Source organism: Leucopleurus acutus, assembly GCF_964270905.1.
Source record: "Leucopleurus acutus genome assembly, chromosome: 4".
Taxonomy (NCBI): domain Eukaryota; kingdom Metazoa; phylum Chordata; class Mammalia; order Artiodactyla; family Delphinidae; genus Leucopleurus; species Leucopleurus acutus.
The window spans coordinates 32,824,050-32,968,228 of NC_139146.1; positions in this window are offsets into that span (position 1 = coordinate 32,824,050).

The following is a 144,179-nucleotide window of genomic DNA, read 5'->3' on the forward strand; positions in this document are numbered from 1 at the left end:
ACTTAATTGATTCAAATTGTATGTATTAAATGCTTGGTAACTGCAGCACTACTCTCTCTCTTAAAAAGAAGAGTAAAGAAAAGCTTTATATATTAAGACAAAAGGAAAGTATCATAAGCAAACAAAGCATGAATATGACTGAGCTGCACTCTAGCAAACTGATAATCATGCATTGAAGCCAAGCATGGGAAACGGGCAGAGAGCTACAGGAAGGCCATTTGCATATTTTTAAGGCTGCCTGCTATATTTCAGGAGTTGTCACCTGGAATGCAAGGCAGCCAAATTATGTCAAAGAACTCCCCATGGAGAACAGCAATGAACGCTTCCGAGCTCAAGAGCCTCCTTCAGCCCCACAGTGAGGTTATATGTACAAGTGCAGCTGCAGCTGAGAAAGACCAATCAGAGGGCGGTACAGATGGTCTCCCTATGGAGTTGTATTTTTTAGACCATAATTTGTTACCTGCAGGCCATACTGTATACAAGGAGAAGAAGGAATAGTGAATAGTGGCATCCATGCAGCCCCCAGTGCCAACACTGTGCTGGCCTATATAAAATAGAGGAATATCTTCCAACATTGTGTTTTATATCTTACACAAAAAGGAAGAAAGATTGTGCTGTTCATGATAAGCAAAACCATGGGACTCATCAAAGGAACCAGAGGCAGCATCTTATCAAAAGTACTGTAGCACGAGAGGGGGAAGATGGCGGAAGAGTAAGACACGGAGATCACCTTCCTCCACACAGATACATCAGAAATACATCCACACGTGGAACAACTCCTACAGAACATCTACTGAATGCTGGCAGAAGACCTCAGACCTCCCAAAAGGCAAGAAACTCCCCATGTACCTGGGTACGGCAGATGAAAAAAGAATAAACAGAGACTAAAAAATAGGGACGGGACCCGCATCAGTGGGAGGGAGCCGTGAAGGAGGAAAGGTTTCCACACACTAGAAGGGCCTTCGTGGGTGGAGACTGCAGGTGGCGGAGGTGGGTAGCTTCGGGGCCGCGGAGGAGAGCACAGCAACAGGGGAGAAGAGGGCAAAACGGAGAGATTCCCGCACAGAGGATCGGTGCCGACCAGCACTCACCAGCCCGAGAGGCTTGTCTGCTCACCCGCCGGGTCGGGTGGGGCTGCGAGCTGAGGCTCAGGCTTCGGTCGGAGCAGAGGGAGAGGACTGGGGTTGGCGGCGTGAACAGAGCCTGAAGGGGTTAGTGCACCACGGCTAGCCAGAGGGAGTCCGGGAAAAAGTCTGGACCTGCCGAAGAGGCAAGAGACATTTTCTTCCCTCTTTGCTTCCTGGTGCGTGAGGAGAGGGGATTAAGAGCGCTGCTTAAAGGAGCTCCAGAGACGGGCGCAAGCCGCGGCTAAAAGCACGGACCCCAGAGACAGGCATGAGACGCTAATGCTGCTGCTGCTGCCGCCACCAAGAAGCCTGTGTGCGAGCACAGGTCACTCTCCACACCCTCCTTCCGTAGGGCCTGTGCAGCCCGCCACTGCCAGGGTCCCGGGATCCAGGGACACCTCCCACGGGAGAACGCACGGTGCACCTCAGGCTGGTGCAACGTCATGCCGGCCTCTGCCGCCGCAGGCTTGCCCCGCATCCGTACCCCTACCTCCCCCCGGCCTGAGTGAGCCAGAGCCCCTGAATCAGCGGCTCCTTTAACCCCGTCCTGTCTGAGCGAAGAACAGATGCCGTTCGGCGACCTACACGCAGAGGCGGGGCCAAATCCAAAGCTGAACCCCAGGAGCTGTGCGAACGAAGAAGAGAAAGGGAAATCTCTCCCAGCAGCCTCAGGAGCAGTGGACTAAATCTCCACAATCAACTTGATGTACCCTGCATCTGTGGAATACTTGAATAGACAACAAATCATCCAAAATTGAGGAGGTGGACGTTGAGAGCAAGATTTTATTATTTTTTCCCCTTTTCCTTTTTTTGTGAGTGTGTATGTGTATGCTTCTGTGTGAGATTTTGTCTGCATAGCTTTGCTTTCACCATTTGTCCTAGGGTTCTATCCGTCCATTTTTTTTTTTTTACTTTTTAAAAAATTTTGTTCTTAATAATTATATTTTTCTTTTCATAAATTTATTTTATTTTACCTTACTTTATTTTATTTTCTTTTATCCTCTTTCTTTCTTTCTTTCTACCTTTTCTCCCTTTTATTCTGAGCAGTGTGGATGAAAGGCTCTTGGTGCTGTAACCAGGAGTCAGTGCTGTGCCTCTGAGGTGGGAGAGCCAACTTCAGGATACTGGTCCACAACAGACCTCGCAGTTCCACGTGATATCAAACGGCGAAAATCTCCCAGAGATCTCCATCTCAACAGCAACACCCAGCTTCACTCAACGACCAGCAAGCTACAGTGCTGGACACCCTATACCAAACAACTAGCAAGACAGGAACACAACCACACCCATTAGCAGAGAGGCTGCCTAAAATCATAATAAGTCCACAGACACCCCAAAATACACCACCAGACGTGGACCTGCCCACCAGAAAAACAAGATCCAGCCTCATCCACCACAACACAGGCACCAGTCCCCTCCACCAGGAAGCCTACACAACCCACTGAACCAACTTTAGCCACTGGGACAGACACCAAAAACAACAGGAACTACGAACCTGCAGCCTGCAAAAAGGAGACCCCAAACACAGTAAAATAGGCAAAATGAGAAGACAGAAAAACACACAGCAGATAAAGGAGCAAGATAAAAACCCAACAGCCCTAACAAATGAAGAGGAAATAGGCAGTCTACCTGAAAAAGAATTCAGAATAATGATAGTAAAAAGAATTCAGAATAATGATAGTAAAGATGATCCAACATCTTGGAAAGAGAATAGAGAAAATTCAAGAAATATTTAACAAGGACCTAGAAGAACTAAAGATGAAACAAGCAACAATGAACAACACAATAAATTAAATGAAAAATACTCTTGAAGGGATCAATAGCAGAATAACTGAGGCAGAAGAACGGATAAGTGACCTGGAAGATAAAGTAGTGGAAATAACTACTGCAGAGCAGAATAAAGAAGAAAGAATGAAAAGAACTGAGGACAGTCTCAGAGGCCTCTGGGACAACATTAAACGCACCAACATTCAAATTATAGGGGTTCCGGAAGAAGAAGAGAAAAAGAAAGGGACTGAGAAAATATTTGAAGAGATTATAGTTGAAAACTTCCCTAATATGGGAAAGGAAATAGTTAATCAAGTCCAGGAAACACAGAGAGTCCCATACAGGATAAAGCCAAGGAGAAACACATAATGAACATATTAATCAAACTGTCAAATCTTAAATACAAAGAAAACATATTAAAAGAAACAAGGGAAAAACAACAAATAACACACAAGGGAATCCCCATAAGGTTAACAGCTGATCTTTCAGAAGAAAATCTGCAAGCCAGAAGGGAATGGCAGGACATATTTAAAGTGATGAAGGAGAAAAACCTACAACCAAGATTACTCTACCCAGCAAGGATCTCATTCAGATTTGATGGAGAAATTAAAACCTTTACAGACAAGCAAAAGCTGAGAGAGTTCAGCACCACCAAACCAGCTTTACAAAAATGCTAAAGGAACTTCTCTAGGCAAGAAACACAAGAGAAGGAAAAGACGTACAATAAAGAACCCAAAACAATTAAGAAAATGGGAATAGGAACATACATATCGATAATTACCTTAAATGTAAATGGACTAAATGCTCCCACCAAAACACACAGACTGGCTGAATGGATACAAAAACAAGACCCATATATATGCTATCTACAAGAGACCCACTTCAGACCTAGAGATACATACAGACTGAAAGTAAGGGGATGGAAAAAGATATTCCATGCAAATGGAAAACAAAAGAAAGCTGGAGTACCAAGTCTCATATCAGACAAAATGGACTTTAAAATAAAGACTATTAGAAGAGACAAAGAAGGACACTACATAATGATCAAGGGATCGATCCAAGAAGAAAATATAACAATTGTAAATATTTATGCACCCAACATAGGAGGACCTCAATACATAAGGCAAATACTAACAGCCATAAAAGGGAAATCGACAGTAACACATTCAGAGTAGGGGACTTTAACACTCCACTTTCACCAATGGACAGATCATCCAAAATGAAAATAAATAAGGAAACACAAGCTTTAAATGATACATTAAACAAGATGGACTTAATTGATATTTATAGGACATTCCATCCCAAAACAACAGAATACACATTTTTCTCTAGTGCTCATGGAACATTCTCCAGGATAGATTATATCTTGGGTCACAAATCAAGCCTTAGTAAATTTAAGAAAATTGAAATCATATCAAGTATCTTTTCCAACCACAATACTATGAGACTAGATATCAATTACAGGATAAGACCTGTAAAAAATACAAACACATGGAGGCTAAACAATACACTTAATAACGAAGTGATCACTGAAGAAGTCAAAGAGGAAATCAAAAAATACCTAGAAACAAATGACAATGGAGACACGATGACCCAAAACCTATGGGATGCAGTAAAAGCAGTTCTAAGAGGGAAGTTTATAGCAATAAAATCCTAACTTAAGAAACAGGAAACATCTTGAATAAACAACCTAACCTTGCACCTAAAGCAATCAGAGTAAGAAGAACAAAAAACCCCAAAGTCAGAAGGAAAGAAATCATAAAAATCAGATCAGAAATAAATGAAAAAGAAATGAAGGAAACCATAGCAAAGATCAATAAAACTAAAAGCTGGTTCTTGGAGAAGATAGACAAAATTGATACACCATTAGCCAGACTCATCAAGAAAGAAAGGGAGAAGACTCAAATCAATAGAATTAGAAATGAAAAAGGAGAAGTAACAACTCACACTGCAGAAATACAAAAGATCATGAGAGGGCTTCCCTGGTGGCACAATGGTTGAGAGTCTGCCTGCCGATGCAGGAGACACGGGTTCGTGCCCCGGTCCAGGAAGATCCCACATGCTGCGGAGCGGCTGGGCCCGTGAGCCATGGCCGCTGAGCCTGCGCGTCTGGAGTCTGTGCTCCGCAACAGGAGAGGCCTCAACAGTGAGAGGCCCGCGTACCGCAAAAAAAAAAAAAAAGATGAGAGGTTACTACAAGCAACTCTATGCCAATAAAATGGACAACCTGGAATGGACAAATTCTCAGAAATGCACAACATGCCAAGACTGAATCAGGAAGAAATAGAAAATATGAACAGACCAATCACAAGCACTGAAATTGAAACTGTGATTAAAAATCTTCCAACAAACAAAAGCCCAGGACCAGATGGCTTCACAGGCGAATTCTATCAAACATTTAGAGAAGACCTAACACCTATCCTTCTCAAACTCTTCCAAAATATAGCAGACGGAAGAACACTCCCAAACTCATTCTGCGAGGCCACCATCACCCTGATACCAAAGCCAGACAAGGATGTCACAAAGAAAGAAAACTAGAGGCCAATATCACTGATGAACATAGATGCAAAAATCCTCAACAAAATACTAGCAAACAGAATCAAACAGCACATTAAAGGATCACATACCATGATCAGGTGGGGTTATCCCAGAGATGCAAGTATTCTTCAATATATGCAAATCAATCAATGTGATACACCATATTAATAAATTGAAGGAGAAAAACCATATGATCATCTCAACAGATGCAGAGAAAGCTTTTGACAAAATTCAACACCCATTTATTATATAAACCCTGCAGAAAGTAGGCATAGAGGGAAAGTTCCTCAACATAATAAAGGCCGTATATGACAAACCCACAGCCAACATCATCCTCAATGGTGAAAAACTGAAAGCTTTTCCATTAAGATCAAGAACAAGACAAGGGTGCCCACTCTCACCACTATTATTCAACATAGTTTGGGAAGTTTTAGCTACAGCAATCAGAGAAGAAAAGGAAATAAAAGGAATCCAAATCAAAAAAGAAGTAAAGCTGTCACTGTTTGCAGATGACATGATACTATACATAGAGAATCCTAAAGATGCTACCAGAAAACTACTAGAGCTAATCGATGAATTTGGTAAAGTAGCAGGATACAAAATTAATGCACAGAAATCTCTGGCATTCCTATACACTAATGATGAAAAATCTGAAAGTGAAATCAAGAAAACACTCCCATTTACCACTGCAACAAAAAGAATAAAATATCTAGGAATAAACCTACCTAAGGAGACAAAAGACCTGTATGCAGAAAATTATAAGACACTGATGAAAGTAATTAAAGATGATACAAATAGATGGAGAGATATACCGTGTTCCTGGATTGGAAGAATCAACATTGTGAAAATGACTCTACTACCCAAAGCAATCTATAGATTCAATGCAATCCCTATCAAACTACCACTGGCATTTTTCACAGAACTAGAACAAAAAATTTCACAATTTTATGGAAACACAAAAGACCCCGAATAGCCAAAGCAATCTTGAGAAGGAAAAATGGAGCAGGAGGAATCAGGCTCCCTGACATCAGACTATACTACAAAGCTACAGTAATCAAGACAGTATGGTACTGGCACAAAAACAGAAAGATAGATCAATGGAACAGGATAGAAAGCCCAGAGATAAACCCACGCACATATGGTCATCTTATCTTTGACAAAGGAGGCAGGAATGTACAGTGGAGAAAGGACAGCCTCTTCAATAAGTGGTGCTGGAAAAACTGGACAGGTACAAGTAAAAGTATGAGATTAGATCACTCCCTAGCACCATACACAAAAGTAAGCTCAAAATGGATTAAAGACCTAAATGTAAGGCCAGAAACTATCAAACTCTTAGAGGAAAACACAGACAGAACACTCTATGACATAAATCAGAGCAAGATCCTTTTTGACCCACCTCCTAGAGAAATGGAAATAAAAACAAAAATAAACAAATGGGACCTAATGAAACTTCAAAGCTTTTGCACAGCAAAGGAAACCATAAACAAGACCAAAAGACAACCCTCAGAATGGGAGAAAATATTTGCAAATGAAGCAACTGACAAAGGATTAATCTCCAATATTTACAAGCAGCTCATGCAGCTCAATAACAAAAAAAACAAACAACCCAATCCAAAAATGCGCAGAAGACCTAAATAGACATTTCTCCAAAGAAGATACACAGATTGCCAACAAACACATGAAAGAATGCTCAACATCATTAATCATTAGAGAAATGTAAATCAAAACTACAATGAGATATCATCTCACACTAGAATGGCCATCATCAAAAGATCTAGAAACAATAAATGCTGGAGAGGGTGTGGAGAAAAAGGAACACTCTTGCACTGCTGGTGGGATTGTGAATTGGTATAGCCACTATGCAGAAACGTATGGAGGTTCCTTAAAAATCTACAAATAGAACTACCTTATGACCCAGCAATCCCACTACTGGGCATATACCCTGAGAAAACCATAATTCAGAAAGAGTCATGTACCAAAATGTTCATTGCAGCTCTATTAACAATAGCCAGGAGATGGAAACAACCTAAGTGTCCATCATCGGTTGAATGGATAAAGAAGATGTGGCACATATATACAATGGAATATTACTCAGCCATAAAAAGAAACGAAATTGAGCTATTTGTAATGAGGTGGATGGACCTAGAGTCTGTCATACAGATTGAAGTAAGTCAGAAAGAGAAAAACAAATACCATATGCTAACACATACATTTGGAGTTTAAGAAAAAAAAAATGTCATGAAGAACGTAGGGGTAAGACAGGAATAAAGACACAGACCTACTAGAGAATGGACTTGAGGATATGGGGAGAGGGAAGGGTAAGCTGTGACAAAGTGAGAGAGTGGCATGGACATATATACACTACCAAACGTAAAATAGATAGCTAGTGGGAAGCAGCCGCATAGCACAGGGAGATCAACTCGGTGCTTTGTGACCACCTAGAGGGGTGGGACAGGGAGGGTGGCGGGGAGGGAGACGCAAGAGGGAAAAGATATGGGAACATATGTATAACTGATTCACTTTGTTATAAAGCAGAAACTAACACACCATTGCAAAGCAATTATTCACCAATAAAGATGCAAAAAAAAAAGTACTGTAGGCACAATAAAATCACAGCAAAAAAAATAAATTAAAATAAAGATTCAATCAATAGTTCAGACACATTTGTTTTTAAACTTGCAGATGCTGAACTTTATACTGTGGCTCATGACACTGGCATCAATCAGAATATTATTATTTTTGTTATTATTGTTGTATTTTTTTAATTTTAAAGTGCTTGAAAATTCTATAACTAATTGTAGGCCATGAGCTAAATATGTTATAGAAAATCTGCAATATTTTTTCCTGCCCTTTTTTGTGCCGTACAGCTATTCTTGTGAACTTCCCCGAGGTATTTTTGCTTCTTAGTATGCCTTGATATTTCAAGTACTGGCAAAAATGCAATAAGAATCAGACTGCACTGTCAGTTTGTGGTATGTTAAGATTGAGGGTAACAGTGAACTATTTTAGTTTTTTCCTATCTGGAGTTTTCCTTTTGGAAACCACTCCCCTCTCATCTCGTACACATGCCAATCACATTGTCCTACCTCCCCTACCAGTGGGGTAGGTGTGATATCCCAGTGGGTCTGTCAGAACATCACATCTCATTTAGACAGTAATTATGCCAGAAGTGGGCACAAGACCTAACAGAGTTAGTCAAAATCCTTTTGAAGTTTTTATATGAACAGCAACAGAAAAAAGTATCCCTTCCTTATCTTCAAGGACCTTGAGCATAAAGAACCCTGTTAGCCTAGAGCTTACAGGGCTAACTTTGCTACAGCATGTCACAAGTCTGTATTCCTTCTGAAAGCTCTAAGAGACAATCAATTCTGTGTGCTTTACTCAAATCCAGAGACTTAAACGTAAATCTCATTTTAAAATATCTTCAAAGAAACTTTAAGAATAATGTTTGACCAAATATCTGGATACCACTGCCAGACAAACTGACACACAAAATTAACCATCACAAATGGAAAGGAGGAAATGGGCACATTAACTTTAATAGGAAGTAAGGACAAGAAAAAAGTCATTTTTAAGATGGGAGAACTCAAAGCATATTTACATTCTGAAAGGATATATCAAGTAGAGGTAAAAAATAATTTGTTTGAGAGTGAGAGGCAATATCTAATATCCTCGAGTAGATAAAAAGGATGGAATCTGATGCACAAGGAAATGAACTGACCTTCACAGGGATCGTGGAGAGTTCTTTTTGGTAACAGGAGGGAAAGCAGAGATATTGCGGGGTGGGTATGATGCATGCACGTAAGTTTTTATGGTGATGGAAATTTGTGGAAATTCCCTTTCAATTACTCCAATTTTCTTAGTAAAATAAGAAGTTAGGTAATCAGCTGAGAGAAAGGGTAAAGGAGAGGATTTGGGGGTTTGAGGAAAGAGAAGGAAGTATAACCCAGAAAAGAGAGAAAAATGAATGACTTAAACAATATAGTAGGAGTGCTTGGTGGTACCCCACTTTCAAATAGTGGTCATGAATTTAAAGTGATACCAATTAGTGTACAGTTTTGTGGTTTTTTTCTAGCAGAATTCAGTAGGACGGGCATAGGCATAGAAAACAGAGACAGATTTAACCAGAGTGGTGGTTTAGCCAACTAAGCATGACAAAGGAGGACAGGGCAAAAGAATGGAAGGTGTATGCAATGAACTGATTGCCCACAGAATCTGACTTGTATAATGACATACAATAATTTAAGTGAAGATAAGACAAGGTGAGGGATAATGAAAAGCTGAAATTATCAATTGAATGAAAATTTCCATGTGATAATAGAGTTGTTGAACTCAGTTTACTAGAAGGAATGAACTAGGAATATAGGAGGAAGCAATGTGAGAGTGAGATCAATGAAATCAAGGTTACGAATCAATTAAAGCTACTGGTAATTACAAGGTGAAGAGCATGGCAATAAGACGGTGCCTGTGGTAAGGTAAAAGACAAAAGTCATTGAAAGAAAAGACTTTAAGGAAGTGAGGCGGAGGGGGGAGTCAAGAGGTTGGAATGTGATGCTGATATCACCAAGAATTCTGACAACATCAATGTCCTCCAAAGTTCACCAGGAACATACTTGTATTTAAACAAGTCAGAGTCTCACTCATTGCAGCAAGAGAGAATACAAACCATGGGGAATCATGGAGTATCTCAGTAAAAGGGTGTCAGCAAAAACCAATGATAGTATTTGGACTTTGGTTGAGGGATTGAGAAAGGATCTAAGGAAGCTGGTGTCACTCCATACTGGATGGTGTCAGAAACTGGGGATAATTCTGTAACTGAGTACCTCAATAAATCTTTCTAGGGAGGGCAAACTAAAGCAAGGCTAAAGCTATAACTGGTGAAAAGGTAGCAACTACTCCTTTTGGCTAAGAGAGAAAGATACTTGGTATTTTAAACAAAGTTATGAAGTAGTCTTATTTTCTCTCTTTTTATCATAGTCTCAGAGGGTGAGGTTGATATTCTGTGAGACTGTTTATTATCCAACAAAAAAGTAACACGGCAGATGGTAACTAGACTTATTGTGGTGATCGCTTAATAATGCATAAAAATGCTGAATCACTATGTTGTACATCTGAAACTAATATAAAATTGTATGTTAATTATAATTCAATAAGAAAGTAACAGAGAGTAGCTTCCAGTTGTCAGGGGATGTTCTTTGCTTGGTTTAAAAATTACTTTCTCAACAAGAATAATGTTAAGAGAGTGTCGGTAAAATTTTTAAGGAATAAGAGGAAGAGACCTGGGAGTGTAAATGACTGCGAACAGGTATAGGGGAGGTAGAATCTGATAACATGAGACACAAAGATGTATGTTTTTTTGTTTCTTTAATAGGAGGTTGGGAGGATTGACTGGAAGCAGCAATAAGAAGTAAGGATGGTACTTCTTCCATCTCTAGGCCCAATAATAAGAAGGAAACGAGTCACGATGTAAGAGGGCTACAGAAGAAGCAATGTCATCAAGTGGACACTTGGTTTTAGTTATAGCAGAAGATAAAGAGAATATTCACAGAAGAAAACGAGGATATGTGCACAATGCAAAGGTTTCAGAAGATGGATAGCAGTAGGACGTAGGGTTAGAAAAAGGGATGTACAGAACCATGTGAGGGATGACCTGGTCCTACAACAGATAACGGTCGTAAAGCTGTGAGTGTTAAGGAGAAGGAGGGAGGGAGAAATTTACCAGAATTACTTAAAACTCTGGGCTCTCACTTGAATCATGGCATCGGAGACCTGGAGTTCTACACTGAGGCAATCTTCATCATTGCACAAGTACTATCAAAACTCTTGCTAAGGACTGACCTACAAAGGGATATTCTTACCCTGAAAATGTAGGCTCCCCTTCAAACTAGAAAGTGTTATGTGTTGCTAGTTCACTGAAATGTTTTTATTACTTGAGTTTATTTTAATGATTCATAAAAGCCAAGGAAGTTGCTCAGTTAATCTGACATATTATATTACATTTATTTTTGGAAAAGTCTCTGTATGGTTCTTAGAATTTTCTTCTTATTCTTTACTGAGTAATTAAATAATTGTGGACTTCATTTGCTTGTTCTTTGGGTATCTTAGTATTTGCTTCAATTATGCAGTCATTTAACTTAGCTGTTCAGTCATTAAAATAGGTATTACTTGACTACCATAGGCAAAACACTATGCTGAGGACCCTGTTTACTTATTCCATTTATTTAGCCATGAATTTTGATGTATTACTAGGAAGTAGAATAGCACTGTGTTTAAGAATGGGGGCCCCGAGTCAAATTGTGTGGACCTGAACCCCAGTTATACTGCTGATAACTAGGTGACCTTGTGTAAGCACTCTTAGTTTCAATCTTTGCATCTGTAAAATGGAGTTAATAATAGTACCTAGCTCATAGATTGTGAGATGATTAAATGAGATAATATATGTAAAGTATTCAGCACAGTAACGTCTTGGCTTCTAGATAATATACCTCACTATATTACTTGCCATGGTTATTATAGTTATTGTTGTTGAGTTCATTATTATTATTTTATCATGGTATAGTGAGAAAAGTCCTTGATCTGCACTTGTATGGCAGCCAGGAAAGCTATTTAATGTCTCTGAGATTTCTTTATCTGTAAAATGTATACCATAGTACTAATTTCAACAGGACCATGAGAGGATTAAATATGATGGTAAATATGCAAATGGCTAACATAAAGTAGGCATATCATAAGTGTTCGTTTCCTTCTTTCTCATCTGCCACTATCAATGTGAAACCTAGATATATTTCCAAAGATAGCACTCTCCTTTACTGGTTGCTTAGTCTTCAGAGCATAGTACCAAGTACAGACAAGTATCTGATGAAGGTTTTAGGCATCCAGGAGACAAGTATCACTGAGCAGAGAGGAATAGAGGGTCACTTCCTTTTGAAATAAGGACTTCTATAAGCATCAATCTTCCTTTAGTGTTAAAAATGTCTCCGAGTACATAGAAGCAGAGAAGTGTACCCACGATAAGTACTGGAGTTTTACATAAAGTAATCTGGTTTGCCCTGCTAGAGGCAGAAGAGAATAAATATTCTTCTGAGAGAGAGTGCAAAATTTCCAAAGCATCACTGAATGACTTCTGCCTGAAACTACATAACTTTCCATCCATTTATCCTCTTACTTCAACTAGTTGAGCAACTTTCTCCCAATTTCCAACCAGCCCTGTGACATTACCTTCCCTGAATGGCACTCTCAGATTCAAGGAAGTATCATGATTCCCTACGTCATTCAAGTAAAATCAAAATAGATGAGAGACTTCTATGTGCTCACATTCTAAGTCATGACATTCAAGAAAATAATCATGTCTAAAAACATTGCCTGAATGACTAATGTAGCAGGGTACTGTGCTGGCTACTGGGCACGCAGCAATGAATAGGTTAGAGACAAGGGGGTAGTGATGGTAAAGGAGATGAATTAATCAAGAAACAATTAGGAGCAAATACTGTATCAAACCTGTATGTGGGGATATGAAGGAGAAGAAAGATTCTAGGATAATTTCTAGATTTCTGGCTTGGATGACAAGGTAGATAGTGATATGATTCACTGACAGGAAACAAAATGAATAGACGTTTGGTATTTGTTCTTTTTTTTCCTTTGAAGGAGACAAAAATGGAGAGATAATATATTTGCTTTGGTATTACTGAATATAAAACTCTAGAACTCCGGGTAAAAGACTGGAGCTGTAATTACTGAGCTAAGTCAACGTATACACAGGAGATAGAGCAACGGGAATAGATGAGAGTAGCCAGCCAGGGAGACTGTGTGCCTCCCTGCTTCTTCCTTGCCACCCACAGTTATGTAAAATAGTAACATTAAGACAGAGAGTCATCTTCAAACATTTCTCTCTGTCCATAGTACTTCCCTCTCATTAATGTAACCTGTATGGTTGCCAAGAATAAAATGGTCTTTTGAGCACTCTCTTATCCCATCTCTGTGCATTATTTCTCTCATTTTCTCTAGTTAATGAATGGGAGTATCATTCAATACTACATACCATGTACTTGATAAGTAGTATTTTAAGGCCTAAATTGATTGACTTCTGATAAGGGAAGATATTTCCTCAACACTTCTTAAGTCTTCCTTAGCACATCCAAAATTTCAACAGTGGTAGATCAGTGGACCAATCCAGCAGAAAGTCAAACTAAGAAGGAACTAGGTCAAAAGTTTAGTACTATTCCTTCTGGGCAGAGGGATTATGAGTGATATTTTCCCCTGGATTTTTTTTCTATGTTTCTCTATTAAAAAAAAAAAACACTCAAAATAAATATGCATTGCTTTAATAATCAGGAAAAAAATTTTTAATGAAGTCAGTCTTGCAAAATCTTCCAGATCAGCCAAAGACTCTGGCATAGTCAATTGAAAAGGGGTTTCATGAAAATCACAGTGGGATATGCTCAGCACAGAATTACCGGATGGATGAAGAAGACTAAAGCAGGGAACGTCATCAACTAGCAAGTACTCTCAAGGTCCTGTTTTTGTTTTATGAAAAATGGTCTAGACCTCCCAGAAGAACCTATAACAAACATAACATTCAAAATAGGAATTATTCATCTAATGATTTCTGCAGGCAGCAAAAATGAGTCTATCATCTCAGAAGTAATTTTCTGGAAGGCAAGTTAAATTTATGACATTATGTCACTTTCATAAGCCAGGAACTTTGAATCTATCTAGAAGAGACAAGCTAAGGACCACTTTGCATCCAGAAGAAACTAAAGGGCAGTGTCAATGTCCTTCCAAATGGAAAGAGTTCTTTATTTTTGTTTCTAAGCACATATAGTCACATTACATTATGGAAATGGAATGGTTTGATGAGAGTTGTTTAGACCAGTCTGTCATGCATTACCTATGGTGCAAGGCAAAAGCAAAAAGAGCTACTATGTCTATGGGCTTTCTCAGAATTATTAGAATAAAAATCACTGCCCTTTTGTTCAAGCTTTTTGCTTTCTTTTGAGACACAGCAAAACATCAATTTTCAAGTTAAAATGAAGTGTGACACTTCAATGAAGTGAAAGCTATGGAAGCCAAATACTGAACTTACAGTGCACAATGGAGTAAGCAGCCTACACATGGAAGGAAAATAATAAATTTTTTTGCCTATATTTGCCAAAATGAAAAGAAAATGAAAGCCATCAAGCACTTATATACCATGTCTAGCATTTAATACAATATTTACACATAGCAATAAGTAAAAATATAATTTGGTATATCTCTAAGGATTATGTAAAACAGTGCATTTCCATCACCTCATTAGATGGCCTAATCCACCAGCATTTGCCATCACATAAACCAGGATGTGGCTTTGTTTTGACCACCAACAAGCTCTAACAAGTGTCTTCTGTTCCTGGGAAGATTCTAATCAAATATCAGATATGGTTGGTGAAAACTCGCTATTATAAAGAAAAGTGGGTTGATTTTTCTCTATGAAGAGATCCATCATAAATGCTAAAATGTATCTTGATTCTTTTCATGTATGGTGAATGAATTATAATTAAAGAAGCATTCCTTTCCTCAGACACATTTCTTCACATTTCTTCAGCTGCATTATGAGAACAGTATGGCACTGTCCTCAAAATCTCTGTGGACCCACCATGTCCAGTCTTATATTTTTGTCCCTACTTGTTTATTTAGCCACAAATTTATCCAGAGGCCTATGTGCTACTCTGTTCTCTTTCCAAGATGTACTTACAAGCTTATTTGGAATAATTTCAAGCTCTGATAAGGGCAGTTAAATTTAAGTGGAAAAGTTTGGAGAAGCCTGGAAGACGAAATCATGAAAGAAAATTAGAAGCTATTTTCAGGAAGAGGTTGCTTGAAAACAGTTGAATAGAGATACTCACATTGTGGGTACTGAATTGTGTGTTTTAACAGCTAAAATGGTAAATTTTATGTTATGTGGATTTTACAACAGCTAAAACGGCCCAAGTAAAAGGAAAAGAAAAAATCTTTTACCACAGACTCATAGCGCTTCAGAATTATAAATAACTTTAAATATTGTCTAGGCAAATTTTCTTAAGCTGCTGGCAACAACCATTGTGTAAGTCATGAAGTCAATTTACATGAGACCAGCATTTTTAAACAAAATAATAGAAGAGAGAACGTCTGAGTGTGTGTCACGTATAGTAAGGGCAAGTATAGTTTAATGAAACCATGCTTCAGTTCTGTATGCATGTGTGTGTTTATGTACTGAGTTGTGATGTAAAATATATTTCCCACCACATGTTATAGTTTAAAAAGTTAGAGGTATCTAGTCTGGGCCAATTTTTCATCTTAAGCAATATACCCTCCTCGAAACTTCTGACCCTTACATTAAAAAGGCAAAGGTAGAAGATTCTAAATTTAACAGTGGTAAATACGCAAATGATAGTAGACCTAACTAATAAAATCAGATACAGTCAAATACCAAGATCATAGGCATGTCCAATTTTGAAACAACTCAAGCATAAAACTGTAGTACTGATGTTGACTAGTAGATAGCCTTTGTGATCTGTCATTTACAAAAATGACTCAGGATGTGATCCTGAAAACTGCAGGATGAGTCATTTCCATGCCAAGGAACACAGTAGGATAGAAATGAAGTAATAAGCCTTTTGAACATTTAAGAAAGCAAAACCTTATAGGGAAATGGCAATTGGCATTCTGCAGAAACTATTTCCAATTAAACTGTAAGTATGTGACAAATATTACGGAGTTTAAGAAAGTAAAAACATAGTAGGACAATATAAAGTCACTAGAAGTGATTTTCTTATTTATATGCGATCCTAACAAAAACTATACGGAAAATTTCTGTCTCTATAGAACTGGAAAACAGAATTATTTGCCCTAGTGAAATAACTAGAAGGAAAACAAGAATAGGATAATATATGTACTTCTTTGCATAGAGAATTGTAGTGAATTTCTTCTAACAATCTTAGGTACAATTTTAAAAGATAATAAACAAAAAAGAAGGAGAAAGAAAAGTCACTAATAATTTCTATATTTACACATGGTACTTAGCTCTTTTAGATAATGAAATAGCCACTGAGTAGCTCATGTGAGTACAGGAATGCATTGAGCAGCCACAGATGACACTGAGAGTGGACAAGGTGATAAATTTCAGGGAAAATGGCTAAATTCTACTTAAAATGATTATAGGATCTAATTTCTTAGCTATGTTCCTTGTGAAAAAATACAGTAAATAATTTCATTTATTTCCCTGAAATAATCTATGCAAAAGTTTTGCAGACAACCTAATTCACAAATGGTTGGAAATCATCAGCTCAGATACTGTAAAACTAACAAAAAGCATTCTACCTTTGTGCAAAATCATGGTGAATATAAATCTAGACTAATGTATTGCAGTTCTGGCCACAGGGATCTAAGAAATATATAATGGAGTTTGAGAAAATCTAAGGAGTTAGACTTTTTAAAAGTAATTAAAATTTGATACAATCTTAACATATATTTTTTTTAAATGGATCAAGTATGGTAAGTGTTACCTTCATCTCCAGTACCAACAAATATTGAGTAAGGATGAGCCTATCCAGTGAAAATCAAAGTTATTTTAACCTCAAATTCCTAGTGGTTTGTTACAATAAACGAGGACATCTCAGTCGACAATGAGGTCTTTGTTCTGCAAAATCCACCTTTTTACAGATAAGATGTATCAACACACATGGCCCTTCTTCCTGATCTTCTGAGACCCACTAGGCACTCCTGGCAGAGAAAACAAGGACCTTATTCCTGGTCTAAGTCACTCATCAATGAGTGTCAGATGCTTTCCTGGAAAATATGGCAAAGGGGAAAATGCAATGCATCCTAAAATGGTATTTACCCTACATACAGTGGGGTACCAATAAGAACTTCCTGACAATCTTGACTTAAAATTTTCTGCTTCCAGAAATGCTGAAAATAAAAACCCAAAACCAAAGACACTTATGCAGGATAACCTCTTCTCATGTACTGAAAATAATTTCTAGGCAGCACTCATAAACATTCCACAACTTTTCTCAAAGGAGGTTTTACCATGGCTTAAGAAGCTCTGAAGTAAATACATTCAGACAAACTATACTTGAAAGCAGTTGAGAAGTCACCATTTCCCCTGCTCTGAAAAGAACTTGGGGGAAAAGGGAAACACTATCACCTTCTGAAAACTACACTGATAAAATATTTTTAAATGACAGAACTGTCTACCTAAAGAAGTGACCAAAGTGACAAGTGAGTAACTGAGGGATCTAGAACACTCAAAATTCCAATTCATGTAATTTAGAGATGCAAAGTTGAAGTGTGATCATAACTGGAAAAGGTGAAATCTCAACTATTACCCTCACTCTAAAGAACAAATCTAATTGATAAATCTAATTTAAATCTAGTTTATGGAAAAACTATTTTATAAGAGAATAATAACCAACATGGAGTCTATTTAAAAGGAAAAAGACCAAAATATGTTGAATGTTTTTCTAGGAAAATCTACCCAGTAAGATATTTGCAACTGGCTATGATGGATAAACAGTCCCCTGACTTACCCTCCAGCTATAAACAAGCTATAAAACTGAACAAAATACATGAAAGGAAAAAAAACCTTGTTCTCATTAGAGGATAGCACAGGACTGAGATACTGAAATGATCAAGTTAATTTATAAGTCACTTAATTGCTTGCCAGAGCAAAGCCCAACACTCTTCAAAGAAAGATTAAGAAGATCTGGACCCTTAATAATGCAACATTAATAATGTCCAGTGTCTAAGTATGCTAAGAAGCAGGCAAATGTGACCTGTAAGCCAGGAGAAATTTCAGTCAATAAAAACAGGCTCAAAAATTACAGAGAACTTTAAAAACAAAGCTATCAAAAATATGCTCTCCATGGTCAAGGATTAAAGGAAAACATAGTGATAAGAGAAACAAAAGATATATAAACACAAATAAAATGGAAATTTAACAGATGAAAAATACAATCTGAAATGACAGTTTCACTGGATGAGGTTAAAAGCAGATTAGACACTGCAGAAGAAAATTTCAGTGAACTTGAGGTCATAGCAACAAAAACAATCAAAACAGAAGCAAAAAATAAAAATAAAAAATTGAACAGAGACACACTGACTGGTTGAACAAAGAAATATACATGGTCAAAATGTTTCAAATTTAATGAAACTATAAACCTAAAGATTCAAGACACTCAAAAAACCCCAAAAAGGATAAACATAAAGGAAACCCAAATAGGATGTATCATAATCGTACCACCAGAAACCATTTATAAGGAAAAAAAATTAAAGCAGCTAGGACAAAAAGAGATACAATTCATACAAACAAAGATAACAGTGATCAAAGAACTTTTGTCAGCAACTCTTCAAGCTAGAAAATACTGAAACTGAATCTTCAAATGCATGCCAATTGGAGAGAAAAAAGTAAAGCAGTCTTTACTCTCAGACAACATGATTAACTATGCAGAAAATTCTAAAGAATCTACAAAATACTATTAGAGCTAATAAGTGAGTTTAGAAAGATAGCAAGATACATGGTCGATATTTAAAAATCAACTGGATTTCTGCTATTTATCAACAATCAATTACAAAAAAATTTTCTAAATTCTATTTTTCAGAAAATAATTAAATAAATTAAATTTAACAAAATAGGTGCAAGACCTGTCAATTAAAAGCTACCTAGTATTGATAATAGAATTTAAAGATTTTTTAAAATATGGATTGAAAGAACTATTATTTTTAAGATGGAAAATCTTTTCTAATTGATCTATAGATTCAATGCAATTCCAATCAAAATCCTATCAGACTTTTCAGAGAAATTGATAAACTGATTCTAAAATGTATATGGAAATCCAAAGGACAATTCTGAAAAAAAGTTGCAGGACTAGTACTACTACAAGCTTTTGAAACTTATTATGAGAGCACAGTAATAAGACAATGCAATATTCATAGACCTATCAATGAAACAGACTAGAGAATCCAGAAGTAGACACATTCTTGGAAGGTCAATTGATTTGATACAAAAGTGACAAGGTAATTCAATGGGGCAAAGAATAGATTTTATGACTGCTAGAACTTGATATCAATGTGTAAAAAATAAAGCTCAGAATTTCTCTCACATCATAAACAAAAGTACCTTGAAGCATATTATTGACCTAAAAATGAAATCTACAACTACAAAGCTTTTAGAAGAAAAGAAGAGCAAAATGTTCAAGGTAGGCAAAATTTCCAGAAATGGGTCAACATAAAATACCAATCAGAAAGTAAAAAAATGATAAATTGGACCAACAGTAATTTTAAAATTCTGCTCTTCCAAAGAAACAAATAAGAAAATCAAAGGCACAAAGTAGGAAAAAATATTTGCAATGCATATATCTGATATAGAACTTCTATCCAGAATATGTAAACAACTTGTAAAACCCAATAAAAAATTAAGCAACAAACAGAATCCAACAGCACATTAAAAGGATCATACACCATGATCAAGTGGGGTTTATTCCAGGAATGCAAGGATTCTTCAATATACGCAAATCAATGTGATACACCATATTAACAAATCGAAGGAGAAAAACCATGTGGTCATCTCAATAGATGCAGAGAAAGCTTTTGACAAAATTCAACACCCATTTATGATAAAAACCCTGCAGAAACTAGGCATAGAGGGAACTTTCCTCAACATAATAAAGGCAATATATGACAAACCCACAGCCAACATCATCCTCAATGGTGAAAAACTGAAAGCATTTCCACTAAGATCAGGAACAAGACAAGGTTGCCCACTCTCACCACTCTTAATCAACATAGCTTTGGAAGTTTTAGCCACAGCAATCAGAGAAGAAAAGGAAATAAGAGGAATCCAAATCGGAAAAGAAGCAAAGCTGTCACTGTTTGCAGATGACATGATACTATACATAGAGAATCCTAAAGATGCTACCAGAAAACTACTAGAGCTAATCAATGAATTTGGTAAAGTAGCAGGATACAAAATTAATGCCCAGAAATCTCTGGCATTCCTATACAATAATGATGAAAAATCTGAAAGTGAAATCAAGAAAACACTCCCATTTACCACTGCAACAAAAAGAATAAAATATCGAGGAATAAACCGACCTAAGGAGACAAAAGACGTGTATGCAGAAAATTATAAGACACTGATGAAAGAAATTAAAGATGATAAAAATAGATGGAGAGATTTACCATGTTTTTGGATTGGAAGAATCAACATTGTGAAAATGACTCTACTACCCAAAGCAATCTACAGATTCAATGCAATCCCTATCAAACTACCACTGGCATTTTTCACAGAACTAGAACAAAAAATTTCACAATTTGTATGGAAACACAAAAGACCCCGAATAGCCAAAGCAATCTTGAGAAGGAAAAACGGAGTTGGAGGAATCAGGCTCCCTGACTTCAGACTATACTACAAAGCTACAGTAATCAAGACGGTATGGTACTGGCACAAAAACAGAAAGATAGATCAATGGAACAGGATAGAAAGCCCAGAGATGAACCCATGCACATATGGTCACCTAATCTTTGATAAAGGAGGCAGGAACGTACAGTGGAGAAAGGACAACCTCTTCAATAAGTGGTGCTGGGAAAACTAGACGGGCACATGTAAAAGTATGAGATTAGATCACTCCCTAATATCATACACAAAAATAAGCTCAAAATGGATTAAAGACCTAAATGTAAGACCAGAAACTATCAAACTCTCAGAGGAAAACACAGGCAGAACACTCTATGACATAAATCACAGCAAGATCCTTTTTGACCCACCTCCTAGAGAAATGGAAATAAAAACAAAAATAAACAAATGAGACCTAATGAAACTGCAAAGCTTTTGCACAGCAAAGGAAACCATAAACAAGACCATAAGACAATCATCAGAATGGGAAAAAATATTTGCAAATGAAGCAACTGACAAAGGATTAATCTCCAAAATTTACAAGCAGCTCAATAACAAAAAAAACAAACAACCCAATCCAAAAATGGGCAGAAGACCTAAATAGACATTTCTACAAAGAAGATATACAGACTGCCAACAAACACATGAAAGAATGCTCAACATCATTAGTCATTAGAGAAATGTAAATCAAAACTACAATGAGATATCATCTCACACCAGCCAGAATGGCCATCATCAAAAAATCTAGAAACAACAGGGCTTCCCTGGTGGCGCAGTGGTTGAGAGTCCGCCTGCCGATGCAGGGGATATGGGTTCGTGCCCCGGTCCAGAAGATCCCACATGCCTCAGAGCGGCTGGGCCCGTGAGCCATGGCCGCTGAGCCTGCGCGTCCGGAGCCTGTGCTCCACAACGGGAGAGGCCACAACAGTGAGAGGCCCGCGTACTGCAAAAAAAAAAGAAAAAATAAACTAGAAACAATAAATGCTGGAGAGGGTGTGGAGAAAAGGGAACACTCTTGAACTGCTGGTGGGAATGTGAATTGGTACAGCCACTATGGAGAACAGTATGGAGGTTCCTTAAAAAACTACAAATAGGGCTTCCGTGGTAGTGCAGTGGTTGAGAGTCCACCTGCCGATGCAGGGGACACAGGTTCGTGCCCCGGTCCGGGAAGATCCCACATGCTGCGGAGCGGCTGAGCCTGTGAGCCATGGCCGCTGAGCCTGCGCATCCGGAGCCTGTGCTCCACAACGGGAGAGGCCACAACAGTGAGGGGCCCGCATACCGCAAAAAAAAAAAAAAAAAAAACTACAAATAGAACTACCATATGACCCAGCAATCCCACTACCGGGCATATACCCTGAGAAAACCATAATTCAAAAAGAGTCGTGTACCAAAATGTTCATTGTAGCTCTATTTACAATAGCCAGGAAATGGAATCAACCTAAGTGTCCATCATCGGATGAATGGATAAAAAAGATGTGGCACATATATACAATGGAGTATTACTCAGCCATAAAAAGAAACGAAATTCAGCTATTTGTAATGAGGTGGATGGACCTAGAGTCTGTCATACAAAGTGAACTAAGTCAGAACGAGAAAGACAAATACCGTATGCTAACATATATATATGGAATTTAAGGGAAAAAAAATGTCATGAAGAACCTAGGGGTAAGACGGGAATAAAGACACAGACCTACTAGAGAATGGACTTGAGGATATGGGGAGGGGGAAGGGTAAGCTGTGACAAAGTGAGAGGGTGGCATGGACATATATACACTACGAAACGTAAAATAGATAGCTAGTGGGAAGCAGCTGCATAGCACAGGGAGATCAGGTCGGTGCTTTGTGACCACCTAGACGGGTGGGCTAGGGAGGTGGGAGGGAGGGAGGGAGACGCAAGAGGGAAGAGATATGGGAACATATGTATATGTATAACTAATTCACTTTGTTATAAAGCAGAAACTAACACACCATTGTAAAGCAATTATACTCCAATAAAGATGTAAATAAATATCTTTGTGGTACCAACCCATGTATTTTTAGAAATTAAAAACATCTGGAAGGATTTGTCATGATATGTCAATTGTTCAAGTTTTAAAAGACTGGAGGCCCCTCATTCTTCTTTTGGAACCTTCCTCCTTTCCTCTACAGAGGTGACATTTGAAACCAGTATCCCCAAGTTCACTGCCAGTGTCCCTAAGTACAACCATCTGTAGTGAGAAAGGTCAAGGTTATTTTGGGCTTGAAGAAAGTTCTAGAAATCAAGAAAAAAATGGAAGGAGCTATAATATATTGTGCATACAATATGTTACCAGTTTAGAGTCAGAATATATGTATCCTGAGTCCAACATCAGTACTCTCATGAATGACTTCCTGTCCAAAAATATATAATATACATAAATATGTGTAAGGTGTGTGTGTGTGTGTATACATACACATACATATGTATATATATCTGAGAGAGAGAGAAGACAAACGTGAATGATGCCGAAGTATCAATTTACTTCATCTTTGAGGGAGGGTAGGAGGGAGGGAGACACAAGAGGGAAGAGATATGGAACATATGTATATGTATAACTGATTCACTTTGTTATAAAGCAGAAACTAACACACCATTGTAAAGCAATTATACTCCAATAAAGATGTTAAAAAAATTAAGCAACAAATAAAAAATGGGCAAAGGATTGGAACAGAAACTTCACAAATGACTATATACAAATGACAAACAGGCATATAAAAGATACCATCATCATGCTCATAAGGGAAATGCCAATTGAAAAGTACAATAAGACTAAAATTTAGAAGATTGATAATAGCAAATGTTGATGAGAATGTGGAGCAACGGGAACTTGCATAAATTGCCGGCAGGATTGTAAAATGACACAAATTCTTTGGAAAACAGTTTTGCAATGTCTTAAAAAGTAAAGCATGCACTTACCATACAATCCATCAACTGCATCCTTAAGTATTTCCCCAAGAGCAATGTAAACATATAGCCACACAAAGACACTGCACATGAAGGTTCAGTTGAGTTCATAATAGACAAAACCTGGAAATAATACAAGTGTCTACGAACTTGTGAATGGTGAATGGATTCAGAAAGTGTGGTAAAATCCAACAGTCACAGGCCCTCTGTGAGGGTGTCAGTGGCAGCCTGGGTCTCCCTAGGTCTGTCCATGCTATTCTCAGGGTTCTGCACACACACAAACTGTTCTCCCTCATTCAAAAATCCTTTCATATTCTGATAGCTTTAGCTGTGAAAAATATGACAAGACATCCAGGTTCTTGCTATATCATTCTCTTGGTCTTGTCAGGTCCCCCATACAATGGAATACTACTCAGCAATGAGAAGGAGCAATCTACTGATATGCACAACATGAATGACACTCAAAATCAATGCGCTAAGTGAAAGTAGCTAAACCCAAAAGAATACATACTTTATCATTCCATTTATATAAAAGTCTAGAAAAGGCAAACCTAATCTAGAGTGACAGGAAGGAAGCGTATCAGTGGTTGTCTAGGCCAGGAGGGGACTGGGGTATTACTGATGTAGAAGCCCTAAGGAACTTTTGATGATGATGGAAATTTTCTGTGTCTTGATTATGGTACATGTGTCAAACTTATCAAACTGTACACTTAATATAGAGATATTTTATTGAATATAAATTATACCCCTATAAAATTGACTTAAAATATTTATTAAGAGACCAGGTCTGTACACTGAATGAATGCTTATCTAAAACATCTGAAGAACAGGGGTCAGTTAAGCGAAGTACTTTATCAGGGGCTGTTATATGTATCATCCCTATTCCTTTATATCCAATGAATTAGAAGGCAATAAGATAAATTTTACACTGTAGCTGTGTTAATTGAAAGTTTTTCCATAACCCAAAAACTGTTTTTCAATATTGTACAGGCTTAGGATCATTTTATGAAAAGGGATTATTAATACTGTGTTATAGAAAATTAAGGCATAGATAATTGGGTTAAATCCATTCTGAAAGTAAAAGTAAGCTGAAATAAAGCTATAATGTAGCTATGTAGTCAAATATTACATTTGTGTATATATATATGTGTGTGTATATATATATATATATGGAATTTACTGACGCTGCAATTAATATGGAAATAGTTAAATAATTTTTCTGAAAAGATGAACTATGAGTTGTTATTATTTTATTTAGGTCACCCAGTTCTCAGATCAAATAATATGTTCTTTCTGAATATATCTGATTGACACATGACTTCTCAAAGAAAGCAAATTATAAAATTTTACATCTAAACATGTTAAAGAAAATAAAAAAACAACCCAGCATTTTTCGCATGTAAAGCACATCTTATCTCTGTCCACTCATTGGCTTTATTTTCTATCTTACAATTTTTTGCTTCATGATTATCTGTTGTATTCACTCTAGCATTTAAAATGCAGAGAGATATAGAGAGGAATTTTTCAAACTGCTGACTTAATTCCTTATCTTTAACCCAGATCTATACTTTAAAAGCAGAATTATTTTACATATACTGAGAATATACAGTGTGGCAGACACTGAGAGGAGTATAAAGATAAGGCAGGATTCACAATAACAAAGAGTCCCATAGAAGATACATATTTAAAGTGAACAGATTCTGCTGGTGTTCTTTGGAATGCTATCTCCAAAAATTTTAATACTGGCAATAAACTACTTGAAAAGCTTACAATAACTCAACTATATTCTCTTTCCTCTGTGATTTCATTCAAATCCAATAGGCATGTACCCATGTGAAAACAACTAAAATTATCTGTGGAAATGGTACAAATTACTTCATAATAAATGAAAAACACAAAGATTTTGTTTTAAATGATCTTCTGGAGCAACTCATCTATGAGTACAGGTATCTTGTTTTATAGATTTTGTTAACATTTAGTTTACATGACCACTCCATAAATATCAGGGTTATACCATGTGCTTTTCTATCTGCCGTGAGTGGGAATATATTAGATGAATTAGATCTTTGCTTCCTTTGTTGCATATCATCTCATATTTTTGTATTAACCACCTGTGAGTGACCTTTCAACAACAACAAAAACAAAAAAGTAATAATAGTAATAAAGCAAAAACAAAGCAACCTTTTAGTAGTCAAGGAAAATGGCTGTACTAAAGACAGAAAAAGTAGTCTCCATACACATGCGAAGATGGCTAAAATCAAACTCAGACATTATTAATTGGTCCAGGGTGTCTCAGAACGCTATGACCCACGGCTGTCAAAAATCACTGCTATGATAAAAAAAAATACCAGAAATTGTGGTTGCATTAATGGGGTGGGAGTGGGGATGAATTTCCAAGGTAATTTGGCAAATATGTGAAAGGACTGAAAAACTAGAACTGAAGAATTCATATAAAAACTAAGCCAAAACGTACCAATTGAATTATTTTTTTATTTGCAAGGCACCTAAACCAATTGCTCTTTCTTTTACAATGAGAAGGAAAGACTGACAATTGAAGCAGCATAGAATGCTGCATGGGTTTCGCCAAAAAGAAAGGAATCTTCGAACAGTTTTAAGATGCAAAGTGGTCAGGAGGTACTTTTGGAAGGTCAGTTGGTAAATCCTGAAGGTCTTTCCCTCATTTTCCAAATGTCACATACCATAGAACCAGTCTTAGAATTTTCACAGACTGATGTTCTTTGGACACACCTGAAGGTAGTTCAGAGGTGATATTATTTAGATTCTTTTACAAACAGATAAGCCACCAAAGCAATTTATTCTAGCTTCAAGACAGTATGGTTACATAATAAAAACACGATCTAACATCTGCACATTTCAAAACACTTCATATGGGGCTTGTTTCCTCCTTGGGAAAAAAAGTTGTCTCTGAAACACTCTTTCGTTCACACTCACATCTCTCAACCCCCTTGCTTCTTATGCCCAGCACACCATCCTTTTCTTTCTATCATGGGAATGTCTTTTACCACATTGCCTTAGTCCAAAATATAATAGTCATCTGATTCACTACAAGTTAAAAGGAAAAGAGAACAATCTCTTATTTTACAAATATTTTTCCAGAATACTTTCTCTTGAAATAAAGGTTTCTTTCGGTAGCCTTAAATTGTAATAGCTAACATTTATCAAAAGTTTCTATGTACTGGGCATTTTTCTAATATCTTAATATACAATACATTTTAAAAGTTTCACAACAACCCTAGGAGGGAAGAATTATTAAAACTTCGTCTACAAATGAGGAAACTGAGGCACAGAGAAGCTAAGTGACTTATTCAAGGTAAGTAGTAGGTCAGGATTTGAACACTGGCATTCTGACTCCAGAGTCAGTGTGCTTGATCAATATGCTTTTAACAGTAAGGAAACTAAAGAATATGAGCTGTTACAGGAAAACGGCCCATCTCATACGCATATCAGTCGGGATTCTCCAGAGAAACAGAACAGACAGGATATATGCAGATATATGTAAAGAGGAGATCTATTATAGGAATTGGCTCATGCCATTATGGAGGCTAAGATGGCCCATGATCTGCCGAGCTCATAATGTAAGTCCTGGTCCAAGTCTGAAGGCCCGAGAACCTGGAGCTCCAATATTGCAGAATAGGAGAAGACGGATGCTCCAGCTCAAGAAGAGAGAGAATTTGCCCTTCCTCTCCTTTTTTGTTCTATTGAGGTCACTGAATGAGTTGAATGATGCCCACCCCATTGGTGAGGGTAGGTTTTCTTTACTCAGTCTGCTGATTCAGATGCTAATCTCTTCCCTAAACCCCCTCACAGACACACCCAGAAATAATGTTCTACCAGATATCTAGGTATCCCTCAGGCCAACATAGCTGATACATAAAATTAATCATCACAGTATCCTAAGTGAAATATTTTTGTTTATTTGTTTGTTTTGGCAAGGAGCAGAAACCCATCCAAACCACTTCATGTTAAAAGAGTTCATTCAAGGCTACAACAGGCTATCTCCAAGACATAAGAACAGAAGTTTAGCATGCCACTCTCTCACTTCATCCCAGCTTCCCCTTCCCCCACTGTGTCCTCAAGTCCATTCTCTACATCTGCGAAATGAGAGAATAGCCTTGACATATATACACTACCAAATATAAAACGGGATGGCTAGTGGGAAGCAGCTGCATAGCACAGGGAGGTCAGCTCGGTGCTTTGTGACCGCCTAGAGGGGTGGGAGAGGGAGGGTGAGAGGGAGGGAGACGCAAGAGGGAGGAGATATGGGGATATGTGTATACATATAGCTGATTCACGTTGTTGTACAGCAGGAACTAACACAACAGTGTAAAGCAATTAAACTCCAATAAAGATGAAAAATAATAAAAATTTTAAAAGTTTAGCATGAACTGATGTCGAAAAACTGTTAGAAACAAAAGCTCCTTTCTTTGACTTTCAGGACTCCTATGGTCGGTTCGTTGGTGACTCCTTACTGCATATGGAGCTCACGTTTGTAAATGTGTAAGGAAGGCCTTCTTCAATCTGACAGAGCCCATTTTCCAACCTGATCACCTAGCACACCTGTCTCATTCCTACCACTACAGTTATTCACCATTCCTTAGCATACCTCGCTCTCTCCTATCTCCATGACTTTCCTCACACTTTCCTCTGCTCAATTTTAGTTTCCTCTTATCTCTGTTGGTTGAAGAGCTACCTATACTTAGGAATCAACAACAACAACAAAAAACTCCTCCTCTGAAAAGTTTATCTCAATCTCCCTAGTTAGGGTTAATCTTCTCTTCCCTATCCTCTTATGTTACAGTCTTTGTCTTTATAACGATAATCGATAATCGGTCGCCAGAGGGGAAAAAAAACCAAAAATGTAACAGAAGCTTTTTGCAAACAGGACTCTAAAGCTCAAGGAAAGGACCCCATCCCCAAATTCCCAACACAAATTGAAGGCCCTAGATAACCCTCCTTGTTAGAAAAACCAGATAATAAGTACTCTCCTCATATAGCTTTCAATTGTCTATTATCATTTTAGCTGAAACAGTAATACACAAGTATCTAACTAGGACTACTAGTTTAGCCAAAACAAGGAGAAGCAGACAACACAAGCTGGTAGACATTCATAATGTTGAATTATATTCCCAGTATTCTGTGGTTATCAGACATTTAGAAAGTTAAAACAGGAAGAAGAAAAGGAGCAGTGATACCTGCATCTCAGATCTCAACTTATCACCTCCATTTGGGCTGTGCCTTATGTCAGCTACCTTAAAGGTGGTCAAATTAGAGCAAACTCCTACGGCTCCCTTTAGGAAATCCCAAAGTGTCATGAGGGAGTTGGAATAGAAAAAGGATAGGATATGAGGCACGTTTTAGCATTTAAGCATAGAGGTGGAAATGGTAGCAACTACCAAAGAAATGGTGCTTTTTCATGAATTTTCAAAAGGCACTAAATAATTTTTAAGACTCTGTGATAAATAGAATCCAGCTCAGAAACAGCAAATAATTCATGTGTTACTATTTTTTATCTATTTGTTCATTCAAAAGATATTTATAGATTATCTACCATGCACTAGGTTCTACACTAAGCACTGGTCCTTTAACGGACACTAACTTTTTTCTAAGAGACACACAGACTTTTACTCCAAGGGACACAAAACTTACTCTAATGAAATATGACCGGTAGCATGTTAATTTTTTTGTCTATTGATTTATGGAGTTTCTGCTATACAGAAGTTCAATTTATCATTCTTTTCCTTTTATGGTGTGATACTTTGTGTATTTAGAAAACATTACAAAATCACTCACCCATTATCAAGGACTCTTTTTTTTTTTTTTATCAAGGATTCTTGAACTACATGTTTTGGCAAACAGTCTAAAAATCTCAACGACAAACTAATAATAAATAACATAATAATATTTTTTCCATCTACTCTTTACCTAATACAGTATCTCATATCTATAACTATGAAGAGGTGATGATATTCCCATTTATACAGATAATGAAATAAAGGCTTAGAGAAATTAAACTACTTTTGCAAAGTCACAGAGCTCTAAAGTAGTGGTTCCTAAAGCTGAGTGTGGATCACAAACAACTTGTTAAAAAAACATACATTGTTGGGTCCCATCCCCACAATTTCTGATCCGGTAGGTCTTAGGTGAGGTCTGCAAATTTGCATTCCTAGCAGTTTCCCAGGTGAAAATGCTAATGGTAACAAAATTTTATGAGCACACAAAAAAGGAAGGACTCCTTCCCAAAGCTAGGAAAGGGGAAATACTATTTATAGAAAAGATGATATTGGGGATAGACCCCTAAAAGATGGTTAGGAATTCACCTAGCAGAAGGAGATGTCTAAGAAAGGCCCATAGGAGCAGACCCAGAGGCATAAGAACTCAATGTACATTTTTTTTTTTTTTTGGCAATTGACTAGGAGGGGACAGGAGGGAACCTTCTCAGGTGATGGTATTATTCTATACATTTCTTCCCTTACAATGGGAGGGTAGAAGAAAATGATAAAGATAAAAATAAAATTAGAGGAAGAAAAGTATGTTGATGTAATTCATACTTGATAAAAATCCAAGCCACCAATGTGACTAGCCAAGTTTAAGAAAGGCATTTTAGGACTATTTTAAGTATCTTCTCATTTCTGGATTTCTCTGAACATCATTACCTGGTTGGAACTTCTACTTTTACATTGGTTTCTACTGTTTTTACCACATATACTGCAACTCTCCTTTCTCTAATACTCTTCTTCATATTTAAATTTCACTCATTTTGCAGAATGAATCTTAGGAACACCCCTTGCTTGGCGGTTGGATTATATATACACTATTAAGCTTACACTGATCCACAGCACATACATTAATGTTCACACTTGTTTATTACAAGCACATTTTAAAAAAAACACTTGGTTGTTAAAAATTGATGTTTATTAGTAGAGACAGTTAAATTTCAAGAGCTGTCATAATCTAATGCTGTGGTCTTTGTGGTTGTTTTGGAGTGCAGTATAAGCACATTGCACAATGCAAAAGCCAGCTGCTTGTCTTTCCTGTGCAATGAAGTATAATTCTCTGGGAAGCCGGATATCTGGTTATTAGTATATATCCATTCTCCGGTTCCACTCTCTCAAATAAAGTTTTGTCCGACAGATGTTGTGCAATCTTCTCCAGACCATAACCACATCTGGCAAACAAAGGACACTGTCAATATTCCAATGGAGCCATGCTGTTTGCCCCAAATATTCTCTCATATCATTACAGTCTTACTTGAGACAAAAGCTGAGACATTTCTTACTCCAGAAAATAATTCCAGGGTACTATTTCTCTGGTGAAAGGATAAGAGAATCACTTGAGTTTCTAGTAGTCATGTCCATTGCTTACTCGAGTAAACAAATATCAGCGTGACTTTGAGCAATTTACTTAACCTCTGCTCCTCAGTTTCCCTATCTATAAGATGAGAATAGAAGTAGCACCCATATAATATGGTTGTTAGGAATATTAAGTCAATTATTATGACTATTAAATCAATTAATATAAGTAAAGCATAAACCAGTGACTGGGTCTCACTGTGACATCTCCACTTCTCCATTTGTTGAGATCTATTATTATTAAAAAAAAAAAGTTGCAGTAGATATATTTAGTCCATTGTTTCCAAAATTAGAAAAAAATTGCTGAACACTGTACAATATTTGTATTGCACCAACCTGGGTATGTTTTTACAAGGTAAAGAAACAACTTGAACTTGTACACGATGTACATTTGTTTCCATTTTGGTTTTCTGGCCTTCTGGGCATGTTGGATATGAGGGTGGTCAAAAAAATGCTCCCTGGAGCTCACAATTTACACAGAAAAATGAAGAAGTTTTACACGAAGAGATGGAAACACAACTTTCGAAGTGAAAATTATTTATTTTGTGAATTCAGACCACTAATGTTGAAGCAATTGTATTTTGGATGTGTATAGGAGTTCTTTCTATTTGGTTTTTCTAAATTATTGCCAAGATTTCTTTCTTCCAGGCTCACAGAACCTTAGACGAAGTACATAAATATGGTCATAGAATGATTCCGTGCAACCATAAACAAGATAATGTTATTAAAATGTGCTTATTGGTGGTGGTAAAACTATTCTGAATGATACTATCATTGACACATGACATTATGCATCAAAATGAAAGGAACTTTACAGCACAAAAAGTGAACCTTAATGTATGCAAATAAAAAATAATTTAGGGAGGCTTCCCTGGTGGCGCAGTGGTTGAGAGTCCGCCTGCCGATGCAGGGGACACAGGTTCGTGCCCCGGTCCGGGAAGATCCCAAATGCCACGGAGCGGCTGGGCCCGTGAGCCATGGCCGCTGAGCCTGCGCGTCCGGAGCCTGTGCTCCGCAATGGGAGAGGCCACAACAGTGAGAGGCCTGCATACCGCAAAAAATAAAATAATAATAATAATTTAGGAAGTAATGGAATCCCAAAGAGAAATGAAGCTATGAAAGGAAGATCTAGTTTATTACAAATATATGGGGAAAAAAGAACTCACTGAAAGGGCTGGGGTATTTGCACGTGCCTAAGTAACTGGAAATGCATGGAATTTGTAAAACTTATGGCAAAATGAACTGCACATAAGTAGTATATCCTAGTTATTAAGTTGTTTTCCATAGGAGTACGTGTTAACAAGTCTGACACTATTATACATGTGTACTGGAATTGAACAATTAGGTAAATGGATGGTGGATGGTAACAGCCAGGTTTCTCACTGTTGGAGTAGGAATTTACAGATAAGCAAGGTGAAGAGCCTTGAATGATTCATGTGTAACGCACTGGAATTGAAGACATCAATAAGAAGCCATGTTTAAAAAAAAGAAAAAGAAGCCATGTTTAGGGTCATGCAGATGCAGATGATTACACACAGAAATATCTATAGGTCTGTGTATAGAGACCTGTTAAGATACATATATATTTCTTTGGTATGTCAGATGACAGGGCCTAAAAGAAATGATTCCTCACAGGCAAAGAGAATGCACAGATCCAGATTTTGGATTCTAATACCATTCTCCAATAAAAGAAACCAGGGCTCCTTGGATAGATGGCTGATTCTAGGACTGAGGCCAGAAATATACAAGATGTGTCTGGAAAAGAGAGACAGAAAGACAGAGAAAGACTAAAAGATGAAAGAAAGAAGGAGGGAGGGAGAAACTCACATTGATGAGGGTATATCAAAGAAGCACAGGTGCCAAATGAAAGAGATCTCAGTGGCTAAAGCTGGAACAATTTGAGTAACATAGTGTTAGATAACTACCCAAAATATAAAATAAATATTCATAGCTCCATATTTATATAAATGAATGAATAAATAAATATACAGGGGATAAGAGAAATTGATCCATGCAGAAAAATTCTGAAGTACTTATGTAAATACTACCCCCCTTAATGGGGGGAAATATAACTCCTCATTCCTTAAGTATAGGTTGTACATAGTGACTTCCTTCCAATGAATATAGGATGGAAAGGGAGAGAAAAAATAAGTACTTTACAGAGGAGAAGCTTGACCCACACATCAGCCAGGTGATGAAATTCAACATCAGTAATGATATATCAGGTTGATAGCATGTACCCTTAATATGATGTGATGAGAATAACATTTTATTCTTGTAGTCTTTCTCCCTCAAACACATAAATACTGTTTAATCATGAGAAAAAACATCAGACAAGTTCCAATAGAGGGGCATCCTACAAAATACCTGATCAGTACTCCTCAAAACTGTGAAGATCGTCAAAAACAAAGAAAGTCTAAGAAACTGTCACAGCCAAGAGGAGCCTAGCGAGAAATTACAAGTTAACGTAATGTGCTATCCTGGCTGGAATCCTAGAACTAAAAAAAGGACATTATGCAAAAACTAAGGAAATCCGAATAAAGCATGGACTTTAGCCAATACTGTGTTAGTATGGCTTCATTAATAGTAATACATGTACCAGGCCAATGTGAATACTATTAATGTGAATAATAGGAAGAATCTGGCTCAGGGTATATGGGAACTCTCTGTACTATCTTCAGAACTGTTCTAAAACAAAATTCTAGGGCTTCCCTGGTGGTACAGTGGTTGGGAGTCCGCTGCCAATGCAGACAGAGGACACGGGTTCGGGCCCTGGTCCGGGAAGATCCCACATGCCGTGGAGCAGCTGAGCCTGCATGCTGCAGCTACTGGAACCCGCGCAAATGGAGCCCGTTCCCCACAACAAGAGAAGCCACCGCGATGAGAAGCCCATGCACTGCAGCGAAGAGTGGCCCCATTCACCGCAACTAGAGAAAGCCCACATGCAGCAAAGAAGACCCAACGCAACCAAATGAATAAATAAAATAAAGAAATAGAAAAAAAAAGTCTATACTCAAAGATGTGTTCATTGGGACAAGCAAATGTGATGAGATGCGGAGTTCTTTTATGTCTGGGATATTTTCTGTATTAGTTTAGGTGCTGAACACATCCTAGAATAATGGATTATACCAGCTTTGCAGTGACTGACCCAGCTGACATGACTTCAAGAATGTCACAGGATAGTACCAAAACTTTTTGGTTACTTTACACACTTGTGGGAAATGGAGACAAGTAATATGGCCTTGATACGGTATTATTTGGCATGATGTGAAAGATGTAGATTCTGGAATCAGCAAGCAGCATTCCTGATCATAGATGTTGTACAGGAATTAAGAGCTAGAATTTCTTGATTTAAGGGAGAATGAGTTCACTTTTATTCTAGTTATTAACTAGAATCCCTATCCACTGATGTCACTTATGTTGTCTAAGCTCAGCTGTCTTCACACCAGGATACCTCTAAGACAAGTCTGAAGGGAGCACTGAAATGAAAACAAGAAATAGTAAAAGTGAATAATACTTTGATATTTCTACTTAAATTCTAGCATGTACAGATTTACCATGAAGATAATGAATCTTAAGTTATAGAACTCCTCACTGGCATTTATCCTTCTGAAGTTTGTGTACTTAATTTTATATTCTTAATTTTATGTTTGTTTTCTTAAAAAAATAGCCTCTGAAAAAAAAATAGCCTCTGATATTATATGGGTTCAGGCCATATGACACCCAAAGACACATCTGCCCATCATGTAACTGAAAGCAGGCATATCTCAGATATTTAAAACCCACAAATAATTTTAACTACCAGTTCAATCAAATAATTTCAACATTCACCACCAAAGTAGACACTTGGAATAGAACCAATCACAATTAGCAAATGAAGTCACTTTTTTTTTACTTTCTATTCCCCCTAGATGTTCCCCTAGGGAAGGGACTAAGGAGAACTAAGAAAATCAAATGTAAGAAAGCCAGAAATGTTTTTTTTGTGAAGTTGACTGTCAGCCACTATATGTTAACAATTAATTAATTAACAATATCATATTAAACATGATATAAATCACAATATTGTAAGAGAATTCTTACTGATTTCTGTCTGATTCTCTAATATAAGTTAGACTATGACAGTCTCTCTGACTATCCTTCAGTGGTTTAAAGCTATTTTTAGAGAATGTATCCCTTGGTTTTTAGGAACAAAGGAAAAATGTTTATCCTCTAATCCATTCCAGGGCACATCATCCTGTCTTGCTAATACAATACAGAAAGGGGAAAGGCTGCTTTCATTAAAAGCCTCCCCATTCTACAAGACCCACTTCATTAAGTGCTTACTCTGTGTCAGACACTGTACTAGATGCTGGGGTATAAACTGACCAAAGCATCCCTAGCCTAAAACATCTCACAATCTGGTGGGTGAGGAAGACATGATACTCAACTATCATATATGATAGTAAAACAATGCAGAAACGGCATACTCTCGTGAAACAAGAGAACAACATCACTTTGCTGATTGGCAGTGGCCACAGGAAGGTTTACTGGAGTTGGTGACCACTGAGAATAACAGGAGAGTTTTGAGCAAAGTCATACTACAAACAATTTGCTGTTGTTGAGCATAAATTTTGGTATAATGGTTGTTAAGATTTGAGGTTGGAGAGTTAAGACAAGGACAAGCTCATGAAAAAACACAGAATGTGAAGCAATGGAACGTTAGGCGGCAGATGATACATCACTGAGCAATTTCAAAAAAGGAAATACATGGCCATACCTGCATTTTAACTAGATCAATCTGATGACTGTGTGCCACATGCATCAAGGAGTCAAAACTTAGGAGCAGGAAGGTCAATGAGGAGATCGCTCTAATCAACGAGACATTGTTAGTAAGACTGATGAGAAGAGAAGGGATTCAAGGAATGTTAAAAGGGCTTCTCTGGTGGCGCAGTGGTTAAGAATCCGCCTGCCAATGCAGGGGACACCGGTTTGAGCCCTGGTCCGGGAAGATCCCACATGCCGCGGAGCAACTAAGCCTGTGCACCACAACTACTGAGCCTGTGCTCTAGAGCCCGTGAGTCACAACTACTGAGCCCGCGTGCCACAACTACTGAAGCCCACACGCCTAGAGCCCATACTCCACAAGAAAAGCCACTGCAATGAGAAGGCTGCACATTGCAATGAAGAGTAGCCCCCACTCACCGCAACAAGAGAAAGCCCGTGCACAGCAACAAAGACACAACACAGCCAAAAATAAATAAATAAAATAAATAAATTTATTTTTAAAAAAAAGAAATGTTAAAAGAGGTTCTGGATCAATACAGCAGAGTAGAGAGACCCTGAGCTCACCTCCTCCAACAGACACACCAAAATTACAACTATACATAGAACAACTATCTCTGAGAACAACCTGAACATTAACAGAACAGATTTTCTACAACTAAGGGTATAAAGAAAAGGCACCATCAAGATGGATAGGAGGGGCAGGGACGTAGTCTAGTCAGAACACACACCTCAAGTGTGCAACCCACAAGCAGGAGGGATATGACAGCTGCAGAGGTTGCCTCTGAGGAGCACAGGGTCTAAGCCCCACATCAGGCTCCTCAGTCCAGTGGACCTAAACCAGGAAGGTGAGCCCCCATAACATCTGGCTTTGAAACCAGCATGGCTTATATCTGGGAGAGCTGGAGGGCTGTGGGAAACAAAGACACCATCCTTGAAGGGCTCATGCAAACTCACTGTAAGTGCTAGCACAAAGATAGCAGCTTAAAATGCACATGCTACATATAAGACAGAGACTTATTGACTAATTTTAGGGCATATGCAAAAGAGGCAGGGATCTGGTGGAATTTTCTCCAGGGACAGAAGTACTAGGAGGTACCATCTATGTTTCCTCTCCTTCCACCCAGCTGGCCCAGTGCTGGCAGGCACCATTTCTGTCATTCTCCATTAATCTGGCTAATAACAGGTGCCCCACCCTGATAATGTTTCCCTGAGGATCTTCCCTGTCCAACATGCCCACCTCAAGTGGCTCCCATCCCACCCCACACAGTGAGCAGACCTGGCTGGCACCAATGTACCTTCAAAGTGGTTCCCATTCCGGAAGCCCAACCCCATACACCAGTGCACCCACAACAATCATGGCTGGGCCTTGCAGCCAGTCACTCAAAGAGCCAGCCCCAACTGCCAGTATACCCACAGCAGTCACAACAAAGCCTTGTACACAGCCAGCCTGGGACCAGACCCCCCCCACCAAGGCATCCACAGCAGTTCAGGCCAGGTCTTACAACCAGCTGACCTGGGTGCCAACCCAACCCACCAGCACACCCACAGCAACTGTGGCCCAACCACAACAGAAGAGTGCACACAGCCCATGCAAGGGATACCCCTGAGGCACCTGGATTTGATGACCAAGGGATATTGTGCCTCTGGGTCCCAAAGGACACCTTCTACATACGGCCACCCTTTCAAGATCAGGATATATAGCTGATATGCCTAATGCATAGAATCAAACACAGAGAGTTAGGCAAAATGAGGAGACAAAGGAATACCTTCCAAACAAAAGAACAAGACAAAATCCCAGAAAAAACAAATAAATAAATGAAATGGAGATAAGCAATTTACCAGATAAAGAGTTAAAAGTAATGGCTATAAAAATTGACAAACCTGGGCTTCCCTGGTGGCGCAGTGGTTGAGAGTCCGCCTGCCGATGCAGGGGACACGGGTTTGTGCCCCGGTCCGGGAAGATCCCACATGCCGCGGAGCAGCTGGGCCCATGAGCCATGGCCACTGGGCCTGCGCGTCCGGAGCCTGTGCTCCGCAATGGGAGAGGCCACAACAGTGAGAGGCCCACGTACCGCAAAAAAAAAAAATTGACAAACCTGTGTCCACACTCACCAAGAAGAAAAGAGAGAAGACCCAAATAAACAAAATAAGGAATGAAAGAGGAGAAATCACAACTGATAACACAGGAATACAAAAAACCATAAGAGAATACTATGAACAATTATATGCCAACAAACTCGACAACCTAGAAGAAATGGACAAGTTTCTAGAAACATACAGCCCACCAAAACTGAGTAAAGAAGAAACAGATAGCTTGAACAGACCAATTACTAGAAATGAAACAGAATCTTTCATTAAAAAAAAAAAAAAACTCCCTACAAATAAAAGTCCAGGACCAGATAGCTTCACAGATGAATTCTACCAAACATACAAAGAAAGAAATTATACCAATCCTCCTCAAACCCTTCCAAAAGACTGAAGAGGAAGGAACACTCCCAAAGACATTCTATGAAGCAACCATCACCCTGATACCAAAACCAGACAAAGACACTACCATAAAAGAAAATTACAGGCCAATATCTTTGATGAACATAGACTCAAAAATTCTCAACAAAATATTAGCAAAACAAAACCAACAGCACATAAAAAAAGTCATACACACCATGACCAAGCTGGACTCGTCCCAGGGTCACAAGGATGGTTCACAATATGCAAATCAATCAGTGTGATACACCACATCAACAAAAGAAAAGACAAAAACCACATGCTCTCTCAATAGATGCAGAAAAAGCATTTGATAAAATTCAACAATTCATAATAAAAACCCTTACAAAAGTGGGTATAGAGGGGACATATCTTAACATAACAAAAGCTGTTTATGACAAACCCACAGCCAACATACTCAACAGTGAAAAGCTGAAAGCCTTCCTGCTAAAATCTGGAACAAGGATGCCCACTCTCACCACTTCTATTCAACATAGTATTGAAAGTCCTAGCCACAGCAATCAAACAAGAAAAAGAAATAAAAGGTATTCAAATCAGCAGGGAAGAGGTAAAACTGTCATTATATGCAGATGACATGATACCATATACAGAAAACAATAAGACTCCACACAAAAACTAGAAATGAAAAATGAATTTAGCAAGGTAGTAGGATATAAGATAACCTACAGAAATCAGTTGCATTTTTTTACACTAACAATGAAATCTCAGAAAGGGAATGTAAACAATCCCTTTTAAAATAACATCCAAAAAAACTGCTTAGGAATAAACCTCACCAAGGAGGTGAAAGACATATGCTGAGAACTACAAAACATTAATAAAGGAAATTAAAGATGATTCAAAGAAATGGAAAGATATTCCATGCTCTTGGATTGGAAGCATTAATATTCTTAAAATGGCCACCCAACCCAAAGCAATCTACATATTTAGTGTAATCCCTAATAAATTACCCATGACATTTTTCACAGAACTAGAAAAAATAATCCTAAAATTTATATGGACCCATAAAAGACCAAGAATTGCCAAAGCAATCCTGAGGAAAAAGGAAAAAGCAGGAGGCATAACTCTCTCCCAGACAATACTACAAAGCTATAGTAAACAAAACAGCATGGTACTGGCACAAAAACAGACATGTGGATCAATGGAACAGAATAGAGAGCACAGAAGTAAACCCACACACCTATGGACAGTTAATCTTCGACAAAGGAGGCAAGAATATAAAATAGAGAAAAAACAGTTTCTTCAGCAAGTGGTATTGGGAAAGGTGGACAGCCACATGCAAATCAATGAAGTTAGCACACTCCTTCACATCATACACAAAAATAAACTCAAAATGGCTTAAAGACTTAAATATAAGATATGACACCATAAAACTCCTAGAAGAGAACATAGACAAAACATTATCTGACATAACCATACCAATGTTTTCTTAGGTCAGTCTCCCAAGACAATAGAAATAAAAGCAAAAATAAACAAATGGGACCCAATTAGACTTATAAGCTTTTGCACAGCAAAGGAAACCATAAACAAAATGAAAAGACAACCTACAGACTGGGAGAAAATATTTGCAAGCGATGCAACCAATACGGGCTTAATTTCCAAAATATACATACAGTACATACAACTCAATAACAACAAAACAAACAACCCAATCGAAAAATGGGCAGAAGACCTAAACAGACATTTCTACAAGGAAGACATACAGATGGCCAACAAGCACACGAAAAGATGCTCATCATCACTGATAATTAGAGAACTGCAAATCAAAACTACAATGAGGTACCACCTCACATTGGTCAGAATGGCCATCATTAAAAACTCCACAAATAACAAGCGCTGGAGGGGGTGTGGAGAAAAGGGACTACACTGCCAGTGGAAATGTAAATTGGTGCAGCCACTACGGAAAACAGTATGGAAGTTCCTCAAAACATTAAAAACTGAATTTCCATTTGATCCAGCAATCCCGCCCATGGCCATATATTCAGACAAAACTATACTTTGGAAAGATATATGCGTCCCTATGTGCATACTATAGGAACCACAATGAGACAGGTAGGAGGGGCAGAGATGTGGTATACACCCGGGTGGAAGACTCACAGATGGGAGTATAATTACAACTGCAGAGTTTCTCCCCAAGAAGCAAGGGGTCCAAGCTCCACATCAGGCTCCCCAGCCTGGAGCTCCTGTACCAGAAAGGTGAGCCCTCAGAACGTCTGACAGCAAGACTTACTTTCTGGACACCCAGAGGGCTATTGGAAATACAGACCCCACTCTTAAAGGGCACACTCAAATCCCTCACTCTTCAGGACCCAGGGTAAAACCAGTAATTTGAAAGCAGCCTGGGTCAGACCCACTTGTTGATCCTTAAGAGCCTCTCGGAGAGGCAGGAGACAATCAGAGTTTACACTGGAGACACGGATGCTGGTGACAGACATTTTGGGGAGTTTATTCTACCATGAGGACACAGGTGCTGGCAAGTAACATTCTGGAATCCTCCCTCTAGCTTATTAGCACCAGGACCTGGCCCCATCCAAGAGCCTGTCAGTATCAGTAACTGGGAGGCCTCAGATCGAGTAACTAGCCAGGTGGGGACACAGCCCCACTCATGAGCAAGCCAGCTGCCTTAAGACCCCCTGAACCCATAGCTGCCTTAGGACCCAGCCCTGTCCACCAGGGGGCCCAGGACATGGCCTCATACACCAGTGCACCAACACTAGCACCAGGACCCCCAATGCTCTGCAGCCAGCAACCCATTGACCGAGCTCCACACACCAGTGGGCTGGCACTAGCCCTGGGCTCCAGCCCCCCCACTAGCAGGTCGGCACTAGATCCAGGATCCCTGGCTCTGCAAATATCCACCCCAGAACCCGGCTCTGCCCAACAGTGGGCTAACACTAGCCTTGGGACCCCCTGGGGATCTATAGCCAGTCACCTTGCGACCTTGCCAGCAGCCTCCGCACAAGACAGAACTTAGCAACCAACTGGACCAGGAGGTCAGCCACACCTACCATACACTAACATTAGTCAGCCTGCCACAAAAGAAGGACCCATGCAGCTCACATAGGGGGCACCTCTAGAGAATAAAGCTCTGGCGACCTGAGGAGAGTGTGCTGCTGCGAGATGCAGGATGTATCCTACAAAAAGCCACTTCTCCACAGTTTGGAAACATAACCGACTTGCCAAATGTGTAGAAATAAAAATAGCAAATTAGGCAAAATGAGAGGACAAAGAGAGATGCTCCAAACGAAGGAACAACATAAAACTCCAGAAGAAGATCTAAGTGGAGATAAGCAATTGACCTGATAAAGAGTTCAAGGTAATTATATTGTAAAAATATTTTAAAAGTTTGGAAAAACATTGGATAAAGAGATAGAACTTAAAAGTTTTTAACAAATATAAAGAACCAAACAGATGTGAAAAACTTAGTAAGTAAAATAAAAAATACACTAGAAGGAATCAACTGCAGATTAGAATGGATCAGCGAACTGGAAGAAACAGTAGTGGAAATTACTTAGGCTGAACAGAAAAAAGAAAAAGAAAAACAAAAACAACTGAGGACAGTTTAAGAGATATCTGAGACAACATCAAGCGTACTAACATTTGCATTACAGGGGTCCCAGGGGATGAGAGAAAGAAAGTGGCAGAGAACATATTTCAAGACATAATAGCTGGAAACTTCCCTAACCTTGGAAAGGAAACAGACATCCAGGTCCAGAAAGCACATAGACTTGCAAGCAGGATCAACCCAAAGAGGATGATACCAAGACACACTGTAATCAAAATGGCAAAAATTAAAGATAAAGAATATTAAAAGCAGCAAGGAAAAAGCAACAAGTTACATACAAGATATTAAAAGCAGCAACGGAAAAACAATAAGTTACATACAAGGGAACTCCCATAAAACTACCACTGACTTTTCAGCAGAAACTCTGCAGGCCAGAAAGGAGTGGCAATGATATATTGAAAGTGATAAAAGGAAAAAACCTATAACCAAGAATACTCTACACAGCAAAGCTTTCATTCCTATTTGATGGAAACATCAGAAGTTTTACAGACAAGCACAAGCTAAAAGAGTTCAGCACCACTAAAACTTTATAAGAAATGTTAAAGGGACTTCTCTAAGTGAAAAAGCAAAGGCTACAAGTAGAAATCTGAAAATTATAAAAGGAAAAATCTCACTGGTAAAGGCAAATATACAGTAAAGGTAGTAAATCAACCACATATAAAGCTAGTAAAATGGTTAAAACACAGGAGTAAAATCATCTATCTCCACAATAAGCAGTTTTTTACACAAAAAATAGATGTACAATATAATGTCACACACTAAACATGAAAGGGAGGAGTACGAATGCAGGATTATTAAAATGCATTCGAAATGAAGAGATCAGCCACTTAAAATAAAATAATCATGTATATGTACAGATTGCTATATACAAACATCACAGTAATCACAAACCAAAAATCTATAATAGATACACACAATACACACAAAAAGGAATCCAAGCATAACACTAAACATAGTCATCAAATCACAAGAGAAGAAAGCAAAAGAAGAAGAAAGGAACCAAGAAAAGCTACAAAAAAAAATTAACAAAAAGGTAATAAGTACATACCTATCAACCACTACTTTATATGTAAATGAACTACATGTTCCAATCCAAAGACATTGGCTAGCTGAATTAATACAAAAATAAGACCCTTATATATGCTGCCTACAAGAGACTCACTTCAGATCTAAAGACACACACAGACTGAAAGTGAGGGGATAGAAAAAGATATTCCATACTAAGGGAAATCAAAAGAAAAGTCGAGGTAGCAATACTTACATTAGACAAAACAGACTTTAAAACAAAAACTGTTAAGAAGAGACAAGGACATTACATAATGGTCACAGGATCTATCCAAGAAGAGGATATAACAATTGTAAATATATATGCACCCAACATAGGAGCACCTAAGTGCATAAAGCAAATATTAAAAGACAGAAAGAGAGACACTGACAGTAACACAATTCTAGGAGGGGACTGTAACACCCCACTTCCATCGATGGGCAGATTATCCAGACAGAAAATCAATAAGGAAACTGTCCTTAAAGACACATTAGACAAAATGGATTTAACGGATATATATAGAGAGCATTCCATCCAAAAGCAGCAGAATACACATTCTTGACAATGCTCATGGAACATTCTCCAGGATAGATCACATACTATGCAACAAGGTAAGTCTCAGAAAATTTAAGAAAAAGGAAATCACATCAAGCATCTTTTCTGACGCAATGCTCTGAGACTAGAAATCAACTATAAAAAATAAATTGCAAAAAACACAAACATGTAGCACCTAAACAACATGCTACTGAATAACCAACAGGTCACTGAGCAAGTCAAAGAAGAAATCAAAATATACCTTGAAACTAGTGAAAACTGAAACACAAAACCCCAAAATCTATGGGGTACAGCAAAAGCAGTTCTGAGAGGGAAGATTATAGCAATAAAAGCCTGGCTACAGAAAAAGAAAAATCTCAGATAAACAATCAAAACTTACATCTAAAGGAACTAGAAAAAGAAGAAAAAAATAAAGTTCAAAGTTAGTAGAAAGAAGGAAATAATAAAGAGTGTAAATAAGTGATATCAAAACTAAATAAAATGGAGCGAGAGAGGGGGAAGATGGCAGAAGAGTAAGATGCAGAGATCACCTTCCTCCCCACAACTACACCAGAATACATCTACACGTGTAACAACTCCTACAGAACACCTACTGAATGCTGGCAGAAGACCTCAGACCTCCCAAAAGGAAAGAAACTCCCTACATAACTGGGTAGGGCAAAAGAAAAAAGAATAAACAAAGACAAAAGAATAGGGATGGGAACTGCACCAGTGGGAGGGAGCCGAGAAGGAGGAAAGGTTTCCACACACTAGGAAGTCCCTTCACGGGCAGAGACTGCAGGTGGCAGAGGCGGGGAGCTTCGGAGCCACGGAGGAGAGCGCAGCAACAGGGGTGCAGAGGGCAAAGCGGACAGATTCCCACACAGAGGATAGGTGCCGACCAGCACTCACCAGCCCAAGAGGCTTGTCTGCTCACCCGCCAGGGTGGGCAGGGCTGGAAGCTGAGGCTCGGGCTTCGGTTGGAGCGCAGGGAGAGGACTGGGGTTGGTGGCATGAACACAGCCTGCAGGGTGTTAGTGCGCCACGGCTAGCTGGGAGGGAGTCCGGGGAAAAGTCTGGTCCTGCCGAAGATTCAAGAGACTTTTTCTTCCCTCTTTGCTTCCTGGTGCACGAGGAGAGGGGACTAAGAGTGCTGCTTAACGGAGCTCCAGAGACGGGCGCGAGCCACAGCTAACAGCGCGGACCCCAGAGACGGGAATGAGACGCTAAGGCTGCTGCTGCCACCACCAAAAAGCCTGTGTGCGAGCACAGGTCACTATCCACACCCTGCTTCCGGGGAGCCAGTGCAGCCCGCCACTGCCAGGGTCCCGGGATCCAGGGACAACTTCTCCAGGAGAACACACGGCGTGCCTCAGGCTGGTGCAATGTCCTGCCGGCCTATGTTGTCGAGGCTCGCCCCGCATCCGCACCCCTCCCTCCCCCGGGCCTGAGTGAGCCAGAGCCCCCAAAGCAGCTGCTCCTTTAACTCCATCCTGTCTGAGCAAAGAACAGATGCCCTCCGGAGACCTACACGCAGAGGCAGGTCCAAATCCAAAGCTGAGCCCCGGGAGCTGTGCAAACAGAAAAAGAAGAATCTCTCCCAGCAGCCTCAGGAGCAGCAGATTAAAGCTCCACAATCAACTTGATGTACCCTGCATCTGTGGAATACATGAATAGACAACGAATCATCCCAAATTGAGGAGGTGGACTTTGAGAGTAAGATTTATTATTTTTTCTCCTTTTCCTCTTTTTGTGAGTGTGTATGTGTATGCTTCTGTGTGAGATTTTGTCCATATAGCTTTGTTTTCACCATTTGTCCTAGGGTTCTCTCCGTCTGTTTTTTTCTTTTTAAAAAATTTTTTTTCTCAATAATTATTTTTTATTTTAGTAAATTTATTTTATTTTATCTTACTTTATTTTATTTTATTCCCTTTCTTTCTCTCTCTCTCTCTCCACCCCCCATTTCTTTCTTTCTTTCTTTCGTTCTACTTTTTCTCCATTTTATTCTCAGCCGTGGGGATGAAAGTTGCTTGGTGCTTACAGCCAGGAGTCAGTGCTGTGCCTCTGAGGTGGGAGAGCCAACATCAGGACACAGGTCCACAAGAGACCTCCCAGCTCCACATAATATCAAACAGTGAAAATCCCCCAGAGATCTCCATCTCAACACCAGCACCCAGCTTCACTCAACGACCAGCAAGCTACACGGCTGGATACCCTATGCCAAACAACTAGGAAGACAGGAAGACAATCCCATCCATTAGCAGAGAGGCTGCCTAAATCATAGTAAGACCACAGACACCCCAAAATACACCACCAAACGTGGACCTGCCCACCAGAAAGACAAGATCCAGCCTCATCCACTAGAACACAGGCACTAGTCTCCTCCACCAGGAATCCTACACAACCCACTGAACCAACTTTAGCTACTGGGGACAGACACCAAAAACAACGGGAACTACAAACCTGCAGCCTACAAAAAAGGATATCCTAAACACAGTAAGATAAGCAAAATGAGAAGACAGAAAAACACACAGCAGATGAAGGAGCAAGATAAAAACCCACCAGACCTAACAAATGAAGAGGAAATAAGCAGTCTACCTGAAAAAGAATCGAGAATAATGATAGTAAAGAGGATCCAACATCTTGGAAATAGAATAGAGAAAATGCAAGAAACATTTAACAAGGACCTAGAAGAACTAAAGATGAAACAAGCAACTATAAACAACACAATAAATGAAATTAAAAATACTCTAGATGGGATCAATAGCAGAATAACTGAGGAAGAAGAACGGAGAAGTGACCTGGAAGATAAAATAGTGGAAATAACTACTGCAGAGCAGAAGAAAGAAGAAAGAATGAAAAGAACTGAGGACAGTCTCAGAGACCTCAGGGACAACATTAAACGCACCAACACTTGAATTACATGCGTTCCAGAAGAAGAAGAGAAAAAGAAAGGGACTGAGTAAATACTTGAAGAGATTATAGTTAAAAACTTCCCTAATATGGGAAAGGAAATAGTTAATCAAGTCCAGGAAACACAGAGAGTCCCATACAGCATAAATCCAAGGAGAAACACGCCAAGACACATATTAATCAAACTGTCAAAAACTAAATACAAAGAAAACAAATTAAAAGCAGCAAGGGAAAAACAACAAATAACACACAAGGGAATCCCCATAAGGTTAACAGCTGATCTTTAAGCAGAAACTCTGCAGCCAGAAGGGAGTGGCAGGACATATTTAAAGTGATGAAGGAGAAAAACCTACAACCAAGATTACTCTACCCAGCAAGGATCTCATTCAGATTTGATGGAGAAATTAAAACCTTTACAGACAAGCAAAAGCTGAGAGTGTTCAGCACCACCAAACCAGCTTTACAACAAATGCTAAAGGAACTTCTCTAGGCAAGAAACACAAGAGAAGGAAAAGACCTACAATAACAAACCCAATACAATTAACAAAATGGGAATAGGAACACACATATCAATAATTACCTAAAATGTAAATGGACTAAATGCTCCCACCAAAAGACACAGACTGGCTGAATGGACACAAAAACAAGACCCATATATATGCTATCTACAAGAGACCCACTTCAGAACTAGAGACACATACACACTGAAAAGTAAGGGGATGGAAAAAGATACTCCACTCAAATGGAAACCAAAAGAAAGCTGGAGTACCAATTCTCATATCAGACAAAATAGACTTTAAAGTAAAGACTATTAGAAGAGACAAACAAGGACACTAAATGATGACCAAGGGATCGATCCAAGAAAAAGATATAACAATTGTAAATGTTTATGCACCAAACATAGGAGCACCTCAATACATAAGGCAAATACTAACAGCCATAAAAGGCAAAATCGACAGGAACACATTCACAGTAGGAGATTTTAACACCCCACTTTCACCAATGGACAGATCATGCAACATGAAAATAAATAAGGAAACACAAGCTTTAAATGATACATTAAACAAGATGGACTTAATTGATATTTATAGGACACTCCATCCAAAAACAACAGAATACATATTTTTCTCAAGTGCTCATGGAACATTCTCCAGGATACATCATATCTTGGGTCACAAATCAAGCTTTTGTAAATTTAAGAAAATTGAAATTGTATCAACTATCTTTTCTGACCACAAAGCTATGAGACTAGATATCAATTACAGGAAAAGATCTGTAAAAAATACAAACACATGGAGGCTAAACAATACACTATTTATAACGAAGTGATCACTGAAGAAATCAAAGAGGAAATCAAAAAATAGCAAGAAACAAATTACAATGGAGACACAATGACCGAAAACCTATGGGATGCAGCAAAAGCAGTTCTAAGAGGGAAGTTTATAGCAATAAAATCCTACCTTAATAAACAGGAAACATCTCGAATAAACAACCTAACCTTGCACCTAAAGCAATTAGAGAAAGAAAAACAAAAAAACACCAAAGTTAGCAAAAGGAAAGAAATCATAAAGATCAGATCAGAAATAAATGAAAAAGAAATGAAGGAAACCATAGCAAAGATCAATAAAACTAGAAGCTGGTTCCTTGAGAAGATAAACAAAATTGATAAACCATTAGCCAGACTCATCAAGAAAAAAAGGGAGAAGACTCAAATCAACAGAATTAGAAATGAAAAAGGAGAAGTAACAACTGACACTGCAGAAATACAAAAGATCATGAGAGGTTACTACAAGCAACTCTATGCCAATAAAATGGACAACCTGGAAGAAATGGACAAATTCTTAGAAATGCACAACCTGCCAAGACTGAATCAGGAAGAAATAGAAAATATGAACAGACCAATCACAAGCACTGAAATTGAAACTGTGATTAAAAGTCTTCCAACAAACAAAAGCCCAGGGCCAGATGGCTTCACAGGCGAATTCTATCAAACATTTAGAGAAGACCTAACACCTATCCTTCTCAAACTCTTCCAAAATATAGCAGAGGGAGGAACACTCCCAAACTCATTCTACGAGGCCACCATCACCCTGATATCAAAACAAGACAAGGATGTCACAAACAAAGAAAACTACAGGCCAATATCACTGATGAACATAGATGCAAAAATCCTCAACAAAATACTAGCAAACAGAATCCAACAGCACATTAAAGGATCACATACCATGATCAGGTGGGGTTATCCCAGAGATGCAAGTATTCTTCAATATATGCAAATCAATCAATGTGATACACCATATTAATAAATTGAAGGAGAAAAACCATATGATCATCTCAACAGATGCAGAGAAAGCTTTTGACAAAATTCAACACCCATTTATTATATAAACCCTGCAGAAAGTAGGCATAGAGGGAAAGTTCCTCAACATAATAAAGGCCGTATATGACAAACCCACAGCCAACATCATCCTCAATGGTGAAAAACTGAAAGCTTTTCCATTAAGATCAAGAACAAGACAAGGGTGCCCACTCTCACCACTATTATTCAACATAGTTTGGGAAGTTTTAGCTACAGCAATCAGAGAAGAAAAGGAAATAAAAGGAATCCAAATCAAAAAAGAAGTAAAGCTGTCACTGTTTGCAGATGACATGATACTATACATAGAGAATCCTAAAGATGCTACCAGAAAACTACTAGAGCTAATCGATGAATTTGGTAAAGTAGCAGGATACAAAATTAATGCACAGAAATCTCTGGCATTCCTATACACTAATGATGAAAAATCTGAAAGTGAAATCAAGAAAACACTCCCATTTACCACTGCAACAAAAAGAATAAAATATCGAGGAATAAACCTACCTAAGGAGACAAAAGACCTGTATGCAGAAAATTATAAGACACTGAAGAAAGAAATTAAAGATGTTACAAATAGATGGAGAGATTTACCATGTTCTTGGATTGGAAGAATCAACTTTCTGAAAATGACTCTACTACCCAAAGCAATCTATAGATTCAATGCAATCCCTATCAAACTACCACTGGCATTTTTCACAGAACTAGAACAAAAAGTCACAATTTGCATGGAAACACAAAAGACCCCGAGGAGCCAAAGCAATCTTGAGAAGGAAAAACGGAGCTGGAGGAATCAGGCTCCCTGACTTCAGACTATACTACAAAGCTACAGTAATCAAGACAGTATGGTACTGGCACAAAAATAGGAAGATAGATCAATGGAACAGGATAGAAAGCCCAGAGATAAACCCACGCACATATGGTCATCTTATCTTTGACAAAGGAGGCAGGAATGTACAGTGGAGAAAGGACAGCCTCTTCAGTAAGTGGTGCTGGGAAAACTGGACAGGTACAAGTAAAAGTATGAGATTAGATCACTCCCTAACACCATACACAAAAATAAGCTCAAAATGGATTAAACACCTAAATGTAAGGCCAGAAACTATCAAACTCTTAGAGGAAAACACAGGCAGAACACTCTATGACATAAATCACAGCAAGATCCTTTTTGACCCACCTCCTAGAGAAATGGAAATAAAAATAAACAAATGGGACCTAATGAAACTTCAAAGCATTTGCACAGCAAAGGAAACCATAAACAAGACCAAAAGACAACCCTCAGAATGGGAGAAAATATTTGCAAATGAAGCAACTGACAAAGGATTAATCTCCAAAATTTACAAGCAGCTCATGCAGCTCAATAACAAAAAAACAAACAACCCAATCCAAAAATGGGCAGAAGACCTAAATAGACATTTTTCCAAAGAAGATATACAGATTGCCAACAAACACATGAAAGAATGCTCAACATAATTATTCATTAGAGAAATGCAAATCAAAACTACAATGAGATATCATCTCACACCAGTCAGAATGGCCATCATCAAAAAGTCTAGAAACAATAAATGCTGGAGAGGGTGTGGAGAAAGGGAACCCTCTTGCACTGCTGGTGGGAATGTGAATTGGTACAGCCACTATGGAGAACAGTATGGAGGTTCCTTAAAAAACTACAAATAGAACTACCATATGACCCAGCAATCCCACTACCGGGCATATACCCTGAGAAAACCAAAATTTAAAAAGAGTCATGTACCAAAATGTTCATTGCAGCTCTATTTACAATAGCCCGGAGATGGAAACAACGTAAGTGCCCATCATCGAATGAATGGATAAAGAAGATGTGGCACATATATACAATGGAATATTACTCAGCCATAAAAAGAAACAAAATTCAGCTATTTGTAATGAAGTGGATAGACCTAGAGTCTGTCATACAGAGTGAAGTAAGTCAGAAAGAGAAAGACAAATACTGTATGCTAACACATATATATGGAATTTAAGGAAAAAAAAATGTCATGAAGAACCTAGGGGTAAGACAGGAATAAAGCCACAGACCTACTGGAGAACGGACTTGAGGATATGGGGAGGGGGAAGGGTGAGCTGTGACAGGGCGAGAGAGAGGCATGGACATATATACACTAACAAATGTAAGGTAGATAGCTAGTGGGAAGCAGCCTCATGGCACAGGGATATCGGCTCGGTGCTTTGTGACCACCTAGAGGGGTGGGATAGGGAGGGTGGGAGGGAGGGAGATGCAAGAGGGAAGAGATATGGGAGCATATGTATATGTATAACTGATTCACTTTGTTATAAAGTAGAAACTAACACACCATTGTAAAGCAATTATACCCCAATAAAGATGTTAAAAAAAAAAAAGAGTCATGTACCAAAATGTTCATTGCAGCTCTATTTACAATAGCCAGGAGATGGAAACAACCTAAGTGTCCATCATCAGATGAATGGATAAAGAAGATGTGGCACATATATACAATGGAATATTACTCAGCCATAAAAAGTAATGAAACTGAGTTATTTGTAGTGAGGTGGATGGACCTAGAGTCTGTCGTACAGAGTGAAGTAAGTCAGAAAGAGAAGGACAAATACCGTATGATAACACATATATATGGAATATAAAATAAAAAATGTCATGAAGAACCTAGGGGTAAGATGGGAATAAAGATGCAGACCTACTAGAGAATGGACTTTAGGATATGGGGAGGGGGAAGGGTAAGCTGTGACAAAGTGAGAGAGTGGCATGGACATATATACACTACCAAACGTAAAATAGATAGCTAGTGGGAAGCAGCGGCATAGCACAGGGAGATCAGCTCATTGTTTTGTAACCACGTGGATGGGTGGGATAGGGTGGGTGGGAGGGAGGGAGACGCAAGAGGGAGGATATATGGGAACATATGTATATGTATAACTGATTCACTTTGTTATAAAGCAGAAACTAACACACCATTGTAAAGCAATTATACTCCAATAAAGATGTAAAAAAAAAAAAAAACTAAAAAAAATGATAGGAAAGATCAATGAATCCAAGAGCTGGTTCTTTGAAAAGATGAACAAAATTGATAAACTAGACTCAATAAAAAAGAGAGAGGGCACAAATAAAATCAGAGATGATATATGAGAAGTTACAACCGAAAACACAGAAATACAAAGGATCATAAGAGATTACCATGAACAATTATATACCAACAAATTGGTGTTGACACCTAGAAGGGATAAATTCCTAGAAACACACAATCTTCCAACATTGAATCAGAAAGAAGAAAAAAATCTTAGGAAAAAAGAAAATGTCATGAAGAACCTAGGGGTAAGGCAGGAATAAAGACGCAGACCTCCTAGAGAACAGACTTGAGGTTATGGGGAGGGGGAAGGGTGAGCTGTGACGGGGCGAGAGAGAGTCATGGACATATACACACTAACAAACGTAGTAAGGTAGATAGCTAGTGGGAAGCAGCCGCATGGCACAGGGATATTGGCTCGGTGCTTTGTGACAGCCCGGAGGGGTGGGATAGGGAGGGTGGGAGGGAGGGAGACGCAAGAGGGAAGAGATATGGGAACATATGTATATGTATAACTGATTCACTTTGTTATAAAGCAGAAACTAACACACCATTGTAAAGCAATTATACCCCAATAAAGATGTTAAAAAAAAAAAAAAACTTAACAGATTGTTCACTAGCAATGATACTGACTCAGTAACCAAAAATCTCTCTCCCAACAATTAAAACTGTAACAACAGTTGACTTTCCAGGACAATTCTACCAAACATTTAAAGAAGAGTTTACACCTACTCTTCTCAAACCATTCCAAAAATTGAAAAGGAAGGAACACTTCCAAACTGAGTATATGAGGTCAGTATTACTGAGATAGAAAAACCACAGATATCATTAAAAAAAAGAAAATTACAGGTCAATATCCCTGATGAATATAGATGCAAAAACCCTCAACAAAAATATTAGCAATCCAAACTCAGCAATACATTAAAAAGATCATACATCATGATCAAATGGGATTTATTCCAGGGATGCAAAGATGGTTCAATATTCAAAAACCAATCAACATGATACACCACATTAACAAAATGAAGGCTAAAAATCATGATCATCTCAACAGATGCAGTGAAAGCATTTAACAAAAGTCAACATCGAATTATAATAAAAACTCTCAAAAAAGTGGGTACAGAGGGAACATACCTCACCATAATGAAGACCATATATGACAAACCAACAGCTAACATAATACTCAACCATGAAAAGCTAAAAGCTTTCCTTTAAGATCAGGAACAAGACTAGTATGCCCACTATTGCCACTTTCATTCAACACAGTATCGGAAATCCTAACCACAGCAATCAGAAAAGAAAGAAAAATAAAAGGCACCCAAATTGAAAAGAAGTAAAACTGTCACTGTCTGCAAATGGAATAATATTATGTATAGATAACACTAAATATACCACCAAGAATCTATTAGAACTAATAAATGAAATCAGTAAAGTTGCAGGATGCAATATCAATATACACAAATCTGTTGTGTTTCTATACACTAATAAAAAACGATCAAAAAGAGAAACTTAAAAAACAATACCATTTATGATTGTATCAAAAGGAATAAAATACCCAGAATTAACTTTAACCAAGGAGCTGAAAGACCTACACTAGGAAAACTATAAAACACTGATGAAAGAAACTGAAGATAACACAAATCAATGGAAAGATATACCATGCTCAGATATTGGAAGAATTAATATTGTTAAAATGTCCATAGTACCCAAAGCAATCTACAAAGTCAATGTAATCCCTATCAAAATACCAATAGCACTTTGTACAAAACTGGAACAAATAATCTTAAAATTTGTATGAACCCCAAATAGCCAAAGCAATCTTAATAAAGATGAACAAACCTGAAATTATCATGCTTCCTGACTTCAAACTATAATACAAAGCTATAGTAATCAAAACTGTACAATACTGGCACAAAAAGACACATAGATCAATGGAACAGAATAGAGTCCATAAATAAACCATGCTTTATTTACAACAAAGGAGCCAATAATATATCATGGGGAAAAGACAGTTTCTTCAATCAATGGTACTAAAAAAACTGGACAGCTACATGCAAAAGAATGAAACTGGGCCACTTTCTTACACCATATACAAAAGAAACTCAAATGGATTAAAGACTTAAACGTAAGACCTGAAACCATAAAACTCCTAGAAGAAAATATAGAAAATACACTCTTTGACATTAGTTTTAGCAATATTATTTAGGATCTTTCTCCTCAGACAAGGGCAACAAAAGCAAAAAAATGAACAAATGGGACTACATCAAACTGAAAGACTTTGCACAATAAAGAAAACTATTAACTGAACAAAAAGTCAACTTTCTTAAGGGGAGAATATAATTGCAAATGATATGTCTGATAAGGGGTTAATATCCAAAATACTTAAAGAATTCACACAACTTGATAACAAAGAAACAAATAATTGCATTAAAAAATGGGCAGATGATCTGAATGGACATTTTTCCAAGGAAGACATGCAGACAGACAACAGGCACATGGAAAAGATGCTCAACATCACTAATCACCAGGGAAATCAAATCAAAACCACAATGACATATCACCTTTCCGAATGGCTTTTATCAAAAAGACAACGAACAACTATTGGTGAAGATATGGAGAAAAAGAAATCCTCATGCACTATTGGTGGGAATTTAAACTGATGCAGCCACCATGGAAAACATTATGGAGATTCCTCAAAAACTTGAGGGATATAATATACAGCATAAGTAATATAGCAAGTAATATAGTAACAACTTTATATGGTGATAGATATCTACTAGACTTACAGTGGTGACCAATTCGTAATATACACTAATGTCAAATCACTATGTTGTACACCTGAAACTAATATTATGTGTTAACTATTCTTCAATAAAAAAGAGAAGTATGTTAGAAAATAAATCAATTGGTTGATTGTAGGGGGTAGGAAGAGAAAATGTCAAGGATAATTCCCAGATTTTCATCTCGAGGAACTGCGTACAAGATTATACCACCAAAGAACACTGAAGGAGGAAGCAGTTTAAAATGGGAGACTGTGGGTTCGACATTGGATTTTGTTTTGCTTCATTTTGGAATCTGAAGTCCTTCTGACACATTCATGTGAAATTGTTGTCCACAGTTAGATAAGGCTATAGCTCAGAGATATGATAATCATAAATCTTCTCTGATTACCCTAACCAGATGAAAGTTCTCCACACACAGATTCCCTGTAACACTAACAAGAAATGTTAGTGTATTACATAAGTTACACAAGTGTAACTCTGCTTTACAATTTAGTTCTTGCATGCTTTTACTATATGTGCCCTATATTGGCAGTCCCCTTGATGAAGGAAATGTGTCTCATATTTGTACTCTTACCTAAAAGAGCCTAGCAAGTGTCCTACACAAAGAAGATGTAAAAATGTCAGACACATAATGGCTACTCAACGTTTACTGAATGAGTGAATAAATCAATAAGACATTTACTAAGTTGATGTTAATTATAAATAATAAATATGCAGGTTGCACAAGTTTTGATAATTATATTTACATTTGAAAATATATACTGCTTTAGAAGATTATCTGACTCTTTCAATGTGTTAGCATATCCTAACAATGTTAATAATAGCTGCCATTTTATTTTCCTCCTTGTTCTTAAAGTTCTTGTTAGCATAGCCAGAAGGCTCAAGAGAAGAGAGTACAGCTGGTCAAGAAAGAACCTTTAATACTGGAACAGAGTATTTGCTTTCCCGTAAGTTTGTATACCCCTCTCTCTCAGCTCTATTGCTGGCAGAGCTATTTCTTTGCTAGAATGATAATATCCTTGCATTCATTCTCTGGGGACCAGAGTTCTCTGGGGAACTAAAATAATAACACCCTGATATCAAACCCCTGTAAAAAAGAAATTTAAGACACTTTGTGTGTACACGCTATTTCCTAGATACCTGGAGTAGAGCTTTAAAAATAAAAATAAATTTATAGGAACATTTTAATTATTATTATCAAAGAACCAAACTTTGTTTAATTTAAACAACTGCTGAAGTCCCTAGAAAAAAATGTCTGTCTTGCAATTCGGACTTTACAGACTACCCCTTAAAGACAAATAAACAAATATAACTGGGATTTAATTTGAGGATCTAGCTTAACTGATCACAGATGTAGGTAAACTACTAATTGGAGCCACGAGCATGATGCCATTTTATTAACTTGCTGGTTCAACTAGTGGGATTCTGGCCATTATTAAGTCTTTTTTTTTTTTTTTTTTTTTGCTTTTTGGTTCATTATTTAATGCCTACTACTAACTACTACTGAATTCATGGTTTCAGTGAAGTTCGATTTATTTTTAAACGACAATCTATCTCCATGTGTGCTTCTCTTAAATGTTAATTTAGGTGACCCACAATACATTTTTTGAAGGGCAAGAAGAATAAAAGAACGAGCTTCGGTTGAATGCCTGCTTTGAGGCTGGGTGAAAATGGAGCAGATTTTTACTGACCTAACACTATTACAGCTCCTTTCCTCCAAAATATTCCCAACCAAACCATGGGTATGATGGAAATGGAAGTGAAATACAAATATATGATTTTACTTCCTTATACACCCATTGCTGTTTTTCAAGAAAGAAGCTTAAGTTGTCCATGCCCCTCTCTGAAATGCACACTCCCCCTATGAGTATCAGATTAATCCAATTTTAGCTTCCAAAATAAGTTCAACGTAAGTTCCACTTCTGGGACTCCTCCATGACTTCCAGACTCCTTCAGCCCACTGTGATTTCCCTTCTTTCTGTACATTTGCTTTTAACAAAACATTTATTGCATGCATACTCTGTCAGGTACTGTGCTGAGCCCTGATGACACCAAACTAGAACTCACTAAGGTCTGAGAAGAGGAGGAAGACAGAGAAGCAAATTGAGAAACAAATACAGTATCATGAGTTCCGTGAAAGAATTTGTATTTGTTGTGTGTGTAGGTGAAGATAAGAGGAGAATTACTTAAAAAGTTCTTTTAAGAGGTAACAAATGAAGAGTTAAGGGTTAAAAATTTTCTCCTTGATAGGATTATCACTGTGATTATTATTAGTACACAACTGATTAAATAACAAGTATATAACATTTTGTTAATAATTATTAAAAACAATATTTCACTAGAAATAGATCTCATTTTTAATAAGCTCATATATCTATACATTAATATTAAATTTTGCTAGAATAGGACATAGATCAGCATCAAGTCTGTTCCTATTTTTCATTTTTATACAAATAAGATAGCACACAGTCTTATAAATAAGCAGATGGGAACAGAAAGAGCTTTGTAATAGTAATATTCAAATCTTTGAACTCCTTCTGGGCTTCTGGGTCATATGCCCAAATCACAGTGATCTACCATAAAAAATTATGTTTAATCAGCTGACAATTCAAGCATTCCCTCCAATTTGTTAAAAGCAAAGAATGGGGAACAACTGACCTTTAGAACAGGATTTAGAATAACTTATGTCCAGTCAGCATATTGCCAGGAAACAACGTTCTATGAATATTTTCATATTTCTGCACAGAAAGGTCTTTCTGAACAAAACTACCCTACTAGCAACGTGGATTAAGGATGACTGAATGGCAAACAAGCCTTGCAAGTTAGATAGAGACCTCCAGAGAGATTCAGTGACATCTCTCCTGGAGGATCTGTTTACATTCCAGGGATTGCAAACCTAGAGAAAACCCACTCCTCTTTCCAGAGAGGATCTACTTACATTCTAGAGCAAAGGTCTCCACCTCTATCTCCAGAGGGGAGGAGGGCCAATTGTGTGAGCTGCCCTACATAAGCTTCTAGAACTACAATGTCAGGGTCTCTCTCCTGTGGTACAAACTCTGTTATGTGCTCAGGTGACATATGTAATCATTGAGTCTTGATGCGGCACTGCAGTAAAAGGAACTGATGCAAGATTTTCTGTAGTAATTAAAAATCTGCCTCTGGTCCTGAAGTCTTGTGATTGTGTGTGTGTGTGTATGTACAAGCATATGCTCATAGAAGAAGAGAGAGATACCACAGTTTTAGACTCACATAGATTAATTCACTTTCTCAAGTCCAATATTTCTAACTGTTCCTGTTTTGAATCCCTGAAGGTTTGACACTGCAGGGTACTATAAGGACAGGTTGTGCCTGTCTTTTATAAGGAAAAAAAGGGGGGCCCTCTGGTAAAGCACAGTTGGGAGGGTAATATCTAAAACTTTATTACAGGCAAATCAATTTTAACAAGACAGCATACCCTTTGGAAAGTCTAAGCGTATACCAATTGGCAAACCAATTAAACTAAACCTAGTGAACAAAACAAACTGCAGAGAAATGTCAAAGATAATTCTATTTTTACAAAGTAAAAATTACAAAATTAAATTTTATATTTTCAGAATTGCATGAGTCTGGTTATAAACTATTAAGAAAAGCAAAGAAATGATAAAAATTCAGGACAGTGGCTTACTTTTTGAGGAAAAAGGGATATAGTTATGGAAGGCTAAACAGGAGGCTTCAAATATGTTAGTAATATTTGTTAAATATTTTATTATTTCCTGTAAACTAAACACACGTTACTTTATATTTCAGTATATAAATATTTTATAATGATTTTTAACTTACCCATCTTTTAAAGTTAACTGTCGATGTCACAGCTGAGTGATGATTGAGAGGAACTTAAGTGATACCATGAGTGCCTATTTACATAAAGCACAGCAAATAAAAATATTTTGTTTATTCATCCATTCACTCTATAAATATGTACTGAGCACTAATAACGTGCCATTGTTCTAAGTGCTTGTGAAACTGTTGATAAAACAGGATGGAATGAAGGAAAGCAGCTAAAGGTTATTTCAATAATCCAGGTGAAAGATGATGATGGCTTTGACAAGGGTGGTAGTAGTGGAGATAAGTCATCTGATACTAGTTATATTTTAAATGTACAACCAACGGGTTTTCCTGATATTTTACAGGTAGAATGTAAAAGAAAAAATATTCAGTATAACTCCAAGGTTGTGACACAAGCAACTGGAAAGATGAAGTTTCCAAATACTCAGAGAGGTTAGAGTATAGATGAAGCAGGTGTGATGGGAAAGAAAACTTGATATCTCCATTAGATACCCAAGTGACACTGGATGTATAGGGCTGGAGTTCATGAGAGAACTATTTAGCACCAGATGTGCAGCTTACCAAGTCTGTCAACTGAAAGCATCTATTCTTGCTTGAAATTTTCATTTGAGTGTATTTCTTACGGAGATAACACCAAAACACACACACACACACACACACACACACACACAAGGATGTTTTTAGTGGTAAGATATACAATTTTCTAAATATTTAACTTCAGCACAAACACATAAGCGTTATGTGCATGTATGTGTGTGTATTTAATAAACTACAAGCTAATGTGGTTTTGGCACTGATTTCAAACTTCCTCACTGGGAAATGTTGAAATATTAGTCAGTAATAGCTAAGGAAAATATCTCTGTCACAATCTAGCTCTGTATTATCTTTCCACAGAACCTGTTGTGACCCATGACATTCTGGGCTGAAATAGATATTTCTTTCTATCATGATTTTTGAAACCAATTACAAAGCTGTTTTGAGCTCTGTTTGTAAGTGATCAAGTGTCAGGCTTTAAATAGAGGGCCAGTTAGTTCTCTGGCTATTAGTTATCTCTAACTAATAGGTTAGATATCTCTAACTAACTAGGTTAGTTATAACTAATACAGGTTAGTTATCTCTAACTAACCCTAACTACAGGTTCTTTGATTAGTGCTATCTCCCACACCAAACATTCTGTACGATAGCAGTTGCAACTCTGTCTCTCAGCTTTGAGTGCTAGCTCATATTCACTCTAGGTAGCTTATCTCTGTCTCTGAATTGTGAAGCTATAACGGGACACATTTTACAGGTATTCTTGTTGTCGTTAATAAAAACAGTAGATTCCACTGGGCTCCAATACTAACTGAAAAATGTCTCCAGCTTTGTGGAAAGGTCATGTATAACATTAGAAAAGTTGCCCTTGGCTCTAGAACTCAGAATTTTACTACTTGATTATATCTTATTTTATATAAAGTAAAACAATTTTGTGAGGTTACTTCAAGTCTAGGGTATGATTTTCAATATTGTACATGCATAAATTTATCAGTTGACACAGATATAAGATTCATTTTTATCAGGATAGTCAAATTCAGAATACCTATTTATTATTTTACATGAAAAATATAAACTCTAACAGGGTGGAACTATAGTGTCCAATTTGACTCTTTATTCTCCTATATGTAGAAAATTTACATAGGTATACAGATGTCTGCTAAGATACTGCTTAGCAGGTAGAATAATATTGTTTTGAGTAGGTTAATAGATTGTCTTTAATAACTAAAGTTACCAAATTACATAACTGAAAGACAAATTAGAATTAGGGAAACCTTTCCCTGGATTATACTTGGCTGCTGACAAATTTTTAATTTTTGGCTTTCCTTTTTCTCGTACTCATAGAAACCGTCACTCATCTTGGTATGTATTATTACGTCAGAGGTGTAACATTACTCTTTCTTGGTATCAATTATATTGAAGTAATACCCATCCATTCAACATATTTCTTAATATTCACTCTGTATCCCATACTATGTTAATCACAAGAGATATGAAAATTTTAAAAATAAATAAACCCTAGCTAAAAAGTATATAACTAAAATATAATGAAAACATATTAAATAACTTCCTTTCATTGTGGTGCATTTGTTTTCAGATTTATGCACAAAGATCAGTGATATTAATGAGATAGCCATAATTCTATTCCAGGAATGTTTCAAAGACATTAACTACATATTGAAAACTGAACAAAAATGTATCAAGTAGACAAGTGGTAGAAAAGCACTCCTAGGAAGAAGTATGTGAGTGCATATAAACTGTATCACATATTTTGGTCCTGCTAGAACACAAGGTAAAAGAAGGGAATTTTCAAGAGATAAAGCCAGAAACAGAAGCAGGGATTTCATCTTTCTGCAGTATGAAGATAATATACCTGGGATACACAGAAGGTCTTTCCTAATCCAATAAAAATAAATTGTAACAAACATATTTTTAAAACATTATGGTGCTCACAAAAGAGTAAAGAAATCTCAGGAATAAAATAAACAAACAATTAAGAACAGTGAACTGAAACTTGAAAAATAAGAATAATCAATAAGCACACAAAAACACTGGGCTTGCCCTGATACCAGTACCCAGAGCCTATGACAATGTGTAAGAGTTAAATATGACATTCTTGAATTAGGCAGAGCTAGTTGAAGGGTACTTAATTCCAGGTTCATAGAACGACCAGGATCTCAGAAGAAGCAAGAAGTTAATGCAAATCCTCTACAGAGAAAATTAATACTGATTTAGGACTCTAGGATTCCCGCTAAGTCCCAATTACACAAGGAAATAAGCCACTGTAAGTGAAAGTCAGGAGATTGCCCTCTGAAGCAACTTGGATAATGGAATTGCTAAATAAGACTTTAGGGACTTCCCTGGTGGTTCAGTGGTTAAGAATCTGCCTTGCAATGCAGGGGACGTTGGTTTGATCTCTGGTCAGGAAACTAGAAACCCACATGCCACGGGGCAACTAAGCCCATGAGCCACAACTAGAGAGCCTGCATGCTGCAACTACAGAGCCCACGCATTCTGGAGCCCGCACACCACAACTACAGAGCCCATGCACTCTGCAGCCCATGTGCCACAGCTAGAGAGAAGCTCGCACACCACAATGAAAGATTCCACATGCCACAACTAAGACCCGATGCAGCCAAAAAATAAATATTTTTTAAAAAGACTTTAAAAGACTTATGTTAGAAATATTTAAAGAAATATAAAATGAAATTTAAAAGTCAAAAGTAAAAAGGACACCATAAAAATAATTAGAAATATTTGATAATGAACCAAATAATTCAAATAACTGAGAAATAAGATATATAAGTTAAATTTTTAAATAAATATATTCAATGAATTAACAGATGAGACAAAGACAAAAAGAAAATTTGTCAAGTGAAAAAGGATTTGAAGAAATTATCCCAAATAAGTCACTGAGAGTCAAAAGCATAAACAATATTAACAACATTTAAGAAAAAGTAAGATAGAATGAGAAAGTTTAACATATAGCTTATCGGAGTAACAGAATAAAAGAACAGAGGAATAAAGATATGATTCTGTGATAATGCAGAACTTTTAAGAATTGATAAAAACCATGGCTCTGCATGTATAAAAATTCATAACATGTAATAAGAAGGATAAAAATAAATCTGTATCTGCACACGTTTTAAAGAAACTTAAATAAAATGAAGCCTTTCTTTAAAAAACAAACAATCAAAACTGAATCAATTTCTGGCCATGAAGAAGTAACATGAAACAGACTTACTCCCCATTATTGTAAACAGCTAGAAAGCTGGACAAAATATATGAAACAACTATTTTCAGACATCTAATAACCAAAAGTGCAAGACTGTGATCACTGAGAGAAAAAAAAAAATGAGTGTTACAATTGTTTCAGATTTCTGCTTGGAGTCACATTCCAGAATGTTGCACAGAGAGAGGAATCCCAAATAGAACCCAAGAGTCTCACTGAATTTTCTTGTCTGAGATCAAGAAACGTGAAGTAGTTGGAATTATGGATGAAAGTTTCAGTATACAGCTACAGGCTGAAAAAAATGCTTTAGAAATATTCAGAGGTCTTTTGACATTTTACTGAATACTAAGCCACTTGAGTACATGATGAAATTCTGAGAGACTGAACAAAGAAAAACTAAGAAGTGGTAAGCAACCAATTCCAAGAGCTTTTATAGGGCTGGGAGATATTCAAACTCTGATCAGTGAAAGTGGAGATTCATTATTGGTCACTAATAGCATTCAGTAGAAATCCCAGAAGGGACACACCTTAGCATAAAGGATAAACTATTACTAGACTATTCTAAGCCTGCTCTAAAAAGTGTTAGAAATAAACCTCAAAGGGTTTTAGCTAATCTGTAAGTAACTTTACTATTTGCAAACTAATATGCTAGAACAAAATCCAAATATTCAACAATGTAACATTCACTATGTCCCCCACAATGAAAAATAACAAGCTATGCCAATAAACATGCTGGGACAAATATCAGAAAATAGAAACATTCTCATGAACGATGGCAGAAATTATGGAATTAGCTGACAAAGACCTTAAAACAGCCATTATAAATATGTTCCATATGCTTGATAACTTAAAAATATATATATATAGACATAAGAGACATGGGAAATATAGAAAATAACTAAAAGGAACTTCTAGAGATGAAAAATAAAACAAGTGAAACAAAAGAGTTATGACTAGTAAGAGCATAAACACTTTAGAAGAAAAGATCAGTGACCTTGGACCATAGCAACAGAAACTATCATACTGAATAACAAAGAGAAAAAAGACTAAAAACAAAATAAAAGATCCTCAGTGACTTATGGGACAATGTTAAGAGGCCTAATATATGTATAATTGGAGTTGCAAAATGTGTGTGTGTGAGGAGATGAAGGACAAAAACTGAAAAATAATGCTGAAAACTTCTTCAAAGTAGATGAACTCCATAATTGCACAAAACTAAGAAGCTAAGTGAAACCAATACATGACAAACACAATGAAAATCATACTAAGACACATCATAATTAAATTATGAAAAGCCAGCAATAAAGAGAAAAAAGTAGGTGTGAGAGGGAAAAAAACATTTTGCCTACATGTGAAAGTTAATTTATCTGTCAACCTGACTGAGCTAAGGAAGGCCCAGACAGCTGGTAAAACTTATTTCTGGGTGTGCCTGTGAGGGTGTTTCCAGAAGAGTTTAGCATTTGAATCAGTTGATTGAAAAGATCACCCCGACCAATGTGAGTAGACAACATATAATTGGCTGAGGGCCTGAGTGGAACAAAAAGATGGAAGAAGGGAGAATTTGCTCTCTTGCTTGAGCTGAGATATCCATTTTCTTCTGTCCTTATACATAGGTCCTCCTGGTTCCAGACTCTTGGACTCAAATTAGGACTTATACCATTGGCTCTCCTGGTTCTTAGGCCTTCAGCTTTGTACTGGAACTACACCACTTGCTTCCTTAGGCTTCCAGCTTGAAGACAACGAATTGTGGGACTTCTTGGCCTCCATAGTCACATGAGCCAATTCCTACAATAAATTCCCTCATTCATCTATCTATGTATCCATCCATCCATCCATCTATCTGCCTATATATCTATTCACCTATTTACCTATTTACCTATCTATCCTATTGGTTCTCTTTCTCTAGAGAACACTAACACACTACAAAGATAATAATAGTCACAGATTTCTCATCAAAAAATATCCAATCCAGGTGAGATGCAACAACATCTTTAAACTACTAAAAGAAGCAACTTTCATATAAAACTATCCTTAAAAAGAAAAGTAAAAGACAAACAAAGAAAACTCTTTTTCATGGTAAACAAAAACAGAAAGAATTTGTTACCAACTGTCTGGCACTATAAGAAATGTTATAGGAAAAATTTTAAGCAGAAGTAAAATTGTAACATGAAAATTTGGAACTCTACTAAAGAAGGAATGGTGCTGAAAACGTTAAGTATGTGATAAATAGAAAAGATGTTTTCTCATTTTAAATTTTGGTTTAAATTATAGTTGACTGAAATAAAATAATAATATAGGATTTATGACAAATATAAAATAAAATGTATGACAACAATGGCACCTAGAATGGGAGGAGATAATGAAAGTATACTACTGTAAAAAGTAATATAATACTAGAGACTAGATTGTAATACAATAAAGATAAAATTTTAAAACCAGAACCATGAAAAAAGGAAATAAATCAATATTGGAATTAAAGACACACATTAAAACCTCCATTCAAAAGAAGGAAATAAAAATGGTAAAAAGAAAAAAGAATAGATGGGATAAATAGAAAACAAATAGCAAGATGGTAAATTTAAAGCTGACCAAATTGACAATTACATTAAATGTAAATGGTCTAAATACCAATTAAAAGACAAATATTGTTAGAATTCAAATGCAAGACCCAACTATAAGCTATAAACTTGTTTTAACTATAAACACTTGTGTAAGCTAAATGCAAATTGATGGAAAATACAGATCATGAAAACACTAATCCCAAGTAAGAATTACAGTAAGGAGTTTGAATTGTATTTTATAGGACATGTCTCTAAAAGTGGATGTGAAAGATGACCTTTCCATAGGTACAAGGAGCATATTAGAATTTATATTTTTATTTATTTTCTTTAAAAATGGAAAATAAATTAAGCTTTAATTATAATCAGAATGGATGGATTAATGGATCCCTAATTCATACTATGTGAGGTGATCAAATTATCTCCTATGGAACACAAGAGAAAGTTCCAAAACAGAAAAGTTTGTGTGTTTACTTTTTGAGTATTTCAAAATAATGTACTGTTCGTGTGCTCAGTTAACTGAATTCATGAATTATATTTCTAATTTTATCAACATTAACTATATTTAGGGGTCACAACATAGATAAGTGGTTTAAAAAGAAACAATCCTCTATAAATATAATGCTAATAATGCAAACATAGCAATGAAAGCATGGTAGAGACGACATTTCATCAGCCACATTATGAGGTTAAAAATGATGATCTAAGAAGATGGGGATGAGCATCATGGTGGTTGGTGTGAGTCATTCTTCTTCTCTCTCCACTTTGATTTACAACTAATAGGATATCCATAACTGATCAAAGTTCCTTTGCAGAGCACACCAGAACACTTCAGAAATGCATCCAAAAGTGGGTGCATTACACCATGGTGGAGGATATATAGAGTCAAGGGAGTTGCAGCAGCAGTAGCATTGGGGCAGTGGTGGTGGCAGCAACACCAACACTAATGGTAGTGGCAGCCCTTCTAGCAGAGGATGTGGAAAGTAAAAGTCTGCCTGGCCACAGGGGCTGCAGTAGAGGGTCCTGTTGCTCTTCAGAAAACAGATTTCTGAAGAGAGGTCTCCATGACCAGGAGAGGGAAAGCAAAAGGAAGAAGGCAGAGAATTGAAGGAATGCATTTCATGCCATCTGCCCAAAATGTCAGAAGATCTGCCCACAAACCTCTTGGACTCCTCCACTCCCTCTGAGACTCCCCCTACTGGGCAAGAACCCAAGTGCTAAGAACACACCTCTTCCAACTCTTGTCACCAGTTTTTTTGTTTGTTTGTTTTTATGCCAGCTTTTGTTTTTATGGGCTCACTCCCAAATTTAGCTACAAGTTAGCATCAGTAACAGAAACCAAAAACTTGTGCTATAGTACCACCTTCTGGAAAACAAAAGAAAGACTTCTAATTGCCAACCTGTTGGATTGTTAGAATGAAAGAAAACAAAGTCTTACCTAAATAAAAAAGTTGTTTGCTAATTCAAATGCAGCAGCAGAGGAACATTTCATCAAACACTATGAAAAATCATGGTAATATGGTATCACAAAAACAAAATCACAATTCTCCAGCAAGTGAAATTGGACACAGAATATTGCATTCTGATAGAGAATTCAAAATAGGTGTTATAAAGAAATTCAACAAGCTACAAGAAAACTCAAAAAGGCAATTCAATGAACTCAGGAATAAAATTAATTTACACTTTACCAAACAGATGTAAATTCTAAAAAAGAACTAAACAGAAATTCTGGAGCCAAAAAACTCAAAAAAAAAAAAGAGATGAAGAATGCATTAGAAGGCATTGAGAACAGAGCAGATCAGATGGAAGAGAGAATAAGCAACCTGAAAGTTAGGAATTTAGAAATGATTCAAATGGAAGGTGAAAGAGAACTAAGATTTTTTTAGAGAGAAGAAACCTTATGAGAGTTATCAGACTCCATTAGAAAATCCAACATAAAAGTAATTGGTTCACCAGAAGGAAAAGAGAAGAAGGGGACAGAGAGTTTATTTTAAAAAACAATAGCTGAGAACTTCCTAAACCTGGGGAAAGAACTGTATATACAAGTCCACAAAGCTAACAGAACACCTTAGTATCTCAATGCAAAAAGAACTTTTCTAAGACACATTATGATGAAACTGTCAGGCCAATGATAACGAAGTTTAAAAACACTCAGTGAAAAAAAGAAAGTAATCTATAAAGGGACCCCCATTAAGCCACCATCAGATTTCTCAGTAGAAAATCTACAGGCCATGAGAGAGTGGATTGACATGCTCAAACTATGGAAACATACAAATTGCCAGCCAAGAATACTCTATCTGACAAAGTTACCCTTCAGATATGAAGGGAAAATGAAAGCTTTCACAGACAAAAATGAGCTGAGGGAGTTCAAATCACCAGACCTTCCTTATAAGAAATGTTGGAGGGAGCTCTTCAAGTTGAAATGAAGACAAAGGCACACAAAACTCTGATTAAGATGATAAACAGACAGTCGGAATTAGAAAACTGTAACTCTATTTTAGAAGTGTGTTAAACAATTATAGCATAAACGTTAAAGGAAAAGAATATTAAAAATAACTATAGTCACTACAATTTGGTAACAAATTCATAGCTTAAAAAGATAAGTTGTGACATCAAACCACAGAAAAGAAGGAATAGAAGAATGGAACCTTTATAGGCAAATGAAGGTAAGTTGCTATAAGCAGAAAAAGGACTCTTGTATTCATGAGATGTTTTATGTAAACTTTATGGTAATCACAAAGCAAAAATCTAGAGCAGAGACACAAAACAAAAAATAGGAGACTGAACTAATCACTATGTAAAACCACCAACTTACAAAGGTAGACAGAAACAGAAGGAAAAAGAAACAATGGAGAAAAAAAATAACCAGAAAACAAAAGATAAAATGGCAGTAGTATGTTCTTACACATTAATAATCATCTAAATGTAAACAGACTGAACTCACTAATCAAAAAAACACGGAGTGGCTGGATGAATTAAAAAAACAAGACCCAACTGTATGTAACCTACAGAAGACTCACTTCAATTCTAAAGACACACATAGGCTCAAGTGAATGATTGAAGATGATATTCCAAGCAAGAAGAAACCAAAAGAAAGTGAACATAGCCATACTTATATCAGACATAACAGACTTCAAGCCAAAAAATGGTAGCAAGAGACAAATAAAGTCATTATAAAATGAAAAAGGGGTCAATACATCAAGATATAACAATTGTAAATATACATGCTCCCAACATTGAGTACCAAAATATTAAGCAAATGCTAATGGATCTTAAGGGAGACCTACACAACAATATAATAATATTGTATTTCAATATCCCACTATCAGGAAAGAATAGATTGCCTAGACAGAAAATGAACAGTTAATGTTGGAGTTGAACCATAATTTAGAACAAATGAACGCAGCAGACATATACTGAACATTCCAACCAACCATAGCAGAATACACAGTTTTCTCAAGTGCACATGGAACTTCTCCAGGACAGATGTATAACAGGACACAAAACAAACCTTAACAAATTCAAGAAAACTGAAATCATAGCAACTATCTTTTCTGACCACAATGGTATCAAACTAGAAATCAACAACTATAGGAAAGTGGTAAGATGTACAAATATATGGAAACTAAACAGCACACTTCTAAACAACCAATTGGTCAAAAAAGAAATCAAAAGTGAAATTAAAAATTATCTCAAAACAAATGAAAATGTAAATACATCAAATCTTGTGGAATGCAACAAAAGCACTTTTGAGAGGAAAGTTTATAGTAATAAATGCATATATTAAGAAATTAGAAAGATTTCAAATAAAATACTTAACTTTACACCTCAGGGACTAGACAAAAAAGACCAAATCAAGCCCAAAGTTAGCAGAAGGAAGGAAATAATAAGGATCACAGCAGAAATAAATGAAATAGAGACCAGAAAAACAATAGAAAGGAACAATGAATCTAAGAGCTAGTTCTTTGAAAAGGCAAACAAAATTGACAAAGCTTTAGGTAGATTAACCAAGAAAAAACGAGAGAAGACTCAAATAAAATTGAAGAGGGAAGATTACAACTAATACTAGACAGAAATACATATGAACATCAGAGACTGTTATGAATAATTATATGTCAACAAGTTACATAACCTAGAAGAACTAGATACATTTCTAGAAACACAACGTAACAAGACTCAATCAGGAAGAAATAGAAAATATAAAGAGACCAATAATCAGTAAAGAGATTGAATCAATAACAGAAACATCCCAACATAGAAAACTTCAGAATCAGACAGATTCACTGGTGAATTCTACTAAACTTTAAAGAAGGATTAACAACAACCCTCCTCAAACACTTCCAAAACATTGAAGAGGAAAGAACACTTCCAAATTCATTCTATAAGGCCAGCATTACTGTTATCGAATACAGGTCTGTGTGCCCTACGCACAGTGAGGCCAAACGATACTGAAACATCGAAGTTTGGAGCCAAGAAAGGTTTATTGCAGGGCCATGCATAGAGATGGGTGGCTCATGCCTTAAAAAACCCCAAACTCCCCAAAGGCGTTCAGCAAAGCCCTTTTAAAGGCAAGGTGAGAGAGGAGCGTGGTTAGTTGCTGCAAAATTCTTACTGTCAGATCCTTTGTCCTTATAACTGTGCATGGGGTCAGGTCATGGTCAGGTCACAATGTTCCAGCCACAGCATCTTCAACTGGCCTTTCACACCAGCAGAGGGTCTACCTAATGAACGATCACACAGAGCATCACCACCTCCACTAGTCTGCCGGTCCACCTGTCAGTATGCCTGCCCAGCTGCCTGAAACAGCCCAGAGTCACCCAAAGTGAGAGGCTGAAACATTTGCGCCTGCCCGGTGTAGCCGCAGCCTTTCCCTTCTGTACCCCTCCTCAGCACCCTGCTATGTCAGGACTCACTCAGCAACTGCTCTGGGGAAGGGGGCAAGAGGGCAAATGGGGGCCAGGTCCCACAGACTGCAACCAAGGGAGACTGCCACCGTGGGGACCACTGCCATGCCGACCATTGGCAAAGCAGAACAGCTAACGGCCATGGACCAATGGCCACACTCCCGCCCTGCCCCTATTACATAACCTTGATACCAAAACCAGGTACAGGTACCACAAGAAAAGAAAACTATACACCAACATCCCTAGTGAGCACAGATGTAAAAATTCTCAATAAAATATTAGCAAACTGAATTCAAGAACACAGTAAAAAGATAACACACTATAATCAGTGGCATTCATCTCTGGAATGCAAAGATGATTCAACATACACAAATCAATTAATGTAATATATCACATCAACAAAATCAAAAAATCACATGATCATTTCAACAGACACAGAAAAAGCATCTGACAAAATACAATATGCTCTCATGATAAAAAGCCTTTGACAGATTGGGTATAGAAAGAACATAACTCAACATAATAGAAGTCATATTTAACTAACCCACAGCTAACATTATACTCAATGGAGAAGAACTGAAAGCTTTTCCTCCAAGATCAGGACAAGAATGCCCACTCTCATCTCTCTTATTCAATATAGTACTGGAAGCCCTAGACAGGGCAATTAGGCAAGACAAAGAAATAAAAGGCATCTAAATCAGAAAGGAAGATGCAAAGCTATTGCTTTCTGCTGATGATATGATTTTATATATAGAAAATTCCAAAGAGTCAACAAAAAAACTGTTGGAACTAATCAACAGTTTCAGTAAAGTTGCAGGATACAAAAGCAACATATAGAAATCAGTTGCATTCCCTTACACTAACAATGAACCATCTGAAAAAGAAGTAAAACTATCCCTTTCACAACAGCATCATAAACAATAAAATACTTAGAATTAAATTTAACCAAGGAAGTGAAATATCTGTATAATTAAAACTACAAGACTTTGAGAGAGTGGCACTGACATATATACACTACCAAATGTAAAATAGATAGTTAGTGGGAAGCAGCCACATAGCACAGGGAGATCAGCTCCATGCTTTGTGACCACCTAGAGGGGTGGGATAGGGACAGTGGGAGGGAGATATAAGAGGGAGGGGATATGGGGATATATGTATACGTATAGCTGATTCACTTTGTTATACAGCAGGAACTAACACAACATTGTAAAGCAATTATACTCTAAAAAAGATGTTAAAAAAAATTTTTTTTAATATCAGAATGATACCTAAAAAAGAAGAAAACTACAAGACTTTGCTGAGAGAAATCAAAGAAGACACAATTTTTTTAAAATCCCATGTTCATGGATTGGAAGAACTATACTGTTTAAATATCCATGCTGCTCAAAGCCATCTACAGATTCAACACAATTCTCATCAAAATATCAGTTATTCTTCACAGAAACAATCGTAAAATTTGTGTGGAACCACAAAAGACCCTGAATAGCCAAAGTAATCCTGAGAAAAAAGAACAAAGCTGGGGGTATCATGCTTCCTGATTTCAAACTATACAACAAAGCCAGAGCAATAAGAACAGCACAAAAATATACATGTGAACAAATGGAACAGAACAGAGAGCCCAGAATTAAATCCTGGCATATACAATCAACCAATATTCAACAAGGAAGCCAAGAGCATTCAATAAGGAAAGGATAGTGTCTTCAACAATTAATGCTGGGGAAACTGGAGAAATACATGCAGAACAGTAAAACTAGATCCCTATCTCACACTACTCATAAAATATTAACTTGAAATGGATCAAAGACGTAAACATAAAACCTGATATCATAAAACTCCTAGAAGAAAATATGGGGAAGAAGCTCCTTGATATTGATGTTGGCAACGATTTTGGGGACATGATGCCAAAAGCACCAACAACAAAAGCAAGAATCAACAAATGGGACTACACCAAATTCAAAGCTTCATACAGCAAAAGAAACAACAAAATGAAAAGACAACCTACAGAATGGGAGAAAAAATTTGTAAACCATATATCAGATGAAGGGTTAATATCCAAAATATACAAAGAACTCATACAAGTTAATAACAAATACAAACACCTAATTTAAAAATGAGCAAAAGAACTACATAGATATTTTCCAAAGAGGACATCAAAATGGCCAACAGGCTCATGAAAAGATGCTCAACATTACTAATCATCAGGGAAATGCAAATCAAAACCACAATGAGATACCACCTCACACCTGCTAGAATGGCTAGCATCAAGAAGACAAGAGAGAGCAGGTGCTGGCAAGGATGTGGTGAAAAGGGAGCCCTTATAACACTGTTGATGGGAATGTAAACTGGTCCAACCACTGTGGAAAACAATATGGAAATTCCTCAAAAAATTAAAAATAGATCTAACAAACAATCTAGCAATTCCACTTCTGGGTATATGCCCAAAAGAAATGAAAACAGGATTTTGAAGAGATATATGCACTCTCATCTTTACTGAAGTATTATTCACAACAGCCAAGATATGGAAACAACCTAAATGACCATCAGTGGATGAATGGATAAAAAAGATGTGCTATATATACAGTTGAATATTATTCATGTGTGAGAAAGAAGGATATCCTGCCATCTGTGACAACATGGATGGACCTTGAGCACATTATGCTGTGAGAAGTCAGACAAAGAAAGACAAGTACGATATGATATCACTTATACATGGAATCTAAAAAAGCCAAGCTCATAAAAAATAGAGAGTAAAACGCTGGTTATCAGGGGATGGGTCGATAAGACTGATGCTGTTAAGAGAACAAACTTGCAATGATCTAATTCACAGTGTTAATGAATATAAACAACAATATTGTACTATAATTATGTAATGTGATAAATATCACAAGAGCAATCATGTTACAATATTATGTATCAAAGTAACAAACTATACACAATGTTATATGTCAAATATATTCACTATAAAAAGATCTGACATGAAGACAAGCAAAATAAATTAAAATTAATAAGGTTATTTTAAATATGGATTTGTAACCACCATCATTAGTAGTTAATCTTGCTCTAAATTTAGTTTACCTTGAAATATTACCTAATAAGAGTGGTAAAGCTTCTACAAATATTTTACATTGAATTTTTATCCTCTCATTTTTCTATTTGGAAGTACCTTTTATCATTTTGATCAACAGGACTGTGCAATAAGAAAAGTATGGAAAATATTGGCATCATCATTGGACAACCTTTGATAGGCTTTCAACAGTGCAGTAGCATGGCCATATTTTCACTTTGAAAGCTAAGAATGGAATAAAATATAGGCAAAAAGCTGAGTTCAGAGGATGCTGCAGTAACTCAGCCAGGAGTTAATTAGGACCTGAAATAAGGAAGTAGGAGTAAGAAGAGGCTGTTTTGCGAGCACTTTGGACCATGGACATAAGAAATGTGATTGATGGACCTGAGGCAAGTGCAATGCTGAGACTAAGGTGGGATCAAGGAGAACTGCCAATTCCCTAGGTTTGGTGAAAGAGTGTGGTGTACATCCCAATGTACCTTAGGGGAGATGTGAAAAACTCCCCTAACTCCTTCATAAAGAGCTCAGATCACATTGTTTTTAAATTGAGGTGTAATTGACATGTAACATCATATTAATTTCAGGTGTACAACATAATGATTTGATATTTGTATATATTGCAAAATGATCACCACAATAAGTCTAGTTAACATCCATACAAGTTACAATTTTTTTCTTGTAATGATAACCTTTAAGATCAGAATGCATTCTATACATTGCTAATCATATTGTTTTATATGGAGCTATTAAGTGTAATTATAAAGAGATAATCTCTGACTTACAAATCAATTTAGTTTAATATACATCTGTTGAATATCTAGTGAATATCTGTTCATCAGCTCAGTATTGAAATTTGAGAAACATGTTCCACTTGGGGTTGTATCATTAACTGATGATGGATATGCATATTGCAACACTATTTATTATAGATTTATTGTATATATGTCCACATTTTTCACTCATCATTCCTTTATTAGACTATTATATAATAAAGAACAAATATGAAAAAAGACTGTTTTGGGCTTCCCTGGTGGCACAGTCGTTAAGAATCCGCCTGCCAATGCACGGGAGACAGGTTTGAGCCCTGGCCCAGGAAGATCCCACATGCCACGGAGCAACTAAGCCCATGCACCACAACTACTGAGCCTGTGCTCTAGAGCCCGTGAGCAACAACTAGAGCCCACGTGCCACAACTACAGAAGCCCACGTGCCTAGAGCCTGTGCTCCACAACAAGACAAGCCACTGCAATGAGAAGCCCGCGCACCACAACAAAGAGTAGCCCCCGCTCATCACAACTGGAGAAAGCCCACACGCAGCAACAAAGACCCAACACAGCCAAAAATAAATAAATAAATAAATAATTTTTTTTAAAAGACTTTTAACCAGAAACCTATAGTCACAAAAATGTCTATACAATATATTTACTGTTCTCCTTGCATTTTGCCATGCTGCCATTCTCCTTTTGCAAGCACTTTTGTCTGTCTTTTCTCACAGCCTCTGAGTGGAAAAAGCTACAATTATTAATGATACAACATAAGTGAGTATGAAATGCAGAATGAACTTAAGCCAAAACAAGTGAAAGATTACTCTGTTACTGCCAGTGAAAATCACAGCCTAAAAATGTATAACTACTGGGCTTCCCTAGTGGCGCAGTGGTTGAGAGTCCGCCTGCCGATGCAGGGTACACGGGCTCGTGCCCCAGTCCGGTAGGATCCCACATGCCGCGGAGTGGCTGGGCCCGTGAGCCATGGCCGCTGAGCCTGCGCGTCCGGAGCCTGTGCTCCGCAACGGGAGAGGCCACAACAGTGAGAGGCCCGCGTACCGCAAAAAAAAAAAAAAAAAAAAAAAATATATATATATATATATATATATATATATAGCGCTACTAAACTGAGAAAAACAGAACAGAATAAGAAGGGAAATGGGGCAAAGGAAAAGGAGGTGGCATATGCCACAGAGAAAAAAGACATGGGTCTCTAGTCTTCCTGAACTCTGACCATGACCTTGGTAAAGCTATCACATTTCTTGTCTGAAATTACATAATAACCTGATTGGTGAAAGTAAGTTATTATGTGTGTTTCATATTAACACAAAAAGAAAAAAGATTTAAATTATTTTTGAGGAACACCTGGAGCATATCCTTTGGACACTTGTGGATAAGAGACACCTACTCTGCAACTATTTAACAAAGAGAAGAACACTGAGAAAGTTTCTTCTTTCCTTTTTGGCTCCTAATCATTTCAGAAATTCCTGACATAAGTAATTAGGCAAAAATAAAATGCAAAAGGAATTCCTACTGGCATTTGGCAATATAAATATTACGTGTACAGGGATGATGTTTTGTTAATATCCTGCAATCCCTTTTTCAATTTCCTCCATTCTTTTATATAGTAAAGTTTTAGTTATGCCTCCAGATACAGAATAAATTAGGCAAAAAAGTTTAAAGCCCTGTGTTCCTAATTACTCTTTTAAAATATCCTTAAAGTCCATTTAATTGGTTCCTTCAGGAGTTTAAATAGAATGGCACTAACGAATTTACATGTAACAGAATGTTTGAGGTAAGACTCAAATAGTGAAATTATTCCCTATTTGTCTGGTCTTACTTGGATTATCCATTTTCCAATCTATAGGAGCAAGTATTTAATTTTCCAATTCTTTCTTGATTCATATTCCCTAAGACCAAGAAAAAGGGGGGAGGGGCAACTCTCAGAGAGATTATTCTACCATCTATGTGACAACAGTAACTTTACAAGTTCTTCTTAAATTCTTTTCTGATTTTCAGTTTTCTTTAAACATAATGTCATCCTTATCCACATTTTTATTATGTATTATAGCCAACTGAAACATCACTTTTAAAAGATTTACCGAATGCATAAACAAAATGTGATACACACACGGGAATATCATTCAGCCTTGAAAAGGAAGGAAATTCAACATGGATGAACCCTGAGGACATGACCTAGCAGCTGAGGACACACTGAGTGGAATAAACCAGTCACAGAAATACAAATATTATACGATTCTACTTACATGAAGTACTTGAGGCAGTCAAATTTACAGCAACAGCAGCTTGCGGACACTCAGAGGGACGGCATCTTCCCCAGCGCAAAGGCGGGTTCGGGTTCCGAACGCTGTCGGCCAGGCAGCCTCCGTCTGTGCGGATTCAGCCACAACATGGCAACTGTCTTTATAAGGAATATGGTAGTTTCTACACATGAAACCTCCGCTAAGTCAGAGTTGTTGCACGAGGAAACCTCACACACGCTCCACACTCCTGCCGGGAGCCCCTTTGTGCTGCGGTCCCCGCCCCCCCGCACTGGGTACAAATCCCAGCACAGCCAGGCGTCGCTTCTCTCCAACCTCCTGCTGCTGCGCGCACAGCCGGCGCAGGCATTTAAAACCAGGCACGTCATCAAGAGGCGCCGCAAGGACGGTTCACCCAGTGAAGAGGCGTGGAAGTCGGTTCAGCTGTTACAAAACGAACCCAAAGCACAAGCAGGCAGATGTAGTGCATTTGGCTGTGAAATAATGTGTTAAATTGTATAATTTCCTTGGGAAATGGTGTTACCCTAATGAAAGAAAACTAAGATTTAAACTTTCTGTTGTATTTAAAAAAAAAAGAATCATAGAGCAGAAAGTAGGACGGTCACTGCCAGGGGCTAGGGGAAGAGGCGAATGGGGAATTGCTAAATGAGTACAGAGTTTCAGTTTTGCAAGGTGAAGAGCTCTGAAGATGGATGGTGTTGATTGGTAGCACAACAATGTGAATGTAATTGAAGCCACTGCACTGTACACTTAAAAATGGTTATGATGGTGAATTTTATGTCATTTAAATTTTATCATAGAAATAATTTTAAAAAGATTTATATAAGTTTTCTTGATCTTACTCCAATTGTGTTGTCCAGTCATCATTTTAAAAATGCATGGAAGTAAACAAGAATACTACATTCTAAGTGATCCAAATGATGCACAATTGTTAGAGCAAAACAATAAATTCCTCCTTGACTTAACTGCTCCCTTCCCCAAGGTCACAGGTGATGGGTATTCTAGTTTCTGTCTATGGGATAGGTATAAATCTATAAATAAAATGTATATATTTGACATATACATATTACATATGTATATGTGGATATCTTTTAACCTAAATGGAGTCATGTCATGTACATAGTTCTCAGACTTGCTTTTTTTATTTAATACGTCTTAGAGATGTTTCCAACTCAGTGCATATGGCTTTTCCTCATTCTTTCTAACAGCTGCACAGCATTCCATTGTATGGATTTACTATCATTTATTTAACCATTTCTCTACTGATGAGACACTGAAGTTGTTTCTTCTTTCATTTTCAAATGGCTGACCTTGGTAAAGGTCCACTCTGCTGAACAATGTACTAAAATCTTTGCATGGAAGTATGCCCAGCACCTACCATAGTCCCTCGAATGTACATGAGTTAAATAACATCTTAGATTTAGATTCCTTGAGGTGATGGGCTTGACTATTGGTACTATACTAAACGATAGTAAAGAAAAAATATATATACATCATACATACCAAATATGCAAATGTGAATTATTATAACAAATGAGAGTACAATTTTTAAGAAACTAAACAAATGTGGAATCCAGAGGACTTGTTTTGGCATTGTAAAACTGTCCAAGAATCATTTTTTCCCATGCAAAATATTTATTGCAAATCCAAGACTTGCTATAGCAAAGATAAGGAACTTGAATATCTTCTTTCCCTCTCCCAATTTCCTGCTTTAAAACCACAGAGAATATTCCAAAACACGTTTTCATCTTCCTAAAAGGAGGATAAAATGGAAGGTAATGAAACCCAGATAAAACTAAAATTCTTTTGGCAAAAGCAGTCTGTAAAGACTATTGATTTATTAGTTACAAAGGAACTTGAACTTAGAAACCAAGACAAGAAAGTTGAATATTATTAGTACATTATTTATAAATGCTACAATTCTTCCAATGCTTTCCCCAGGTATATGATCTTATTGAATCCTCTCAACTCTATGAGGTAGATATTATTACCTCCATTTCACAGGTGAGGATACTGTAATTTGAAGTGGTTAAGTATTTCTTGAAGGTCAGTTGGTTTGGAAGAGCAGAAGCATTACTTAAGCCCAAGTCTGTTAGGCTCTCAAGAGCAGTAAGCTCAGACCTTATTGCTCTCAGCTGCAACAGCTTTACAATCACTAGGGAATTCTTTTTCAAAGCTTTTGGCCATGAGATCTTGAACCACCCGGTTTTGGTTGGTTTGTTTTTCTAAATTCTTTAGAAAAAAATACACGAGAGAAAACAAAAGATTACAGAAAAAGGTATCTCCTGATCCTCCCATTCCCCTCCCCCAAAAAAGGAAGGAAAAAATCAACTACAAAAACTTCTCCCTGCAATGACTGAAGATGATCTGAGCCCCAGGTGCCATTTGTGATGGTCATTTCTGCTATCTTCCAACTCCTCTGAGCTCCAGCCCATGCTCTACTCAAGATACAGTGTCTCCGCTGGCAAATATACATCATGAATCACTGACTACTATGACAGTGCCCTTCTCCAACAGCTTCCTTCCCTGCTCCTCAAGAATTGAACTTGATAAAGAACACCTGGGGTTAAGAAGGCCAGTTTTTTTTTTAAAAAAAGGCCAGTTAATTGCTTAGGGATTTTGTTCGTGTGCACAAGTGGCACAGGCTCAAGTAACCCTTATATTATGTTAAAATTCATGCCTGAAACAATGTTAACCCTATTTGTAGCTTCATAATATAAATTAAGACAAAATCTGATGCCAGGACATTTGTAATTTGGTGGGGGGGGTGGTTTGGGGGGTTTTGGGCGTTTTTTTTGTTTTTTTTTTTTAAGCTCAACTAGGACAAAGTGTGATCTTATAAATAGAGTATTTTGGCTCTCTTATCTGATAACCTATACCAGTAATGTTGTAAGAATCAGCAAGTAAAAGAAAAAGAAAAAGGAAATAGAAAGAATGAATGAATGAAATACACAATGAACAAATAAATAGCCAAAGATATGTAACAAATCTATAATTTAAGTCTGTTTCTCACTCACAAGAAACTCTGTTCATTGTTATGTTTATATAATTCAAAAAAGTAAGAAAAACTAAAAGTAATAGAGGTAAAAAAATTGAAAAGCATAGTAACCTGAAGCTCTTCAGTATAAAACAACCCAAATGAGATAATCATTGGTAATATTAGTGTGTCACATTATGGCTCATTAGCTATTATTTATACAATAGAACTGAGACAGTGAGAAAATGTTTAAATAATACCAAATACCTTTTCTTTGAAAAAAACTAAGGAAATGTTTAACACATTTTAAAAAGATTCCTTGAAAAAAAATAAAGTTTTAGCACTTTAACACAGATATGCTATCTGGAAAAATCACTTACATGGACTGTTTCATGCCACACATAACTAAAATATTAGGTGTTTATTGCTACTGTACGGAACATTTTGTTTTTTTAATGGATTACTTGGTCTTTCCTTGAGACTCTGGATGATAATGACTCCTGGCTTTTAACATCTAAAGAAATCATCAGCTTTTCTCTTTTGGAAATCCAACACTGAAATCAAAGACATCCATCCCTCTCTTCTCATTCCAGCCTGGTACCAACAAAGTTAGTATTCAGGGAGACTATAAAAGTACTTTTCTACATATACCATTGGCTGCCACCTCTAGCACTTCTTTTTCCATCTAATTTCCTCAGCCTCTGAAATAAATTTAAAAAGAATTGAAACAAATATGATGAAGGCATTCCAAGATAGAGATTATAAAACAAAAATTCTTGACATTCAGTTAAGGAGATAGTCTGTTCATCATCAGTCAATACTCAGAGAAGGTAATATAATTTACTACGGTAAATTTGTCCTCAACTCCATCAAAGTTTGATTTGAGAGCAATGGGTCAGATGTAGAATTATAATTCAGATATACTGTCTTTATGAAGATTAAAAAGAAACAATCTCTTTAGAATCATATAAGGCTAGTTGGGGATAGTTCTCAATACAAGTGATCTTTTTATTGTAACACTTTGATGCCCAGAGCCAAGATAGTGTGATATGGAAGCAAAACAGGCCTGGGAAAGGAAGCAGATCTTCAGCCGCAGTCATTTTGAGGCAAGATTTCCTTACTGTAAATCTTGTCATGTAACTTACAACTCAATAGGGGTAAGTCAGTAACGGCAGCACCGAAGAACAAAAACTCTGACACCAAAACACAGTATAACATAACTGTTATTATACTGTTATAACCCTTATTCATGTTATTCATCTTAGAAATAAAGGCTTTCTGTCTAGAAATTGTCCTACTGGCTATATAGACAGCCATTCAATTGTATCTTCTTTACAGGAAGAATTCTCATTGCTCAAGTCAGAGACCAGGAGTCTTCCTTGACTCTCCTTCATTGGCATCCCTTCAACCAATAAAACAAATAAATAAATAACAAGTCTACGGCCATTGTCACATTATTAGTCCTAACCAACTCATCTCTCGCTTAAATTTCTGCAGCAGCATCGTAGCTGGCCTCCCTGCACACAGTTCCACTGACCGTACCTCCAGGGCATTAAGAATATTTCCACTCTTATCTACTCCTTTCTGCAGATAAAGTGACTTTTTAAAATGCAAATTTAATCACATAATACTTCTGATTAAAACCCTTCAATAGATTCCAATCACCCTCAGATGAAGCCCAAATTCCTTATTTGTGCCGCGGAGGTTTATTAGGGATCTACACCTATGAGACAAAGAGGGGAGAATTAAGATTGGGCAGAGTGAAAAGCTGAACCTTGACACAACACGGTCTAACAAAGCTTCAGTCAATCTGGGTGGGGGGTGAGGGGTTGGGGGACCACGTGGAGCAACTCTTGCTGATTAGCACCATCCTTCATCAAACTAAAGTGGAAAAAACTTCTATGGACTCACCTCTATCTGTCATTGGATGCAAGTGTTTCCAGGAAGGGAATGAGCTTGAGTGAAACAACTCTACAGCTGAGGCAGACCCTGGTCTCTGGCACAACCCCTCAAAACAAGTCAATTAGACATAGGCAAATGTTCTTGGCATTGCAAAGCGATTGGTCCAAAGACCAAGAAGAAAATTATATCTCAACTGAGATTTTGAAATAAAAAAACTCAAACTACTCCAAAAGGAAGAAGACCAACAGTGTACTCCAAAAGTAGGTGTTATCCCAAATTCTAGGTCTCAGTCTAGGTTCCTAGGTGAAAACAAGGGACCTCAACTTAGGAGCTACCCTCTGTCAAGAGCAGTCATAGAGTAAATCTAGACCCCCAACCAAACATTAAACCCAGGCCCTGAGGAATGTTTCTTTTCCTCTAAGTGTAGAAAGAGAAAAAGGAAAAGGAAAAAAAAAAAAAAAATCAGCTAACTAAATCCTGAAATTCCAACAGAATAAGCATTGAAACATTTGGTCAGCTACCCACCTCTTTAAAAACTCCAAAAATTCTTAAGAAATCTGGCTATGTCTATCATGGGAAACATGGAATTATGATGCTTCCAAACCTTCCTGGATTTAATCATAAAGTACCTCAGACCTCTTATATGACTCATCCATCCTAATGATGAGGATGAAAATCAAAGCATGTTTCTTGGTGAATTAGCTTACACTCTCGGAGTGAACTACAACAGGCAAATCCAGAATTATTACCAAGGCATCATGTTCATTCTTGGCGTAACAGTCACTCAACACCACCTGACAGTGAAAGATATTTTGTGATAAAGGGAGCCTTTCCCAAAGAGTGGGTGAGTTTTTGCCAGTGACTGGCAAAGTACAATTTATAGTTTATACCAAGTAAACAATAATTCCTAAAAAGGCATTAAGTGAGAATCATTTAAGTACCTAAAGAGTCCAGCTCCACATGCAGTAAGTTTGTGGCATAAACCATAAACCCTTGAGGAATGTGCCGTTGGAACCCTCATAAGTCAAGTCACTGTTTCAGGGCTATAGCTACCTCAGAGGCAACCTCTTCCATAACAGGATTCATGGAAAATTTGTCTTATACCAATACATTTAAATACTAATCCAATATATGTTCAATATGGTTAAAATCAAATTTTAGACTATTGTTCCTGTGAAATATAATGTGGCTGTAAAATTCCTTTTCATTATAATTGCCTATTTGATTCACTTCTTTCCTCATAGCTAATCAACATCAGACCTAAGTCCTGGATTCTAAAACTTACTCATTTTACAGGAGTTGTTCACTGATTCTATATAGCAATGAAGAGTATTTTCAAATACCAAAGGTCTTTTTTTCTTGGAGGTAAGAAGAGGTTTATGGAAACATTCATTCTGGCCAAAAACTTAAAGTTACTTCTCCAATAGTCTTCACTAAAAAAAGTTTTATTTTTTAGAAGAAAAAATATATTAAAACTAATGTCAAAACTGGGGTTTTAATAAAATTTTACCAAATTAAAAAATCTCTAAAGTAAAATACTAGGGTTCTTTGATAAGGAAATAATTAAACAGATTGTCCTTCCTAGCTTATCTGCCTGTCATCATAAATATTACTTTGTTGCAGCATCACAAAGCACATCTACTACCTGGAGGAAACAAGATAACACTCCATGATTGTTAACCCCAACAATTGTTTACCATGGATATTCCCTTTTCAAATTTGCAACTTGCATTTGAAATGCTCAGCTCTTATGAGTTTTACTAGCATAAGAAAGCAAACTGGGAGACTTCCCTGGTGGTCCAGTGGTTAAGAATCCACCTTCCAATGCAGGGGGTGCATTTCTATCCCTGGTGGGGAACTAAGATCCCACATGCCAAGGAGCAACTGAGCCCGCCTGCCACAACTACTGAACCCACACGCCTCAACTAGAGAGGCTGTGTACAGCAAACTGCAGAGCCCATGCACTCTGGAGCCCACGCACTGCAACTAGAGAGAAGTCCACACTGCAATTAAAACCCGATGCAGCCGAAAATAAAATAAAATAAATAAACAAATTTTAAAAAGAAATAAACTAGATTCCTTAAAAAAAAGAATGCAAACAAGAAGTATTAAAAATAAAAATTAGAAATTATCAGGTTATGAGTCTAAATATTTGACAGTATGCTTTTGGCCACAAGTAACAGAAACCCTAAGGAATTTTAAACACAAAGAAAACTTATTATCTTACATAATAGAAACTCATAGAAAGTTCAGGTTTCAGGGCAAGTTACTTAAGCACTCTAACAATGTCATCCAAACACAGGTTCTTACAATCTCTCCTTTTTCCCCTCCCTGCTTTGAGCTGATTCACAGGCTAATTAGATAGATGGCTGAAGCAGGACCAAATGCCTAATTCAGACAATAAAAAGAAATATACCATCCTTTGATGTGGATATCTCTTAGGATTGAGGTCGTTTTCCAGAAAATGTACTGGCTGATTTCAGTTCACAGTTCATTGGCTAGGATTGGGTCACATTTCCATTCTTGGACCCATGACTAGCAAGTTTAATCAGCTTACCTTTAGGCAAACTAGTTACATATACTACTGTAGCTGGGACAGGGTCACCCACCTTCTCTTGGGGGCACATGGCTGCATATGGGAGCATTGTATACCTGAATAAGTTCAGGTTTTATTAGGAAGAAGGGGAAAAGTGAACCATGGGCAGACAACCAAAAGTGTTGTCTTTACAGTAACTGCATTAGAATTATAAAGGCTAAAGGTTAAGGGTAAAAGTGGGTAAAGCATTGCTCAGAGGGTAAGGATTTGAGATTGAAAATCTAAATCAAGTTAGGCTGATGTTTCTTTTTCTAGAATAAGGGTTAGAGATAACAACAGAACACCCTATAAATAGAGATTAAATTTAAGGTAGTACATCTTTCAAGGATAAATATCAGTATTGAAAAGTAAACCATTATGAAAATTCCAGTACAAATGCTACAGTTTATAAATGAGGGAACCAAAGCTTAAGAGAGTTTAAATTGTTCATAATCACGTAAGAAATCAGTGATGGACAGAAACGCTGAAATTCATGGTATTCTTCCTGAATTCAATTCAATTTTGCCCTAACATTATGTTTTTCATTGGATGTAATTTCAGGAATAAAGATAGGTGTGTTATAATTTTTTAATACAAAAATCATTATTCCAAATTGTACAAAATGCTCTTATGTCAGCTCTAGTAATGGAAGTAAAGCACCTTTTCTCTTTTAGCATCCTGTATTATTGGAGATTAAGTTATTAGCATTAATATTGATACCAATAATTTAGCATCTACTATGTGTCAGGCATTTTACCAGGTGCTTTATAGTCATTATTTCTAATCATCCCAACACCCCAAAAGGGAACTCTTAATATCCTCTTTTGAAGATGAACAGAGGCTCACGGGCTTTAAGTTACTTGACCAAGATCAAATTGCTTCCAGGGTAAGGATTTTTTTGTTGTTGTTAATTTATTTATTTTTGGCTACGTTGGGTCTTTGTTGCTGCGCACGGGCTTTCTCTAGTCGTGGAGAGCGGGGTTACTCTTTGTTGCGGTCCGTCGGCTTCTCATTGCGGTGCCTTCTCTTGTTGCGGAGAAGGGGCTCTAGGCGCACGGACTTCAGTAGTTGTGGCACACAGGCTTAGTTGCTCCGTGGCATGTGGGGTCTCCTTGGACCAGGGCTCGAATCTGTGTCCCCTGCATTGGCAGGCAGATTCTTAACCACTGTACCACCAGGGAATCCCCCAGGGTAAGGATTTAAACCTAGGTTTGTTTCACTTTAAAGCTCATTCAACCTACTAACATTCACCAAAAGATGTTTTGTTAAATTCCTGTCCTTCTAGATGATCCATTAAAAAAAAAAAAAAAAGGATCCCAGGTCAAATATATTTGGGAAATACTGTGCTCTATATCCCTCTCATGGAGATTAAAGATACACAATGTAATATTTAAAAGTATGAGAAAAACTACAGAAATTTATCCAACTCAGTTTAACCATTGTTTCCTACCATTTGAAGACTAAATATTTTTTTCACTAGCAAACATTAATATTCAGGGAAGTAATGTCCAGTGGCCCCCTTCTTGGGAAATACTGCACTACATTATTTGACATTCAAAATACATAATGCATGTTAACAATCAAATTATATTTGAATGATAGTATTAATATGTAATTATACTAAACATATGTAACCAGTTTAGGAGTCTTACTATGAAATGATTTTATTTTTCCAATTACTGCTCTCAAATGTCAAATCTTGCTTTCCCACTGAGTAGCAGATCCCTTCACAACATCTTGATCAAATTACCTTTCTCAGTTATGGTTATTTTTCACATTTAAAACTTAATATTAAAAAACAGTAGAGAAAATCAGTGAAACAAATAGCTGATTTGTTGAGATCAATAAAACTAATAAACTTCTAGCCAGACTGATTAGCAAAAAAAGTTAACAGAAGCCACAAATTACCACTCTCAGGAATGGAAGAGGTCAACTAGAACATGTTCATGTAAGTAAAAGTATAACAGGGGAATATTATGAACAACTTTATGCCAATAAATTTAACATCTTAAATGGCATGGACGAATTCTTGGAAAGATACTGCAAAAGCTCACCCAAGAAGATAGATAATCTAAACAGCTCTGTTTTAATGAAATTGAATTTGTAGTCAAAAATTTTCCCACAAAGAAAACTCCAGGCCAGATGGCTTCAATGGTGAGTTCTAACAAATATTTAAGAAATAAAAAATATCAATTCTACACAAACATTTCCAGAAAATTGAACAGGAGAACTATTTACCAATTCATTCTATGAAGCCGGCATTACCCTGACACCAAAACTAAACAAATATATCACAATAAAGCTATAGAACAATATTTCTCATTTTCACAGATGCAAAAATTCTAAACAAAATTTTAGAAGATTGAGTCTAAAAATACATAAAAACTATAATACATCACAACCAAAAGGGATTTATCTCAGGAATGTAAGGAAAAATGTAATTTTTCTCAAAAAGCAATCAAAATACTTCAACATATTGAGATTAAAAAATTTAAAACTCTTGGTTATCTAAATAAGTGCAGAAAAAGCATTTGACAAAATCCAACATGCATTCCTGATTTTAAAAAAAATATATAAACTCTCAGCAAACAAGAAACAGGAGGGAACTTTCTCAACCTGATAAAGATCACCTATGACAAATCCTTTGGCTAATAGCACATGTATGGTAAAACTGACATTTTTCTAGTAAGATAAAGAATAAAATAAGGATGTCACCTCTCATCACTTCCATTCATCATCACACTGGAGGTTTTGGCACTTGACCGCAATACAGCATGAAAAAGAAATATACAGCATTCAGACTGGAAAGTAAAAACTAAAACTGTCTTAATTCACAGATGAAATAATTGTCTATGTAGAAAATTTGATGAAATATATGAAATAGCTACTAGAACTAGTAAGTGAGTTTAGCAAGGATAAAAGGTCAATATCCAAAAATCAATTTTACTTTTACATGATAGAAACTACCATAAATTAAAATTTTTGAAGTTACCTATAATAACATCATAAAGATGAAATATTTAGGGATAGATTTGAAAAAGATGTAAAGGACCTATACACTGAACACTACAAAATTTGCTGGGGAAAATTAAAGAAAGTCCAAAAATATGGAGAAATATATTGTGCACATGGATTGGAAGACTCAGTAATGTCAAAATGTCAATTCTCCCTAAACTGATAAATAAAGTCAATGCAATCCCAGTCAAAACCCCAGCAGGCTTTTTTGTAGGAAGTTACAAGCTGAAAGGAAATGCAAAGGATAAAGAAGAGCCAAAACACCTTTGAAAAATGAAGGGTAAAGTCAGAGAATTTATGCTACCTGACTTCAAACCTTATTGTAAATAATTAAAACAATGTGGTATTGGTTTAAATATAGACAAATAGATCAATGATCACATACACATATAGACAACTGATATTTGCAAAATGTCCAAAGATACTGTAGAGGAGAAATGATAGTCTGGCAACAAATTATACTGGAACGATTAGAAATTCACATGCAAAAAAAAAAAAAGAACTTTGGCCTATACTTCCTGCTATGTACAAAAATTGACTTAAATGAATTACATACTTAAGTTAAAAAGCTAAATCTAGAAGAAAATACAGGAAGAATTATTTGTGATCTTGGATTAGGTCAAGATCTCTTAATTACAACAAAAAAAGCATGATTCATAAAAAGAAAAAATGCATTTTATTAAAATTAAAACTTCTATTTTCAAAAGACACTTAAAAGAATAAAAAGACAAGCTGCAGACTTGGGGGAAATAGTTATAAATCATATCTTTGACAAAAGGCTTATATATAGAATATAAAATTTCAAAACTTAATAATAAAAAAATGGCAAATATTTGAACACTTCACCAAAGACATATAAATGGTAAACAAATACATGAAAAGATGCCCAAACTTATTAGTCACTAAGGAAATGCAAATTAAAATCACAATGAATATAACAACATGCTTTCAGAAAGACTATAATTAAAAAGATGAACAATACCAAGTGTTGGCAAGGTCATGGAGGAATAGAATTCTTATGCAATGCTGGTGAGAATATTTAATGATATAACCATGTTGGAAAGCAGTCTAGCCATTTCTGAGTTAGTTAATCATACATCTACCATATCAACCCTCTATTTCACTGTTCAGTGTTTCTCATGAGAAATGAAAGCATATCTATAAAAAGATTTGTACAAAAATATTCATAGCAGTTTTATTTGTAATAGCTAAAATCTGAAAACAGTACAACTGTCTATCAGCAGGTGAATGGATAAGCAAATTATGGAACATTCAAACAATGGAATACTACTCAGCAATAAAAAGGAATGAACTATTGTCACAACAAAATGGATGAATCTCAAAACAAGTATGCTGGATGAAAGAAGACAGGCAAAAAAGAGTTTTACAAAGGGACATGAAAAAATTTTGCTGGTGATGGATATTGATTTGGGGTGATTTCTCAGATATGTGTGTGTATATATATATGTGTGTGTATATATATATGTGTGTGTGTGTGTGTGTATATATATATATATATATACACATACAGAGAGAGAGAGAGAGAGAGGAGAAAGAGGATATTCAATATATATAAATTGCATGCTTTACATAAATGCAGCTTATTGTATGTCAAATGTAAAGCTGTTAACAAAAACAAAAAAATAATCTTATTCATTTTGAAACTTCAAACTTGAACTAGATCCAAAATTAATTTCCTCTCTACCACCTACATAAACTAAACCAGAAGCCTCAGATGCATGGAATAGATAGTGTCAGGGAGAAGGTTCTATCTCCTCTAGTGTGGGGCAGGGATAAGGAAGAGAGGAGCATGGTCTGTCTGTACAACTTCCTGCTTGCTGGTAGTTGACTGGTACTCCCGATCACATTCTGGTTTTCTGGTTTCATCTGTTATTGCGGACTTTACTGATATTAGGATCTGCATGTGCGTGGTATTCATGGTTTCCTCCGCCTGGTATACACTTTCACTTAAGCCTCCTCCTTTGCTCAAGAGACTTCCTTAGAAGAGCAGCTATGTGTCCCTTTGGCTTCACCGGCAATGACACATCTCCCCACAACTTCTCTGGTTGGGCATTTTGTCACTCTTCTCAGTGGCTACCTATGCAATACATAAAAGTTGTCCATTCACCACCCTCTGTGCTCTTCCATGTGAAGCCACATCTCACAAGCCTTGCAGACCTGACACTGGGAAGCAATTGTCCTAATTTTCTTCTCCAGACAAACTACTGTATATCACTCGTCCCTCAATCCCTGTTACTCCATGGAGCCTCTTGTCTTCAAAAAAGTAAATGCCAGTCTCTGTTTACTACCTAGGCCCTTAAACTCTCTCCTTTCCAGTGTGGGAGTGGAGGAATTTAGTAAGAATTTATGCTATACTCCTGGGCCCCCTAAAGTTCTCCCCAGAAATCTCTTACCATGTTCTATCCTCTGGAGGACTGAAGCTCAGAAAGTACCTGTTAAGGGAAGAGAAATCAGTTTCCCCTTCTTAAAGACACCACCAATCTTCATGAGTTATCGTTTTGGGTTCCCCTTCACTTAGCTTCAGTAAGGAAGTTAGGAAAGACCTTTATCCCACAAATATTTTACTCCACAGTGGCACAGACAACTATCTGATTACCAAATATGTTTTCAGTGAGCACAAAACTAGTCTATATTTTCCAGAATTGCTAGCATTTTTGTGTGACCACGACACTGAGTTCTATGCAAAGAGCAGAAGTAAAGTGTACTACTTTTAGCCTGAGACCATTAAAATCTCTAAGAAATAATTTTCGATGTCTTTCCCTTAGCTTCAGGTTGGTTATCAATGCCCAGGAGGAGCGCAGAAGATAGCAGACCCTCCAACAAGCTGGGCCCCCAAATGAACACATAGACCCAACACTCCTTTCCCCGAAATTTGACCCACATTATTGCTAAGTAAACAGAAATAAACTTTTATTCTTTTATTCTTCTCTCCAAAGTTTTTATGTTTGTCTATCATGGTAGTTAACCTATCAAAACTAACATAAAAATTGGTACTGGGGTGGAATATTGCCTCAAACAAAGGCAGCAAGGGGTAAGAAAAATAATATTGGGGACTTCCCTGGTGGTTCAGTGGTTAAGACTCTGCACTCCCAATGCAGGGGGCGTGGGTTCGATCCCTTGTCAGGGAACTAGATCCCGCATGTGGCAACTAAGAGCCCAGCCCACATGCTGCAACGAAGATCCAAATTAAGTAAATAAATAATAACATTGGAGTTGGAAAGATGCAGACATTATGCATGGCAAAATATCTGGCAAAACCACCTCCTGCGTGGAAGGTAAAACAATGGCACCTGAACCAGTCATTGTAGGGCAAGTGGTTTACAGGTGTGCGAATCTTGGCTTTTACTCAATGCCTTTAACAAGGTATCACGAGAAAGAAATGAGATGAGGAAAGACTTGCACAGTCTGCAAACAGAAATGAAAGGGTATAGAAAGAATCCAGAAATCCTGGCTTTCAAAAATTAAGAAAAGCTAACTTTTCTAGATTCTAAATAGTAAGAAATTGATAAGGCCTTTGAATAACAGAGGCCCCATAAGACTTAACTGAACAAGGAACTCAGCTCTGCTTTTGAGATTGAATTGACGATAGTGTATTTCCACCACAAACTATTGTTTCATATGAACTCAAGGTAGTTTCCCTTAAGCTTCCAAGAGGAGAGAAGCATGGAAGGGAGGCAGCAAAGGCATAAACCAGGTTTGAGAGTTATATTTGGGAAAGAATTTCATGTAAGCTTATTGGCATGGGGAACTGATTAGAAGCAAGTAGGTAAAAGTCTTCCTAAGGTGTTGAGAGCATTGTCTTACCAAAGAAATTATATACGCCTTTGACTTCCTGAATCTTCAACCAATCCATGGGTGCCCAAACTTACCTAACCAGGAAGTGGACTGCAAAATCTGAACAACTCCCAATGAGTATATGCCCAAAGTGCACTTGAGATGTGGCCATGGAGGATAATAGACAAGAATGAATCTCACAAAAAGTAGAGCCAGTGGCCTCACAGAGCAGTGATCAGGAATGGTCCTCCCAGAGGGCAGAATAAGGATCTAATCAAGAAATGCCAGAGCAAAGGACCCTATAATGCCTGCCCTACAGGAGTTCATTATTGCTATGTACCAGACACTGCTGTGTCTCTCTCATTCTTCCTCATTTGGACAGTTTACTGCTGTTATTCTGTTCCTGCTTCACCATTATATATTAGGTATGGAGGCAGGAGGTGAGGAGATAACTTGTCTTTTAAATTCATAGTCACTGAACCAGCAGAAGCTATATCTGGATATTATAGTAAGACTGCTCACCACCTGGAGATCATACACATTGAGTCTGTGGAGGTAGGGTAGGTAAACACCATGAGTAAGAAGTGTGAAATGGATATTTGGTGACCGGACTATGGAAGACTCTGCTCCCTGATCAAACCCATTCATTTTCCTTTCTCTTCTTCCTGGCTACACAGGTAGGCTACATTTCCTAGTTCCTTTTGCATTTAGGTGTAGCCAGGAGTTGGAGTTCTAGCCAAGGATTCCATTGAGTGGAAGTAATTTATATGACTTTAATGGCTGGCCCATGTTACTGAATTATATCCTCCCCCAATTCATATATTGAAGCCCTAACTCCTAGTATCTCAGAATGTGACTATATTTGGAGATAAGTGATTAAATTAAAATGAGCCCATTAGGGTGGGCCCTAATCCAACCTGGTATCCTTATCAGACAAGGAAATTTGGACACGCAAAGAGACACCAGGGATGCACACATGGAGAGGACAGACCATGTGAGGACACAGCCAGAAGGTGGCCATCTGCAAGTGAAAGAGAGAAGCCCCACAAGAAACTAAACCTGCTGCCCCCTTAATCTTGGACTTCTAGCTTCCAGAACTGTGAGAAAATAAATTTCTGTTGTTTAAGCCACCCAGTTTGTGGTATTTTGTTATGGCTGCCCTACCAAGCTAGTACAGCCCATAACACCCTCCCATGAATAATCCTCCATGTCTTCCCTTTCTAGCTGGATGGAATGGAGATGACCCCCACCCACCCACCCAGGACAAAGTTGGAAGCCATGTGCTGAAAGTGGCAAAGTTACAAGCTGGAAAGAGTGCTTAAAGGAAAACCATCCAATCGGGAACACCCACATTGTTCAACTGCATGAGAGAAAAATAAAATTTTATTTTATTCTGAAATATAGGTCTTTGTTAGTTATAGCGGTTAGCATCACTCTCAACTAGCACACCCTACAAGGCTGATGATTCCCTTTTCCGTCCCCAGTTCTCTTCTTAGTCACTGTTGGCAAGGGGTGGTATGTACTTTTCACCTCTTAACAAGTCCTGTGGGAATATGGCTGGCTTCTATTACATACTGGCTTTCAAAGTAGGATACTTAGTGCCTCTTGTCCACAATTTGAGGCCTTAATCACAACTCTGGGACAGAGTGTATTTTCCACTCAATATCCTCTAATATATTTTAAAAATAGATTGCTTAATGTAGAAGAAATAGAAAATTCACAAATATGTTAATAATAAAAATATATCCCACTTATGTGTCATTCGGTGGGAGAACTTCCATTATTTAGGAGGAAATGAGGAAGCTATTATTTTTTAAAAACACTACTCTGTCATAAAGAACCCCATATAACTGTCTTACCTTTCAAGACTGGACTATAGAGACCACAGTCCACCTATAGACATTGTTAAGGACCTTGAGCTAAATAAATGAGATTCTTCCCTCTCCTCTTCTACCCATGCTCCTTAGAATTAGTAGAGAAGTAGGAATAGCAAGGCTACAAATTACTCTTTATATTAAAAATCCATTTATTTATATAATGAATATCATGCTTCTTGCCTGATCTTTGCCTCTGGAAAAAATGGCCTAAATGTTGTATCTTTGAACTGATATATAAGATATCTTTGAATAAATTATCATGAAATTCAGAGAACTTGTCTTAAATTATAGTTGGAGACAGTATAAATCAAAGATTCTGTAAATACTAATCTGGCATCAAAGGAAAATTGGCTCTATTTGTACTTAGGCAGTGAAGGAAAGCAGCGAACATGGGTAACATCTGAAAACAGCAGGAAAACAAAGATTGGGAGTAACCAATGGATAATGACCCAGTATCACCAACCAAAGCCATCACTGGACAATTAACATGGGATAGTCCACTTACGATGGCCCTAGGAATGGGCAGACATTCTCTATAAGAAGGGTAACAATTTGTCTCAGTTTGCTCTAGATGATCCCAGCCTATAGTTATAAAAACTGTACTGATTTAGATGATAAATTTTATGAACATCGTATCCATTAGATAAGTTAAATATACATACTGAGAGAAGGGACAGAAGACAAGTAAGTCCCCATGGAAAACATTAAGGAAAGTTTTTGAAACCATACAACTCAGATTTTGGACTTGAACCCACTATCTTTTAATAGAAATCACACACCTGGTCTCAGGACTTAATGAAGATCAGGTTCTTTATGTCTTGTCGCAGAAAGAATTCAGTGAGACTCAAAGTGATAGGTAAGAAGTGGATTTATTTAGAGAAATCCACATTCCATAGGCAGAATGAAACCATGTATCTCTGATCGCGACTTGAACCCACGGTCTTTTAATTAGAATCACTCACCTGGTGTCTGGACTTACTGAGGCTCAGGTTCTTTGTGTCTCAGTGCAGAAAGGAATTCAGTGGGAGGCAAAGTGAGAGGCAAGACGTAGACTTATTAATATGGGACGTTTTTGAGAGACGCAAGCTTGCAGGCCGGGGGTTCTGCCCTGAGGATTCGGTGGGCTACATTTTTATAATCAAAGGAGAGTGGGGGAGGGGGAAAGGACCGCCTTCTTCCTCATTTTTCAAGTAGATGTCAGGTTTACATCACTAGCTCCTCCTTCATATCAGGCAGGAGAGTGTCTGACCTTATGAGGTCAAACTAGGACCGTCATAGCGCTCATTCAAATCAGCAGAATGGTGGTTACATTTTTCTTTCACTTAGCAAGCCTGCTTCATTCCATGACATTTCTTGTGCAATCATTAGCATACGGTGGTCTCCCAAAGTTCCCTAGGTTTCCTTCCCTCTCTATCTATAATCCTCTACTGGGACTTTTACAACTACATGTATAACTGTCCTATTCTATCCCAATCAAGAATGCAGTCTGTCTCAAAAGGTGAGAGCGGCCCCAGGGCATGGGATAACTTTGGAAAGTGATAGCGGCCATGGGAGAAACACATTCCACAGACAAATTGTGGGCCATCTCAGAAGATGAGAGGCCCTGAAATATGGGGTGGTTAGTTTTTATGGGCTGGGCAATTTCATAGGCTAATGAATGGGAGGATTATTACAACTATTTTGGAGAAGAGGCAGAGATATGCAGGAATTGGGCCACTGCCCACTTTTTGGCCTTTTATGGTTAGCCTCCAAACTGTCATAGCACTGGTGGGTGTGTCATTTAGCATACCTGATGTATTACAATGAGTGTATAATGAGACTCAAGGTCTATCTGAAGTCAAATCTGTGGCCATCTTAGACCTAATTGGTTCTAACCAGTTCTTGTCATATCTTCAGTCTTTTAAAGGTTCTGCCCTGCCCCCTTCAGTTTCATTAAAACTATATGCTTCACTCCTAGAGGAATTGTGTCCTCTCTTTTATGTGGTTCTTTCTAAGGGTAGTTGTATTAGTCTGCTCAAACTGCCATAACGACATACCATAGACTGGGCAGCTTAATCAATAGAAACTTATTTCTACTGTTCTAGAGGCTAGAGGTCCCAGGTCAAGGTCCAGCACAGTTTCTGGTAAGAGCTCTCTTCCTGACTTACAGACACCACTCTCTTGCTGTGTCCTTACATGGCCTTTTCTCAATGCATGTGAATGGAGGGAGAGAGAGATCTCTCTCTTCCTCTTCTTTTAGGCCACCAATCCTATTGGATTAGTACTGCACCTTTAGGACCTCATCTGAGTTAAATTACCTCCAAAAGCCCTGTCCCAAACACAATCATCTTGCAGGTTAGAGCTTTAACGTGTGAATATGGCAGGAACACAATTCAGTCCACAGCAGTGGTTAAGGTTTTTGAGGTACTCTTGTTAATTGCTTTCCTATTATATTACCACAGCTTAGGTGGAAAAGTCAGAATTGTATTTAGACTTAAAAAAAAAAAAATTGCTTCTTGGCGGCTGCCACAGCATTTGGACAGCCAGAATCAAAGAAAGCCAGAATTGTAAACAAGAGTCTATATTTACATTAATAATGTTCTGTTATAAACCAATAAGTCTGATCAGCTGAATCCAGAGCCAAGAGATAAAGGACTTTTTATTGTAAAGAGTGATTGGATGAGTGAGTTTTTTGCTGTGTTCAACCCAGTTTTATCAGAAAAACAAGAATGGATTAGGAAATAAGATGGTGGAGTAGAAGGAAGTGCTCTCACTCCCTCTTGCGAGAACACCAGAATCACAACTAGCTGCTGGACAGTCATGGACAGGAAGCACTGGAACTCACCAAAAAAGATACCCCACATCCAAAGACAAAGTAGAAGCCACAATGAGATGGTAGGAGGGGTGCAATCACAGTAAAATCAAATCCCATAACTGCTGGGTGGGTGACTCACATACTGGAGAACACTTATATCACAGAAGTCCACCCACTGGAGTGAAGGTTCTGAGCCCCACGTCAGGCTTCCCAACCTGGGGGTCTGGCAATGGGAGTAGGAATTCCTAGAGAATCAGACTTTGAAGGCTAATGGGATTTGATTGCAGGACTTTGACAGGACTGGGGGAAAGAGACTCCAATCTTGGAGGGCACACACAAAGTAGTGTGCACATCGGGACCCAGGGGAAGGAGCAGTGACCCCAGGGGTGACTGAACCAGACCTACCTGCTAGTGTTGGAGGGTCTCCTGCAGACGCAGGGTGGGGGGGACTGTGTCTCACCATGGGGACAAGGACACTGGCAGCAGAAGTTCTGGGAAGTACTCCTTGGTGTGAGCCCTCCCAGAGTCTGCCATTAGCCCCACCAAAGAGCCCAGGTAGGCTCCAGTGTTGAGTTGCCTCAGGCCAAACAACCAACAGGGAGGGAAGCCAGCCCCACCCATCAGCAGTTAAGCGGATTAAAGTTTTACTGAGCTCTGCCCACCAGAGCAACAGTCAGCTCTACCCACCACCAGTCCCTACCATCAGGAAACTTACACAAGCCTCTTAGATAGCCTCATCCACCAGAGGGCAGATAGCAGAAGCAAGAAGAACTACAGTCCTACAGCCCGTGGAACAAAAACCACCTTCACAGAAAGATAGACAAGATGAATGGCAGAGGGGTATGTACCAAATGAAGGCACAAGATAAAACCCCAGAAAAACAACTAAATGAAGTGGAGATAGGCAACCTGCCTGAAAAAGAATTCAGAATAATGATAGTGAAGATGATCCAGGGCCTCGGAAAAAGAATGGAGGCAAAGATCAAGAAGATGCAAGAAATGTTTAACAACGACCTAGAAGAAATAAAGAACAGACAAACAGAGATTAACAATACAAAAACTGAAATGAAAACTACACTAGAAGGAATCAATAGCTGAATAACTGAGGCAGAAGGACGGATAAGTGACCTGGAAGACAGAATGGTGGAATTCACTGCTGCAGAGGAGAATAAAGAAAAAAAGAAGAAGAGAAATGAAGACAGCCTAAGAGACCTCTGGGACAACATTAAATGCAATAACATTCGCATTATAGGGGTCCCAGAAGGAGAAGAGAGAGAGAAAGGACGAGAGAAAATATTTGAAGAGATTGTAGTCAAAAACTTCCCTAACATGGGACAGGAAATAGCCACCCAAGTCCAGGAAGCACAGAGAGTCCCATACAAGATAAACCCAAGGAGAAACACAATGAGACACATAGTAATCAAATTGGCAAAAATTAAAGACAAAGAAAAATTACTGAAAGCAGCAAGGGAAAAATGACAAATAACATACAAGGGAACTCCCATAAGGTTAACAGCTGATTTCTAAGCAGAAACTCTACAAGCCAGAAGGGAGTGTCATGACATACTTAAAGTGATGAAAGAGAAGAACCTACAACCAAGATTACTCTAGCTGGCAAGGATCTCATTCAGATGCGATGGAGAAATCAAAAGCTTTACAGACAAGCAAAAGGTAAGAGAATTCAGCACCACCAAACCAGCTCTACAACAAATACTAAAGGAACTTCTCTAAGTGGGAAACACAAGAGAAGAAAAGGACCTACAAAAACAAACCCAAAACAATTAAGGAAATGGTCATAGAAACATACATATTGATAATTACCTTTAACATGAATGGATTAAAGCTCCAACCAAAAGACACAGGCTTGCTGAATGAATACAAAAACAAGACCCATCTATATGCAGTCTACAAGAGACCCACTTCAGATCTAGGGACACATACAGATGGAAAGTGAGGAGATGGAAAAAGATATTCCATGCAAATGGAAATCAAAAGAAAGCTGAAGCTGGAGTAGCGATACTCAGATAAAATAGGCTTTAAAATAAAGAATGTTACAAGAGATAAGGAAGGAAACTACATAATGATCAAGGGATCAATACAAGAAGAAGATATAACAATTATAAATATATATGCACCCAACATAGGAGCACCTCAATACATAAGGCAACTGCTAACAGCTATAAAAGAGAAAATTGACAGTAACACAATAATAGTGGAGGACTTTAACACCTCACTTACACCAATGGACAGATCATCCAAAATGAAAATAAATAAGGAAACAGAAGCTTTAAATGACACCACAGACCAGATAGATTTAATTGATTTTTATAGGACATTCCATCCAAAAACTGCAGATTACACTTTCTTCTCAAGTGTGCATGGAACATTCTCCAGGATTGATCATGTCTTGGGTCACAAATCAAGCCACAGTAAACTTAAGAAAATTTAAATCATATTAAGAATCTTTTCTGATCACAATGCTATGAGATTAGAAATGAATTACAGGGAAAAAAACGTAAAAAACACAAATGCATGGAGGCTAAACAATACATTACTAAATAACCAGGAGATTACTACAGAAATCAAAGAGGAAATCAGAAAATACCTGGAGACAAATGACAATGAAAACACGATGATCCAAAACCTACGGGATGCAATAAAAGCAGTTCTAAGAGGAAAGTTTATAGCTATACAAGCCTACCTCAAGAAACAAGAAAAATCCCAAATAAACAATCTAACCTTAAACCTAAAGGAACTAGAGAAAGAAGAACAAACAAAACCCAAAGTTAGCAGAAGAAAAGAAATCATAAAGATCAGAGCAGAAATAAATGAAATAGAAACAAAGAAAACAAGAGCAAAGATCAATAAAACTAAAAGCTGGTTCTTTGAGAAGATAAACAAAATTGATAAACCATTAGCCAGACTCATCAAGAAAAACAGGAAGAGGGCTGAAATCAATAAAATTAGAAATGAAAAAGGAGAAGTTACAACAGACACTGCAGAAATACAAAGCATCCTAAGAGACTACTACAAGAAACTCTATGCCTGTAAAATGGACAACCTGGAAGAAATGGACAAATTCTTAGAAAGGTACAACCTTCCAAAACCGAATCAGGAAGAGATAGGAAATATGAACAGACCAATCACAAGTAATGAAATTAAAATGGTGATTAAAAATCTTCCAACAAACAAAAGTCCAGGACCAGATGGCTTCACAGGTGAATTCTATCAAACGCTTCCAAAAAATTGTGGAGGAAGGAACACTCCCAAACTCATTCTATGAGGCCACCATCACCCTGCTACCAAAACAGGACAAAGATACCACAAAAAAAGAAAATTACAGGCCAATATCACTCATGAATATAGTTGCAAAAATCCTCAACAAAACAATAGCAAACAGGATCCAACAACACATTAAAAGGATCATACACCATGATCAAGTTGGATTTATCCCAGAGATGCAAGGATTCTTCAATATATGTAAATCAATCAATGTGATAAACCATATTAACAAATTGAAGAAGAAAAACCATATGATCACCTCAATAGATGCAGAAAAAGCTTTTGACAAAATTCAACACCCACTTATGATAAAAACTCTCCAGAAAGTGGGCATAGAGGCAACCTACCTCAACATAATAAAGGCCATATATGACAAACCGACAGCAAACATCATTCTCAATGGTGAAAAACTGAAACCATTTCCTCTAAGATCAGGAACAAGACAAGGATGTCCACTCTCACCACTATTATTCAACATAGTTTTGGAAGCCCTAGCCATGGCAATCAGAGAAGAAAAAGAAGTAAAAGGAATACAAATTGGAAAAGAAGAATTAAAACTGTCACCATTTGCAGATGACATGATACTATACATAGAGAATCCTAAAGATGCTACCAGAAAACTACTAGAGCTAATCACTGAATTTGGTAAAGTTGCAGGATAAAAAATTATGCACAGAAATCTCCTGCATTCCTACACACTAATGATGAAAAATCTGAAAGAAAAATTAAGGTAACACTCCCATTTACCACTGCAACAAAAAGAATAAAATACCTAGGAATAAACCTACCTAGGGAGACAAAAGACCTGTATGCAGAAAACCATAAGACACTGATGGAAGAAGTTAAAGATGATACCAACAGATGGAGAGATATACCATGTTCTTGGATTGGAAGAATCAATATTGTGAAAAGGACTCTACTACCCAAAGCAATCTACAGATTCAATGTTATCCCTATCAAATTACCAATGGCATTTTTTACAGAACTAGAACAAAAAAATCTTAAAATTTGTATGGAGACACAAAATACCCCGAATAGCCAAAGCAGTCTTGAAGGAAGAAAACAGAGCTGGAGGAATCAGACTCTCTGACTTCAGACTATACTACAAAGCTACAGTAATCAAGAAGATATGGTACTGGCACAAAAACAGAAACATAGATCAATGGAACAAGGTAGAAAGCCCAGAGACAAACTCATGCACCTATGGTCAACTAACCTATGACAAAGGAGGCAAAGATATACAATGGAGAAAAGAAAGTCTCTTCAATAAGTTGTACTGGGAAAACTGGACAGCTACACGTAAAAGAATGAAAATAGAACACTCCCTAACACCATACATAAAAATAAACTCAAAATGGATTAGAGACCTAATTATAAGATCGGACACTATAAAACTCTTAGAGGAAAACATAGGAAGAATACTCTTTGACATAAATCACAGCAAGATCTTTTTTGATCCACCTCCTAGTGTAGTGGAAATAAAAACAAAAATAAACAAATGGGACCTAATGAAACTTAAAAGCTTTTGCACAGCAAAGGAAACCATAAACAAGATGAAAAGACAACCTTTAGAATGGGAGAAAATATTTGCAAATGAATCAATGGACAAAGGATTAATCTCCAAAATATATAAACAGCTCATGGAGCTCAATATTAAAAACACAAACAACCCAATTCAACAATGGGCAGAAGACCTAAATAGACATTTCTCCAAAGAAGACATGCAGATGGCCAAGAAGCACATGAAAAGTTGCTCAACATCATTAATTATTAGAGAAATGCAAATCAAAACTACAATGTGGTATCACCTCACACCAGTTAGAATGGCCATCATCAGAAAATCTACAAACAACAAATGCTGGAGAGGGTGTGGAGAAAAAGGAACCCTGTTGCACTGTTGGTGGGAATGTGAATTGATACAGCCACTATGGAGAACAGTATGGAGCTTCCTTAAAAAACTAAAAATAGAATTACCATATGATCCAGCAATCCCACTACTGGGCATATACCCAGAGAAAACCATAATTCAGAAAGACACCTGCATCCCAATGCTCATTGCAGCGCTATTTACAATAGTCAGGTCATGGAAGCAACCTAAATGCCCATCAACAGACGAACGGATAAAGAAGATATGGTACATATATACAATAGAATATTACTCAGCCATAAAAAGGAACGAAATTGGGTCATTTATTGAGACGTGGATGGATCTAGAGACTGTCATACAGAGTGAAGTAAGTCAGGAAGAGAAAAACAAATTTCGTATATTAACGCATATATGTGGAACATAGAAAAATGGTACAGATGAACTGGTTTTCAGGGAAGAAATTGAGACTCAGATGTAGAGAACAAACGTATGGACACTAAGCAGGGAAAGCGCCACGGGGGTTGGGGTGGTGGTTTGATGAATTGGGCAATTGGGATTGACATGTATACACTGATGTGTATAAAATTGATGAGTAATAAGGACCTGCTGTATAAAAAAAATAAATAAAATATAATTCAAAAATTAAAAAATAAAGCATGAGATAAAAAGTGCTGACTAGACTATGGTGCACTCTTAGTGGGAATGTAAATTGGTGCAGCCACTATGGAAAGCAATATGGAGGTTCCTCAAAAATTGAAAATAAAACTACCATATAATCCAGCAAAAGAAAAAGAAAAACAAGAATGGACTTACTGGGGTGTGAATTGGTTCATTAGGAGATAGTAAATTAACTCAAGAGACACTGTGACATACACTTACTTTTCACCTTAGGGCAAGTTATAATTGATAATTGGATATCTGTATGCTTTAAAAAATTACTGCTTACTTATATTGAACAATTACTCATGAACCATAAGATAAGAGAATATATAGTGTCTTAAGTATTCTTCCTCTCTTCAGAAAGCAAATTCTCTTCCTTAAGTACCTTGTTTCTGAGATTACTTCTCAATTTTACCATAATTGTCTTGAGAAAATCATCTACAACTGACTCCAATAAGGAAAATCTGATCACAGTGATAAATCAAAATTACAGTTTGAAGACTGTGAACATGCTGAGTTCCAAAAGCAAACTAAGAACAGAAGTCTATCTTTTCTGGAAGAAAAAAGGAACCTCTTGTACATATAGGAGAGATAATTTTAATGAAATCATTAAATTTACAGAAGCCCCAGATATAGTAGCAAAATCCTATCCTTTACTTTTTTAGATTGAACAAGTAGACCTTAAACTAACAAAAATCTTGGCTTTTAAATGATAAGGCTGCAAACCCAAGGAAAGTCAGAAACCCTGGGAAGAGTTATCTAGGAAGAACTGGTTATCTTACAAACCAGGTATAATATTACAAACAAGTCTATCTGTATCTGTTGATACTGGGACAAGAGGTAAAAGAGGAAAGTAATAATATAGCCTAAACTGAAAGCCCTGTAGGCGTGGTTATCTGTCTGGACAGACAACAGGAAATGACAAACCCTTTAAAGGAAAAGATAACAGAGTTTCATCGAAATAGCATGTTGTTGACATCTTATATTCCCAGCAGAAGTTAGAGAAGAAGATGTTGAATGTACAGGGAGGTAAATGATGCAAGGATTTTAGAACAAAAATTACAAATGATCCCAGAGACAAAGCAAAAGCAATAAGTGTTTAAACATTTTCTGACAATAAAAGTTAGGGATGAACTTGTGAGTCACTGGATCACACCAAATTTCTCCCTTGCCAGTTTCCCCTCTGCCCTCCACCCCTTAGTATAGAAAACGGGATTTTTTTTAACCTAACCAGAAAGTAGCTCATGAATGCTGATGTAGATCACAAATGAAATAATAAAATGTTGTGAAAGAAGAAGCTGTTCCTGTGACTGAACACGGCCACTGATGCCTGTTGAAAGTGACTTGCTTTTGAAAAGCAGGTTCAATGAAATCTTAGCAAGACCCAAGAGGATATCCAATAATCTTGGGTTATGTCAACTATCTCTCTCCAAGAACAGGAGGCATCCTTAATCCTGTACAAGGACATTTACCTGAACCAGGAAGAGAAGGGAATTCTCTGCTGACTGAGCCAGAGAAAGAATGGCAATACCTCAGGAAAGAGAAAGTCATACAAAAGTTCACAAAATTATACAACTTTGTCCAATCTCAATTTGCTTCACAAGCTCTTTGCTTTTTCTTTCAGTTTGTTTAACATTTTAGACAGGCTGTCACCATTATGTGAAGCCAAGATTGGGACGGTGCAAAGTATTATCAGTTCAAGACTGTGAAGTTTATGCCTAGGAAATAGAATCATGGCTCTCCCTTAGAGCCATGATAATTCAGCTAGGGTTATGGAAATAATTGCCCCACAGCTACCTGAAGACTTCCCTTGCTGTTTTAATCAGAGTATTTCCTATCTACCTTGGAAGCCTTGTCCAACACTCTCAAATGCTCACTGATCTCTGATGATTGCCTTCCTAACAATCTCAGCATTTTTTTTCTTAATTATTCAACTCACATTGTTGAATGCCTTCTACATCCCAGTCTGTTGTTAGACATCTTCACTTTTTGCTTATAAGTTCTTGGAAGTAGTGTCTTCTTCATGTTTCCAACCCTTTCAATAACAACATTTCCAGTGCTTTCCTCTGTGTACAATAGTGAGGGAAAGTGAGGGAAAAGTGCAATCCAAAAGTGCACATATTAGTAATTCCATAATATTCTTAAACATGTGTACTGAAAATAGAATGAATTCAGGGTCATTCTTTTTTTAAAACTATTTATTTATTTATTTGGCTGCATCAGGTCAGTTGCAGCATGCGGGCTCTTTGTTGCAGCACATGGGCTTCTCTAGTTGTGGCACATAGGATCTAGAGCACACGGACTCTGTAGTTGTGGTACGTGGTGGGCTTAGTTGCCCCACAGCATGTGGGATCTTAGTTCCCCGACCAGGGATTGAACCCGTGTCCCTTGCATTGGAAGGTGGATTCTTAACCACTGGACTGCCAGGGAAGTCCCTACAGCAACTTTCCCTGCGCTTCTTTTGTGAAATTTCTCATTCATTCCCAGAGCACTTATTCATACGTTTCCCTGAGCGAGAGTCCAAGAGTATCTGAGAAAGTGAGCAGTTAGTGTCCAGAAGGATTTTTTACCTATCTTCTCTCCATCCATATGATCTGAACAAGTTAATTAACTTATCTAAGCCTCTCTTCTCTCATCTATAAAATGAAACTGATAATATACACTTCACATGATTTTTATTTTATTTTTTCAGAATATAGGAGATAACATACATGAAGTATTTATTTAGTTCTATGCCCAGTAAGAACTCAACAGATGTTTACTACTAGTGTTTTAGTATTTCACCTCTGATTAGTCTCTGTAATTTCCATGTTGATCCTCCTGATATTCTCTTCTCAAGGTTTCCCAGATTCTTCACTGCCATTTGCAGAGTTCACACACAACCTCCAATCCTACATATTCCTAAGCATTCTCCTGGATTCCTCTTTCCCTCACTTTCCACATCCAATCAAGCTACATTATTGGTTCTACCTCCAAATCTATTCTGAATCTACTTCCTCTCAGCCAGGCCACTAGGACTCAATTCCACCCTACCATCTTCTCTCACCCGCACTACTAAAACAGTCTCCAAAATGGTCTCTCTGCTTCTATTCTTAACCCTCTACAACCCTTAGCCCATGTACCAGTCAAAGTGATCTTATAAACCTAAATTATATCACACTATTCATATTATTAAAACTCTCCAGTGGTTTCTGATCGCAATTGTAATAAAATCCAAGGAAAATTCATGTTCTTCAAATGTACCTCTAATTCTCGCCAGGCCTTTCCACTAGCTACTGCCCCTATAGGGAGTGCTCTTTCATATAGTATGTTTATCAGTGTCTCCTTCTTTTCTTTCAGATCTTAGAATAAACACTTCTCTTCATCTCTTCATAAATGCCTTCTATGGCCACCCCATGTACAGTAGCCACTCAGATACTCTTTTGTTCAAAGAAGTTGCTGAGTCAGTATTACCATTTACACTTGAACAACTAGGGTTTGAACTGCACAGGTCCACTTATAATACAGATTGTTTTCAATAAATATACAGTCGGTCCTCTGACCTGCCAAATTTGCTGCACGGGTTTTGCACCCATGGAAGGATTCAACCATTCTCTGATGGCAATTTCCATTGGCGACTGGTTGAATCTGCGGATGTGAAACACACAGATACAGAGAGTGGGCTGTACTACACCATTTTATGTAAGGTACTTGAGCATTCACAGATTTTGATATGGGGGCGGGGGTGGTGGTGGTGGTGGTTCCTGGAACCAAGCCCCATGGATACCCAGGGACCACTGTATTTATTGATGACCACCCTCCCCCCACACTTCTGATTGCAAAGCATTGTACTTTAGTGGCTTATAGTGTAAAGGACAAACTCAAGCCTAAGTATTCATTGATTTCTTCTGGGATACATTTCTCATTGGAGTTATTTTTCTATCTTCAACATGCAGTTAACACTGATGGTGACAGAAATGCAATAATCCCTATTTATGTAGTTTGCCTGACGAATACTTAATGACTTTCAATGTACAAATCTCTGTGCTAGTGTTCTAGGTAATGTTGGGAAGAAATGCCCTACTCCTCCCCATGCTGAGGGGTATCAGTCATGGTTCCTATGACCCTCAGGATATTGGAGGGAATGCATTGAAAAGTCTTGCTCTTATAAGGATTATATTTTAGTAGAGGAAAATAGATTATAATCAAATAAATGAAGAAAGAATGAATAAACAAGAAAAATATCAGGTAGAGCTACATAATGCAATGTAATAAACAGTGACTTCAACAAAACTCAATATTCTATTAACAAAACTTTCAAATAGATTCAATACAAATTAAGGGAGGGAACTCCAATGACCAACATTTCCTCTAGTGCCTGTCTCTAGAGACATACTGCCTAAATGTTCAGCTATAAAATTTCTTTCCTTTAGTTTTATTCAGATTTACCCCCGGGGTATTTCAAGTGACAGATATGCATGTTAGTGGATGGCTTCTACTAATGAAGTTCTCAAAAGCACTTCTCATTAACACAAATCAATGCTGCGTCTATGTTTGTAGCGTATCTCACAATGTTTCCATAGACCTTAGTAGCAGTCTCTCCAAATGTTCATCTTCCTTAAATTCTTTTATAAACTAGTCATTTTTGCCATAAATTTTCCTCTCACCTTATGTATAGATAGATCACAATAATAGCAGCAACTGAAATGAATTTTCAGCTCGGAAAGAATTTGCAGAGTGATCTCTCAACCTCATTCTAGTTCAGGAAGAATTCAGTTCAGGTTACCTTTCATCATCCTTGGTGTTTATTCTAGGAATTCCATCATCAAGAGTAGCCCAGGGCAGACTTAGCCAAGTTGACACAGCAGAACTCAATTTTTCAAGAGATTAGGAAAAGAAAACTCCCAATGTGTTAAAGTAGTTTCTGATCTCTAGCTGAGTATTTTATATTATGAACAGAGAAGCATCTAATGCAAGCTTTATTGGTAGAAATTTTAGGGGCATATTTTTCAAATTGTATAAGAAATATGTGATATTTCCTTCCATTATGTATTTTATACTCTACATCAGGGGTATAAAATCTTAAAAGGAGGAGGAATTTCATAGCAAAGCTGCCAGAACCCAAACCATCACCGTGGGTGTGCATGATTTTGCATGATGAGTGCTTCAGGGTAATCACTTTCTACATATCAGAATTAAGGAAAAAATAATTCATCTAAATAGAGTCATATTTTAAGCTGTATTGTATTTATTTAAGTATAAATGAGCTAGGCCTCTTCCGACCTGCCATAGACCCTTTTCATCCATATTGCAGGTGCCTTTAATTACCATCAATACCATCCAACCCCACTCTGAAGTTTTCCTAACGAGAACCCCTATCAGAAAGGTCAGGTCCTTTTATAAATAAAGTTAAGTGAAAAGAGACACAACTGGCATTTTTCATGTAGTTCTAAATGGGTTTGTTAGCACCTTATAAACATACCTTATTAAAACTAATGATATTCTTTTCTTTACAGAAATTTTTCCCAGCCTGCTTCTCATAAAGCAAACAGATACAACACGACTGAGCTCCTGGGGAAACATTCTTTGCTTTGGACTGACAGCTTTGCCTTAATCAGTTACAAGGAGATCCCCATACTTCAACCAGGAACCAGAAGTGAGCATAGCAGCTGCAGTCTAGAAAGGTTAGGCTTTTACACTCCGTAGTCACACTTGCCAATTTTGTGAACTTGTGCAAGATACTTAACCACCCTATGCTTTAATGTCCATATCTGGAAAATGAGACTAATGAGAAAACATTTATAATGTACTTACAAATGTGCTTGGCGCAGTCATTGCTTAATAAATGCTGGCCAATATTATAACTCTGCAAGTGATTAGAATGTGTAAGAAGCAGTGTGCCAGCCATAGTGTTGGGGGTGGTAGGAAAGGGAAGAAAAAGTTATATGCAGTCAAAGACTAGTTCTGTTCAGTGGTGTTTTGATTTTTAGCTATGTATTAATAGCTATTAAGTTATTAATGGTATTCCTGTAAGAAAAATAACCTGCAACTGCAAGGCTAAAACTACCATTCTAATTCCTCTTTTCACATTGAAATAATTGTTTTATTGGGTGGTTTATGCCAACTTAAGGGTTCTTAGGAATGCAATTCACAGTTTATAGTTGAATATTAAGTACATAGTCTCATCAACGCCATGATGCAGATAAGAAAATTGAGGATCAATAGGATACTAAGAATGATTAAAGATTTCACAAAAAAGCATTTTGTACTAGATGGACACCTCAAAGCAGTAAACTCCATCCACTAATGCTTTCAACACTCTTGAAAATTCCCCCCACAAAAGATTTTGTCTAAGTGGTGTGATTAAACACGTGGGTCAATGGATTAACTCTCAAAGTTTAAAAAGTGCAAGATTTGCAATTCAGTTAGAATTCCTCTGATCAGGAAGGGGAAAAGGGGCAGATCGAAGACAAATAATGTGAGTGAACCAAGCTGGAAAGCCATTACAATCCATTTCATAGAAACAGTCTACTAAGTAAATGATATATCATTTGTACACATATATTTTAATATATATAAGTCACGTGGTTAATCCTGCTATTGGACACCAAATTTACCCTCCTTTGGTTCCAAGATCACAGGTTAATAACCCCCAATCCTGACTAGTTATATGAAAGTCCAGTTGACCTTCTAATCTATAAATTGAGGTGACACTTAGCCGTAGCACTTGGCACTTAGCTTAAATGACTTCTCGGGAAAACATTTCTTAATTATCTTATCTAAATATTTCTCCTCTGGTTAATGTGAATCATTTCAACCTGTTTACTGCTTCAGGGCACTAACCACTATATGAAAGTATTTAATTTATTCATGTATGTTCTTGTTTACAATGTCTGCCACCCAATTCCACATATGTTTGGTTCACCCCCATACATCAAGTATATACTACAGCACCTAGTACACAGCAGGCACTCTTCAAAGGTCCAATGAATAGAGATAAAAGTTCTGCAAGAGGTAGACCTAGACAAATTTATCAGCATCACAATTTTATAGACATCATATCTTATTGGGGGGCAAAGGAATAGCAGCACAACCTCATTAAATACAGCTGTTTGAGTTAATTTTGTTTCCTTTGTTTTGAATTCCACTATTTTTATATCTTTTACTTTTACCTTATTGTTTCTTTTACCTTCTCTTGTTAATGAAGTTTTAAAAAACAACTGGAATGGTAGTGCCTTATGCAGTAGTCTTGGTAAAACTTACTACTAAATGACTTCCAAAAAATAATTTCCTTACTACCTATGGAGAGGGGATGTCTAAATTCCTAATGAAAGGATAGATTACAACCTTTTTCTTTCCTGGGCAGATAACTAAGAATGAGTTTTCCAGCAAATCAGCTAGGTGTGGAGTTGAAGTATTTGCTGAAACAAGCACTGGTTTAATCTCAAGCACAGCCAAATCTCTTTCATCTGAGTAAACTAGGCCTTCACTTAAATTCGTATTTCAAGTGAGAATGAACGTTGGTGCCTGTTTAATTCCAAGCACTATAACAGAGTTCACGAACTAAAGTAAAATACTCCAGCTGCTTGTAGACAATTACCAGAATTGAACAAAAGAAATATAATTTGTGGAGAAAGAAAACGGACATATAACAGCCCCAAATCCAAAAAATATGCCAGAACAAGTTCTCAGTAGTTTACAAAACATCACCAAAGGCTTTTCTTGCAACTGGTGATTACATAGCCATGGGATGTTTGTCCCTAGACAGGTGCTTTGTAGAGACTAACGTTATGGTACCATTTGAAGTCAAACCGAGTTTTAAGATGTAATCTTAGGTTTAATGAATTACTTCCTGAATAACAACTTCCAAGCCATTTGCCAATGTATTTTGCAAAAAATTTTCAGTTGTAATTGATGAGTAATATATAACCAATTATACCAGACTGAGTTTTTTCCAAGAATTTTATGTTCCTATAGATAATGATCCCTGAGGACATTTTTGGTAGTAATCTTACAATGCTGTACTGCTTGGGAGTTGGGGAAATTGATGCTTGGTAAATTGGTGCTTTAGTTATACTTTTCCCCCAATTCAATTTCTTCCAATTTCCTAGGGAAATCAGAGAATCTTATATGTTATTCCTTTCATGAGGGAATACTTCTTTGACATATTAGATGAGTAATGGCAGACATCTGTAATTTCTTTTGACCACTTTATCATACCAGGAAGGATTTTATGCAACAGAAATAAAACTCAAAATAGAATTTGATTTAATAAAATAAATCAAACAACTATTTGTAGTGTCTAGAGATATAACAGATATTTAAGGAGCTACTTAGGACTCATAAATTAAATAATCTATTGTCCTGTTTAATTTCTTTCACGCCATTTTTCATTCTCTGAAATGGTCTTGTTTGTTTATTAGTTACTTGTCATGTCTGTTGTATCTCTCCCTCTACCTCTCTCCCAATCACAATACCAGCTCCAAGAGCACAGGGAGTTTCTCCTGTTATCTGCTATAACCGGGACATAGCTGAGGTTTTCAATCAATATTTGTTGAATTAATGAGTTCAGTAGAATGAGACAGGTATTGATTGACATAATGAAGAAAATATCTTGACCATTAAATTGTTTCATTCAATAGAGCTATAGTGGGTTGAATAGAGTCCCCATTAAAGATTCATCCAAGTCCTAATCTCCAGTACCAGTGAATGTCACTTTATTTGGAAAGATCGTCTTTGCAGATGTAACTAAGTTAAAGATCTTGGGATGAGATCATCCTGGATTTAAGGTGGGCCCTAACCTGGAAGACTGGCATTCTTATAAGAGAAAGAAGAAGCAGTTTTGTTTTTGTTTTGTTTTGTTTTTTGCGGTACGCGGGCCTCTCACTGCTGTGACCTCTCCCGTTGCGGAGCACAGGCTCCGGACGCGCAGGCTCAGCAGCCATGGCTCACGGGCCCAGCCGCTCCGCTGCCTGTGGGATCTTCCTGGACCGGGGCACAAACCCGTGTCCCCTGCATTGGCAGGCGGACTCTCAACCACTGAGCCACCAGGGAAGCCCAGAAGAAGCAGTTTTGAGACACAAAGATCATTTGGGAGAAGGTCATGTGAAGATGGAGACAGAGATTGACGTGAAGCATCTACAAGCCAAGGAGCCTCAAAGGTTCTTGACAACCACCAAAAGCTAGAGGGAAGCGCGGGATGGATTTTCCTTCCACCTCTAGAAAGAACTAACCCAGCCAACACCTTGATTTTGGAATTCTGGCCTCCAGAACTGGGAGAGAAGAAATTTTTGTTGTTTTAAGCCACCAATGTGTGGTAAGATGTTACATCAGCCCTGGAAACTAAAACAAAAGCAAACTGAAATCATGATTATTGAACTTATTCTTTCTTATAATGGCAGAAAGGAGGGAAAGATAAGATCTATTAATTGGTCATTCATCAGTGTGTGATAAAAAGAGACTATAGAAGTTTTCATGAGTAACATTTTCTAATAAGTAGCAATGAAAAATCATAAAGCAATGGAAGTAGCAGTTTGGTCCGGTAATGGATGAATGAGGCAGTGATGCCAGACACTGCTTCAAATCTTGGGTCTCCCTCTTACTAGCTGTGTAACCTTGGACAAGTTATTTGATCTCTTTGACTCCCCTCCGGAAGATGAAGGTTATAATAGTATCTACCTCCTGAGGTCCTTGTAGGGATTAAGGCAAGTAAAACACTTCAGTGGGGCCTGAGATTCAGGAAGTGCTAGTGATTATTCATGAATTTCTTAATGATCACTTAAGAGAACACAGTTATGCAAAGAGAGTATGGGATTAATATTACTTGAAGGCAGCATGAAGGGGTACACCAAGTAATATGTTTCTGATTTTAAAAGCTTTCTAAATTGAAACCACAGGTTTCAATATCCTATGACTTAGGATCTCATCCTCCTTTTTTCTCTTATTCTCTCCAGCAGTTCTTTCTGTCTGAAAAGAAGTGCTTGTCTACCCTTTTATTCAAGTATCTCCTCCAGCATTCTAATGCTTTTGGAAAAAGGAAGGAACGGGAGCAAGTAAAGTGTGAAAACCACGGTTCTCATCTCCTATGCCAATGGCAGAGATTAGGCACATTCCGTTTTAGAGCTTGAAGGCACATTCCAAACCATCCAGTTCAACTCCTTTGTTTACAGATGTCCACAGAGTTTATGAAATTCATCCAAGATTACTAGGTTTTGTGAGAGCAAAGAACTAGGGTATCTTATGAACTTCTATATATTTATATGTTAGCACAGTTTTCCATATAAAAATAGATAAACAAATGATTAACTTAGTTGATGCCATTACCACTAGTACTGTATTAATTTTACATCTCATTATGAGAGAGAATAAAATGGATGCTAACACAGTGGAAGACAAATATGTTGACTTATATATTCATACTAATCTAAAGTAGGTAATACTGATTATTCTATGTTGGAGGAATGAGTCCTGATATTGCTGAAAATGCATACCAACTCATTAGAACCTATGCAAATAATAAAGATGATTTCACAGGCCTAGAGCTACTTAGAATAACAAATGTATTATAATGTTTATTCTCTATCATTTTCTTGCTCTGTAAAATTTCTTTCAAGGAGTTATTAGAATATCATCTATTTCCAAAAATGCCAGACCCCCTTTTTATCCCATCTGCAAGACACGTGTAGCCATCTCTTCCATCTTTCAGAGGGAATCAGCTTGTGTCCATATTCCAGAAAGTGAGTTTGGAAGGTTGGAAAGAGTGGAAGGTGGTAGGAATGTCAGCCAAAATGAGCAGTTTCAACTTATTTGCTTTTTTGCTCTATAAATGTGGTGGCCAAGACCCAAACAGCTCTGGCTTTTCCACCAGCATGCACTTTTCCCATCACTCCTCTCTGGCTAGAACTTTGATCCCTAAGCATCACTTGCAAAATCATTTATCATCAGGTGTTTAACATCCCTTAGAGGAGCTCTGTTTCTGGGCCCTCCTAAAGGATATTAAGGAAAACTAGACAACTTTACCATATTAAGTTTAAAACACAGAATTCTGCTCTTTGCCACTTTAGCTGAAATTTGCCTAGCTGCAAAATCGCTTTAGACACATCACCATTTTATAATAGTATCCTATAAATGGAGTCCTCTTACCCAAGGATTCAAGTTGGGTGACTGGGGAAAAGATTAGACATCTATATAGAAAATGATTTTTACTAAAATGCGTGAAAACTAAAGGATTCCCTCTTAAAGTTTTATTCTTCTTAATTTACTGCAGACAGGAAGAATGACATCATTTTGAACCAATGAGAGCTCTGGATCCAGATCTCAGAAAGATCAGGACTCTGATAGGAAAATACTCATGAAAAAGCATTAAGATTTCAGAACATATGCATTCATTTGTATTATTTTTCTAGATTACACATATAAGTGATATCATACAGTATGTGTCTTTCTCTGACTGACTTATTTTACTAAGTGTAATATTCTCTAGGAATATACAAAACAGAAACAGACTCATAGATATAGAAAACAAACTAGTGGTTACCAATGGGGAGGGGGAAAGAGTGAGGGGCAAATTAGGGGTATGGGATTAAGAGATACAAACTACTATGTATAAAATAGAGAAGCAACAAGATTATGTTGTACAGTACAGGGAATTATAGACTTGCAATAACTTTTAATGGAGTATAATCTGTAAAAATACTGAATCACTATGCTGTACACCTAAAATTAATATAATATTGTAAACCAACTATACTTCAATTAAAATAAAGATATCATGGGAGTTCCATGGTGGACTAGTGGTTAGGATTTAGCGCTTTCACTGTTGTGGCCCAGGTTCAATTCCTGGTTAAGGAACTGAGATCCCTCAAGCCACGCGGTCAAAAAAAAAAAAAAATTAGGTATCAGAACAAACGACCTGTAAAATTAGGATCATTTTCATTGTATCATGAGCTACTTTATGGCCCATAGTATTCCTTCACACTTATATAAAGGAAACTGCTTTTATTTCTTGAAATGCTGCCTTTCTTCTATAATCAGATCTTTTATTTATTCATTTTTGAAATTTAGAGGAAAAAGTCAACTGGCTTCCAAGTAATCAGCAGGTCCCAAGCTCAGACATGTTTCCCAAAGAGTGCTTTCCCTATAGCTAAGTTCCATGATTGCAAAAGACAGACAGTAAGAATTCAAAAGTAGGTTTAAGTCTTTTCAGAACATTGACACCATCAATCAGCTGTGGAGCTTGTAACAAATCCAAGAATTCTTAGTGCCCTATTCTTTGTTCCTCATCCATCTCTTAGGCTTGAGTTTTCCCTCCCTTCATTAGTAGAACAATATAATCAGTAGAATGTGTGATTCTAAAACTTTTTTTTCAGTTGTTCATGATAGGCTTCATGTTGTCATTAATTTCTCTCACTGGGTTCTACTTTACACCAAGGGTAAGTATCTGTGAGTTTCTGGTTAGAATAGGTTTTCATTTTGTGGCCACCAGACAGTTTTCTCTTTGTAAAGTTCACTTGTGTTTTGATCTCTTTAGCACTCTGAGTTCACTGAAGAGACTTCAACTCCAATTTTAACATCTCCTCTAACTGTTCTTTTTAAAATGTTTATCCCTATCATGTCTCCTTCTGAGAGTTAATGTTTTCTTTCTACAAGATTTACTTTTTCCCCCTTTTCCTTATAATTTACCTCTTAACCAGCTCTTTGGAATAAGAAGCCTAAAGAAAAGACTAACAGGGAACAAATGTCCTTTTTAAAACAAAGACTAAGCCCTATGCCTAGAAAGAACAATAATGTTTATTACAAATTAGCTTTGTGCTACCCTGATCAAAGAATTGGTTTGGGGCATTTTTCATTTCAGGTTAACATCATAATATGCCTCTACTTTCTGTAACAGTACATCTGTATCGTTTGATCTTATTATTTAAAAAAATATGGACTTTGAAAGTGCCAAGGTTCTAATTTCCAAAACTATTCCTTCTATCAGGCTGACTTTAATAGAAAACTTAAGTAGCTGGTTATTATGAAAAATTGTATGTATTATTGAGTCTTTTTCAAAGTCCATTTAAAAGATTAATCATATTTCAAAACATCTGGGAAGGTAATGCTTGAGTAAGTCACTTCTCAGACCCTCAGTTTTCTTATCTGTAAAATGAGGAGGTTGGATCACCTTATCTCTAAAGTCCCTTCCAACCCTAAAAGTCTATGAGATCAGTGTTTCTTCCCCAGGATTCCTGGATTCTAGAAAAACATCCAAGCACAGGATGTTATATATTCGAATCCTAAACTCGATTTTTTTTTTTTAAGTTCCAATTCCCTCAACTGCCCCTCGTCATCCAAATCAAAATACATTTCCTGGCATACTTGTGATGCCAAGAAAACTTGAAATATAAGCTGCTGACTATCACTAAGATAAGCATTCTGCGTGTACTTCCACATGGTTTGCTTAACTGAAGCTTCTGAACCCTAAAATAACACCACAGTAATCTAATCTAGAGATAAAAGGAGGAAAGATATGTAGAGGTCCTCAAGAAAAGAAATACTTCAAAATCAGACTAACTGTGGATCAAAACTATGTACTATTACAGAAAATAAATCATGAAACACAAAAGGAAAAAAAGCTATTGCATAATTGCTTCCAAATAATTCATCTCTGATATTAAACTAACATGACCAATATTTTAGGAGTAAGAGAAAAAATCCTCCTCTGAAGTCAAAATACCTTTCTTCCTTACTTCCAACAGTACCATGATAGCAAAATGAAACTACATGAATGGAAGACTTTTCCTTGTACATCTGTAACTTAATAATTTTATTCCAAGTGACAGGAGAAACCTTAAAAGCATTCCTACTGGTTAACAAACACAATTTGAGGCAGAACTCTGCCTTAGGGCCACAGTAATTGTCAGGAAGCTTCGCTGATTCCTCATGTTTGCTGTATGTTTTCCAGCAATGTACTTAGCATGTGACCTTTATGTGGCTGTACAGTTTCCCCCACTGTTTTCATAGCTCATAAAATGCTTAGGAAGTGTTTATAAAAATTGCTCAAAGAAATTGGGCCACAAAGAACTTGAGCTTTGGGTATCTCAATGGTCCAGCTTTAATTTCATTTTCAAGGAAGGAATATTTTCATTGCAAATGCACTGGTAACATCTTTATTTCAGGTTCTCTTGGAATAGCAAGTATAAGAAGTGGTTCTGCCCAACGTGTATTATTTGGCCGTCACCCTGAAATACGTGATGCTCCAATTACTCTTCTCATGAAATCATGCACACAAATGAATCCTCCCTCTTCCCTTAACATCACCCTCCTTTTGTGTGGTCACTTTCAATTATCTGACTATGCTGGAAAGACATTATGTCATAAACAGCATAAAAACATCTGCAAAGAATCCCTTTGGAAGCCATTGCATGAGCTGTCAAAGCCAAAGTGTACTCTTGGATCTGAAGTCCACTACTTACAAGGGCTGACTTTTAGCCCTATAACATTTGATTTTTTTTTTTTTCATACAGGCTGCTAGGGGATACATGGCCAGAGAAGCATCACAAACAAGATCTCAGTTTATAGCTGTCTGGAGAATCACTGAATCGAGCAGCAACAGCAAAACATTGTAAGTATCAATTTGCCTTTTCTATTTGGTTTTGGTGTTTTACAGGATAGAGTGGTACTGGATAATTTGAGTTTAATTGAATGTGCAGTCTTTGCTCTGAAATGCTGGTTTGGAGCTCTACACTTGGGTCTTATGCTGAACTCTATGTAATATAACTGTTGGCAGTGCAGGCTGATGAATACACAACATATAAGGTGTGGTGTATCTGTACGAATTCATTAATATCAACTGCAGAGGAAACTGTCAGACCAACTCTAACACAGCTGCCTCATCCTTGAAGGCCACACCCCTAGCAAAGGTTCCACAGAGAAAGAAATACCCAGTCTTCCCTTTTCAATGGTTTATTTGATCAACCTAATACAATGAATACATTTTCCTTTAACAAGTCTAGATGAATAATTTGGGAAGATAATGAAAAAAAAAAGAAATCTGGAAAGCTTTTCAATGTACAGAATAATGCTACAATTTTGCTTAACAATTCAAAAGTTGTATGTGGGTAACACATGAACCTTTATAAAAATGGACTTGTGACCCTCCTACTTCATGTATCTAACCCAAAGAAAAATTCCAACAGAGATTACTGTCCCAGATATTTGACTCGTAAAAAGAAATAAACCCTGTCAACATGTAGGAGGTGTCTTCCTTTTAAACTGATGCACTTAAAGAACTAAACAATTAGGGAAGGGAACCAAGGGTCATAAGTTCCTACTTCATGCTGTATACACAAGGCTAACTGTAGACTGTGTTCTGTATTCAGTCATGGCTCATTACCACATGTGTCTTGGAATTTGTCCTATGGGGGGAAAAATTCAAAATATTGTCAAGCACATGGTACATTTCCAGTCTCCTGAGGAAAGGTGAATCTAGCCTACCCCTCAAAGTCCTCAAAACCCTGACAATGGAAACACTGTAAATTACCTTTAAAAAACTGAGAAAAAATATAGGTGTTATAGCTAGAGGAATTAGATGTGAAATGTGTAACCAAGGAGGCTTATCCAATAAAGAACAAGGAAAAGTAAACTCAACGTGTGATACAAGAAACATCGTTTGATTTATGGAATATATTCTTGATTAATTATTCCAGAATTCAGCTTTATGATAACTTAAGTAATAAGAGATGTCATGTACCTCTTAAGCTGTAAACAAGTTAAAAGTCAGTGAGTATTTTCCAACTGTCTCATTCTGAAATAAGAAACGTTTGGAAAAACAAAACGCAAAACCAAACTCACCCTCTAAGGAGTTTTTCCCAGTCTGGGACTTGGTTATCACTGCCTGAATCAAGACAGAGCCAATAAAGCCAGGCCTGTTCCCACAAAGAGCCATCAGCAGTAGTCACACTCAACTCATTGTCCTGGTCATTGCTTTTGCCTATGGAAACAGGCACAGCACAACTGATCCAGTGTGGATATGGGACCTACTAGGCATATTCCACCTCCAAAGTCCGGAGATAATTTTACCAAATAGAAAGAAGCTGAAAATACTCCTTATTTTCTGAGAAGAGAAAAACACTCTGGGATGACCTGTAGTGACAATATTAGCTTGTGAAGCATTCTGAGATTTCACAAATTGTGCTAATAGAGATGAAGAGAAAAAGAAAGACTGAGTACAGGGCAGTTCACTAGGATCCCAGATGGTTTTAGGAAGGAGTAGGAAAACACAGGAACTTCCAAAGGAAAATGCCCCCACCTCCAACCAGAGCAGGTTCCATCTTGTTTGTTGCACTGAAGCACACCAGCTGATTATCAGCCCTGGGACTAGGGAGAGAAAACAAGCAGCTATAGAGATGGTTCTACTGAGCACAGTTGGGTCAGCCAAGGCTTGTTACTCCAATAAGATTCCAAATGTCTTTGTTGCCATAAGTTATTCTAGTAAGCAAAGAGTCAAGAATAATCCAGAAACCACTTGAGCTGTTGTGAGTTCAATAGGATCTGCCTTTCCATAGCAGGATGGTCACAAAGACAGTGAAGAGTGAGAGAGGAATAAGAAACAGAGATCAAGATCAAGGCTTGGAAGAAAACTGGCAAAATACACATTCTGGTGTTCTATTTGAGGTTCAGGGCTGGGCACCAATTCTACAGGGAAATATGGCAAGAGGCAAGGTAACTAGGTGGACAGATAGGAAAAAAAAACATATATAAGAGGACCTTCAAGATGGCAGAGGAGTAAGATGTGGACATCACCTTCCTCCCCACAAATACATCAAAAATACATCAAAAATACATCTACATGTGGAACAACTCCTATAGAACACCTACTGAACACTGGCAGAAGACCTCAGACTTCCCAAAAGGCAAGAAACTCCCCCACGTACCTGGGTACGGCAAAAGAAAAAAGAAAAAATACAGGCAAAACAATAGGGACAGGACCTGCACCTCTGGAAGGGAGCTGTGAAGGAGGAAAAGTTTCCACACACTATGAAGCCCCTTCACTGGTGGAGACGGGGGTGGGCGGGGGTGGGGGAGTTTGGAGCCATGGAGGAGAGCGCAGCAACTGGGGTGCAGAGGACAAAGCGGAGAGACTTCCACAGAGAAGATCGGTGCTGACCAGCACTCACCAGCATAAGAGGCTTGTTTGCTCACCCGCCAAGACAGCTGGGGGCTGGGAGTTGAGGCTTGGGCTTCAGAGGTTGGATCCCAGGGAGAGGACTGGGGTTGGCTGCGTGAACAGAGTCTTAAGGGGGCTAGTGTGCCACAGGTAGCTGGGAGGGAGTCTGGGAAAAGCTTTGGACCTGCCTAAGAGGCAAGAGAGCATTGTTACAGGGTGTGCGAGGAGAGGGGATTCAGAGCACTGCCTAAACGAGCTCCAGAGACAGGCAGAGACAGGGCTAACAGTGCAGACACCAGAGACGGGCATGAAACGCTAATGCTGCTACTGCAGCCACAAAGAAGATGTGTGCAAGCACAGGTCACTAAGCCACACCTCCTCTCCCAGGAGGCTGTGCAGCCCGGCACTGCCAGGATCCCATGATCCAGGGTCAAGTTTCCCAGGAGAACACATGGCACACCTCAGCCTGTTGCAATGTCATGCCAGCCTCAGCCACTGAAGGCTCAACCCGCCTTCCAATTATAACTACCTTACCCTTCCATCCCCCTGGACTGAGAGAGCCAGAGCCCCCTAATCAGCGGCTCCTTTACCCACCCCCACCTTGGCAAAGAGCAGATTCCAGACGGCAACCTACGTGCAGAGGCGGGGCCAAATCCAAAGCTGAACCCCAGGAGCTATGCTAACAAAGAAGAGAAAGGGAAATTTCTCTGTGCAGCCTCAAGAGCAGTGGATTAAATCTCCACAATCAACTTGATGTACCCTTCATCTACGGAATACCTGAATAGACAATGAATTGTCCCAAAATTGAGGCAGTGGACTTCGGGAGCAGTTGTAGACTAGGGGTTTCCTGTATGTGACTGACTAGTCTCTGATTTATATGTTTGTCTTAGTTTAGTTTTTAGTGCTTGTTATCATTGGTGGATTTGCTTACTGGTTGGCTGCTCTCTTCTTTTTATTTAATTACTTTCTTATTTTTTATTTTAATGATATATTTTTTATTCTTTATGTCAATAACTTTATTTTATTTATTTTCTTTTTTTTTTCCCTCCCTTTTCTTCTGAGCCATGTGGCTGACAGGGTCTTGGTGCTCCAGCCAGGTGTCAGGCCTAAGTTTCTGAGGTGGGAGAGCTGAGTTCAGGAAATTGGAGCACCAGAGACCTCCTGGCCCCACGTAATATCAATTGGTGAGAGCTTTCCCAGAGATATCCGTCTCAACGCTAAGACCCAGCTCGACTCAATGACCAGCAAGCTACAGTGCTGGACACCCCATGCCAAACAACTAGCAACATAAGAACACAACCCCACCCTTTAGCGGAGAGGTTGACTAAAATCATAATAAGTTCACAGACAACCCAAAACACACCACCAGATGCAGTCCTGCCCACCAGAAAGACAAGATCCAGCCTCATCCACCAGAACACAGGCACCAGTTCCCTCCACCAGGAAGCCTACACAACCCACTGAACCCACCTTACCCACTGGGGACAGACACCAAAAACAATGGGAACTACAAACCTGAAGCCTGTAAAAATGAGACCCCAAACACAGTAAGTTAAGAAAACTGAGAAGACAAAGAAATATGCAGCAGATGAAGGAGCAAGGTAAAAACCCACCACACCAAACAAATGAAGAGTAAATAGGCAGTCCACCTGAAAAAGAATTCAGAGTAATGACAGTAAAGATGCTCCAAAATCTTGGAAATACAATCGAGAAACAACAAGAAACGTTTAACAAGGACCTAGAAGAATTAAAGAGCAAATAAACAATGATGAACAGCACAATAAATGAAATTTAAAATTCTCTACAAGGAATCAATAGGAGAATACTGAGGCAGAAGAACGGATAAGTGACCTGCAGATAAATAGTGGAAATAACTACCACAGAGCAGAATAAAGAAAAAAGAATGAAAAGAATTCAGGACATTCTCAGAGACCTCTGGGACAACATTAAATGCACCAACATTCGAATTATAGGGGTCCCAGAAGAACAAGAGAAAATGAAAGGGACTGAGAAAATATTTGAAAAGATTATAGTTGAAAACTCCCCTAATATGGGAAAGGAAATTGTCAATCAAGTCCACGAAGCTCAGAGAGTCCCATACAGGATAAATCCAAGGAGAAACATGCCAAGACACATATTAATCAAACTATCAATAATTAAATACAAAGAAAAAATATTAAAAGCAGCAAGGAAATTCCCATAAGATTAACAGCTGATCTTTCAGCAGTAACTCTGCAAGCCAGAAGGGAGTGGCAGGACATATTTAAAGTGATGAAGGAGAAAAACCTACAATCAAGGTTACTCTACCCAGCAAGGATCTCATTCAGATTCGACAGAGAAATTAAAACCTTTACAGACAAGCAGAAGCTAAGAGAATTCAACACCACCAAATCAGCTTTACAACAAATGCTAAAGGAACTTCTCTAGGCAGGAAACACAAGAGAAGGAAAAGACCTACAATGACAAACCCAAAACAATTACGGATATGGTAATAGGAGCATATATATTGATAATAATCTTAAATGTAAATGGATTAAATGCTCCAACCAAAAGACATAGACTGGCTGAATGGATACAAAAACAAGACCCCATATATATGCTATCTGCAAGAGACTAACTTCAGACCTAGAGACACATGCAGACTGAAAGTGAGGGGATGGAAAAAGATATTCCATGCAAATAGAAAACAAAAGAAAGCTGGAGTAGCAATTCTCATATCAGACAAAATAGACTTTAAAATAAAGACTATTAGAAGAGACAAAGAAGGACACTACATAATGATCAAGGGATCAATCCAAAAAGAAGATATAACAATTGTAAAAATTCATGCACCCAACAAAGGAGCACCTCAATACATAAGGCAAATGCTAACAGCCATAAAAGGGGAAATTGACAATAACACAATCATAGTAGGGGACTTTAACACCCCACTTTCACCAATGGACAGATCATCCAAATTGAAAATAAATAAGGAAACACAAGCTTTAAATGATACATTAAACAAGAGGGACTTAGTTGATATTTATAGGACATTCCATCCAAAAACAACAGAACACACTTCCTTCTCAAGTGCTCATGGAACATTCTCCAGGATAGATCATATCTTGGGTTACAAATCAAGCCTTGGTAAATTTAAGAAAATTGAAATTGTATCAAGTAACTTTTCCGACCACAATGCTATGAGACTAGACATCAATTACAGGAAAACAACTGCAAAAAATACAAAAACATAGAGGCTAAACAATATATTACTTATTAACCAAGAGATCACTGAAAAAAAATAAAGAGGAAATAAAAAAAAATACCTAGAAACAAATAAGAGTGAAAACACGACCCAAAACCTATGGGATGCAGCAAAAGCAGCTGTAAGATAGAAGTTTATAGCACTACAATCCTACCTCAATAAACAAGAAACATCTCAAATGAACAACCTAACCTTACACCTAAAGCAATTAGAGAAAGAAGAACAAAAAAACCCCCAAAGTTAGCAGAAGGAAAGAAATCATAAAGATCAGATCAGAAATAAATGAAAAAGAAATGAAGGAAATGATAGCAAATATCAATAAATCTAAAAGCTGTTTCTTTGAGAAGGTAAACAAAATTGATAAACCATTAGCCAGACTCATCAAGAAAAAACGGGAGAAGACTAAGTCTTTCAAAATTCATAAATACAATATGACTGTATCATTCTTTCCATAAAATAAAATTTGCTTCACTGGTTATAGCATAGCCATTTAAAATTTATCTAACGTTTCTTTCTATGAAGAAACATTTTCTTAGACCTCATCCCTTTTCTTCTTGTCTACCATGAGGACCAGTAATTGGCTTTCTTTTCAGGGCCATTTTTACAGAGACTGGTTATGCACACTCAAAATTACACCAGAAACCTATGACACTGTGCTCACTTCAATTCACTTTGGTTATTGCATATAGGATGATGAATACGCAATAAAGAAGTTAGGTGGTCAGCTCGACTCAATCACTAGGCAAAAGTCTTTGTCCTACATATGAAGCCTCCCTAATCAATCATACAATTCAATGAAAACCTCAGCAAAATCACTGGTAACTTGGGATTCCCATAAACAGTTGAAACCAAGAATGTTAAGTCCACGACTACCAAGATTATATACTTACTCCTTGTAATAAAGAAAAAATTTTGAGATATTTGAGTACATATAAATATATGGATATATATAAATCCTGACTCATTTTTCAATACAAGAAGTTGTATTATGTGACACCTAACATGTTCTTAATTATGCCAACATTATCTGAAACCTCTGAATATTTATACCTACAAGGAATTTAGTTCTACAAAAGTATTACCAAAGAAATACACTGCCAGACTACCTAAATGTTTTTTTCATAATTCCCAGCACTTATTAGTGGGGTTGGTATATTTCTCATATATGCTTCCATATGGCCTGTCATTCAAGGGCCCAAGCTTCTTATAATTATTTTGATAGTGTCCTTTGATATTACCTTCCTTGGTAAATGCCTGTTACAACTCTACCCAATATTAATTCCACAGTTAAAAAAATAAAAAAGAGCTATTAAACTATTTATTCCTCATAAAATATGATGAAACATTTTTTTCTGGCACATTAAAAAAAAAATGAGTCTCAACTCCAAACAAAAATGAGACAGTGGTAGCTAAAAAGTAGTTTCGTTGGCCAAGAGAGGAGTCACTAAGGAAATGTCTGGGAAAGCCTTTGATCTCTGCTGGATGTGCCCGTCATGGTTAGCATGAGATGCTTCTCCCTTTACATAGAATAAGGACTCAGGAAACTTCACCACACTGTTGGTAAGGTCAAACAACTTGGCGGTGGGGACTGTTTGCTGGGAAATGAGAAATGAGAGCTAAACATACTGAATTTTCTTTCTCTGTCATACTGTGCAGTTGTCTGCTTTCCAGTGACCTTGATGTACTGTGTTTTTCCCCAGCAAGCTCCTAGCGCCCTCCAATACGCTTCTTGAATTATAGTCACATATCTACACCCAGTTGTTGTATAAAGATAAAGAAACACTGTAACCTGCTATGTTTGGACAGCCTTCTTGGTAAGGCAAAACAGATGTCAGGAGAGGAGGACTATCAATCTAAAGCTAAAGTGAGAGGAGAAAATTAAAACAAAAACTTCAAAATAAATCATTCACTAGGGAGTCAGCAGATGACAGAGTATGATAAAGTGGGGTGGCAGCTCCAGGGAGGAGGCTCAAAACAGGCTCAAGATCCTGTTTCAGAACCAGAGTGCATTCAAAGTGTCAAAAGCGCCTCATTTTAAGCACGATCATCTGTGGATCCACAAAGGAATTGCAGGAGGCAGAAATTCTGATGAAACTAATCATAGGATCCTGGGTCTCTTTAGAAAGGCATGTCCAAAAGCTAGTTGTGAATCTATAATCAGCACAGATTCAAATGCATCCTCCCCAAGCTCCAGCCTCCCAATGCCATCTTTGAACCGTCCATGTACTTGTGAAACTGCTGTACTGTAGTTCTCTCTCTGTCCTTCCCTTTTACTCTCCCTCCACCCCACTCATTTTCTGTTCCAGAAATAGATGACAGATAGATAGATAGATAGATAGATAGATATAGATATAGAATGATGGTAGATAGACAGATAGGAAGAGGATGGGTGATAGCTGTCTCCCTGTTTTTGTTTCTTTATCTCCCCCTTTAAACTACAAGGCTCCGGAAAGCAGGAGCAGTGTCTGCAGTCCAATGTGCACACCCAGGCGTTTAATTCATTTGGCGTTTGCTGAGAAATACTTTTGAACTGTCTGATTAAATGATTCAAGAGTTTTAGACTTCTTTTAGAAAACATAAAGGAAAATAGGCATTAACAGAATATACACAATGAGAACCAAGTGCTTTTGAATGTTTTCAGAAGAAAAATGCTGAACCCTGCTTGGCCAAGACATGTGCCTTTATTTTATTTCAAGGGCACTTCAAGAGGCGCACCCGAGGCCAAAATGTAATACTTTAAAAATATAGAAAAGTATTCAGAATCAGCGGTTTATTTCTGTTTTTGTAAGTTCTATATTTTGGCACTGGAGAAATAATATTGCTGGGGCAAGATGAAGGCCCTGTTCTTGATTCTGTGGCATATAATTTGAATATTTCATAGCACTGAATTATAGCAAGCATCTGATTCAGTTAATGTTCAGAAAGCTCTGGTTAAGCAAAGAATACATCTGGCCTAAATCAAACTGGGTGAGAGCTTACCAGAGAACTAAGGAGAGAACAGCTATGTTGGGATATATGATATTATCCCGTTCTCCAAGGAGGTGAAATTCCAGGGGAAGAGGTAGTTCATCAAATCTGAATTTCATTTCCAAGGCTTGTCACCCAAGCTGGAGGACTAGTAAAGAACTAGGTCAAAACACTATTTCTTTAGTTCCATGCAAGACTGTACCTCAACTATCTTATATGGACGGCTGCCTCTTCTTTTCTACATGAATCTCATAGCACCACCATCAATATTAGCCTCATCTTTTACCAAAATAAGAAGTTCCATATGTCTCAAAATCACTTTTGCTAGTATCTCACAGTACCTATACCAAGAAGCTCTTACTATGTATAGCATGTTTAATTTTAAGCCTCTTCAGCCTTACGTTCTAAAACACAATACATGCAGACACCTGTGAATCATCTGAAAATGACAAACACTATTTAAGGAAGACCTAAGGTACAACCCCTTATAATTAAGAATGATTCAATAAAAGAATAAGAAAATAGCTCAAGTACACAGACCAAAGGAACACAATTACTTTTTCTTGCAGTTTTAGATAATATAGTAATTCACTTAGGCATGCCTGCTTTAAATACTGATGTAGTCTCAAGAGATGATAGAATGCCTTTCTGGATGGCTGTACGGAGTTTACGTTCAATCAGCAGCACAGAGAAAACAGGCCATTCATTTCCATACTCCAGACGATGCAAAACAGTTACTTCATCCAAAGGCCTGTTGAGAGGCCAGTAAAATCACCGTATTGCATTAACTAGCACTTCTGGGCCTCTAGATGGTGGTTGTAAAATTGAAAGCGTTTGGATGAACACGTCACAGGATGTGATGATGAGTGCTTTCTCACAGCAGAAAATGTGAGTCACACAGCTTTTACAAAGGTATCTGCCTCATGAAGAAAGCCTGGAAAGCTGGAATGCAATGTTACCTCTGCCAGAAGAGTGTCAAGAGGCACACCGAGAGACAACATGTGAAACCAAGTAAGTTAAACTGTGTAAATCAAAGTTCCATTTCCCTGTTTAGAAAATGGGCTTTGGCAGCAAATTCTCCATTGTCCTGAGCCACAAGAGTAGGAACCAGAATGGTTGCTAGGAAAGTTTATGGAGTTTTCATAACGCAGTGTTCCTTGGCACATTTCCCCTCTCTGGATATCATGGTGACTTTGCTTCATCATGGCTGAAAATGATAGAAACATTTTCATCCAAATATTATTCACTTAGATATACCTAGTTACATTTAAATATTGTATGATTTCTCATGCCATGTGGAGCTGGAAGGGCATTATTTATCTATTTGCCTTGAAGTAACCCAGCAATTAAGAGGTTTTCTATTTTATTGTCAATATGACTGTATTTCACATAGGGTATGAAATTACAGTAATTTGAGAGGATTATTAAAAAGAATATAAAAATCCCAGGAACAGGGCTTCCCTGGTGGCGCAGTGGTTGAGAGTCCGCCTGCCGATGCAAGGGACACAGGTTCATGCCCCGGTCCGGGAAGATCCCACACGCCGCGGAGCGGCTAGGCCCGTGAGCCATGGCCGCTGAGCCTGCGCATCTGGAGCCTGTGCTCCGCAATGGGAGAGGCCACAGCAGTGACAGGCCCGCGTACTGCAAAAAAAAAAAAAAAAATCCCAGGAACAAAAATTTGTTTACTTCTATAACTAAATTATTAATGTTTAGGGAATTGACCCAAGCTGAGCAAAGACACTTTTTCTCAAAATTACATTTTTTTAAATACATTTTTATTTTATTTTTTTAGTTTCTGGTTTTTCTAAATAAGCTTCCCTAAATGATAGCGTTTTTAACCTTATTGGGAAATGTTGCCTTTATAAATACTATGTTTTTAAATACTCAAATTGGGACTCAAAGTAAGCTAAATATGAGGGACTTTTAAAATAGTAAGTTCTTTCATTTTGTTTTGCCTTGAATGTTTGCATTTTTACTTTACACACAAATGTTTTCCATTTATTCAGTTATATATAATTTTTAAAAAGAGGAAATATATGTAGAGTTAGGTCTCTAAGAATTCAAAACAAAGAAAAGAATTTTAACATGTTTCCAAAGTAAGTACTTTGGCAAAAATGTCTATTATACTTCTTCTGTTTCAGTTTCCATATAAATCTGAATTTCTTTGTTTATAACCAACAACAATGAAAAAGAATAAAGAAAATAAAGTGGATATACACATTTTTTATTAAGAAATATAATTGAGTTGTAAATCAAGAAAGCACATTAGGGTGTTGCTCATTAAAAATTCAACTCCAGGGGGCTTCCCTGGTGGCGCAGTGGTTGAGAGTCCGCCTGCCGATACAGGGGACACAGGTTCGTGCCCTGATCCAGGAGGATCCCACATGCCGCTGAGCGGCTGGGCCCGTGAGCCATGGCCGCTGAGCCTGCGCGTCCAAAGCCTGTGCTCCGCAACGGGAGAGGCCACAACAGTGAGAGGCTCACGTACCGGAAAAAAAAAAAAAAAAAAATTCAACTCCAGTTCTGGAAGTCACACTCCCCGACATGTAACATATATCTTACAATAGCAGGTCCAGATATGTTTTCTGAAATGATACACATTCTGAATAATCTTCACATGAGTTCAATAAAAGTGAAAAAAAATGTGGAGAGGTAAAGTAAAAAACACTATAAACACAATTATTCCCACTAAATTTTATATGCCAGGTTGTAACAATTATTTGATCAATGACTGTCACTTACTTAAAAATGCAAAAAGTTTATATAGCTGTAAAAAATGTACCAGCTAGGGCTGCCCTGGTGGTGCAGTGGTTAAGAAAATCCGCCTGCCAATGCAGGGGACATGGATTCGAGCCCTGGTCCGGGAAGATCCCACATGCCGCGGAGCAACTAAGTCCATGCACCACAACTACTGAGCCTGTACTCTAGAGCCCGCAAGCCACAACTACTGAGCCTATGCACCACCGTTACTGAAGCCCGAGTGCCTAGAGCCCGTGCTCCGCAACAAGAGAAGCCACCACAATAAGAAGCCCACTAGCCGCAACTAGAGAAAGACCGAGCACAGCAACGAAGACCCAATACAGCCAAAAATAAATAAAATAAATTAATTTTTAAAAAAAATGTACCAGCTAGTATCTGAATTATGTGTTCTTTTCCCTGGTCCAAATTTAACTGCATTGCTTTCTCACCCACCAACTGAATATTACACAATTCTATATAATAAGTGAAAATGACTATTTTGAGATAAACTTCAATCAGCTCTGATTTTTTATAGGTTACTCTAAAAAAATCTTTGGTCCTGTATTTTTGTGGAAATACATACTGGAAATACATTTCCCATCAAATTATAATATATATGGCTCTCAGGATGCTACAGCTAAAAAGTAATACTTTTTTTAAAAAAAGTGTTTTTAACATAATAGTTAATATTCGTTCACTATCAACATGTATAAAAGTGAATGCATATTCCAAAAAGCAAAGGTAAATTAGTTACCAAAAACCATGTCCTAGCGACCACATGAAGGCACACAGCTGCTTGCTAAATCACTTGTTTATGATGGAAAAATAGCCATCACATTAGTTTTTAAAAGTGTAAGAGTTTGTGTTGAAGGTGACCTTTCCCAGAGCAACAACTACTTTAGAACATTTATCCTTGGTGTTTGAAAACTGCAATTAAATAAGTGAACACTCTGGTGCCTCTAAACAGAGTCTAATGTCCTTGGTACCTTACAAATGAATCATTCAAATTCTTAATTTCTAGGATCAAATGCCAATGACTTTTAGCAAGGAAAAAGCAAAGCATTAAAACATATCTCCAGTGACACTAGGTGAGTGTTACTAAGAATTTTCTGTAAGTATATTAAATCATGAAATACTGAGAGGAGAAATCTATGCAATTTCAGACTTAAGGCTCATGAAGAGGATAACATCTATGTAGAGATGGGAAAGTTAGTATTTTTTATTTGAAATCAGAGTACATGATAACATTTTCCACTCAATTTAGCTTCATAATCCTTTGAAAGAGGAGGTCTGGAACCCGCCCCTTCTGGCCAGTGAGTACTGATACTTTAAATTTAAAGTCCTTAGTAAATGCCTTCCTTTGTCATCAAGAGCTCTTTCCTGGAAGGCCCTCAGCTGGACCTCAGGCTTAACCTGTACACATGTTCAGAAGAATACTGTTGAACCAAAACGTCTTACTTCTAACCAACCAATCCATGGTATACATGGGGAGGCTTAGTTTCCAACCACCTCCAGATCTTGGTCCTGTAAGTCAGTACCTTATGGATATTTGAAAGGGTGGCTTTACCAAACAGATAGCAGTTTTCATGAACTTTTAGACAGGGATCACCAAGTGGGAAGCAGTTTATTTGAATCTTACTAGAAAATACTTGCTACGATTTGAAAGAATTGCCACAGAAAAGAAAATTAGCACAGAGATAAAGCTCGTAACACTGCTATAGTTTTGGAGGGAAATAAAACACATAATATTTTCCATTTATTTCCCCAGCACCATCCACCCCATCCCACATCTGCAGTAAAAAGCTCATACCTTTCAATATAATTTACTTCCCACGCTACTGCCATCTGTGACAGATTTGTGTATGCCACCCAATACTTTCCCTCTTCTTGGATACAAATCTACACTTCATTTTCTATACTTCTTATACTTTTTTTTCACTTCTGCTCACAATTAAGGCAGATGTTTCTTCTTCATGTCTTCTCTTCTCTTTGACTGCAGGAGACAAAGGAAACGCCTAACCTCATATGAGAGATGTAGGGCTACAGTATGGAAGGAGTCTAGGTCCCCAAGTGACCACATGGAACAGAGTCTCTGTCCCTCTGACCTGCACTGAACTTTCACAAAAGCAGAACATATACTCTTACTGCATTAAGCTTCCTCAGGTTTGGAGGTTGTTTGTTATAGTATTTAGAGTGTACAATGATTAATAAACTACTCCTCTTGTAAGTTATTATTACAGTCGAGTCTATAATCTTACTCTTTGGATTTCTAAAAAAAAGTATATTTTTCATTGTGGAGAGTTTACCATGGCCAAGCCAGTAGGAGCTTTACAAAGTATCTCTCAGCTGGAGTTATTCTTTGCATTTTCCTCACTCCTGACTCATCCAATGACCATTCTAAAACCATTTCCTTCTTTGCTACTATAATTTACTTGCAAGAATGGAGAAGTTCTTACAGTAGAATAATGACCTAGGAGTTCCACAGAGAGGCCAGCAGTATGAAACATAGATGAGATCACCTTATTCTGAACTACATAATTATGATTGCATAATCACAGAAGTGTTAAATCATGTTAGGCTACTAACTTTGGCCTTTCTAGAAATTTTCATTGCTTTATAGGATAATAAACTATTCCACAAACCAGAGATATGTGGGAAAAGAAGGAAATTCAAGTAGCCAAGTGGAATTAGCCTTATCATATAGATACTGCAGAGTTTCCCACATTTAATCTTTGTGAGCAGTGTGCTACAATTCTTTGGGGATGAAAAACACAGGGAACACATTAGAAACTTAAATTTCACTGTGTGACACAATGGAATTTTCAACCATTGTTTTCAACTGGAAAAGTATAAAATAATAAACTTAGATGTTCTAAGTGTGGCCTTCGGAACTTTCTTTGTTGATGTTATCATGAGTGTACATATTAAAAGTAAAATGGAAGATGAATAGGTTACAGCATAAAGAAATATTTTCCATCTTCACAATCTATGGTTTCAGGGTTCCCCTAAGGCCTTAAAATGAAGTCTACTTGGTGGTCTCAGCTCTAACCCCTGGAGTATGTATTCCACATCTCCAACACAGAACACCTGATTCTGCAGAATTTGACACTTCTCTGCAGCCTCCACACAGAAGAAACAGAGGACTTGACATGCATGGAAATTAAATTATCGTTCATCCCTAGAGACATGCTGTCTTCCCAGGTCAGGGTTACATTAAGGTCAAATGAAGGAGCTCAAATTTCAACCAACTCTGCCCTAGCTGTGATTCAACAGAAAACACATCTTTTGAGTTCTTGACAATCTGCTACATTTTACATGATCCATCAAAAATAAAATTAGAATAAACACCAAGTAAATCACCTTAAAGGAAATAGTTTTGCATTATCAAACCAGGTGATTACCTTAAAAGCCAGGAATTGCCTCAAAAGTGTGAGTTTCCCACGAGTTCATAAATGAATAAATAAATTCTGAGACAGTTATAAAAATTCAGCCTGTGAATTGGCAAAGAATGACCCTAACTGTTCAATATAACCTTCATAGAAACTTAAGAATTGTTCACTTGGTTTTGTTGATTATTAATTCACAACCCTACATAATATCTGAATGGCTGAGATGAAGTAAAAAATAGAGCCTCTAGGACTCATCATTAAGGCCTTAATGAAAATATACAGGCCCTTAAAATATGAGATAAAAATCCTTTTAATGAGGATTAATCATTGATATTCATGGGAATCCCTTCAATGCATAATTACATTAAACTTACTTAAATGTTATATATTTTCAAAGATAATTCTTATAGCTGAAAGTAGACTATTTTACCTGTCCACTTCCACTCAATCCTTTCTTAACTGACATGTCCAGCCATCTTTTGACTGAAACAAGAAAAACCTCAGCCAAATTGGGAAAGTTAAAAGTACATATAACCCTAGTGCAATAGAATGTTTTCAGTTCATTCAGAATACATTACGTTTCCCACACTCAGGCAAAGTTTGGAGCATTTAATGAATTTATGTAATTATGTCTACAAATGGGGGTGATTTGTTTCAAAGTCCTTGAAGGTACCCAGACTTTGAATGCAAAAGATATGAAAGTCTTCTGAATTCGTAGAGGTCACTACTCTATTCTTCTTCATTTTGAGGGGCTGCCTAATCCAGGTCCTAGTTATTAAGCAAGAGAAACAATGTCAAGAAGCAAGTTTTCTTTCCTTCCTCACTGGAATTGACAACAGTATTAATCTGTGGATCTGCAGCCTCCATTGAACACCCACATGACTTAAACTGTGATACCTTATAAGTAGCAGCAAGTAGATACAATTAGACATGTGCATCTTCAGAACACAGGCCACTCTTTCAATAATGTGCATGTACAGTTTGAAACCATATAATTATCATGAGGTTCCTTGATCAACTGCACTCATATTGTAATCATCATCTGCTAAATCAAACTGTCAAACTTCTTGCCACAAGAATTTGATGTCTTGTTCATGCCCAGTAAGTCCACATGGCTATGCAACTCTTTTCTCACTTTCAGAATTCAATCAGAAAAAAAAAAAAAAAGACTCCTAAGAAAGAGGAATACAAAGAAATAGTGTTCCACAAACAGATTAACAAAAGCAATGTAAAGACAACGTGTGATCCAGCTTACCTCTCACCTAAGACTGCTTAAGTATCTTTTTATTTGCCTAATGGAAAGGAAGCATTTTCAGCTAGTAGATATATAATACACATGGAGTGTATATGATATAACATATATAACTAATAAAATGAGTTGAATGTAAAATCATCAAATTACATGCAAAGTAAAGCTAGGTTTCCACCTCTATGGCTCAGCAGCACATCAGTATTAGACCAAAGGGAATTTCTCCCACCTTGTTCCAAAGAGGCTTTCCTACAACCTGGCATTTTGGAGGAGAAGCTTTCTTTCCATGGCAAATTTTCTAGGTCTAGGTCCCCAGCCTAATCTAGCTCACTTGAGGTCTGAAAATCATTAACCTCAGGGCATCTCAGGCTTCACACATATGCATGCCCAAATGTGTACAAGGACAGAGACACTCTTTCTCGTTAAAACTGCAAAGACGTCGTGAGAGGCAGAAAAGATGTCCTGACTAGACATAGGCAGCCTCCCCCAAGTGAGTGTGGGCAGCGGCCTCAGCATTGCTAGAGGCAGCATCCCCCAGAGAAATACACTGACTTGTAGCACTCAACCTCCTGATCTCATCGGCATCACCTGAGGACAAAGTTCAGGTGGTTTTCTGCCGTCCAGGAAAATGGAGACTAATCTGGTCAAAGCACAAAACCACAGAAAGTTCCTATTACCAAAAGGTAATATATATTCTCCAAGCAAATAGTATGCATTGCTTGCTCATTTCTTTTATTTTAGTTCAAAAGTTATAACAAATAATATGTAATGATTATAAAATTATATATATATATATATATATATATATATATGGGCACAGGTGCAGATGTAATTGTAGATGCAGACATAGACATAGACATCAGTGTAGCTCAGGATGGTTTGTGTTAGTTTCTGTTTTTCTTACATTAATAGAATCATTCTCTGTGTATTATTCTGGGATTTTTTCTTAATTCTGGTTTATTAGGTATAATCTACATACAATATATTCCAACTGTTGTATGGTACAGTTCTATGAATTTAATCTACTGTTGTATAATCACCACCACGGTAGAATAGTGAATATTTCCATCATCTCCCAAAAGTTTTCTTATGCCAGTTTGAAGTCAGCCTTTCCCACACTTCCAGGCCAAGGCAACCATTGATCTGCTGTCTATGAGACTTAACAATATACCTTGGAAATTATTCTATGAGAATGGTAAAAATGGAATAAATTCCAGTGATTCTGCAAAATATAATCTGTGACATGCTTCATACATTTATAACAGTTTTCATAGTACATTGGAAAGGGAACTACAGAATAGATTTGTACAATAAATAGCCCTTTTATATTTTTCTATTTTAAGATCTATAGCAAATGCTAAACAAGAGCCGTAGGAACCACACAACTTTTCTCCAAAAAGATTACCAAGCATTAGGGAAAAACAGCAACTGTCAATTTACCCTCCTTCAACTTGCTGAAAAGCACTGGGCATAGTTAATAAAGATTAGAGGAAAGGAGTGGAAAAAGGAAAGAAACATTGAAAACACTGTAAATTATTTTGCATATTTTTAAAACTATACCATGCATGATAGAGTAAAAATAAATTGAAGAGTTTCTCCGGGCCTGCTCTTCAGCTAAGAGGCCAGGTCTGAAAATAGTAAGAGAATAGCCAGAAGACAAAGGACTTGGAAGAACTTAGGGGGTATTTTCATCTTCATAGGTTCCTGATGCCAAAAAATGGAAGTTTTGAATCATTTCTTTAAGCACAGCACAACCATGACCCTCAAATATCAGATTTAATATTCTCATTTAGCATTTCATAGCTTCTACAAGGTTCCAAAGGAGAGCAAATATTTTTTTTTTCCTCCAGATTAATTTTTTGGCAAACTAGAACGTCCCCAGAGGAATGCACAAGCCCTATTCATTCACATATGCAAAGAAAGCTAAGGTTATTGACTAACAAGTTGATAAACTGTAACCCAGCCAGCAGCTGTTTTCATGGAATTGCTTTGTATTGAAATGACAGAAGCAAAAATGCCTGCATTTTCTCTATGTGGATTGTATCTAGCCGAGTAAAGGATTACAAGAAAATAACAATGCTATTTTACAAAAAAAAAAGACAACCCTGTTATACTTGTTTTGTGTATTCAATTAAACTTGTTGGCTTAAGCAGGTGTAATCTGATGGCAGACATATCACCTGGATGTTCCTGGAAGAGATGACAGAGATTTAGGCTCATGGGTCAACAACAGGACAGTATTTTGGAAGTGCATGATAGGAAAGTGCAAGGATACTGTTCCAAAACTTATCCTTCTTAAGATGTACTTAGGAGCCAAAGATTCTGAGTATCTAGAGATCGGGGTGCAAAATGTGCTTTCACCAATATGACAGCAAGAGTGTAGCAGTTTCATAGCAGGGAGACCCTTACTAAGGGGGAGGTTGTTTCTTTCACTCAAGTTGTTAGTTCCCCTATTCTGTTTTTCTGTCAAATTCAGTCCACCACACCACCGAAGGAAGAATAATTCCATTTCTTTGCTTATAAAGACTTAACTTCTACAATATAACACTCCAGCAAACACCACCAAGTGGAAGGAAACTTAGGAGGTCCAGCCCAGATTTTGTGGCCAAAGAGCTGCAGTTGTTGAATATTACTGCCAGTATATCAGTTGGCCTCAGAGAACTCCAGCTTCCAGCCGCTGAGTACAAATAGCTCACTCACACAAAAAGGCTCACAGGTTTCTCTCCATCTGATCCACTTCAGCAACTCTAGTCTTAAAGGTTGGTATAGCAGGTGGACTGAGGAACACAAGCTGTGTGCCTTTGCTAAATGTTTGTTACAATTTTTAAATTTTATCTTTGGTCATAAGAGGGTGGGTTAGAGATTATCTTCTTCCCTTCTTCCGAGGAAAGAAGATAGCATTTCTCAATTTGGGCAACAGATTCGATTAAAGAGATGACTAAACAATACAGATCTCAAGACTCAAGTAGGAATTGGATTTCAATATATCAACTAAATATTTATAATTGATGCTAAAGAAACCAGATCTATTGTTAATTTTAATTGAGCTATATTGCTTTATTGGCCATTCATTGTACAAAAACCAATAATACCTAGTCTGTGCCTAGCACTTCATTTTGAACACACTACACAGTTAACCCTCACAATAACCATATCAGATAGGTAGTGATGTGCTTGCATTGGATGATAAAATTGAGTCTCAGAGAGGTTCAGAGACCTGCCTAAGAACAAGCAGTTTTTAAGCGAGAGAACTGGAGCTAGAAGCCAGGTCTTCAATGTTTTAGGCCAGTGACATTCTATTATGCTACAGCTGTCTCCTAAGTTACTTAGTCCCCAAATAAAAACGTGGTAAAAGTTACAGAGAGTGAATTAAGGAGAAGGTTGGAATTTGCGAGAACCTAATGATTTCTAAAACTAGGTTATTAAAAATGGTTCTCTAAGATCCTGAAGCCATTAATGAATTGATTTATTAATACTGGACTCCCTTTATCTTGCCTTAAATCCCCCAGGTTGAGTCATGCAGAATGTCCCAGAACCTGAAATAGGATCTCTCTCAGTCAGTAGGAATCAGAAGATGGGAATGAGAAATAAGACCTTGCCTGTTGTTGAGAAGGAAAATCTCAGGGCTTTTGTTAGGCCCTGGGGATAATCTGGTTCCTGGTATTAAAATCATTCAACAAGAGGAACTGAACTTCTTAGCAGAAAATAGTATGCAGTTTCATTTATATATTTACTGGGGATATTTAGATAGATCAATAATTTAAATTTCCACTATAAATTAAACCTCAAGCACAAGATCAGAAGAAAATTAGATTGGTATCCAAAAGCAAACAAACCAAAAACACTTCATCATCAAAACAAATGACATTTTGTAACTCTAAGAAAGTATTTTTGGTATACTGTGCTTGAGCCCCTAAGTATATTTATGTAAATATGAAACACTTGCTGATTTGGAGTAGCATGTTAGAGACTATTTAAGAGAGTAAAGTGGGTCAGGCCAGGCTACTTATGCAATTTACTGAGAGAATTTGTATTTTGGTCTGGTCAGACTATGAAAACTCCTTTGCAATCAACATTTGTGTTCCCTGCTTCTCAATTTAATCAATTTGATAAAATAAAATGTCACCTAGCATGTTAACAGCCCTCTCTTGAAATCTGTCTTGTATAATTTTGGCAAATAAGCAAGCCCATATTTATTACTTTTGTCTACAATGTCTGTTTGAACATGCATACATATGAAGGTAAAATGTTCACAGTTATTCTAAGGCAGATCTTTGAAAACATTGAATAGATATAAGGGAAAAGCATTTCTTTTTAATGAAAGATATATTGACCTCAAGGCTTTCATTAGAAGTTAGTTTTTTTGTTTTTTGTTTTTTTTTTTTTAATTTTTGGCCAGGACACATGGCTCACGGGAGCTTAGTTCTCCGACCAGGGATTGAATCTGCACCCTTGGCAGTGAAAGCGCAGTCCTAACCACTGGACCGCTAAGGAATTCCCTAGAAGTTATCTTTTTAACTGAGGTGACTCTGTTCTTTCTTTCAAAATTGTTCTGTCAACTGTTTAGTTCTGCTTGTGATGGACTCAATAATATTGCTGACTGGCTTATTTCAGTGCTTAGTGTAGCATTATAATACCTGAGAATGCACAAAAAATAGCAAGACACTGTAAAAAGTCCGCCTTCTCCCCAAGGTTCCACCACTGCCACAACCACCACTTGACTCTGAGTTTATTATGCAAATATATTTACCTGTAATCCATACATATCATTGTCAATACCTTCATTCAACTAAGTCTAAATATCCTGGAGATTGGATTACTTCTTTCATTTATCCCAAAATTGCCTAAAAGAGGTTTCTATTCTGAGATGGTAATTAAAGAACTGTTTTTTGAATTTGGTCAATTCATTCTTTTGCCCTACCCTTGATTTCAGTAAAACAAGATCTCGGCCTGAAGCACAGGGCACTCAGCCATCTTCAGAGTCACTGGATTATGACACATATTACATATAATCCCAAATGCTGAAGTCCTTCCGACACTCCATTTTTGGCAACTTAGCCTTTTGGTGAGAGTAAGTCTGCTTGATGGATGGTCCTGAACAGGAGTTATGTGATCTCTGGCCTTTGTGTGATAGAAAACATTTTTGGAAAAACAGTGTCTTGTGTAATCCATCGTGAAACAACCTTTCAATTGATCTGTTGTGACTCCGGTCTTTCCGCACCAACATAAATGTGCTTCAGATAATGTTAGTCCCAGTTCAGATTAAATTCTGCATTGGGCAATCCACCCACCATTGCCAGCTGGAACAAGCCCTCCTTTTAGGTAACAATACACATTTAAAATCCAGGCCCCGACACGGGACGAGCTATCTGTTGAACGCAGATCATGGGTGTGAACAGAACAGATGTGGAAACACTGCTACAGCCAGATTCACACTGCAGGCAGGAAAGGATTCAGGGGGCTCACTGTGGCCCAACTGTGCTGAGATCCAGAGACCATATGGTCATCTCTACCAATTAGTGCTAAAAATGTCATTTGCAGTGTCAGATTAGGTGTTTTGTTTTTTCTTATTTTTGTTTCTTTTAAGTAGCCATATCACTTACAGAGAAGCCATTTTCTTACAATGTTTGCGTCGGTGAGAACAAGCAGAAGATTTTGGTGAGTTAGAAAATAGAAAACCACCTATTGCCACTTGAATTGCTTTTTGGCATTGCAAAGTTTTCATTTCTGTTTTGGCTGTGGTTACACAACCTTGAAGAAGGCGAACTGTGGGTGTGCAAATTACCTGATTACTTAAAATACAGATTCTTAAATCACTCACTCCTCCTCTGTTTCAAATAGCATACAATGAACAATCTGTTTGCAATAATAATAGGCATAAACATCTCCCACATCCCTCCAGCTAAATGGATGCTCATACTAGAACTGCTGTGTTTACTTTGCACCTGAATTCCACTGTGGTGAGTACTTGGGAGATTCATATTCCAATAGAAGATTCCAAATGGCAGTCTGGCAGATGACAAAAAATACAAATGTAGTTCATTTTTATATTAATTTATAGGCAGCCGTGTCCCAAGCCCCTTGGGCATCCTAGCAAAATTAGGAAAAAGAAAAATAACTAGAAACACATCCAAGAGAAACATATCCAAATAAAACCAAGATCAGGAGCTCAAAATAAATGGTGCTATGATGAATACCGCAAACTACAAGGGAAAAACAAAGCTTTAAATTACTGAGCCCTTGAGGCTGAAGAGGTGATTAACCAATTAACAGTTGCATAGTATTTTGGAGCTATAATAAAGCTTTCTATCAATGAGAGTTTTATGAGTTTGGAATGATGATTCACAAGAAGATGCCCTTCCCAGCCAGCCCTTTCCTGACTGCAGCCTGCAGGAATAATTCCAGCTCTGCAAACTGCTCCCAGCAGCTGAGGTAGGACCAAGAGCAGAGCTTCCATTGCTTTATTTTAATCATGTTTCAAAATAAATTGACAGGGGCTTCCCTGGTGGCGCAGTGGTTGAGGGTCCCCCTGCCGATGCAGGGGACGCGGGTTCGTGCCCCGGTCCGGGAGGATCCCGCATGCCGCGGAGCGGCTGGGCCCATGAGCCATGGCCGCTGAGCCTGCGCGTCCGGAGCCTGAGCTCCGCAACGGGAGGGGCCGCAACAGTGAGAGGCCCGCGTACCGCAAAATCAATAAATAAATAAATTGACAAAAGTCAATAAATAGCTTCTGAAAAGGAAGTTGAATAATTTCATCCTTTATACAAAGAAATTACCAGCTTTAAATGGGGGAATTAGACAGGTAGAAATTATAAAATGAAGAGAAGAAAGATTTTCTAAAAAAAATCTATTAAGAAGTTAATTAGATAATTAACTATATTATGGATTTACCTGAGAGTGATATGGGGTTACTTTTTCCTAGAAATAGTGCAGTACTATAAATCGTCTTCATCTCAGAATACTTCTACATGGAATCTTTGATTCAAACCAAATTAATAGTGTTCATTTAAAGTCTGAATTTAAATGTTTGGATCCTCTTTATATGAAGTTAAAGAAAACAAGAAAACTTAAGGAAATTAATTGCATAATTTTTTTTTGTGGTACACAGGCCACTTTTTGACCACTTTAATGTGGCAAGCATTATTCTGCTTTTACAGTATTTGATTATATGTGACTCCTTTTTCTCATTCTTTGGTATATGCCAAAGAACAATGGATAAAGTCACCTCCCCAAGGTGCCTCTGGAAAATGATGTACTCAGATGTAAGAATCTTGCCCTGCAGACTTATGGTTACCAGGGGGGGAAAGATGTGGCGGGGAGGGATAAATTAGAAGTCGGGGACTAACATACACACTGCTGTATATAAAATAGATAACCAACAAGGACCTACTGTATAACACAGGGAACTCTATTCAATATTATGTAATGACCTGTATAGGAAAAGAATCTGAAACTGAATGGATATATTATATGTATAACTGAATCACTTTGCTGTACACCTGAAACTAACACAACATTGTAAATCAACTATGCTCCAATATTAAATAAAAATTTTTAAAAAAAGAATCTTGCCCCAGTCACAGGCATGTGTACCCCATCTGTTTATCAGTGACTTTGAATGTCTGTGAAATAATACCTATTACAATTTGGAATTGAATTAACACACAAAAGTGAGAAAGATACCTGGTTCTTCTGAAGCCCTAATTGAAACCCAAAATGATCCTTACAAATCAAAATAAAAACAAATACTTGGCAAGAAGGTAGTCAAGAGAGAAAAACAAATACGTCATGTGAATTCAGGATGAGGAAGAAAGGGTTTGCCACAGAGGCTAAGTGCCATTGTGAATCTTTAACTGAACATGAGTCAGCAGCACACGGCTATCATTTTAAAAACCAGCAAGATAGAGGAATGCACTAACAAGAACAAAACATGCAAGAACCCTGAAGCAATTGTCCCTCTGGGCATTTGTCAGGCACTTATTAGAGTACTATATCCAGTTTGAGGTCCAGAAACTAAAGAAGGCTAAGGAAACTTGGAGAGGAATGAGAGAAAGGCAGCAGAAGAGATTAAAAGTTCAATAAAAGGGTCTGGGAGGAACTGGAATTCATAGAGATTGCCTGCAAAAGAGTAACTTTTCTAAATGTTCATACAGTTACATGTTTTTCCCATAATCTTTGCACTTATCTAGGAGATTCTGCAATCTTCTCTTGGGCCCCTTTAGCCTTCTAATAACAATGGATTAAAAGCCTTTAGGTTGGCAGGGATAGGAAAAATAAATATTAGATGCTAATGGTATCAGTTTGTTAATAAAAAAGTTTGTATAATCATCTGCAGAATATTCCTGGTACCTCAAACGTAAGAAAATAAATTTCTTCTGTCAGATCTGTTTTCCTTCTCATATCCACTTGTCTTTTTTAGTGGTATCGTTATGCATCCAGACACCCAAAATTGACGGGAGAGATCTTTGACTTTTCCAGCTCCCTTACCAACTATTCCAAATTAATGATGTTACATTGATTCTACCTACTAGCAGTTCTGAATTGACCCCCTCCTCTCCATTACTCCCGCTGTTACCTTTATCCAGAACCTCTTCATCTCTTACTTGGACTATCACCATGGATTCCTACCATCAGTCTTTTTCTACTTAAGCTCATTTTCCACACTATCATTCAAAAAACTTATTTAATTATATCCCTTTTCTGTTTGAAGACTTCAACTGCCTCTATGCTTCTTAAGGAATAAATCAAAGCTTGTAGCACAACATGCAACTTGTTTCATGTCCCTACCTAGCAGCTGGGTTAAATCCTTTTACATGTTTTCCAGGCACCCTATATTCCTGCCACGATGAAACTCCTTACCACTTCGTGACTATGCTCCAGTCTTCTTTCATGTCTTCATGACTATACAGTGAGTTTTTGCTCTGCCTGAAATGCTTCTGCCTTTTGTCTGTCCTGAACTCCTATGCATTTGTGTTTTTTCAGAATTCATTTAAGATGTTACACCTCCCCAGAAACCCCATAAAATACATGCTCAAAATCTAGGTTGCATTCCTTGCCTTTATGCACCCTTGTGCTTATTTCCTTCACATCACTCTGTACTCTATATCAGGTTAGTGTCTCTCCATCCAAGTTTTGAGCCCATTGAAAACAGAAAATATATCATTTGCTACTGTTGTGTCTGTGTATTCTCAGTGCCTGGCACATAATGGCCAATCAATAAATGCTCTCCTCTCAAAAAATGTCTCCCCACTAGACTACAAATGTCAAGTGAATATATCATGTGTTATCCATATTTTCATATTTATTGACTGAAACTTGAAAGAATGAACAATTTAGCATCATCAGTTACCAAACTTGGAAATTGTTTAGTTCTCCCGTAAGTTCCTTTTTATAAGCTGATCTTAAATTCCATTAATAACCTGAACGTTGAGTTCTAAATAAACTACAGCCTACCTCAGAAACATGATCTAATTTTCATTGGCTTTCACTTGCATCCCAGGAACTTAGCCTGGGAAAATTGTCATCAACTCAATCACATCTGTGGAGCTGGCAAAAGCTATGCAAAGAATAACTAGCTACATAAAATGTATGTGATGTTTTCCCTATCAAAAAATATATACATATCAGTTCTAGGTAAACATTGGCAGCAGTTACAGTTCTATCTGCCAGCTATCCCAAGGAAATATGTACTCTTTCAACCACTCATAAGCAGAAAATAAATAACTTACATTATTCCTAAATTTGCTCACAGATAACCAAAAATACCTCTATCAAGAATTAGCCCCATAATGAGAAAACTCATTAAAACTACAGAATAATATTAAGAAAAAACAAATTCCCCAAAAATACAATGAAGGAAAGATTTTTTCATACACACCACTTAAGAAAAAAGCTCTTTAAATTACTGAAATATATTGTTTACAATAACTATGCCTATTTAAATACATATTGGCCTAATTTAAAATTTACTGAAAATTCTAAAATATTAAAAGCTGTGTAGGGCTTCCCTGGTGGTGCAATGGTTGAGAGTCCGCCTGACGATGCAGGGGACACGGGTTCGTGCCCCGGTCCGGGAAGATCCCACATGCCGCGGAGCGGCTGTGCCCGTGAGCCATGGCCACTGAGCCTGCGCTTCCGGAGCCTGTTGCTCCGCAACGGGAGAGGCCACAACAGTGAGAGGCCCGCGTACCGCAAAAAAAAAAAAAAAAAAAAAAAAAAAAAAAAAGCTGTGTAACAGTTCTGGATTTACTGCAAATTTGATTCTTTTTAATTAATGCTAGCTGACAAATTAAACTTAGATATAAGTGAGTCATACATATATTTGCAACTTGAGAGATAACCCACGCTGAGTAGGTTCTTAGAAAAAACATTTCCTTCCTGTCTACATGCCTTCTTTGAAGATAAGGAAACAAACATCAGAGAAGAAATAAATTTTTAAATTTATTAGGTTAAATATCAATTTTCTAAATATAGTTTAAATGTATGTATATTGCTTTCAATTTTAGTTATTGTTTAGTCAAGACTAAACATTTTAGTCACTGTTTTTGTTGTTTTTAATTGAGATGTCATTTATCTAGTGAAATGTGCAATCCTAAGTATAGTTCCATGAGTTCTGAGAGATAAACAGGTCTATTAACCTACAAACGATTAAATAAGATTAACCTCAAACAAGATTAAAACAATTTTTTTGCTTCACCCCAGACAGTTCCCTTAGGCCTTTTGCCTATCAATCCCAGGGGCGACCGCTGTTTTGATTTCTATCACTACAGAGAATGTAGTAAATGTATGTACTCTTTCTGTGCCTGGATTCCTTTCCTCAGCATAACATTTATGAGATTTATTCACACTGTTTGCCTATTCATTCATTTTTATTTGTTCATTCATTTTATTGCTCTGTCATATTTAATTGCATGAATATATTGCTCTTTGTTAATCTAGTCTCCTCTTGATAGACATTTTTGTTATGTCTAGGTTTTGGATATTAGGATAAAGCTATCCTTTTGTAGATGTATGCTTTCATTGCTCTTGGGTAAATGCCTGAGAGTGGAATTGCTGGATTACAGAAATTGCTGAATGTATTTAATCTATGAGCAACTGCCAAATAGCTGCACAAAGTAGTTGCACCATTTTGCACTCCAGTTAGCAATGTATGAGAGTCCCAGTTGCTCTCCTTGCCAATATTTGCTATTCTCAACATTTTTTACTTTTAGCATTTTGTGGTTGTGAAAAGGTATCTATTTGAGGATTTAGTTTTCATTTCACTGATGAATAATGAGGTTGAACTTTTTTTTAAATCATCCTGCCTTTGTGTATCATTCTTACTGAATTACTGTGTATTTCAGTCTGCCCACTTTTTAAGGGTGGTTTTTATTATCTATCATTGTGCAATATAAATTCTTCACATATTCTGATTACAATTTTTTAGATGTATGCATTTAAAATATTTTCTCCTAGTCTATAACTTGTCTACTCATTTTTGTATGGGCAAGTTTTGTGGGTTTTTTTAACATCCTTATTGGAGTATAATTGCTTTATAATGGTGTGTTAGTTCCTGCTTCATAACGAAGTGAATCAGCTATACATATACATGTATCACCATATCCCCTCCCTCTTGCATCTCCCTCCCACCCTCCATATCCCACCACTCTAAGTGGTCACAAATCACCAAGCTGATCTCCCTGTGCTATGTGGCTGTTTCCCACTAGCTATTTTACATTTGATAGTGTATATATGTGCATGCCACTCTCTTACTTTGTCCCAACTTACCCTTCCCCCCCACCACGTCCTCAAGTCCATTTTCTACATCTGCATCTTTATTGCTGTCCTGCCCCTAGGCTCTTCAGAACTTTTTTTTTAGATTCCATATATTGTGTTAGCATACGGTATTTGTTTTTCTCTTTCTGAGTTCACTCTGTATGACAGTCTCTTGTAAGGGCAAGTTTTGATGAGCTTTAATGTTGGTGAAGTTCATTTAATCATTGGTTTTCTTTCATGTTCTAATTAAGAAACCTTTGACTATCCAAAAGTTGCAAATACATTTTCCTGTTTCATACCAGAAGATTTATGGTTTTAACTTTACATTTAGGTCTATGATTCATCACAGATTGTTTTTTTGTGTCTATTATAAAATATTTGTCAACACTGATTTTTTTTTTAATCTGGATGGAGATCCAGTTGATATAGCACCAAAAGCATTTTCCTCTCCCAACTGAGTCACTTTGATACCTTTACCAATAAACAGTTAACCATATATATGTAGGCTATTCCTGGACCCTATTTTGTTCCATTGAGCTATTTGCCTTTGCCATGATATCTTGATTGGCATAGCTCTAAGTCTTAAAATCAGACAATGCCAGTCCTCCCAAACTTTGTTCTTCTTTTTCAAGATTGTTTTGGCCATTCTGTGTTCTTTGCATCTACACATAAATTTTAGAATCAATTTATCTATTTTCACACACACAAAAAAATCTAGCTTGGGTTTTTGTTGGTATAAGAATAAATCTATAGATAATTCTGAGGAGAACTGACATCTTAACAACCCATTAATATGGCATATATTTCTACATTTATTTTTATATCATTTCATTTCTTTCAACAATGTTTTACAGTCTTCATTATAGAAATCTTCCATATATTTTTAAACTTATTCCTCATCTTATATTTTACAATGTTATTGCAAATAACATGTTAAAATTTAATTTTCTTGTTGTTTTTTACTAGTTTACATAAATAAAATTGATTTTCATATGTTGATCATGCATTCCATGAGTTACTAAATTTACTTTTAGCCTGAAGTGCTACAGTAAGCACCACCTGAGGTGAGTAAAATTTGAGTAAAAACTCATAGTCTTACTTGTATGAAGAATTAGAAGACAGAATTCAGGCGGATCAAGG